General features: G+C 34.8%; 5 protein-coding genes and 2 long non-coding RNA genes across 16 annotated transcripts; 1 reads left to right on the forward strand and 6 right to left on the reverse strand.

Moving 5' to 3' along the window:
- Nucleotides 1-8,530: 8,530 nt before the first annotated feature.
- Nucleotides 8,531-9,717, forward strand: LOC111064231 (transmembrane emp24 domain-containing protein 2-like). Its single transcript, XM_039425760.1, has one exon. The coding sequence runs from the start codon at nt 8,768-8,770 to the stop codon at nt 9,404-9,406; it is 639 nt and encodes a 212-aa protein (XP_039281694.1). The 5' UTR covers nt 8,531-8,767; the 3' UTR covers nt 9,407-9,717.
- Nucleotides 9,718-11,933: 2,216 nt separating this feature from the next.
- LOC111064499 (spastin) lies at nt 11,934-65,538 on the reverse strand. Of its 8 annotated transcripts, none has more exons than XM_039425767.1 (10): nt 65,345-65,538; nt 64,813-65,012; nt 61,662-61,832; nt 58,903-59,087; nt 49,678-49,848; nt 46,906-47,163; nt 35,287-35,477; nt 26,419-26,612; nt 17,659-17,852; nt 11,934-12,021 (listed from the first exon to the last, which is right to left on the reverse strand). In XM_039425767.1, exons 2-9 carry the CDS (start codon nt 64,991-64,993, stop codon nt 17,689-17,691), a joined length of 1,515 nt encoding a protein of 504 aa, XP_039281701.1. In that variant the 5' UTR covers nt 64,994-65,012; nt 65,345-65,538; the 3' UTR covers nt 11,934-12,021; nt 17,659-17,688. The 8 variants fall into 8 exon arrangements, with proteins under 8 accessions (XP_039281701.1, XP_039281700.1, XP_039281702.1 ...); XM_039425766.1 differs by having other exon boundaries at nt 64,813-65,057; nt 65,345-65,509; XM_039425768.1 differs by having other exon boundaries at nt 64,813-65,057; nt 65,438-65,482.
- On the reverse strand, nt 20,635-26,391 carry LOC120350842. Its single transcript, XR_005571049.1, has 3 exons — nt 25,078-26,391; nt 23,662-23,780; nt 20,635-20,730 (listed from the first exon to the last, which is right to left on the reverse strand). It is a non-coding gene; the product is annotated as an uncharacterized LOC120350842 (long non-coding RNA).
- A 4,125-nt stretch (nt 65,539-69,663) lies between the features above and the next one.
- Nucleotides 69,664-85,923, reverse strand: LOC111064507. 3 transcript variants are annotated; one of them, XM_039425771.1, is made up of 3 exons: nt 74,395-74,544; nt 72,640-72,772; nt 69,664-72,194 (listed from the first exon to the last, which is right to left on the reverse strand). In XM_039425771.1, the coding sequence occupies exons 2-3, from the start codon at nt 72,730-72,732 to the stop codon at nt 70,059-70,061; spliced, it is 2,229 nt and encodes a 742-aa protein (XP_039281705.1). In that variant the 5' UTR covers nt 72,733-72,772; nt 74,395-74,544; the 3' UTR covers nt 69,664-70,058. The 3 variants fall into 3 exon arrangements, with proteins under 3 accessions (XP_039281705.1, XP_039281703.1, XP_039281706.1); XM_039425769.1 differs by lacking the exon at nt 74,395-74,544 and having other exon boundaries at nt 72,640-72,866; XM_039425772.1 differs by lacking the exons at nt 72,640-72,772; nt 74,395-74,544 and adding an exon at nt 85,893-85,923 and having other exon boundaries at nt 69,665-72,194.
- On the reverse strand, nt 75,503-80,286 carry LOC120350843 (WD repeat-containing protein 92-like). Its single transcript, XM_039425773.1, has 5 exons — nt 80,005-80,286; nt 79,065-79,180; nt 78,557-78,691; nt 76,503-76,600; nt 75,503-76,032 (listed from the first exon to the last, which is right to left on the reverse strand). Exons 1-5 carry the CDS (start codon nt 80,054-80,056, stop codon nt 75,828-75,830), a joined length of 606 nt encoding a protein of 201 aa, XP_039281707.1. The 5' UTR covers nt 80,057-80,286; the 3' UTR covers nt 75,503-75,827.
- A 9,058-nt stretch (nt 85,924-94,981) lies between the features above and the next one.
- Nucleotides 94,982-95,920, reverse strand: LOC120351068. Its single transcript, XM_039427017.1, has one exon. The coding sequence runs from the start codon at nt 95,918-95,920 to the stop codon at nt 94,982-94,984; it is 939 nt and encodes a 312-aa protein (XP_039282951.1).
- Nucleotides 95,921-127,066: 31,146 nt separating this feature from the next.
- Nucleotides 127,067-129,705, reverse strand: LOC120350844. Its single transcript, XR_005571050.1, has 2 exons — nt 129,536-129,705; nt 127,067-127,279 (listed from the first exon to the last, which is right to left on the reverse strand). It is a non-coding gene; the product is annotated as an uncharacterized LOC120350844 (long non-coding RNA).
- Nucleotides 129,706-140,731: the final 11,026 nt, after the last annotated feature.

Genomic DNA, 140,731 nt, shown 5'->3' on the forward strand with positions numbered 1-140,731 from the left:
AAGTCAACATTACACACATTACTCAACTGACGGTATCATAATATCAACAAAATTATCATGAAACCTTACTAGAACAATGAACTAGCCTACTCTGAGAATTATCGATATATCAAGCTTTTCATTCAATACTTAATCTAGTTACACATTAACACTACTAACCTATTTCTATATTGCCAACCAATAAAATACTACAACCTAACTGAATAATCCTACTTGAGTACACAATAATAAACTGATTATGCCTTATTCACAACGATATAGTTTAATTGATTATATATAAAAACTTGATATTATATAAGATTATACTCCAATTACGATTATTATAATAATTCTACTTATTTATCCTATTTTACCTATATCTTCCTAATATTCTTATTACTATAATCATGGCCATGAACTTATATTACTACCTAGGAAATTTCTCTCTTGTTTATAGTCGACTTTCAATTATTACAACTTCAAAGACATGATATAACAGTCACGAAATACAGATGCGTCCACCTGATTTCTTATGTGTCTCCTGAATTAATGCTCTTATCTAATTTCAATTGTGATACATGTGCACGTTGTATGAATGTATTTCCATCCAAAACTTACAGATACAGGAAAATGACTTTACAGATACAGGTGAAGTCCATTCTTTTATCATGAATGGGCCAGACCATTTTTGTGCTAACTTTGCCGAAATTTTATCAGCAGCTCTACTTATTGGATTAGCTTTCAGGAAAACTATATCATTAGTTTTGAAAGGGATTCTACTTCTTTGTAAGTCAAATCTTTCCTTCGCTTTACTCTGCGATTTTAAGAGGTTTTCATGAGCTTGTTTCCACAATTTTCTCGTATTTTCACTGAATTTCTGGGGCAGTATTTCATCTATTACCCATATATTCGTGAGTGGGTGAGTTGGTTTATGCCTGAATATCAACTCATAAGAAGTATACTTACTACTTTCATGGAAGCTACAATTAAATGCTAGAGGTAACCAACTGAGTGGTACATCCCATTTTGTGTGGTCATGAGAAGAGAATGCAATAAGTGCAGATTTCAAATTCCTATGTACTCTTTCAACAGCGTTGGATTGAGGGTGGTATGGAGTACACGTGACATGTAAAATGCCTCTTTGAAAACAGAACTTATTGAATATATTAATGTGAATAATGAATTGTGGTCCATTGTCTGACACTATTATTTTAGGTACACCGAAATTAGTGAAAATCCTTTGTAGTTCATTGCAAACGGTATCAGCATTGGCTTCTCTGACTGCAATCAGCCAGCAATACTCTTACTAAAAGCGTCGAGACAGCTAAAAATCATGCAATTACCTTTAGAAGATCTTGGGAGTTTTCCTACAAAATCTATAAATAATTTCTCCATGAGGTAAGAAGCAACACTGGAAGCCATATAGCCATAATTAGCCTTCTGTGCTGGTTTAGATAATGCATATATTTTACAGTTCTTAATAAATACTCCTACATCTTTAGATATTCCTTTCCAAGTGAAAACCTGTTTAATTTTATTCAAAGTTTTTGTATATCCTAGATGAGCGCCAAACAAAGATTCGTGGTAATACTTGCAAACCATAGGTTTTAGAACTTGGGGAAGTACTATTTTTGGTTCAGTTGAATTTCGAACATTGCATACTAGAATTCCCTTTTTTATTTGATACGGAAAAATATCATTACCAGCACTCGCTGATTGCATTATGTCCTTCAAAAATTCGTCCTGCTTCTGATAGGTTGAAATATCAGTGAAACTGAGTGGGAAATCTACTAAATTTATACTACATAAATTCTGCTCTATTACTTCGGGAGGAGAGTCTTCAAACAATACGGCTCAAGCAATCGGCGACCTTATTGTCAACGCCTTTCACATGCTCTGTAGTAAACTGAAAGGCAGATAACCTTAGAGCCCATCTCCCTATCCTACCAAGTTGCTTTGGATGGTTCAAGACAAATTGCAGTGCATTACAATCAGTTCTCAGAATGAATTTTGTATGTTCAAGGAAATATTTGAATTTCTCAACTCCATAAAGTGCAGCTATAGTTTCCTTTTCATAGGTGGAATATTTTCGTTCTAATGGTGATAGGGTGCGTGATGCATAAGCGATTGGGGCAAAAGCTCCATCTCGCATCTGACCCAACACACATCCTATTGCAATTGAAGAAGCATCAGTGCTCGAAATAAACTTCTCATTGAAATCAGCCATTTTTAGAAGCGGAGGCTGTGACAGAATCTGTTTTAGTTTATCAAACGATTTTCGACATTCATCATTCCATATGAATTTCGCATTTTTCTTCCTCAATGCATTCAATGAGGCTGAAATCTGTGCTAAGTTGGGGATAAACTTAGAGAAAAACTGCACCATTCCCAAGAATCGTTCAATTCCTTTTACTTTAGTTGGAACAGGAAAATTAACAATTGGTTTTGTTCTTTCTGGGTCGATCGAAATACTATTATGAGAAACCAAATGACCTAGGAAATTGATTTTGTTAGCAGCAAAGTTACATTTCTGAGGGTTCACTGTCAGGTTTGATCGTTTTAATCTACAAAAAACTTCATCTAATAATTTCCAATGATTTTCGAGAGTGTCAGTATATTTATAATCAAATCATCCAAATAAAAAAATAGTCCCTTGAAACGCAAGTCACCAAACAATTTCTGCATTAAGCTGGTCAAAACAGCTGATCCACAACTGATTCCATATGGCAAACGCTTGAATTGATACAAGTTAAATGGTGTTATGAACGCTGTTAGATGCTTCGATTTTTCAGTCAAATGGATTTGGTTATAAGCGCTAGTCAAATCAATGCACGAAAACCACTTAGCATATGAAAAATAATGAAAACATTCGTGAATATTTCCTAATGGAGCTGACTGTAACTCTATTACCTTATTTAGGCGACGATAATCAATGCACAAACGATAAGAATTTGGAGTTGGTTTGGGCACCAATAAACAAGGTGACGAGTACTGCGATGTTGAGGGTTCAATTATATCTTCATCTAGTAGCTGTTGAATCTTTTTTCTTAGATATTCTAACTTGATTGGATTCATGGAATACGGTTGAGATCTGACAACCTTGTTGGATGTTAATTTAATATCATATTTTATTAGATCGGTTGATCCAATTTTCTCAGTCAGAACTTCTGCGTGTTTACTGATCAATTTCTCTAGACTACTCCTATCAAAATAGCTCAATTGCGATAAGTCTATTGGAGCCAGTCTCTCCATGATATTATGAACTTGAATTTCGGAATTGTTAGAAAAATCTTTATTAATTAAAGGAAATTTCAAGTGAGGACTGAAGTCAAAGAAAAAGTTTCTTCTTATTAAATTCACTAGGATCTGAGAGTGCTCTATGAAGTCACATCCCAAAATTATTTCAACTGGCAAGTTATCAGCAATTAAAAATCGGAATTTCCATGAGAATATTTCTATTTTAATTTTCAAAATGCACGACGTATTCATAACTAATTTAGAAGAGTTTGCAGTCGAACAAATAACTTGATCTTCAATGATCTCAATTTCTTTAAGTTTATTACTGCTAATTATATTCTGAAGTGTGGAGGCTTTTATTATTGAAAATGCTGAACCAGAGTCAACTAGACATTGGAATGTAGTTTCACCATTATTGAAATTCGCTGGTACAAAGGGAAGAGCTTTGTTAGAATAAATCATCCCACACACTTTATTTTCAGATTTTCTTTGCAAATTTTGAATGAAACGTTTCTTAGAATTAGAAATTTTATTTTTCAATGATTTCAATTTTGATTGTTTTTCTACTTTATTTACTTTTGACACTAAGTTTTTTTTGTTGATGAGGCTAGGTTGAAGTTTAAATTCTTAGTGCAATGTGATTGGGTCCATTGCATTTATAGCATACAAATCCCTGCCTGTATCCTCTGTTGGGATAGTTATTTATGGGTCTCTTTTCAAATTGAGGTGTATTGTTATTATCCTTATTAGTCCTATAGAAAGCATCTCTCTCGATGTCTGCAAAATGTAAATTTTGTGCCTGGATACAGATTTCATCTAATTGGGCTAGAGTTGTAGGTTTGTTCATGAAAATTAACCTTGACCTTTCGTGAGGACTCAGACCACTTAATATTGTAGATACGACTTCAGCTTCTGATTTTTCCAATCTCAATAGCAAAGCACTCTCTTTTATCGACACCATGTGAGCTGATATAGGCTCAACCGGCGCTTGCAGTCGATAAAATCGATCTTTGACTATTGTTGACATAAGTCTCTGTGGTACAAAATAGTTCAGAACCTCCTGGTGGAATTTATCAAAAGAGTGACTTGAATTGATCGCCATAGTGATTTTATCGCATAGAGGCCCAACTGTGAATGGCACTAATAGTTTTAGCATCTGGCCATCATCTATTTGAGAAAATGACTAAATTTTTAGTGCAATTGTTAAAAATGATAACAAATCATGAATGTTCAGACCATCAGTAGGTTTCAAATTTTTAGTCAAAGATTCAATGGGGTTATGTATTTTTGAATACATTGAATGTTGTACCTGATTTTGATTTTGACTCAAAATTATATTATTGTCAGGGCCTGCAGCTGCATTCACCTCTCCAGTTGGCGAATTTATTATGTTCACAGAAGGTATATTCAATAGTTTACTTGTACCTGGTTGATTTGAAACTACAACATTTGATGTATTTGGAAATGAGAATGCACTAGGCGATTTCATATTAGCTGGAGAAGGAGGCCTACTCTTAACTTGTTTACTTTGCAAATCTACAGTACGAGCAATGATAGAAGGCAACATATTTATCATTTCATACAACAAGGTCATTGATTTTCCTTGTTTATCTGGTGTTATTGTTGGAAAGGCTTTCAAAGATTGTTCAATCACTGAAATGAAATGAAGAGTCTTCGGTTCTAATTTCACAATTTCTTTTCTAGTCAGTTCCGACATTGATTCAAGTTCTTCCAATAAATATAGAATTCGAGAGCTAATTTCTTTTATTGTGCTATGAGATCTTAACGTTTCATAGGACACTTGTCTACGTTCAGTGAGGTCAGCGATCTTTTGTCTAAACAAAGTTCTCAGACAATCAACTGTCTGACTTTGCATTTCCGATCTATCTAAACCTAGGATTCCCAATTCGAACAGAAGTTCATCTTTTACTAATACATCTGGGTTGATTTTATAAGACAAAAATGAATCAATTACACGGTTACTTGTAAATGCCGTTTTCACTATCTCCAGTGTAACCGCCATGTTATCCTATTATAATCAAATCTACTAATTATTAATACTTATTACTTCTACACAATTGAAAAGCTTGATAATTCAATATCACTAAAATTTTCCTACTTTAGATTTAATGGAATCTGATAGTCTGGAACCTGCTACTCATTAAATCACTTGAAAATTTCATTAATTTAATAATATTCCATCAGAATTCAATTTTCCCATTTCAAATTTAAATTTCCAATTCCAAAACAAAAATAGGACCAGAAAATTCACTAATTAACCGTATGTTCTGCTACCAATTTTATAGTGTCTTTTGAGAACCTAAATTCTCAGACAACTATAATTAAGTTTGGAAATCAAAATAACCAAGTTCTGGTTCGCAATTATTGTGTAAAACCGGCTGCCAGACTCCACATCTAGACGGGCCCTGTCTCATATGAAGCTAAACCAGACCATCATAACTCGACTAGTTGTTAAAATCGAGCAACTGACATTTGACGTTACCATAGAAACTGCAAACAGACACCTCCTGTCAAAGAATCATGACCTATGCCACTACGTTTCAATGTCATGGAGCAATTAACTACACAGAGTTAACTCACATGCAACGATGTTAGCAGCTTATGTATCACGACCTTGATACCCGTATCAACTTTGCAACAAAACTCATATCACCCATTTATACTACTCTCTCCACTCGTATCTCGTTCTTTGCACTTTTGTACAACAAAAATAACGTCGGTTATAGCTAACGATAAAGGACATCGCGAATTGTCCCACAATTACCTAGCAACCCCTACGCTACAATTCTGAATTTTCCCTTTTGGAAAAGACTAAGATCTTCACTGTTCCACAAACAGAGATACAACTATTCCGTACATCATTACCACCTAATTTCCATTACTCATTACTCACTTGGGACAGCAACATTTGAGGACAATATACATCTACCAGTATACCTACAATTTGTGCTTCCTATCCCCTTGGTACAACCACAGTATCACAACTAATGTACCTTGGCAACTCAAAAAAATAACTTACTACAATATTCTCTCAACACATCAAATTACGACTTACTATCTTCTCCTTGTATACTCAATTAAACTCATTTCTCCAGCACATGAAGAAATATGACAGTGCAAATGCCTAGGCCAATGATCATGATAACAGACACTGAACCATATCATAAAGAAAATTTTCCACTATCGACTAGTATATAACTGGACTAAGCTCCACCAATGAACTAAGCTCCAATGAAGAACCTTAAGAAACTCAAACCTTTATTTTAAGAATTCCGGTGACAAAACAAGCTAAGCAAACAAGATAAGCATTTTCCCAAGATTAATAAAAATAGTTCCCATATTCTACAGTACTGAAACCTGTTCCATTTCCCGTTACATATTCCTTTTTTTATCATCACAAAGTCGTGAAAAATTAAGTAACCTAGATTTTCTTCCCGTTTCCTATTTTCTATTTTTGTTTCATTTGATAATTTTTCCATTTTTATGTGAAAGTGTTCGATTTATGTATGTTAATAATATTATTTCCTCATAGGAAGCGGTGAATTGTATTTATTTGATGATCTACCTAGATCATCAATTGAATACAATCCTATTGGATATTGGTAATTATTATGTTTCTAATTCTGTTGTAAATTTGTCATCAGGTTTCTGTATTGGGCCGAGAATTTCCATTGTAAAAGGGCCGGCGACTTCTTCCAATCATGGATGGAATCGTACGTCATTGAACGCTGATGAGGAGAGAACAAGACTAACTCCCTTTTAGATCTGTCGCCGCGACGCCTGAACATTCCTGGAGGACGACCAATCATCTTCACCCTTCATCCATCTCCGCCAGGGACTCCGGACATTGCGACGGCAACTACAAGATGAGTACTTGATCTTTCCCCATTGGAATTCAATGTGTCCCTTAAATTTGGTCTCTTAAAGACAAAGATAATATTTAATTGGAGAAAGTATTTATTGTAAAGTGTTGTTTGAATTTAAATATTTAATATAGAGGCAATCAATCGTCAAATGATTTTTATTTCGGATTCCTCACCACTGGAATAGTACTAGAAATTTCACTAACCCCTCCACCATCGGGGTCTCGCATGATTTCCAAACTTAATTATAGTTGTCTGAGAATTTAGGTTCTCAAAAGACACTATAAAATTGGTAGCAGAACGTGGTTCTGATCCACGGACCTCTGGGTTATGGGCCCAGCACGCTTCCAGTTCCCGAGCTTCCAGCAAGAACCAAGTTCCCCAGTGTACGGTATGTGGAAAATTGGCGAACCGCGAACCAAATTCGTTGAACCGAACTTGGTCTTCAATCTGGATTAAAAACTTTGTTCGGTTCGTCCGCCAGGGTGATATATATATTCTATCTATATATATTCAATATATTTTCTTCCCACAGCAGCTGCAAACTTTGAAACGTTCCCCGAACCAAGTTGGCCGATCCAAGTTCCCTAGTGTATGGGGCCCTTAAGTCAACACTGATAGTAATTTATTTTGAATTTTCACCTGGAGATGGGAGTAAGTCATGTAATTTATAGTGTTTTCAATTGATTTTAATGATTCTATAATGTTAGAGGTTTATTGTATTTTGAAAAGGAGTAAAAGGTATTTTTGAAAAAGCTGTACTGTACTATTTGCTCTTCATTTGTATTATCTCTATATTAGTTTTTAACCAATTAATTTATTTATTACTGCTGATGAATAATTGATCCCTTTAATAATATTGTGATTTTTATAATAATTGCTCTGACATCCGGTATTGACTTTGAAAATTCGAAATAAGAACTTTTATATCACGATTAATGACCAAGTTGCCCATGCCGCAAAAATTGCTGAATACTAATTGACGTCGCTCAACAGTGAGACGCTGTCGATACGCACAAGTGTGCACTGAACCACAAAGAATAAGGGATTCTTCTTTCCTGAAGAAGAAGGGATTCCTCTTCTCTGTGACTGAACTGAAATTGGCTGCCGGCAGAGAGACGTTCCACTCGTAAAAACGCAACTGGCTAGCGACGCAAATGTGCATTGAGCCTTAGACCAGTTCTATAACTGCTCTATAACTGGTCTAAGGCTTATGCACAAAGTAGGTAAGGAGAACATTCCTCTTCACTGTGGCTTATGTCATGCATTTACGGCGAAACGCGCCCAGTGGCTATTGACAGAACTACTATTTACTACAATGCGCATGTGCTAACGTGGGTGCTTGTGTGTCTCTAGTGTCAAGTGCTGGAGTAGTCCGATAGTGCATGGGGCTGATTTTATTGACGAATTGAATTCCGATGATTATCCGACAGAGTGCAGATCAGTATTCAGTAGATGCTCATAGCCGAAGCCAATAGTAAATTTATCATTCACTTTCACATGTGACAACTCATTCCCAAAAAACAGAGAATCAAGCCATCCAAACATTCTATTCTGAACAAAGAAGAAGAACATTTGTTTTTTAGTTTGTCATTATTGATTCATAATATGTAAAAGAGGCGATCTAAAATTTTCTGATCTCTGTGTGGAAAGAAGGCAAGGTTAAGATGTTGAAGTTCCTCACAGCCGTCTTCCTATTGTTTTCAACTATCAAATGTACTTACGCGGTTATAGTGACAGTGGACGCGCAAAGCAAGGAATGTTTTTTCGAGTACACGACCAACGGCTCGAAAATTAACTTTGTGTTTGAGGTTATGGAAGGCGGTTTCAACGACATCGATGTTGACGTGTTTTACGGCAGGGGAAATATCAACATCTATCACGCCGAACGCCAGGAGCGGGGCTGGTATTTGATAAATGCAGAAAAAAGTGGATACTATCATTACTGTTTTGACAACAAAATGTCAACCGTCACTCCGAAAATTGTCAAATTCGATTTCAGCATTCTTCCGCCCGCTAGTGAGAAGAATTCGAAAGACATCGAGGAAGAAGGGATTGAGTATGAGAAGAAAAGAGAGAAACATATTCTACAATTGGGTCTCAATGATTTGGAACAACGGTTGTCTTCCGTGAAATTGGCTCAGGAGTACATAAACGTGGCCGCTAACCAACATTTTCGAATCAACACTAATACCAATGAGTATGTGTCGTTCTGGGTTGTGTTTCAGTCGCTGGTCGCTGTCATACTGACTGTGTCTCAGGTACATTTCTTGACTAAGTTCTTGGAAGTACGCCGATGGGCTTGAACTCAACTGATTGTTCCAAATCCTTCTAATAAAGTTAGTTCATCACAAAATTTATGTTTATAATAAAATAAGTTTTAGTATATAATTTGTATTTGTATAATTTTCTACCGATGTGGTTTAATACCAGTGTAACTGTTGCGCAAGCTGTGTTATTGCGAAACTTCTTTGAATAAAGCAAATTGATCACAGAATGAGTGTTTTTGCCAATGATAAAGTTTTGGATATAACTGGATAGGGTAAGGTAATTGATATTTTTGCCTGTCAACGTTGATTTGAAATAAAACCGCTAAATTAAATAATTTTTACTAAAAACATAATTCTCTTTACTTTATTCACTTTCCCATCACTAGTCTACTGAACAAAAGGTTGGAAAGAGAAAAGAGTGTAAGACAATAATTTTTGACCCCGCAGTTATGTTTGGGATAGTTAGGGGGTGAAAATTAAAAGTCAATACACTTACTCCCTGTACTACGGGAAAGGCTAAAAAAAGCTTTTCATTGGTGATATTTTTCAAAGTTATTCGATTTGTATAGACTACTATCAAGCTATCAAAATAGAATTTTTTCCGATCATTACTTTTCAAGCGTTTGAAGTTAGAATGGGAAAGATAATTTCAAATTCGGTAAGAGATAAATTCATGAAATTTTGAGGATAAATTCTTTATAGTATTGTTGATTGAATAAGACGAAAATTTTCTGAAAATATCAATTTTTGTAAATGGAATAACTTTCTCGAAAATTGATATTTTCTAGAAATATTTGTTTTATTCAATCAACAATACCATGAGAAATTTATCATCAAAATTTCATGAATTATTCATCTCTAACAAAATTAAAAATGATCTGTCCCAAACATTTAAACTTTAGACATCCATATAATTATGATGAAACTTTAGACATCCAAAAGTAATAATGAGGAGAAAAATTTTACTGAGAAAACTTTTTTATTTCGAAAGCTTGATAATATACAAATCGAAAAACTCTGGAAAATATCACCAATAAGAGTTTTTTTAGCTTTTTGCGTAGCCTTGAAGGTACTATTACATAGTGTCTTAGAATAAATCCCAAGATCAGAATTGAGCATAGCACCAGGTTTGTATTTCTTTAGCTTCAAGGTCAGGTCATGGGGACACTACTTTGAGTGCACTATGTATTGAAATACCGATTGTATCAAATTTCAGTATTGATACAATCATAAATAAAAATAGAAGTTAAATACTAGAAATAAAACTGGAATAACTGACTAATAACTAATTAGACAAGTTAGATAACTTGAAATAAAATAAGCTGGAACTGACACTATCGATACTTGAATACCAATATAAGTGATCACTGGTGCACTTGAAGTGAGGTGCAGCACACATTGTAACATTTCAAAAATTTCACTTTTACTGGATCAAAGACCTTCATAAAAACATATAATTTTTATTCAAACGATTATTCTATAATATTCAGCCTTTTAGGAGGCATACGCGATAGATTTATACTTTGATGTTAGATGCATTTAAAACAACCAAAATTGTGGTTTGAGTTTATATTTCTCAGCAATTTGCATTCTATTCTGGAGCGATTCTATCAATTATCATCTTATAATAACATTATGTGGGTATCGTGGATAACCTAGTCAACCTTATTATACTTAGAGGTAAGCAGATATTTTACATTCTGGCTTAAAAAAACAGCGAGAGACAAATGCATCTTCTGTATATTTAGCCAAGAATATAGTACACATTTTCATCATAGTATGTTTGCTTCGCAGAAACAGCAAAATAAACCTGTAACGAACAAAGCTGAAATTGATACATCAAAATAGATTTCTAAATACAGATATGTCACAGTTTGATCTCTTAATGAGTCACAGATCATCTTCATTTGCCTTTTTTATATCTAGAATATAATTTTAAAACTCAGGGGATTGATTTCAATATTCATTTATATCGAACCTCACTATACTCACGAGGGTAATGAATTGTATTTCCATTACATGACACATAATACGGTAATTGTCTAACAAGCTGCCTACGATTTGAAAGTCATAATCCGAATTAGTTATCTATAAGAGCAAGTTTTAGTGAATCCTAGAGTGCTACTATTTCAACTACTGTTTGAATAACTATTGGAGAAAACTATTATAACTATTGATAACTATTAGAACAAACTATGAAGTAGTCTAAATACATACAATATGGAAATTCATATTTTTCAATACAGTCTACTCAATTGCTCAATATCTATAAAAATTAGAACCAACATGATTTAGAGAGACTGTTTATTAGAGCATGCAAGTCTAATTCAGGTGCTTTAAGAGGTATACGCGATAGATTTATACTTTGATGTTAGATGCATTTAAAACAACCAAAATTGTGGTTTGAGTTTATATTCTCAGCAATTTGCATTCTATTCTGGAGCGATTCTATCAATTATCATCTTATAATAACATTATGTGGGTATCGTGGATAACCTAGTCAACCTTATTATACTTAGAGGTAAGCAGATATTTTACATTCTAGCTTAAAAAAACAGCGAGAGACAAATGCATCTTCTGTATATTTAGCCAAGAATATAGTACACATTTTCATCATAGTATGTTTGCTTCGCAGAAACAGCAAAATAAACCTGTAACGAACAAAGCTGAAATTGATACATCAAAATAGATTTCTAAATACAGATATGTCACAGTTTGATCTCTTAATGAGTCACAGATCATCTTCATTTGCCTTTTTTATATCTAGAATATATTTTAAAACTCAGGGGATTGATTTCAATATTCATTATATCGAACCTCACTATACTCACGAGGGTAATGAATTGTATTTCCATTACATGACACATAATACGGTAATTGTCTAACAAGCTGCCTACGATTTGAAAGTCATAATCCGAATTAGTTATCTATAAGAGCAAGTTTTAGTGAATCCTAGAGTGCTACTATTTCAACTACTGTTTGAATAACTATTGGAGAAAACTATTATAACTATTGATAACTATTAGAACAAACTATGAAGTAGTCTAAATACATACAATATGGAAATTGATATTTTTCAATACAGTCTACTCAATTGCTCAATATCTATAAAAATTAGAACCAACATGATTTAGAGAGACTGTTTATTAGAGCATGCAAGTCTAATTCAGGTGCTTTAAGAGGTGATTTACAATATTGAGATTTATGCTGTAGATAAAAATAAGGTTATCATAAAAAGTCTTGAAATATTTCTAAATAAACTAAGCTACAAAAATAATTTGAAAACTATACAACTGAAACACAATATTTTAAAAAGAGATCATTTTCTTCAAGAACTTTTACTTCTCCTACTTGAGCGATTTTCACCTGGACACTATCATACATTCATACTTCTCATTTAAATAAAACTACTACAGCCTGGTTTATTTCTTCCACCCATCAATATAACAATATTGCAATAATATTATGTAATTAAATTCCCTTGCACAGATAAGGCAATTAAGTATTGAAATAATATCCATTATGAGAAATTATTTTGTAAAATAAGCAAACTTATAAAATTACTAACTGGGGTAACTGGATATGAAAAAATGCCTTATTAGTCCAGTCAATATAGACATAAAAAAGGGGTATGCTTGCAATTTATATTGTAGTTCTGATTTCTTAATATATTATTTGGGTACATAAGAGAAGTTCAGAAACAATTTCTTCATGCAAAATTTCCTTGTGCTAGATACAGAATGGCCCAAAAACCTCGTATTTTCGGCTCATTTTCCAGTTTTCAGCTATTTCTGCCAAATCTCGTAATCGGACAGAAACATGCGCTTTCGCCTTTTTCTTAGATCATAAAATTCTGAATAAAATGAGATCATTCGGATATCTCTATCTCCAATGAGTACTGAGTTATGATTTTTCAAAAATGAGTGAAATTTGAAGGAAAAATCAATTTTGATAAATTTCAGTTTTTGATCAACAATATCTTCCGATTGTTAACATTTAGATGTATAATTCAAAATCCCTCTGGGCGTATTTTTGTGCTCTACAATCTGAGATCAGGGAGAGCGCTCTATTTCGAATGGATTTCCAGCTACACCTGACAACAATGCTCCTTGTATTGTGAAAAACACCTAATTTCCAGCTTCAACCATCATCACCAAATACATTGTCCTTACATTGATATTTCGCACAATGATATAAGTTCATGAGATCATGTTCTATGAGAATCACCCACTAGATGCACTTCATTTCAGTATTTCCTAGTGGAGAGGCGCGCTTAAGGACACCTCAAGGATCAAAATTTCAAACACTTATAACTTTCGACACAATGCTCAGATTTCATCGTAGTACACTTCATTCTTCTCGGCACGTCAAGGCGGTCCAGAATCATGCAACATAAGCCAAATTCGGTCGAAAAATAAAAAAATATATTGTTGAGTGTACTAAAGCGGAGTTAAGCCCATATTCCAATACACAAAAAATGGCCGAGGGGAAAAAACGGCTGTAAAGTAGGCTACTTCTATATTCAAAGTACTATATTCAAAGTACCTCTGTAACCCCTTATTATAAAAATCATTACTTGATCTTGAAATGTGAAATAGCATTTTTTCTTTCATCTGTTGTAAACGATTTATGAGAAAATATGTTCGTAAAGTGAGATTTGATTGTTGAAAAAAATACGGAAATTGTAGATATTTTTCTCATAATAACAGTTTTGGCAGTTCTATGATATGCCAGAGTGATCCAAGATGGATTTTAGGCAGCTGAGCTCGTAGAGGATGGATTTATCTACAATCTGGTATCAATCGTGAGTTTCTATGATGTATCAGACTCGTTTTAGAAATCAACAGTAAAATCATGAAAAAATGTAAAAACTGAAATCGCCATTTTTAAAATCTTCTGTAACTTTCGAATTGCATTGGAATCGAAAGTATTATTCATTCATTGGAGTGGGTAGAGGGGGACAATTTCAACATCCTCACTTGATTTGGAAATTTTATCAGAAGTATTTCACAAGACATGCAGCTTTGAATATAGAAATTGGCCATTTTTGTGTATTGGAATATGGGCTTAAGTACACTCAACAATAATTTTTTTCATTTTTTGACTGAATTTGACTTATGATGCATTATTTTGGACCGCCTTGATGAGCCAAGAAGAATTAAGTGTAGTACGATGAAATCTGAGCATTGTGTCGAAAGTTATAAGTGTTTGAAACTTTGATCCTTGAGGTGTCCTTAAGCGCGCCTCTCCACTAGGAAATAATGAAATGAAGTGCATTTATGTGAGGTCCACGTTATAATGGCAGTGAATAAAGATAGAAGAACAGCGTTTCCTTGCCTCTGCATTAATTAATTATATTTCTGCATTGCCAAAAACAGATTTGGCATCGTTGCGGTGCTATAAAAGGATAGTAATACCTTCTTTATCGAATGATAGACAAGGATAGCAAAATCAAAGTTAATCAAATACTGTCATTATAACGTGGACCTCACTATAGTGGGTGATTCTTATAGAACATGATCTCATGAACTCATGTCATTGTGCGAAATATCAATGTGAAGACAATGTAGTTGGTGATGATGGTTGAAGCTGAAAATTAGGTGTTTTTCACAATACAAGGAGCATTGTTAATTGTTATCAGGTGTACCTGGAAATCTATTCGAGATAGAGCCCTCTCCCTGATCTCAGATTGTAGAGCACAAAAATACGCCCAGGAGGATTTTGAATTATACATCTAAATGTTAACAATCGGAAGATATTGTTAATCAAAAACTGAAATTCATCAAAATTGATTTTTCCTTCAAATTTCACTCATTTTTGAAAAATCATAACTCAGTACTCATTGGAGATAGAGATATCCGAATGATCTCATTTTATTCAGAATTTTATGATCTAAGAAAAAGGCAAGAGCGCATTTTTCTGTCCGATTACGAGATTTGGCAGAAATAGCTGAAAACTGGAAAATGAGCCGAAAATACGAGGTTTTGGGGCCACCCTGTATCTAGCACAAGGAACTTTTGCATGAAGAAATTGGTTCTGAACTTCTCTCATGTACCCAAATAATATATTAAGAAATCAGAACTACAATATAAATTGCAAGCACCAATGTATAAAGTGACTGGACTATATCCTTGAGAACTAATGGCAGTTTTCTTAAACTTGCAAATTTCATTTTTTGTCATATTTAGCACAGTGAAATAGAATGTTTTCAAAAGTAAAATAGAATATCTGCCTTTATTCAAGTTGGGCGAAGTTAAGGCGCAGCTGGCTTCTCTTACCCTTCACCCTCCAATAAAATGATAAATTACCAATAAAAAAGTTCATAGATTATTAAGAATGTGACAATAAATTAAAACAATACCTAAAGAAAAATAAGTTGAAAATAATAAATAATAATTATTTCAACTAATAGTTTATAATGATAATATATTTGGGAAATTAATGAGGTTGATTTAGTTTATTGTATGTTGGAATAAACATGCACATTTTTTATACGTGTCGAAAGTCATTATCAAGGGATACGTCAAATACGTCTCATGTCCAGGCTGATCACGTCGATACTATATTCGAAATATTGGTTGTAATCAAAGAAAATCTATTCACTTTTTAAGAAAAATTACAAGAAAGTTAATAGTTTAACATCAGACAAAGTTCACTCTGGGAGTTGAGAGGCTCTTCAAGTTGAAGAGCAATATAAAAATTAGAAATTATAAAACATTGGTCCCAAAAATCATCAGGAAACCTTAAGAACGAAACATTGCACATTTGAAAATCGTATATACTAAGTAGCATCACACCCTGAAAGTTCGAGGCCCGATTCCATCACCACAAAATCTTATAAAAAAGAAACAATACTGAACTGTTTTATTCTCAAGAATGTAATTATTCATAGGCTATAAAATTCTTATAATTGAAGGTAAACATGAAAGTTATTAAGTTATTATTATGCTGATAGAGAATGTTTTTGTGATTTTTCTGGCTTTAAATTTATCAAGTTTTTTAATATTTTTCAATTTATTAATGCATTTTCAAGTGTAATAATAATTTGTTTCATCTTTCTGATCAACCGAGATACAAAATTTTTAGTATAATGTATATTTGGACTGTAAATTTTTGTGATCTTTATAAAAGTGTTTTCATAACCTCATTTGGACTATTTTTATCAAAATTAGGGAGAGGAACAGTTTTGGGTTTATCCTGTTGATTCTCTCCCAATCATTAATTTGATGTTGTGACTAAGGAATGTAATAAATGTGATAATGTAATAATTATTCAGAACGAATATTTATTAAAATAAAGAAATAGAAAATTTGATTTGAATCATTTATATAATATAACAGATGCTGATTTAGTTTGATAATATAATATTAAACCAATTATTTAAAATGAGAATAAAAATATTCATTTTGACACTAATTTGAAAAGATATAATTGATTAAGTTGGATTATTGAATAATGAAATATAATATGAAGCTACTCGTTGCAATATACTAATTTCTTGAAAAATGAATACTTCTGATTTAGTCTAGTTATTTATTATCATTATGGAGCCATTTTTATCAATTCATTTTTTATTTATTGAAGATCACATAAAATTGATTGGATCATAGTTTCAAGAATATTCTTGAGTCCCAATCATTATTCCTGGAAAAGTTAAAATGTCATTTGATTCATAGGAAAAATCCTATGGAGAATTTGGTAAAAAATAGAAAATATATTTGATTATCGCTTTTTATGTCAAGTATCGCTTTTCTATGCCCAAGTTATTGTGGATGATTTAATTTATATGACTATGACAGTTTTTATATGGTCATAGGAAATAATGTTTTCTGCAATAGTGGAAAAGGTAGTTGGATTCAATACCATTAAATATCATTTTCTATAGTAGGTAACAGAAAAGATTATTTTATCTTTTTTGCAATTTTCCATTAAATTGTCAACTATTTTTCTTGTGATTGTAAGATTCAAAATTGCAGTTTGAGGAAAATGTCGGCAACTGGTGAGGGACCCAATATGGATGTCGATATAGATAAGTAATGCAGATGCAGAACTCTACATAAAATTAAATCCAGGTATTTCCAAGATCTTCACAATTTCTAATCTTCTGGCATTAAAAAAAATTTGGTGCATTAGAACAATAATTACTTGAATTAATAAAAATTAAAAATCTCAGACAAATTGTTGTAATGGAAACGGGCCGGAAGAGTCGTTTGCACAATTATCGCAACTAAACGTCAACAACAAGCTGAAAGCCCTTAAATAGAGAGAGAGAGAGAGGTAAAGCTAACAATGCGATTTGAGAGATCGGGAGTTCAGTCTTATAGACTGACGTCACCAAACTCCTTGTTCCAGTTTTCGTAAGCTTTGAGGCTGCTCGGCGAAACACTGCGTCTTATCCTCTTCAGCGATTCAACAAAGTCTTGGAATGTGATGTCGCGCACGCGCAGTGGATCCAGGCTTCTTACTTGATCCGTGTTCAACTCTGAAAAATACAATTTTTCAATAAGTAATTTGAAAAAGATTCGTTCTGAGTCACCCACACCACTCATGAAAGAGGTAAAGATAAAGTTCTGTGGTTTATTGAGTATGTTGATATATGTATTTAGAATGCATTATAATACAATTGCAAATGTTCAACTCTGAAAGTACATTATTGGAATCACTAATTTGAAAAATATAACGTTCTAATTCAGTTGTTTAAATATAGTATGAAGCTATTCATTTGAATGAACTATTTTCTTTGTAAAATGTATAGTTCTGATTTAAATACATGATAGTATCTATCCATGTACGGAAATATTTTTATTCGATCAAAATAGATAAATACAAAATTGTTTTGTTTTTTATAAGGACAGAGCTATATAGTTCAAAAATTTCAAAACAGCAATTGGTTGAATCGAGTCTAAAATATTTATGTATAGATATAGCAGCATGTTCGTATAAAAAATGAAGGTGAAAAAAGCGAGGGTACAAAGGATCAAGCTCCCTGGATAACCGGCTAGTAACGCAATAAAGTAGTTTGATTGAATATCTGAAACACAACTCATATCAAAAGTTTGGCTAAATTAATCCGATCATTAGTTAACCTTACTCTGATCACCATTGTTTGCAATATTGATTTTTTGCTAACCAAATTATTTATTAATTTATTTTACATTTCATAAAACACAAATCATATACATGATCAGAAAATTACCATCAGGCCTGGCCCAAAACTAATCTACAAAAGTAAAATTTGAAAAGTATTCAATTCAAATTTATTTTTCTGAAAATATTAATACACGAATATGAAATACAATATACAACATATTTTGGAATCCTCCTACTAGACTATCCAACTGTGTGTAGGGGGGGGGGGGCAGTACCACTTTATTTCATAAGCTTAATCTGCTCTTAGAAGTAGTTCAACTTTTACGAAAATTATTTGGTTCAATGATCATAAAAATCAGAATGTTTATTAGCCTGATTTTTCTAATCAATTTGAAAAAATTGTTCAGTTAAGCTGTGTTTTCGTAACGGGCAGAAGCAGAATCGATTGCAGCGCACCCAGGCGGGCAGAAACAGTAACATTCAAAGAACTAGTTCTTTGACATGAATTTTGCTTTATGTGTTATGGGTAATGAACTTTTTGGGTTGTCCAAAAGGTAATTCTGAAATGATTATTGGAGATTTAATTCAATAAAGTGAATTAATTGCTTTTAAAACTCAGATAACTTTTCCACAATTATTAGTTACTTCAATAATTATGCAAAATTCTATGCTTTATAGGCATGTCAATCTAAGAGTTAACTTTTCATTTCCTATGCTTGAAATTTGTAAGGGTAAATTATTTGAAGTAACTGATTGTATTTCATTATTAATAAGATATTATTTTATTAACTAGAATCAATTGCCTTCAGAGTCAATGCATGTTCTTTGAATCACATCGTTTATAGGTAGGCCTACCTACTATGAGTAGCGTATTCAACTTCAAAGGCCTATTGAAGCTCTATCGAAAAAAAAATAAATAAATGATAAATAAGAGCTTTAATTTTGGCATTTTTGGAATCTATGGGATATATTACACCAAGGGATATCAATATTGTAAACGTTTTTTAGGCAATTTTATTTTAGCAGTCCCCTTTTTGATCATTGGATGGGTACGGTCCCGGCTGATATACAATCATGTATAAGAATCGTGAGGCCAATTGACTGCCTAAATCAATATGCCTTCTCAGGCAATGTTCAATTAGGGACTCCTCACCAGTAAAAGCTATACGAATATTGGAAATTATTATTATTATAGATTAACACATATGACATGTACAAAGTGTATTCAAACAGGCGAACTAATTCTAATAATTATTGTTGAGATAACTATATCTTGCTTTAATAAACGAGTTCTGTTATGGTACTTTAAATAACACATAGCCTATTTTAAAATGGATGAATATTTATTAATTATAGAAGGTAACTAGTACCCTTGTGATATTCCAAAATGAAACATGATTAGTTTCGACATTTTCAATAAGGACTCTCTTGACAATGACATAATTAGAAACTGGTCATGCTTATTTTGAATATTTTAGGGTAGGCCTACTAGTTATTTTCTACAATTAACCATTAAAGTTGCCCTATTAAAATTAATACTTTATTAGGGTATTAATTAGAATTAGAGTAGCCTTTCAAACTCCTTATTCACTATAATGTTCTAAAAGCTTATCAATTTTAATCAAAACCTTGGAAATATAGCCTAGAAGGTAGAATTGAAAGTGATTATATTTTATGTGGCTTGGAACATCATATTTTCAACTTTTGCTCAAGTTATTTTTCATATTCAAAGAATTATTACCCCTTCAATGCAGTAAATAAGTACTATTACTTAATTCTTAATACAATACATAATAATTGTGATACCCTATTTTATATCCAATTCAAGTCTATTATTTAACTACGTGTTACCTATAGCATTTGCCAGTCAGCAATGTTAAATAATTTTATTAGTTCCAAAAAAGCAGAAGACATACAGAACCAATAAAGTTGTTAATAAGAGTTCGATGCTTTTGGGTTAAATATAGTTTTAAAAATCCCTCAAGTATAAACAATTAAAACATATTTTATTAATTTCATGTCACTTGCTATTTTCTTCAAAACTACCTGAATTGAAGCAGTAAGCAGGAGCGATCAGAAAAAGAAGATATTATTATGAATAACATGAAATAAACACATCAAGATGTACTGAAAAAATGAATATATTTCTTAGATTAGTCCATCTCTTTCTTCTGTAGGCTACTACATCATACATGAATCATATCCATGGAATATTATTCATAGTTGATTTTCTTTGTCATCCTCTACTTCTGGCTGGTACATCACTAGGCCTGAAATCAAAAAGTTATAGATAATTTATTATTCATTATAAAAAAAAACTTTGCAAAGTGAATTCTGAAATTGATTGTAATCTGTATAAGTTTTTAATTATATTTCTTGGGAAGGAACCCTCCAATAATGACAAAGTAATATTATATGAGAAATTCCAATAAACCAACATTCAGTTGAATTATTATTAGCATCAATCTGTTAGTTGTGTAATTCTGAATGATTGAATAAATAAATCTCCATGCAGGAATTGGGATTAATCAGTGTGCCCCTAGGTCAAAAGAACTTGTTGGTGAACAATCTCAAAATATAATAGACACTACAAATATTAACAACTATGAAAGATTTTTAAAAGATTCAGCTCCAAACCGTAGTGACTCTGAACCAGTAGAATTGAATAAATTTAAATTGATTGACCGTAAAGAAGTTTTTAAGTTAATAAGATCTCTATCAAACAAAAAATCATGCGACACATTTGGAATCTCTAACAGTTTGGTGAAACAAACAGCCTTAACAATTCTCAATCCTTTAACTTATATTTTCAATGAATCTCTGATCAGAGGAATTATACCATCAAAACTTAAATTAGGTAAGGTGATTCCTCTATACAAAAAGGGTGACCGAAAAGATCCCGCAAATTTCAGACCTATTAGTAATCCACCCGTATTTTCAAAACTTTTAGAATATGCCGTTTTAGACAGACTGAGGACCCACTTACAAGAAACAGGTTTTTTAACAAAACAACAGTTCGGTTTTAGGCCAGGACTCTCAACATCCGACGCACTTTTCCACTACATAGATGGGGTGCTTTCGGCGGTAGACGAGGGTTATAAAGCATGCGGTCTTATCGCCGATTTATCAAAGGCGTTCGACCTAGTTAACATAGAGATATTGTTGAATAAGTTGCAATATTATAGATTAAGTGGGTCCGTGCTGAGCTGGTTTCATTCTTATTTCCAAGATAGATTTCAGAGAGTCGAGCTGGAGGGTCTCCATCAAGTTTATTATTCTCAATGGCTAAAAACAGGATCCGGCGTTCCTCAAGGGTCTGTGTTGGGCCCGGTCCTGTTTATCCTCTACATCAATGACTTGCCCGCTCATCTCGCTCCTTTCGAATGTATAATGTACGCCGATGATATAAGTGTCATGGTGAAAAGCAAAAACCAACAGAACATGAAGACCGATTGTGAGCTTGCTCTTGAAAAACTAGACACTTGGCTTAGAGCAAACATGTTATCTTTAAACTATAGAAAAACAAAAGAAATTAGCTTCAGGTCAGCCGAGAGAGCACCTTTAAGAATAAAAAACCAAGAAATTGAATGTGTTGAAAATATCAAGGTGTTGGGTGTAGTTATCGATGACGGACTGTCCTGGAGGCCTCACATAGACCATCTGCGAAAGAAACTAAACTCTGCTGTTTTTGTGATTCGGAGCGTAAAACCTTTGTTAAATATTAAGAATTTGAAAAGCGTCTACTATGCACTGTTTCATTCCCTTCTGTCATACGGAGTCGCGTTTTGGGGAAACTCAACAGAATCAATTCAAATATTCCGAGTCCAAAAATGGGCCATTAGAGTTATGGTAGGTGAGACAGTGAGAACAAGCTGCCGACCTTACTTCAAAGAGCTTGAAATCCTTCCTCTCCCCAGCCTTTTCATTCTTGAATGTATTTGCTTGATAAAGAAAAATGAGAACGATTTGAATAGAGGATCTATGGTTCATTTCTATGAAACAAGGAGACGTCATCATCTTAGAGATGAACATCATCGAACAACCCTTTTTGCTAGAGGTGCTAAGAGTTTAGGTATCAACCTTTTTAATGCATTGCCTGACCATCTTAAAAATCTGGAATTTGGAAAATTTAGAAATGAGTTGAAGAAGGAGCTACTTAAATTTTGTTTTTATTCCGTAAACGAGTTTAATGAGTATTTCTCCTGCAATTGAGTAACTCTTTTACGAACTATATTGACAATAGAATTCAAATTGACAAATCCTTAATACCCCTTTAAAAGGAGGTCATGGGAAGCTTAAAAAATATCAAATATCAAATATATTTTTGGATACCATGAACAATTATTTATTTATTTCTGTGGTCAGTAGGCCTACTTCTCGACCGTTTGGTTTACTTAACTCTTCCAAAATGTACTGCATAAAGTAATTTTTAGTTCTACATTTAGAGAAACAAGTTTAATGAAACAAATGGAAATAATCAATAAATTAATTGCTTAATCTGAAATGATGATTATCTACAACATTATAAGTAGAACTAAGTGATTTGAAAATGAATACCAAACTGCAAATACATAAATCTCTCTCAGAACAATGTGGGTATTTCATCCATGAATTTAATCATAAATTTTAAAAGGTGGAATGACTGTCATTAAAAGCTATTATTCAGTGTTTTCTACCAGCACTTGCTGGGTGAATTTTTGAAGTCATCTATTCATAGTTCTAATGTATGGTCATTTATAAAGTCATCATCCACTCAAGATCAAGATGGACAGTTGAGAAGAGTGTTTTAAAAACAATTTTAACATCAAATTATTGATGTAATGTTATCACATTATTAGATAATGTTACATAAATTATTTCTTTATGGAAGGAATCCCAAATATTATGAATAACTCTATTCCCTGAATGATAAGTGAATACATTGTTTTTTAAGCACTCTTCTCAACTGTCCATCTTGATCTCATGTGGTTTCACGTAGTTTCGAAATATTAAGATTTCCTGTAAGCTATTAATGATTTCAAAATTCAGTCAGTTTTTCCATTATTTTAGTCACGTACCATAGTTAAATCTTACTATTTGAATATCTACCATCAAATCGATAATAAAACATTGAAGTGGATAAACCTTTTTAAAAAATGGGAAACTGTATAAAATGACATCGCCTATATAAAGTTTAAAAAATGAGTGGAATTTTATCTTACCTAACTAACTTATTCTAAGTATAGGTTCCAAAGAATTGTTCCATCCTGGTCAACAAAAAAGAATTCATATGCATTTCCTTTGAGCACATTCTCTTCAATATTTTGTTTGTAAATGGTACCTGAAAAAAGAAACATAATCTTTCAGCATATTCATTTTGGAGATAATGTGAAGTTAATCATCAATGATAAGACATAGTTTGGACTTTCAATAAATTAGAAGTGAACTGGGCCTCAATAAACTATTTACATTAGATATAATACTATAAGTATATACTTACATTCATAGCACTTAACAGAAAACACTTTAAAGTTTTATAATATAAATTAAAACAGGTGACACACGACATAGATAGATTAAAAACACTGAAAAACTTACATTACACTCTCTGCTCGGTTGAGAAAGGGGACACAGTTCCTTAAAAATTTCCGATTATAATGTAAGTTTTTCAGTGTTTTTAATCTATCTATGTTGTGTGTCTCCTGTTTTAATTTATACTATTCACATTGATATACCTGGCATCACGCAATATATCGATCAATAGAGCATGAATAAGTTTTTCAAATACATAGTAGTTTTAAATGAGTTTGGTAGCAATGGTCAACCAGAAAAATAGTACCTATTTTATATTTTTGGCAGTCTTTCAATATTCAATTACACTGACTCTGATCAAGTTATAACAATCTATTTAATATTGTTTCCAAGTGATTTTGAATTATAAATTAAGAGAAGATTAATTCATAGATAGGTACCAAAGACAAAGTAAATGTTCTAATAGTCAGGTTAGTTTTGTTATTATATTGATAAACTATGGGTTTACAAAATTTTGAGGTGCAACAAGGATAATGGAAGTTTAGGACTTAGAATGTAATGAAATACTTCTAAGTCAAATTATGATATTATTTTTAATAAATCTGTTTGTGAAAACTACTAGCTGCATTATGAAAAATGTATTTTGTGATTAGGCCAACTTACTGAAAGTGTAAAAGATTGTTAGCATGAAATGCTAAATGTTATCTTGGTTGAATAATGTTTTGAATCTGATTATTTAATGTTTAATCTAATCAATCAATCTTGAATGAGTTCAAATCTAATCAGTTGATTAGATTTCTCTCTTTCTTGTGATAATTCTCTACCATACACAAACTAGCTAGTCTAGGATTTACATTATTATTAAATACTACAAATTAAACATTAAAAAAAGAAATAAATAAACTTTTGTCAACTTCTAACCTCTTGAAAAATGAAAAAGATAGCAATTTAGGCCTAGAGACTAGGTTATTAAAGGCCTACTACAGTGGGCTACCTGAATAAAAATTGTAAACATGCTAGGCTAGTAGGCTACTCATAAAATTTATATCAAATAATTGTGTACGGTAGATCTAGCCTACTTTATTAAGAAATTTAAGTGTACTTACTTGAATCCTCTATTACATCAGCAATTTCTAACCATATTCTATTTTTCAAATAGGTAATTCGTTGTGCAGGTCTGGAAAGTACAAAACTTTGAACTTCGAAAATTTCACGCCTTTCTGTTGTAAATCCATTTTCAATTTCTCTTGTAAAAATTATAAGAATAAAGAAACCAATAGAAATATTTTATACCTCAATTTTCCACTGCAAATTAATTTCACAGTATAATAGTAGCAATCCGAAATCTGACAACCAATATCAAAACAAACCATCCAACAATTAAAGATTGAGGTTAAAAAGAACATGGCGTCTGATCCACAGAAAGATTATGCTGCCGGTGTCACGTGATCAGAGCAGAAAAGTGATTCGCAGCTGTCTACGAACGGACGTAAGTCTTGTGAGCTCCACATTCTATTTCTTGTAATAATTTTTGTATGTACATTGTCAATTTGATTTTCTATGTTGTACAAGAGATGAATGAATTAACTTGAACTTGAAACTTGTCTGTTCTCGTCGACAGAATCCCGAAATTAGTTCTTTTTCGACAAAACGGTTCACGAGCAGTGATCGGTCGAAGCAAAATAGCATTGTGTTGATAGGCCTTATAAAGAACGGCAAGATGAACGACAGTTCGTCTCTGATTTGAACAGTTCTTTTTTTCTGCTCAACTTTCTGCCGATGGGTGAATACTCCCATAAGAACCAATGTTAATTTAAAGTGAATTCTGTCGTCTGCCCGTTACGAAAACACACCTTTATTGCTATTCATTTTTGGTGAACATTTTTCTAATGTCTTCTTTTCTGGGCGAGAGCCCATTTAGAGCTTACGCCCTTTGATAGGCATGGATCATGGGTCTAGCGGGATTATTGGAAAATCCATGCCTGTTAATAAAAAATAGTTATTTGTAAGAAATTATTTTTATAACATAGAATTACTTTGAACTAGTGTCTCAAAGGAAATAAAAATGGGAACCATAGTCGAAAACTACTGCCGACTTGGAGAGAGACTCGGAGCAGAGAAGAGTAGGGATACGGCGGCGATGTTGCCGTGCTAAAGTGGACAGCATTCTATAGTCTTTAGTGAGTGTTCAACACCTCATGATAGGCATACCTAGTTTCCTCTCTGAAAGTACTGCATCGACTTAGTCTGATCGTCAACCGCGCTTCTTTCTATGACTATTCATCACTGTAATTGGCTGATTTGGTTCTTCATCACCCTTAATTTCTCTGCTCCGCATATCCCTCCCTCCAAGTCGGAGGTTGTTCTAGCTCTGCCATAGTAATTATATGTCATAAATCTTTCCTATTGGAATGAAGAGAATTATTTCAGAGTGAGTATGAGTATACCTCTGATGGGTCCGAGCGCGGCGTCCTTGGCCAGATTGGTGAGATCCGAACCCGAGTATCCATCGGTGAGTGTAGAGAGCGCGCACAGCTCCGAGTGAGAGAGCGGACTGTCATGGCGACTGAGCAGTCTCTGCAGAAGCGTCACTCGTGTCGTTGTATTCGGCAGACCCACGTAGATGCGTTTCGAGAAGCGTCTACAATCAAACACATAAATGTCTAGTGATAACCCAATATATTATAATATATAAGCTGAAGTGTACATAGAAAGTGACATTGGGTGATTCGGCGAAGCAGAACATTGGAAGGATCTCTCTGCCCATAAAATGTATTTATTTATAAAATTCGACAATTTCCACTGAGTCTAACAAGACTAAAGTTCTATTGGAATGAATGAAAATTTACTATCGTAAATTTGATTCAATTTTATAATATCTTTATGATAGATTATGATTTGATAAATCTTGATAAAATAAGAACGAAAAAGCACTGATTTATTTTTAATATGTTCATAAATTATTACAACAACAGCATTATTTATGAAATTCGGATTCAGTATCTAATTCAAGCGATAATTTCTTTAGTTACGGCAGTAGGACAATGAAAGTAAAAACGAAAGATCAGTGGTTTTGTTCACCACTAGATCTTCAGGAAATTCGGGTGGAATACTTTATTTTTTAAACAATATTTTCCTTAACTACCGAAACAGCACTCCTGGTTTATAAATCACTAGATCTAAAAACCTCAATACAACATAATATTTCTACAAGAATAATACTCTATTGGCATGTTCATTTCGTTATTGGTCTTCTTAAAAATGTACTCAACCAATTGAAATTGGATATTGACATAAACCATTACAAGAGAATAATGTGAAAGTATAATACACAGTAGATAAAAGTCAGGGTAAAAGTACAATTAAATTTCTTGTAGCTATTTCATCTTGTGTTTGTGGAAGCGTGAAAATTGTTCAGAAATGATTTGAACAACTATTTTAGAAATGTCAAAATTAGCTGGAAGAGAGTAGTTTAGACTCTGTGGAGTTTCAATGGGGCAGAGCAGCTGCATGGTATGCATTGTGTCTGCTAAAGGCTAGAAATGTAAAAGCTAATTGACTCAATTAACCTAATTAATTAACTGATAAAGCTCAATTAGCTAATTAACCTATCAGATTTCATAGCTGATTGCCATAGAAAAACCCGTTTGGCTACACGGCCTATGCATTTCACATTGAATAATATTTGTCATAGAAAAGGCCGTTTTTCAACACGGACTAAGCAGCGTTTCATATTGAATAATATGAAAGCTGCAATATTAGCTATTGAATACAAGCTGCAAGTAGCTTATTTTCATAGAAAATACCGTTTGGCAACACGGCCTATGCAGCGTTTCACATTAATATTATATACTAGCAGGTGACCCGTGCTTCGCAAGAGTCTTTCTTAAAACTTGACGTAATGAATTCTAGAAGAATTAAAAATAGGCCTATGTACAGTGAGTCAGTCATTCTATCAGGGCTCGAATAATTTTGGAATTTTAATTAAATAAAAATGTAAGAATATAAATTTCCTTATGTAAATAACAACACCCTCATTGAAAGACATATTAACTGCATGCGTTTTCATATTGCCGATACAGCATTGATGAAACTGTAGACGTTTATTTAGCATTTGTCTCAAAAATTGTTCTAACTGAAAAATAAATAATCCATGTCACGTGTAGGCCTAAACATTGCATCAGGAAAACGAAGTTTCTAAACTTTGTTTTTCAGGTAGAAAGCAATATAGAAACAGATGTTCCTTTTTTTTAATTTCGACCATATGATTTGGTGATTTTTGAATGAAATCGATTGTACCATTAATGAAATTTAAACATTAATTCTGAAAAATCTAGAAGGAAAATCAAAATTTGGGCTTCCAGGTGCACGAGATTGATATTTTTAGAATCTATGTGCAAAATTTTGAGATCTAAATCACTCCCGTTTTTCCGGTATGCAATCCACAAGTTGACATGTTTTGATACGAACACACGAACAAACACAACCCTACTCTCTCTTATTATATAGATTATTCAATATTTGATATTATATTATGCAACATGGAAATTAATGGATCAATCACCACCTTTGCAGATGATACTGTTCTACTGTTCTCTGAACCGACCTGGGAGATGACCTGGAGAGAAGCCGAGACTGGACTTCAGAGGGTGTCTCGCTGGTTGAGTGAAAATCTGCTAACATTGAACCATGAGAAAACCTTCTTTCTGACCTTTTCGGCGACTCAACATGGACAGCCAACAGGAGATGAGATAGTAATCGAGAATCAACGGAATAACACTTCATACACAGTTCACAGGAAACAGTCACAGAAATACCTGGGAGTTCCTATGGACTCTTTTCTGCGCTGGGATCATCATCTCAATGAATTATGCGGGAGACTGAGGAAGACCATCTACAGATTCAGGATTCTGAGGACACTGGTCGACAAGGGATGTCTAAGAGTTATCTACTTCTCTCTAGCACAGTCCCTCATGCTGTATGGGATTGTGGGATGGGGGGGGGTACAAGCTTCTTGCACATCGAACCGCTCCTCAGGGTACAGAAGCTGATCATGAGAGTCATCAACCAGAAGCCTCCACGCTATTCATCAGACCAGCTGTTCAATGAGTTTGACGTGATGGATCCAAGACAGCTTTACTGTAAGGAGATACTATGCCGATTACACAAGAACCCAACAACATTCCAAACCAGAAACCACAACCACAACACCAGATACAGGAATCTTCTCATCACCAGTGTTGCAAGGAAGGCTCTATACCAGAGACATTTCAATCATTTAGCACCAAAATTATATAATCTACTCCCTGCAAACTTTAAACAGATTAATCAACCTAGGAAGTTCAAAACAATAGTACACAATTGGTTGATGAGCAAAGGAAGACAGAACATAGAAAACATTATTTCAAACAACAACTAACCACCTAATGACTTACTAAACACTAACTAATTAATACGCACAAAAAAACTAAAAAAACCTACTCTAGAACATGGTACGCCATAGTGGAGTAGGTCAATTTCCACACAGAAAAATCTAAACAAGTAGAGGACACATAAGAATTTTTGTAACTAACTATTGTATTTAATATTGTAATTAATCTAACATTTTGTGTAATTGATGTTGTAGTTTTAGTTTTTTTGGGAAATAAACATTTTATTCATTTATTCATATAATATTTAATGTAAAACGCTGCATAGGCCGTGTTTTCACAAAACTGTGTTTTCTATGAAAATCAGCTGCTTGCAGCTCAAATACTAGTAGTTCTGTGAACAGTAGACCTCACGCAGTATTCTCACCCACAAGTACCTGATTGAAACTAATATAGACCTTATGAAAATACAGCAATAGATTGGCTTCTCCACACATCTGTGTAATCACTTGTCAGCTGATTTATGATGAATAATTCTATAGTCTGATTTTTACTCTAATATTGGCGTATGAAGGAGGCTCCTTTTTCCTTTTATATTATCCTTGAAATGCAAAATTTCCAAAAACCTTGTATATACGTCGAAGCGCAATTAAAAAAGGAACATACCTGTCAAATTTCATAAAAATCTATTACCGCGTTTCGCTGTAAATGCGCAACATATAAATATTAAAACATTTAAACATTCAAACATTTTAACATTTAAAAAATTTAAAAATTAAAAAAATTAAAAATTTAAACATTTAAACATTTCAACATTTAAACATCTAAGCATTTAAACATTTATACATTCCAACATTGTCACGGTGAGATTCGCCAAACAGCTTTGATAAGCAACTTTCTATACTAATAAGCTAAAAATTACGACTACCCACCTTTATTGGCTGTTGAAATAACAACAAAAATCTATGATATATTCATTTATTAAGATCCAGATTCACAAACAGTTGTAAATGGTTTTCGAATAACCTATAACAGCATAATGAATGTTTGTTTACTATAAGGGTTAGTTTCTCGATGCAAATGAGCCGGCTACCTTATCAGTCAGCTGATAACCGGCATGTCTGTTTCTGATTGTTGACTGCTTGCTTCGATTTTCAATTTTATTATATTGTTTATTGTATACTCTGACCTGCTGAAAAAATCGCTCATTGTTCCCCTATATTTGTTTTTGCTTGTTTTCTCGTTTTTATTTGTAAATTATTTATTTATTATATATGGCACACCTGAGCACATTCTCTTAATTGTAGCCATTCTATTGGTAGATTCGTTTTTCTGACCAGTGATTGCTCATTAACTGGTCATGTGACCTTTTCTTCCCCAAACCTAGCTTCTCAATTTCTGAGAAGAAGGAGAAAGAGAGAGATTAACTGAGCACGCTAATGGAGAGTCGTTTGTAACTCCTATTTGTTATTTTTTGTCGTTTTAAATGTTTCATTGTTAAATTTATGTAAGAGTGCTGAATTCAATTAATGTAGAGTTCCCGTAACGTTAGAATTCAATTTGTTTACCAAGTCTCAGTTAAAAAGGAGTTATTAATTATTATTAAAATCGCGAGCCAAATAATGAAGCCTAATATGATGCCATGCAGCCTGACGAAAGATGCCAGCCATGCAGTGAACAAATCTTCATGAGTGAGTGTGCGTATATTATGGGCCCATATAAATGTGAGTGATTTATAATATCATTATTTCAAAATCTCTTCGACTCAATTTTCCATAGGCAAACTGGTATATCGTTTGTAAAAATTCTGACTTTACACTGACCAAACTTGAGTCGGGCAACCCTTGGTGAAAGCACTACATGCTCATCCTTAATAAATTTATAAACTTGAAAGAACTTTTAAAAATTCAAATAATATTGTTTATGGGCCTAACCCTTCATTATCAAATTCATTTATTAATTATTGAACAAACAATATTCTTATATGATTTAGTAAATTTAAATAAATGCAACTTGTCATCACATGTTGTTCCTTAGTGACCCTGTGTTCGACCTTGCTTATAGCTTATTTATTTGCTAATATCATTTTCACTTCAGAGGTCAATAGTAACCCATCATCGAGTTACTTGATCCTGAGGAAATATAGTACAATTAATCCTTTGATTAACTGTCAGGAAAATAATCTAGTATACTCTAGACATTTTTTCCTATTTCGTGTGACAAGGGTACTTCCCAAAAACAGGAGTTAACCCTCGGATAAGTGCCGTCACTGACAGGAGACTGGTATAACCATCACAACATTTAACATTTAAACATTTAAACATTAAGAGAAATATGGCAAACCGTCGACTTGAATCCTAGACCTCACTTCGCTCGGTCAATTACAGTCAAATAGATTTTAGATTTCAAGCCTTCAGCACATATTATATTGTATTGCGCTTCGATGTTGGATATTTGAGTTACCATCTCACATAATTTTGAAACGCCAATGTTTAGTGGACTGAGAGCTCATGTCTCAACTGATTCTATACAAACTATAACACTACAATTTTCTAATGAAAACAAATTTCATATAGAGAAGAATTTACCTGAGTGCAGCTTCATCTAGCTCCTGGGTCGGTTGGTGGCAGCCATGACAAGCACTCGCTCGTCAGGATTGGAGGGCAGGCCGTCGAATTCCACCAGAAATTCGGTCTTCAGCCGGCGACTCGCTTCGTGTTCCCCCTCTCGTCGCTCCGATAGCAGCGAGTCAACCTCATCTATAATATTATCGATGGCTGAAATGCAAAGCAAACTACAATCATTTGTGTATCTTTCAATGAACAAATAAATATAATATTTCATAACTCAGAATAATATCAAAACTCATATCAGAAGGAACAACAGTCATAGAAAATGGCTATCTACAAAGATTTATATCATTATTCAATAATCACGAATACCAAGGGCTACTTAAATTAAAGAAGTAGAATGTGATTTCTAAAAAAGGGTTATTATTCCATTTTATTTCTATGTATCATTACGTTTCTAAAATTATAAATTGGGTCTCGATGTCAAACGAGGCCACCGACAGAAGAGGACTCTTCTAGCACTGTAGCGACAGTGGACGCCTCCGATAGTTGAGGACGGCTACCGTAGAGGACTCCTGGTAAAGAGTCCTCAAATGTCGCCTGCGCCAGGCGACAGTTGACTCTCTAATTTATGCACAGCCCCGACATTTGAGGACTGCGACCGTAGAGGACTGAAAATCAGTCTTCAAATGTCGCAGTCCTCGCCTGTCGCATCCCCTATAGAATATATTAAACAAAATGAACAAGTACCCTTTTACTTTCAGCACGACGGTGCAACAGCTTATTTCCACGGAGAAGTTCAGAAATTTCTAGACAATTGTTTTCAACTTCGCTTGATTTACCATGCACGGCCCAACTGCATGGTTACCTCGCTTACCGGATTTAACATCGATGTATTTCTTCCTGTGGAGTTTCATTGAGGTTTATGTTAAGGTTCATTAAGGTTCGATAAGGTGTATGTTCCGCCTTTACCAGACAATCTTAATGACCTCCGAAATCGGATCACATTAGTATCGCTGCGGCTGCACAAGTTAAGCCTGATATGCTGGTACGAGTGTGGCAAGAAATCGATTATCGGTGATATGTATGTCTCATTACCAACGGCTGTCACATCGAACCAAAATAACACCCACACCTTAAACTGAAGTGTTTTGTAACAAAATGATACCTTACTGAATTCTGTAAGTAATTTCAATAAATATCGATGTGCTATCAAAGTTGTAAAGTTCTTTCATAATCACCATGTATAGATGAGTCAAAATAAAACTCCGTTTTAAATCTAACTAGTAGTTCTGTGAACAGTAGACCTCACGTAGTTTTCTCATCCACAAGTATCTGATGTCACCTGTTCTAGTTGAATCAGAATTCACAGTTGAATCATAATTTACTAATATCGGGGACCGAGCTTCGCTGTAAATGCGCAACATATAAATATTAAAACATTTAAACATTCAAACATTTAAACATTTAAACATTTAAACATTTAAACATTTAAACATTTAAACATTTAAACATTTAACATTTAAACATTTAAACATTTAAACATTTAAACATTTAAACATTAAACATTTAAACATTTAAACATTTAACATTTAAACATTTAAACATTTAAGCATTTAAACATTTATACATTCCAACATTGTCACGGTGAGATTCGCCAAACAGCTTTGATAAGCAACTTTCTATACTAATAAGCTAAAAATTACGACTACCCACCTTTATTGGCTGTTGAAATAACAACAAAAATCTATGATATATTCATTTATTAAGATCCAGATTCACAAACAGTTGTAAATGGTTTTCGAATAACCTATAACAGCATAATGAATGTTTGTTTACAATAAGGGTTAGTTTCTCGATGCAACTGAGCCGGCTACCTTATCAGTCAGCTGATAACCGGCATGTCTGTTTCTGGTTGTTGACTGCTTGCTTCGATTTTCAATTTTATTATATTGTTTATTGTACACTCTGACCTGCTGAAAAATCTGCTCATTGTTCCCCTATATTTGTTTTTGCTTGTTTTCTCGTTTTTATTTGTAAATTTATTTATTTATTATATATGGCACACCTGAGCACATTCTCTTCATTTGTAGCCATTCTATTGGTAGATTCGTTTTTCTGACCAGTGATTGCTCATTAACTGGTCATGTGACCTTTTCTTCCCCAAACCTAGCTTCTCAATTTCTGAGAAGAAGGAGAAAGAGAGAGATTAACTGAGCACGCTAATGGAGAGTCGTTTGTAACTCCTATTTGTTATTTTTTGTCGTTTTAAATGTTTCATTGTTAAATTTATGTAAGAGTGCTGAATTCAATTAATGTAGAGTTCCCGTAACGTTAGAATTCAATTTGTTTACCAAGTCTCAGTTAAAAAGGAGTTATTAATTATTATTAAAATCGCGAGCCAAATAATGAAGCCTAATATGATGCCATGCAGCCTGACGAAAGATGCCAGCCATGCAGTGAACAAATCTTCATGAGTGAGTGTGCGTATATTATGGGCCCATATAAATGTGAGTGATTTATAATATCATTATTTCAAAATCTCTTCGACTCAATTTTCCATAGGCAAACTGGTATATCGTTTGTAAAAATTCTGACTTTACACTGTCCAAACTTGAGTCGGGCAACCCTTGGGTGAAAGCACTACATGCTCATCCTTAATAAATTTATAAACTTGAAAGAACTTTTAAAAATTCAAATAATATTGTTTATGGGCCTAACCCTTCATTATCAAATTCATTTATTAATTATTGAACAAACAATATTCTTATATGATTTAGTAAATTTAAATAAATGCAACTTGTCATCACATGTTGTTCCTTAGTGACCCTGTGTTCGACCTTGCTTATAGCTTATTTATTTGCTAATATCATTTTCACTTCAGAGGTCAATAGTAACCCATCATCGAGTTACTTGATCCTGAGGAAATATAGTACAATTAATCCTTTGATTAACTGTCAGGAAAATAATCTAGTATACTCTAGACATTTTTTCCTATTTCGTGTGACAAGGGTACTTCCCAAAAACAGGAGTTAACCCTCGGATAAGTGCCGTCACCGACAGGAGACTGGTATAACCATCACAACATTTAAACATTTAAACATTTAAACATTAAGAGAAATATGGCAAACCGTCGACTTGAATCCTAGACCTCACTTCGCTCGGTCAATTACAGTCAAATAGATTTTAGATTTCAAGCCTTCAGCACATATTATATTGTATTGCGCTTCGATGTTGGATATTTGAGTTACCATCTCACATAATTTTGAAACGCCAATGTTTAGTGGACTGAGAGCTCATGTCTCAACTGATTCTATACAAACTATAACACTACAATTTTCTAATGAAAACAAATTTCATATAGAGAAGAATTTACCTGAGTGCAGCTTCATCTAGCTCCTGGGGTCGGTTGGTGGCAGCCATGACAAGCACTCGCTCGTCAGGATTGGAGGGCAGGCCGTCGAATTCCACCAGAAATTCGGTCTTCAGCCGGCGACTCGCTTCGTGTTCCCCCTCTCGTCGCTCCGATAGCAGCGAGTCAACCTCATCTATAAATATTATCGATGGCTGAAATGCAAAGCAAACTACAATCATTTGTGTATCTTTCAATGAACAAATAAATATAATATTTCATAACTCAGAATAATATCAAAACTCATATCAGAAGGAACAACAGTCATAGAAAATGGCTATCTACAAAGATTTATATCATTATTCAATAATCACGAATACCAAGGGCTACTTAAATTAAAGAAGTAGAATGTGATTTCTAAAAAAGGGTTATTATTCCATTTTATTTCTATGTATCATTATGTTTCTAAAATTATAAATTGGGTCTCGATGTCAAACGAGGCCACCGACAGAAGAGGACTCTTCTAGCACAGTAGCGACAGTGGACGCCTCCGATAGTTGAGGACGGCTACCGTAGAGGACTCCTGGTAAAGAGTCCTCAAATGTCGCCTGCGCCAGGCGACAGTTGACTCTCTAATTTATGCACAGCCCCGACATTTGAGGACTGCGACCGTAGAGGACTGAAAATCAGTCTTCAAATGTCGCAGTCCTCGCCTGTCGCATCCCCTATAGAATATATTAAACAAAATGAACAAGTACCCTTTTACTTTCAGCACGACGGTGCAACAGCTTATTTCCACGGAGAAGTTCAGAAATTTCTAGACAATTGTTTTCAACTTCGCTTGATTTACCATGCACGGCCCAACTGCATGGTTACCTCGCTTACCGGATTTAACATCGATGTATTTCTTCCTGTGGAGTTTCATTGAGGTTTATGTTAAGGTTCATTAAGGTTCGATAAGGTGTATGTTCCGCCTTTACCAGACAATCTTAATGACCTCCGAAATCGGATCACATTAGTATCGCTGCGGCTGCACAAGTTAAGCCTGATATGCTGGTACGAGTGTGGCAAGAAATCGATTATCGGTGATATGTATGTCTCATTACCAACGGCTGTCACATCGAACCAAAATAACACCCACACCTTAAACTGAAGTGTTTTGTAACAAAATGACACCTTACTGAATTCTGTAAGTAATTTCAATAAATATCGATGTGCTATCAAAGTTGTAAAGTTCTTTCATAATCACCATGTATAGATGAGTCAAAATAAAAACTCCGTTTTAAATCTAACTAGTAGTTCTGTGAACAGTAGACCTCACGTAGTTTTCTCATCCACAAGTATCTGATGTCACCTGTTCTAGTTGAATCAGAATTCACAGTTGAATCATAACTTACTAATATCGGGGACCGAGCTTCGCTCTGGAGTACAAAAGCATAAAAAATTTATTACGAAAGGAGAAACTATAATAACATTCATACAGAAATGTTCTATCTAATAACAGTGAATTGAGATTAATTCCCAAAGGAATGCAAAAATTTCCCTCACAAAGGCCCAGTTGCACAAAAGCCGGTTGAATTTTAATCCTGATTAACTTCATGTGAACCAAATCAGAGAAGACCATTTCAAAAAGATGGATCTACTGGAATTAATCAGGATTGAAAATAACCCGGCTTTTTTGCAACCGGCACTAAGTACCTGATTGAATGATTACAAAAGTTCAACAGCTGAGTCATAATATTTAGACACTGTCCCACACACATGAACTCGCTCACTCACTTCCATTACCAACAGACGATGAAATAATTATTATCAGCTGTTTTTCCAAGGATGAATAATAATCATCCTTTTAATGTCCTTCAGCGAGTTTTCCCAGGGATGAGACCTAGTGCAATCGAATCTTTATATTATAAACATACTATGTTCTGAATTTCGTGAGAATCGTTAGAGCCTTTTTCAAGATCCGGCGATGAATACAAACATATAAACATCTAAACATCCAAACATCTGAACATATAAACAGAAGTTGCTCGTTTAACAGTATAGGATTGAAAACCGTTATTTGTTCTCTCCAAGATCAAAACTCACTTATGTTAATAAACTCAGTTCACGTTTGAATTTGTATCCCATATGATAAGTTATCCAGTTCCGTGATAATCTTTCCATCTAATAAAAATATTTCTCAACTATTTTAAAATTATTTTTTTTCAATCAAGAATATTATAATTTCGTCGGCATTATTTATTTAGTTCATTTAATTTTATTTTATTTTCAATCACCTATTAAATTAGCCCAGTCAACGAAGTGTTATAGAGGGAAAAGTTTGTAAGACAATTTTTGACCCCGCAGTTCTGTTTAGGGTAGTGCAGAGGTAAACATATCAAAAGTCCCAACAAGGTAAAGTATCAACAAACCTGCAAAGTCAAAAATTGTGTTCAAAACATTCTCTCCAAATTCCTTTTTTCTACAATCAAATCTCACTCTACGAAAATATTTTTCATGAATCGTTCACAGTAGGTGAAAGAGGAAATTTTATTGTACATTTCAAGATCAAGTAATGATTTTTATAATAAGGGGTTACCGAGATACATAGCTTTGAATATAGAAATTGGCCATTTTTTGTGTATTGGAATATGGGCTTAAGTACACTCAACAATCATTTTTTCATTTTTCGACCGAATTTGCTTATATGATGCATGATTTTGGACCGCCTTGACGAGCCGAGAAGAATGAAGTGTAGTACGATGAAATCTAAACATTGTGTCAGAAGTTATAAGTATTTGAAATTTTGATTCTTGAGGTGTCATTAAGCGCGTCTCTCCACTAGGAAATACTGAAATGGAGTGCATCTAACGGGTGATTCTCATAGAACATAATCTTATGAACTTATGTCATTGTGCGAAATATCAATGAGAAGACAATGTAGTTGGTGATGATGGTTGAAGCTGAAAATGAGGTATTTTTCATAATACAAGGAGCATTGTTGTCAGGTGTACCTGGAAATCTGTATGAGATAGAGCACTCTACCTGATCTCAGATTGTAGAGCACAAAAATACGCCCAGAGGGATTTTGAATTATACATCTAAATGGTAACAATCGGAAGATATTGTTGATCAAAAACTAAATTCATCAAAATTGATTTTTTCTTCAAATTTCACTCATTTTTGAAAAATCATAACTCAGTACTCATTGAAGGTAGAGAGTTCCGAATGATCTCATTCTATTCAGAACTTTATGAGCTAAAAAAAAGGCGAGAGCAAATTTTTCTGATTACGAGATTTGGCAGAAATAGCTGAAAACTGGAAAATGAGCCGAAAATACGATGTTTTCGCGCCACCCTGTATCTAGCACAAAGAAATTTTGCATGAAGAAATTGGTTCTGGACTTCTCTTATGTACCCAAATAATATATTGAAAAATCTGGTGTGGCGCACTCACACAACTTTCCTTGCCATTATGAGAATTGATCACCTGACGATAGTGTTCCCGCGCATCTCAAGTCTACTTATAAACAAAGATCTGAGTCAGCTGGTGACAGGACAATAACGCTGGAGATATACGAGGTCTGCTATCTATTCATAGTGAATCATTTAATAGAATCAACAGTTGCCAACAGTTTGCAATTATTGGATAATCACATTTTCTCGAATTTCGAGCTTATTTTCAATTTTAGGTGAAAATGTTACTGAACATTAATTGTAGAGATTCTCATGCTCAATCTTTTCCACTTGAATTTTTTTGTTTAAATTGTATCTGAAGCCTGATAATTGAGAATCTAAAATCAAACTTTGCATAGATGGGGTGGAGCTCCTGAATTTTTTACAGATATGTGACTTGTGGCAGTTGATAGAGCTTATCGATGACTATTTCAGGTATAACTTTAATCAAAATCGTTGGAGCCGTTTTCGAGAAAATCACGAAAACCCCTGTTTTTGACAACATTTTCGCCATTTTAGCCGCCATCTTGAATCGCATTTGATCGAAATTGTTTGTGTCGGATCCTTATATTGTAAGGACTTTAAGTTCCAAATTTCAAGTCATTCCGTTGATGACACACACACACACACCACACACACACACAACACACACACACACACCACACACACACACACACCACACACACACACACACACACACACACCACACACACACACACACACACCACACACACACACACACACACCACACACACACACACACACACACACACACACACACACACACACACACACACACACAACACACACACACACACACACACACACACACACACACACACACACACACACACACACACACACACACACACACACACACACACACACACACACACACACACACACACACAAAATCAGAGCTACAATATAAATTGCATGCACCAATGTACATAGTGACTGGACTATAATAATCCACTTGTCAGCTGATTGATTATGAGTAATTCTATAGTCTGATTAATCCTATCTTCAAAGTAGATTATATATAGTGATATCAGAGTATGGAGGAATTCCTTTTCTTTTCATATTATCCTTGAAATTCAAAATTTATAAAAAACCTTGTGTATACAACGACGCATAGTTGAAAAAGGAATATTCCTGCCAAATCTCATCGAATTCTATCAACTCGTTCGGCCGTAATCGCATTACATACAGACAGACAAAAGAAAACCCGAGTTAAAACATGGACCTCACTACGTTCGGTCAATCAGGATGAGAATAGGCTACTTTCTCCTCAAACGGATCTATACTCTATGAGGAAAACTGTAATTTTCTGATATTTTGTAATATGTTTATGAGTATTTTGTTACAATTATTATTCTATCTACGACCATGTTATAATGTAAACATTACAGCATTCCAATCAATCCCATAATAAGGGTCTTTTCTATAATGTGAACATTTAACATTTGTGACGTATTGATTGATTTCACATCCCCAAAATTATGCACTAAAGAATTTTGTAAACAGTCGAGTAAAGGAAACAATTTCCAACACCGAATACAAACCACAATCTAATCAGAGGCAGATAAACAACAGTTATCTGACCTATAGAGGCTGCACTTAGCGAATTGAGTATATAACAGTTTTTGGAATATAATTAATTAAACCATATTTTATTTATAGTGTTCATCATTTTGAATGATAGTTCGAACGTTTTGAGGTTGGAAATAAACCAGCTACATAACCCCAAATAAATCAGGGCTTACGTGTACCAACAACTTGCCAATTCAGAAGGCAGCTCGCTTAAAAGTTATTTGTGACATCAAAATGTAATTAATTTTTTTCTTTTTTAAATATCAAAATTCGTCTGCCGAATAGGCCTAACTATTAATTCATAGTTGTCATTAAGCTAAATTTATTTGTAAAGCTGTTATTTTTCCTTAAAGCCTCTATATAGTCCTGGTTATGTATAGTAGTTTAGGATTGACATTTAATCAGTGGCGTCTGGTGATTGAAAATACTGGGGGTTGCTGTTTTTACAATATAATCTTCAATAACTGGTACCTCAATTGACACGCGTCTGATGTGTGGGGAGGGGAGTAAGAGTTTAACTCAATGATTAAAACAAATATTAGTTCAATTTCTGATTCTATCTTTTAAAGCCCATCCAAACAAAGCATTCTCCAAGTGAAACCATGGCGTAATTGGCAGCTGAGAATTTTCAACTCTGATAAAGATAAACAATTTAATTTTTTACAAAATGATAAATAATTATTCTATATTTCATGTTTCCTGGACAAATGGAGATTGCATATTACGACACAAAAATAATTCAGGACAGTCCATTTTTTATTGGACCTAATTTTTTGTTTCGAAAATATAAAAAACAATATTGGACATGATATTTATTATAATGTTATTTTATCATGATGATAAATTATTACATCATGCTATTAAGGCTGTAATACTATTAAAATATAGCCCCATCAAAATATTATATACTCATGGGAGGGAGAGCAGATAGCAGACTTTCACATTCATCAGAATCTGGTACGGGGCAATTTCACTAGTGTGGTATGGACTTGCTAGCGCCTCAAGCGGATGGTTGCAGAAAAATTGCCACCATATTGGTCGTCTTATGGGCTCGAGTAGAAAAATATATCACACTACTAATATTAGTGCGCGTACATGAGTTTGGTTGCAGGAGGATTGCAACCTCCAATGCTATATTCACTATTCAGTTCCACCACAGCGTCTGATTTCGCGTGAACTGTGTTCACGTTCTAGTTTGCTGCTCTTATTAAAGGATTATGATGAAATTGTGAAGTTGATATCAGTAATTGAGATGATAATAGAGCTCACTTATGAATTCAGTCACTTCATTTACTCCTAAAAAATAATTCATTTATTATCATCAAAATGAAGGGGGTTGTGCAACCATGCAACCTTAACACGAGCCGCCACTGCATTTAATCATATCAAAAACAATGTAAACAAACGAAATATTTATTATTATGGTTACAAGCATGCTTATTGTTATATAAATTTATATTTTTACTTTCTTTTATAAAAATTAGGGTCTATCTTTCACAAATCTACGAATTAGCTATTTGAAGCTCATAAAATTAGCGCCTGCACGAGTTCTTTCGAAATACCCACCCCATTTCCTCATTTAGCAAATGTATATCGTTGTAGACGTAATTATATTGTTTATTATTGTCTTAAAGGAACCTTCTTATAATTTGGAACAACCTATATTGAGGAACTTTTCTCAATAAAAGCTTTAAAGTTGGATCTGTTTACACTACTCAAGTGGCGCATTTATTACGTCATGGGATCTGACCAATACCGAATTAGTATGCAAATTTGGAGAACAATAACTTCTTAGAAGAAACCCAGGTCGAAATTGGAAGAAAAAAGCTCGAAGCCATTTTTGACAAATCATTGGTTGACCTGGTCCACATACTAATTTTTTTCAAACTTTAATTCCTGTTTTAATGTAATTTAATATTTGTTCTTTCTGTTTTAAAAAATTGTTCTAAAGTTCCTAGAATCATATGTGATATTTCATTTAAAGAGTCCCTTGAATTTAAATAGTGAGGTATGATCAACGAATTTGGCCACTCGTGAAGGATGCAGCCGGTATGAAATATTCCAAGGCCGAATATATTTCAACTACCAAAACGGAAACAAAAGAATACATAAGTTATTCGAATATATCAAAGGGGATCCCCGCTATTCTGCGAAAATTATACAACGTATAAAATCATCATTTGGGAAAAAGTGATGACTGTAGATTTAAGGGTACCGAAAATTATATGAATAAGCTCTACTTAATAAGTAAAATTTAATATTCACGCTGTACTTAGTCAAAGGATAAATTTCCTTAGACGAACCTCACCCTGATGTATTAATTTTTATATTCATTTACGGTATAATATTATCAAATCATAACTTTTGTACAAACCTAGTTGACCTACTTATTTTTGAATGTTATATGACCCTTTCCAAGGGCTATTACCTATCTTATTTAATCAGTTTAAGATCATTACATCCATAAACAGTAATTACTATTTCAAAATTCAATTTTATCATCATTTATTATTTATTCATTACCAGTTCTTACATACATTTCGTTTAACCTATTTATCTACAAATTCAACTTTTCGCTATTTGGTTATTTATTATAATTTCAATAATATATTTATGTTGTCCATTTACTTCTCTGAATTTATTTCATTACACCTTCGAATCCGTTCTTTCTCAACTGACACATATCAATCGTGCAAGACACGACTTGCTTTATAGTAGTCAGATATTATTGAGTATCATAGTTATTATTAGAACGTTATTCCATCTGGCGGTAGGTGGTAGTCGATATTCACATCAATTAATAAAACATTTTTTTTTTTAGATATCCTCAAAAATCAAATCAGATCGACTACCATCAACCTACCATATCGAGGTGTATTGAATCCAGCATTGACAACCAGCTAATGCTCCAAGGGGAGGTATTTGATCGCATAGACAGCACCCACATTAGACTCGGTACTCGAAACATCTACTATTTTGGTTTAGGGCTTTGCCACATTATAACCGATAGTATTTGTCAGAGACCTGGTTTGCATGGAGTTGCCATTTGGATTGTTGTCTTGTGCGGTCTAATATCCTCCAACTGTAAAACAGGTAGGCCTACTAGATTTCAAGTATTCTGGTCATTATTTAGTGAGTGGATTCATTCCGAATTTTAAATCTCTGCTTGATCCTAGTGACAGCATTGATTATAACAAGGAGATTCAGATTGAACTGCATATTGGTATCAAATTCAATTTAATATCACGTTATCGTACCCCCAGCCACAGCAATAGTTCAGAAAATTGTAGTCCCAACTTCGGCTACTTTGTAGACCGTCAACCTACCGATTCAGGAAATTATTTTTCAAATCAATCTTTTACTATAATATTATTATACTGTTCCTTTTGCCAAGATCCCACTGCTTTGTCGCTGCCTATGCTATTGCATAGCCATACGAATATCAACATAACCTCTAATTTTAACGTATTCTCTCATAACCTCAAAGTTTATAATTATTTTTTTCTGTGTTATCTATGACCCCCCCCCCTGGAGCAGGATTTCACACATTATGAACGGTTTTCGGTGCTGGTGGCATCAACATTAAAACACGGTTTTTTATGCTAGCAGCTAGGTTCAAATTTAGACAAAGTCAAGTATTCAGTTTGAAAAGATTTCAATTGTTCAAGTTTTCAGTACGGCAAGATTTCAGTAGGTCAAGTTTTCAATTCGACAAGTTTTAAGTTTATGGAGTTTTCAGTAAGTCAAGTTATCAATTCTCTGTTTGTTCAGTTCTCATTTTGTCAAGTTCAGTTTGTCAAATAGTCAATTTATCAAGTTTTCATCAAGTTACCAGTTTATCAAGTTTTCAGTATGTTATGTTTTCAGTTTGTCAAGTTTTAGTTCATCAAGTTACCAATTTATCAAGTTTTCGGTAAGTAATGTTTTCAGTTTATCAAGTTTTCAGTTTTATTGTTTACTGTCCACTCTCTCAGAGAAGCTTTTCACCTATTGTTATTTCAATCTTTTTACCATATAGTATTCTTAATATCAACAATATAGTACATCATAATATCAACATCAAATTCTGAGAGTGTCAAGGGAATCAAGAAATAAATAAAGGGTTAAATGGCTTTATATCCAATCGAGAGAAAAAACAGCTTATTCTCAAGTACTCGCGAGGCATTCTATTAATTTGAGAGCGCTGAATCTGAAATCAAAATTTCTCTATCCCCATTTTTACGCAATTTAGGTTTTGGTGGATATACAAACGACGGACGGTCGGCTGGAGCTTGACGGCCCATCCGTTTTACCGTCCACTCGCAATGGCTTCCATGTTGCGACTATTGCTTGAGCAAAAGACTGGTGGTAAACTTGAGCGTCTGGACCGGCCTCAAGAACGGCACAGTACCAGCGTCATATTGGGCCCGTTCTGTGTACATAGAATGTGGTGAATTGTCCGATTCACAATTTATCAGGTAATAAGTTCCGCGTCCCATGGGAAGAATTTTGACAGATTCTGTACCAGAAACCAGTTCCAAGTTCCTGCTTCACAGTCGAAGCGTGGTAAATTGTTACAGTTCCAACCATCTCTGCGCAGGCGCTGATAGCTTGTTTACCATAGCAGAGCCATAGAATACATAACCAACAAAATTATGTTTGATAACCGTTCGTTAAATGAATTTTTCTCTATGGAGAATTTGAGAGTAATGGAATGAAAGAGATGCACACTTTTCTAGACGGTAAGTTTGTAAAACAGTCTTTCTTCATTCACGCGCCAAAAGCTTGAACCAACGATTTTGAAATGGCGTTCCAAGGGAACATTTTGCACTAGTCACGTGATGGAACAAATTAAGATTGAAACTGGAACAATTTACTGTACACAGAACGTACACTGTTCCACGAGAAATATCGGCTTGAGTCAACATTGAAAATTGGAACATAAACGCCCCTACACCATGGGATATCTTTTGAGCTATCTTTTCTCTATGCTACAAGCTAGAATGAGTTATGCTTACTGATTGTCATCATTTTTCATGCAAGACCAATCATGATCATAAATCTATATGCTGTAATGAATATGGATGAATATGAATAACTGAATTGTGTTGCGGTGGAGTAATGTACTCTGTTGCAGAATTGATCAATTTTACAGTAATAATTGCAAATGCGGTACTGTACTGTATAGTACGCGACTTTGAACACTACCTCCGTAAACAAAGCCATAGTGCATTCCTGTGACGTCAGCAATAGAAACACTAGCTGATATAGATCAGCTGAAATCAACGAATTTTTATTGGTGTATAAGCCCTACCTGTGTTTACGTCACACGAATGCAAATTGCCAAAAAAGTGAAACTAGCAAGTCAAGCTGAACAAGTGAAGTTATATTTTAAATTGAAACTCAAGTATATTCTTATTTTGTACTGAAAGTAAATTTTATTTTCATGGCGATTCTGTTGCTTAAGCCGCCATTTTGTCACACCGTTGAGTGGGAGGAGACTGTCTAGCTAGGCCAATGGCAGGCGTTCATGCCCTCGACCAATAGCAGTACTCGCCTACTAGTATAAATTCTGCTGCTCTTGTATTTAGTTTTAGTTTGTCAGAGATTGACAATGGTGTAATAACCGAAACCAGTCTTTCTAATTATCAATAAATCAGTGTTTTTTGACAATTTCTTAGTCTTTTTCATTCAAAACGAAAATACTGATACCTTAGATAATCTATCCTAATTGCTTCTACAGCCTGGTACACAGCATTTATAAGGCATGATTAACTGCACTGAACATAATCACCGAAGCAGTACCCACATAAACTTACGCTTGAAACTGATTGAGTCGATGCTATTTTAGTTCATAAGGAGCTCAAAAATTCAATAGGGGTAGTTTCAATTGCTAAATTGAGGTTTCAACGTATCTATTTCAGTGGGGAAATAACGGGGAATACGGGAATCCCCGGCATACAGTCCGCCTAGTCTTGTGACGTATCACCGAAAGTGGTGGGGGAAGAGCACGGCCTGTTCATCTAGAGTGGCCTTGCATATAGGCAAGGTATGGTTCGCGGGGTTATATTCCTACTTTAAAAAAATACGCTCCAGAGAACCTATATCCCTAGATGGAGGAAGCTCCCTACATATGTTGGATGTTTTTGAACGGGTAGTAGGCCTATTGTAGTCTAGTGGCTCTCCGCCGATAGGCAAAGCCAAGGGACCCGGACTGTACCATAGAGAAAAGATAGCGTAGGATGTCTCAAATAACTAAGATAGCTTAACTTGAATCAGTTGTACTCTGAAATGTACTACCTGATGTCATGACTTCATGCTGACTGGATTAATTTTGCAGTAAATTTTGTTACTGTTGATGTCAAATAAATAGATATAGTTTTAGATTGTTGGAAGTTTTGTATTATCTGTTGTAGCATAAATTTGTATTAATTTGATGATAACCTCGACACATATATTATATAGTGAGGTATTATTTTGTAAACCTTGAATATTGTTATATTATTGAAAATGTATGAGAAGATAATATGTAATGTTCCTGAATTTATGAATAAACTCCTCTGGATGTGTCGTCCAACATCCAGAGAAATTATAAAAAAATGAATATGAATGAGTCCATTGTGTTGTGCGGTACCTGCAACTCCCTAGCGACGGCAAAGAGCGCCCTGACCAGCTTCTCGCCCTCGCCGACGTACTTTGAGGTGAGACTGGCGGCCGAGATGCTGAAGAAGGTGGAGCGACAGGCGGTGGCGACGGCGCGTGCCAGCAGGGTCTTTCCGTTGCCGGGTGGCCCGAACAGCAGCAGGCCACGCGCCGGCGCACGCAGCCCTGTGAACAGCTCAGGCCGCAGCGACGGCAGGATCGCCATCTCTTGTAGGGCTTGTTTCGCTGTCTAAAACCAATCATCAATTGAGAGGGTGCATTTTAATTCAGTGGAAGTGGCTAAATTAATTATTTGGCTCATTTTTCTTTAAAATCACTTGCTTTGAAGTTAATCGAAGAAAACAAAAAAAAATCAAATCTCCAACCCCCTAAATTTTTACATATATATTATTTTATCAAGAAAATTATTTTATTGAAAAAATGAATATAACTAATATTGTAGTCCATAATGTAAGGAATCGAATGACATATAACAGAACTGTTTTGGATTAATGGTTATTGAGATAATCGATTTCCCGTGATTACCTGCATTTTTCATGTTTTAGGGGGCTGGGGAGGAAAGCTCCAAGGGGATTTTTTGGGACTTTTGGGAGAATGACTCTCTGGGAGGGTTCTATCGATGGTGGGAAATTCACCTTTTATTTAATTTTCGGATCGAAACTGTTTTTTGGACCTTCATTGACTGGGCTATTAAGAGTAAAAATCAGACTATTCATCATAAATCAACTGACAAGTGATTACACAGGTGTGTGGAAAAGCCAGTCTATTGCTGTATTTCCATAAGGTCTATAGTTTCAATCAGGTACTTGTGGATGAGAATACTGCGTGAGGTCTACTGTTCACAGAACTACTAGTAACATCGGCTGAGGCTATAATTTGGGAGCTAACGCACGCGCTGACACATAATTTCAGCTAGTTAATGTACAATTTTTACATCAGCAAAATGATAGGAATAAATTGATATAATATCAATGTGCGGTTTTCGCCATTCATTTTCGCAGTAATTTAAGTACAGGGCGAGTCATATTGAACTTACCGGTTTTGGAAGGGCGTTGCATGAAGAAGGGAAGGAGCAGAAGGGTGGGGATGGTGTCAGTAGACGCGCCATGATAAGCAGTTTTAGTGTGAGCAATGGCTTGGTCGGGACAATATCATGCGTTCGTAGTTGAAGAGTTTATTGAAAATGGCGGCTCCGTGATAACAACACAGTGTGCGTTCCGTTTAAATTTTGCTATTGGTCGATGTGATCCACACTGTCACTCGAGGGCTGTGGAGTGGTCGTTCGTGTAGGTTCCGATGGTTATTCTCAGCCCAGTATCGAAGATTCTGTTTGTTAACAGTCCCGGCGAGGTGAAAATGTGCCTCATCACTGAAGATCAAAGCAGCAGTGCGAGGGATCTGCTGAATGTCGCGGCATAAATTTGTTCGTGTGTCTCAAGTCTCTAACTGTTAATTCTTGCACTACCTGAATCTTGTAGGTATGGGTGAAATTTAAGGTCTCCATGCGGTATTCTGCGGACACAACTGAGCAATAATCCTAGTGAAGCGGCATGTTTCCGAACAGAACGCAGAGGGGATTGTTGAATTGAAACCCGCACTCTATCTACGTTTTCCGCTGACGTTGACATCATAATTCGGCCTTGTGGTCTTGTTTTTAATGCAGATGATGTTGCTCTAATATTTGATACCCAATTTCTGATTGTTGGTCCAATGGGAATGGGATCACGGCGACCAATAGAAAAATTTAAACGGAACGCACGCTGAGTTGTGATCACGGAGCCGGGAGCCGCCATTTTTAATAAACTCTTCAACTACGAACGCACGATGTTGTCACGACCAAGCCATTGCTCACACTAAAACTGCATGTCATGGCGCGTCTAATGACACCATCCCTGCCCTTCTGCTCCTTCCCTTCTTCGTGCAACGTCCTTCCAAAGCCAGATAGTTCAATATGACTCACCCTGTATTTTAAAGTGATCATTAACAAATAGTTCGTAATGGAAAGAAACATTGAAGATTATTTATTTTCCGAGGAACTCGGTATCGAAATCATGTATCATATTATGACCATCTTCCAATTTTAAAAAATGATTTTAGATTCATCAGAGGGTCAAAGATGTTGAAGCGACAAAGTAATATTTTGAAGAGTAATTTTTCATTTCAAATAGGATTCCCAATAAAACCTACTGTCAAAATATTCTTATAAGAGGAATATTTAGCTGTTTTCATAATTTTCATCAACTCTGTAAGATTAAAGTGCTGGTTTCAAAGATTATAATACAACAGTTCTTGAGCGAGTTCTCCAACCCAGGGGGTCACTAGTTTTATTTTATTTCCACATTTTACTCCTAGTTATATTGTAGGATATGGGATTTGAAAATGTTGGCTGATATAAATCAAGTTATATCTAAGAATTTACACTATTAGCTTGGTATTCCATTTACTCTTCATTTCCATAATATAGATTATTGCGATTTGATTAATTATTGGAAAATTAATTTTTGGTTCTTTGGAACCATTAGATTAGAAATTAAACCTAACCTTTATTATACAATAAATCTGGGGAAAATAGCAATACTTTCATAAGCATGAATAATACATTTTGATGATTTTTTAATTTTGCATTTTTTATGACAGTTGTGAGCTAATATGAATACATGTTGAGTCAGCTGAAATTGATTGACTATTGAGAATACTATTTTATATATAATTATTTTATTTATAATTTTATGCTATACTGTACCTCTTGTCCAGCTATGTCTTCCCAAAGAACGGGTGAACCTCCTTCGAGAACTTCATCGAGCACCAGTTGAGCCAGCTTGGGATCCACACCGCGAATGCATTTGCTGTTCAGAGATGTTGGACGATTTGTTCTACTTGCTGCAGGCTTATGCATAGGTGAACTGCTGGGGCCCTGCCACATAATTAATTCAAGAAACTAATTACATTCATATTTTTATTATAGTAAATATGACCAAAATAAGCTAATAAGCTGGAAAATGGAGAAATAACGCTTAGTCCAGTCAATATAGACATAAAAAAGGGGGTGTGCTTGCAATTTATATTGTAGTTATGATTTTCTAATATATTATTTGGGTACATAAGAGAAGTTCAGAACCAATTTCTTCATGCAAAATTTCCTTGTGCTAGATACAGAGTGGCCCAAAAACCTCGTATTTTCGGCTCATTTTCCAGTTTTCAGCTATTTCTGCCAAATCTCGTAATCGGACAGAAAAATGTGCTCTCGCCTTTTTTTTAGATCATCAAGTTCTGAATAGAATAAGATCATTCGGAACTCTCTACCTTTAATGAGTACTGAGTTATGATTTTTCAAAAATGAGTGAAATTTGAAGGAAAAATCAATTTTGATGAATTTTAGATTTTGATCAACAATCTTCCGATTGTTAACATTTGGATGTATAATTCAAAATCCCTCTGGGCGTATTTTTGTGCTCTACAATCTGAGATCAGGTAAATCTCGAATAAGATTTCCAGGTACACCTGACAACAATGCTCCTTGTATTGTAAAAAACACCTAATTTTCAGCTTCAACCATCATCACCAACTACATTGTCCTTACATTGATATTTCGCACAATGTCATAAGTTCATGAGATCATGTTCTATGAGAATCACCCGTTAGATGCACTTCATTTCAGTATTTCCTAGTGGAGAGGCGCGATTAAGGACACCTCAAGGATCAAAATTTCAAACACTTATAAATTCTGACACAATGTTCAGATTTCATCGTACTACACTTCATTCTTCTCGGCTCGTCAAGGCGGTCCTAAATCATGCATCAAGTCAAGTCAAATTCATTTATAAGCCCATATTCCAATACACAAAAAATGGCCAATCTCTATATTCAAAGCTGCATGACTTTTGAAATACTTCTGATAAAATTTCCAAATCTAGTGAGGATGTGAATCATCCCCCTCTACCCACTCCAATAAATAATACTTTCAATTCCAATACCATTCGAAAGTTACAGAAGATTTCAAAAATGGCGATTCAAGTTTTTACATTTTTTCCGTGATTTTACTGTTGATCAAGAGTTTCTAAAATGAGTCTGATACATCATAAAAAATCTCGATTGATTCCAAATTGTAGATAAATACATCCTCTACAAGCTCTGTTGTCTGAAATCCATCTTGAATCATTTTTCCCTATCATAGTACTGCCAAAGCCGTTAATATGGTAAAAATATCTACAATTTCCGGATTTTTTTCAACAATCAAATCTCACTCCACGAAAATATTTTCCATAAATCATTTACAGCAGGTGAAAGAGGAAATTATATTGTACATTTCAAAATCAAGTAATGATTTTTATAATGAGGGGTTACCGAGATACATTGCTTTGTTAAAAAAAATTGGTCATTTTTTGTGTATTGGAATATGGGCTTTAGTACACTCAACAATAAATTTTCCACTTTTCGACCGAATTTGACTTATGATGCATGATTTTGTTTCTAAAACGATCTGATACATCATAGAAACTCACGATTGATTCCAAATTGTAGATAAATTCATCCTCTACGAGCTCAGCTGCCTAAAATCCATCTTGGATCACTCGGGCATATCATAGAACTGCCAAAACTGTTGATATGAGAAAAATATCTACAATTTCCGGATTTTTTTTCAACAATCAAATCTCACTTTACGAACATTTTTTTCATGAATCGTTTACAGCAGATGAAAGAAAAAATGCTATTTCACATTTCAAGATCAAGTAATGATTTTTATAAGGAGGGGTTACAGAGATACATAGCTTTGGATATAGAAATCGGCAATTTTTTAAGTATTGGTATATGGGCTCAAGTACACTCAACAATAAATTTTTCATTTTTCGACTGAATTTGACTCATGATGCATGATTCTGGACCGCCTTGACGAGTCGAGAAGAATGTAGTGTAGCATGTTGAAATCTGAGCACTGTGTCAGAAGTTATAAGTGTTTGAAATTTTGATCCTTGAGGTGTCTTAAGCGCGCCTCTCCACTAGGAAATACTGAAATGAAGTGCATCTAACGGGTGATTCTCATAGAACATAATCTTATGAACTTATGTCATTGTGCGAAATATCAATGTGAAGACTATGTAGTTGGTGATGATGGTTGAAGCTGAAAATTAGGTGTTTTCCACAATACAAGGAGCATTGTTGTCAGGTGTACCTGGAAATCTATTCGAGATAGAGCGCTCTCCCTGATCTCAGATTGTAGAGCACAAAAATACGCCCAGAGGGATTTTGAATTATACATCTAAATGTTAACAATCGGAAGATATTGTTGATCAAAATCTAAAATTCATCAAAATTGATTTTTCTTTCAAATTTCACTCATTTTTGAAAAATCATAACTCAGTACTCATTGGAGGAAGAGAGTTCCAAATGATCTCATTTCATTCAGAACTTTATGATCTAAAAAAAAGGCGAGAGCACATTTTTCTGTCCGATTACGAGACAGAAATTGCTGAAAACTGGAAAATGAGCCGAAAATACTAGGTTTTTGGGCCACCCTGTATCTAGAACAAGGAAATTTTGCATGAAGAAATTGGTGCTGAACTTCTCTTATGTACCCAAGTAATATAGGTATTAAAAAATCATAACTACAATATAAATTGCATGCACCAATGTATATAGTGACTGGACTAGCTAGGTATTAATCTTTGATTAGCATTGCTAGTGACCTAATAACTCACTCTAGTTCAAGTATTTTAGCAGTTTATGCAACAGTGGATTTATGATAGGTTTCAAACCTCATGTTTGGTGTAATTCAAGACAAGAGAGCATCGAGTGTCTCAAATATCTCATGAGTGATTTTAATGCTGAATACAACAACTGTTTGATACAATTTCATCCAAAACTAAAAGAACTCAACGATTCTAGAGGGCATAGAAACCCAAATAAGAGAGTAATCAAAATCAAGATACATTGGATCATAATTATCATTATTATTACATGAAACTCTAAATAATAATGTCTTCATGACAGATTTCATCAATTTGTTGAATTTCCATGTTCTATGCAATAGACCAAGACTTAATGCTCAATATGCTTTTTCAAATACCGATTGTCAAAACTGCTCACCATTTCAATTCTTACCTAAATAGAACAATGAGATTGTTCAATACACTAAACTCATTCCTTGACCCCTTGTATGATCGCTGCAATACATTCAAAAATCTTGTGAAAAATTATTCTGCTCAAATTATCATTTTTGAGCTAAACTTTTCTACTAACTCTTTTTCTCTTTTCAACTTTCTCTTCCTTTATTTTTTCATAACATACCCCTACACTAGGTAACTTTCCTGAATCCAACCCAAATTTCGTACTCTTCTAATCTAATCTTAATTTGTGGAATTACAATTACATTGGCATCGTATATTTGAACTTTGATTAATATTCTAATAAGGATGAGTGCTTGTGGCAAGTGTGAGCAGCCGGTTGGTCGCTCTGCCGCCGATAAACTGTATTGTAAGGAGTGTAAAACGTATTTTCATAGTGTTTGTCTCAATATCAAACCTCAAGACTTAGATATAATAAAGGGTCCGTCTTGGTCTTGCCCTGACTGTAAACGTGCTTCAAAACTTCAGCAAACTGACTCTACTCCAGTGAAAGGTACTGTGACTCCTGATACAGCTTTGTTAAAAAAACGTTCCGATAGTGTCGTGATGGAGTCATTGGATGAATTAAACAGTGGACAAAAGAATTGTTTGATAGCATGGATGAACTAAAAAATATTATAAACAAAGGGCAGGATAAGCAGAATGAACTTAGTCAAATTGTGAGCAAACAAAGTGAAATAATCGATCGGCAACAGAAAATTATTGACTCTCTTGAAGGTGAAATTAAATTAATTAAAGCGCGGTTGCGATCCACCGAGGAGCGGCTTGATGAGCAAGAGCAATACTCCAGAAGAAACACGCTGGAAATCCAGGGGATCCCCGAGAAGGATAAAGAGGACGTTCTGGAGACGGTGGCTGAGGTGGGACGGGCCGTGGGCTTCGAGTGACTCCAGCGATGGTGGATGCCTGTCATCGACTGGAGCCTATTCGCGCTGTGAGGCCTAACGACGGAAAATCGACACCGCCCCCGCCCCCCGCAATCATAGTCAAGTTTGTTAGGCGTCACGACGCCGATGAACTGATGGAACGGAGACGGAAGGCTGGCATCCTTAGGAGGCATCAGATTCAGGGTCTGGAGGGTCCGGCTCCTGTGTACATAAACCGTAGTCTCACTGCTACGAGGAGGAAACTTCTGGGTGCAGCTCGTCAGCTCAAGAAGAGTGGGGCAATCAAGGATGCGTGGATAGACCGAGCTGGGAGGGTTCGAATTCGCAAGGAGGAGAGGGGAGCACAAATTGTTGTTAAAAGTATGGCTGATTTGAACTTTCCCAAGCTCTAGTTATTAGCTACTATGGGATAAGTGGTGATTGATCAATTTTTAATACCGAATGTTTGCGAGGCCCTAAAAATCAGACTGAACTGTAAGTGATTTATTTTGCTTTCGTTTCTTTCTATTATGAATTATTGTTTGTTTAATCATCATATGTTTTTAATTTTCCAATGAATATACTTTCTATTCTAAATCAATTTCACTATGAATTAAGGCTGAATGTATAGATCTAATATTGATGTAGATATTGACTACTGATTGATCTTTATTGGTATTTGTTTCTTTTGTTGGAATTTATAATGAAAAAATTAGTACCGTGATATAAATAGTTCGAGTTGATAGGCTGCAGTAGTGAGGAAGCTGTGGATATTATTCACTGGGCTATGCAACTTTTGCAATAGAGATAACTCGATGGATTCTGAGCTATCATTTCGTTTCCTCGATCTGTTGATTGCTATCATTGTTGGTGATAGCAGGGTGCTACTGTATCAAGTGATAGTCAATCTGTTGATAAGATAGGTACTCAGAGTTCCTTAAATGGTTGCAGTCGATTGTCGAGTAAATGTTAGGTGTGGCTATAACGAGCATTTTTATTTGAATTGAATTACACTTCTTGTGATTATACACACGAGTAATTTTAAAAATTTTGTTGAGTGATGATTATTGAATTTAAGAGTAGATTTATTAATTGTCGTTAGTGGATTATTTGCATTGTGTAGTGGTTTGAAAAGCTTGAGCTACTTGGTAGTTCTGGGTATGTCTTTTTCTTTTTTATTTTTCTTTCAATTAGATCGTCCTTACGGGCAAGATGTATTTCTTTATTTTTTGGATGATTGAGTGTGCGTGTGTGAGTATGAATGGTCCATGGAGTTGTTTTTTTTTTGTATGGTTTCTGAATTACAATGGTGTTTTAGGATACGAGATTATTATTTGCATTGAAAATGGGTAATGATTTTAGATTTTATAGCAACATAAATGAAGTGAATAATAGTTTATTAACAGATGTAAATGATTTTATAATTTTTCACCAGAATATTCGAAGTTTACATTGTAATTATGACGTTTTTATGTCCTACTTGAGTTGTTGGAAGTATATGCCGGATATAATTGTATTGTCTGAAGTCTGGTTGCAGTCACCTGAGGAAGCGTCTATGTATTCTTTAGATGGCTATAGCACCTATATAGCCTGTAGCAACTATTCTAGGGCATCTGGAATCTTGGTTTTTGTTAATACAAAAAATGTTAATGTGAAGAGGTTGGATTGCGATATCATGGGGTCAGACACAGTTTTAATTAGGGCTACACTTGGTAACTATTCCTTATCAATACTCTGTTTGTATAGATGGCATGGCTATGACTTTGATTCATTTTTGGATAATCTCAACAATGCTCTAAATTCTCTCCCAGCAGGGGACACAGTTTTGATTGGAGATATAAATATCAATTTGTTGGATAATATTAGTATTAAAACAGATAAATATTTAGAGGTAATGTATAGTTATGGCTTTGAATCTATGGTAAATTTCGAACTAGAGTTACAAACGAGAGTGCAACTTGTATAGATCATGTCTTTTTGAAGTCATCTGGTACCCATAATGTAAAAAGTGGTGTCTTTGAGACTCATGTCAGCGACCACAGGGCTGTGTCATTATCTATTTCAAGAGTTGCCAGCAAGAATTATGTTAGGACGGGAACCAAGGAAATAATTAATTATGAATATCTTAGAGCTTTATTATTCGATTATGACTGGAGCAGTTTTTTGCAAGTAACGATGTGGACTTCAAGTTTAAATCATTTATTAACGTACTAAATGTCTCAGTTGATAATGCTAAGACAGTTATAAATTACAAGTATAAAAATCAGAAGTTCAAAAAGCTCAAACCTTGGATGACTGATGGACTATGTGTTGCAATACATGATAGAGACAAATTATACAATAAATTTCGTAGGAACCCACATAATATACAAATTAAAAATCATTTAAAGGTTTACAGTAGTAAAATTAAAAAGTGGATTGAAATAGCTAAGCAAGACTATTATCAAAATATAAATCAGATGCCAGCTAAAAGGCAATGGAAGTTATAAATGATGTAACAGGTATGTCCTCAGCGAGGAAAAAATCCATAACTTTTATTAAAAGGGATGGCATTGAGTTTAGGGACTTGCCCTCCATTGCTAATATTTTCAATGAATATTTTGTAAATGTACCTAAAGATGTAATTGATGCTATCTGTAATCCCAGTGAAGATGCTACAGCTTTATATTATGATATTTTCAAAAATAACACACCTAGTAAATCCTTCTTCTTTGAGCCCATTCACTACTATGAAGTCTGTTCTTTGATCAATTCCTTAGCTGATCATAAGTCCCCTGGAATAGATAATTTTCGACATGTCTCATTAAGGAAATATGTGTGCCTATTATTCCAGTTCTAGTCGATATATTTAATTGTAGCATCATGAATGGTAGGTTTCCCTCTGATTTGAAAATTGCAAAGGTTGTACCTATATACAAAAGTGGTGATGAATATGATGTACGTAACTTTAGACCAGTCTCTCTTCTCTCAGTTTTTTCAAAGATTTTTGAAAAACTGGTAAAGAAACGCCTTATTAGATTTTTCGATAAGACAAAACTTATTCATGAATGTCAGTTTGGATTTCAGGAAGGTTTAAGCACCGAAATGGCATTGAACTGCTTTTTGAAGGGTATTTATACAGGTTTGAATAGTCCAGAAGGCTGCAGGGTCTCAGGCCTTTTCTTGGATATTAGAAAAGCCTTTGACACAGTCTGTCACTCTATATTGCTGGAGAAACTGCGTAGGGCTGGAATTAGAGGAAACATTCTCCAGTGGTTCCATTCTTACCTGAGTGGAAGAAAGCAATGTGTTACAGTGCAAGGAGTAAAAAGTAATACTTTGACTTTGTTGAATTGTGGTGTTCCCCAAGGATCTGTACTGGGCCCGGTTCTATTTCTGGTTTATATTAATGACTTGTTCAACCATAAATTCAAGAGATGTGTTACATCATTTGCTGATGACACAGCCCTGGTTTATGTTGCTAAGGATTCTCATATTTTGTGCAATATGATGCAGAGAGATCTAAATGATCTTAGCTTGTGGTTTGGAATGAACAGGTTGGCTCTGAATTCGAACAAAACTAAGTATATGTGCTTTTCCTTGTCTACCTCGGTTGACCTCCCTACCACGCTCAGGTATCATGATATGGATTGCTTGATGGGGCAGCGGAATTGTAATTGTGATGTTGTCTGCCGGACCAATTCTATCAAGTACCTAGGGTTAATTTTAGATGATACTCTAACTTGGAGGCTCCATATCAAGAAGCTGAAGCAGGTTCTCTTTCTGATGCTGCGGAAATTCTATCACATAAGGCATCTGTTTCCGGTAATGTTGTCTCTAATATGTACTATGCATTTGTGCAGTCCAGACTTGGGTATGGTATTTCGTGCTGGGCATCCACTTATATATCTCATTTCTTGCCTTTGATTAGGCTGCAGAAGGCAATTATCCGTGTTATTTGCGGTGAGGGTGGGCGGGTCCACTCATTCCCACTTTTTAAAGCAAGATCCATCCTGCCGTTGAGATATCTGTATGTCTTCAAGGTTCTGGCACTATTTTATAAGAAAAGTGGTAACCATGGACCTGATGTAGGCCTACCCTATTACACTAGGAATGCTGAGAGGGGGTTCATAACATTGCCTCGTTCTCATTGTACTTTGTTTCAGAAGAGCTTCGTTTTTTTGGGCCCGAAATTTTTCAACTGTCTTCCCACTGAAGTCAAAAATGTAGCTAGTATTGCTTCTTTTAAATCTAGATTAAGATTGTGGTTGATGAATCGTTCACCGGGAGAGATTGAGGATCTTTTTGGAATTTTAATCTGAACTTTATTCACTCGTTCTTCTTTTTTTTTTGATACACCATTGGAAGGTGTAAGCTATGATTTAACAAAATCAGCTCCATGTTGTATGAGTGTGTGTGTGTGTGGTGGTTTTATTATTTATTATATTTACTATTTGGTATCATTCATATTCATTATCATTATTATTTTATTCCCATTATTTTCAGTTTATAATATCTCATGTGTGTACGCTAAGCGAATTCCCTATTTTATTTTCAATTGTGAGATATGCTCCTGTTTGCAGACAAAGTTCACTCTTTAGCAAACAGTATTGTATTCATTGACTGTACACTAAGCATTTTTGTTGAATTCAATATTTGATTATTGTTATTCTGTAATGTACTTGTCATAGAATAAAGATTTTTTATTTTAATTATCTTATACATAAAAAATAATCTTATTAGTAATAGCCTACTAAATCGTTGAGGATATTTATCACGATGCGATATCATATTTCTTTTGAGGAAGTGAAAGATAACCAACTTTTTGGTTCATTTAAATCTATGAATATGGGCAATGAACAGTTTTGAGCTGAGCTGAGCCTGTTGTTACATCCCAATAATTTCAATTAATATTAAAATAAATTAAACGATCGAAACAGATTTTTTCAGACGATTTACATAACTATATGGCTTATTACGATATAAATTATTGTAGCATACCGATATCTGTCGCTTGATGGCGGGCGGCGTGTGCGCATGCTTGGCGGGCTGAGGGGCGGTTGCGGAGGCGGGGATGACATTGTAGGCCTTGGACCCCATGGAGCGAGGCAGCGTCTTGCTCTTGGTAAGCGCGTGCGGGCCCGTGCGCGTCCCTGGCGTCACCGCCACTAACTTTCTACCCGACGCTACCCGACCATGCAAAACAGAACACTATCTCACTCTACTCAAACTAACTGTATTCTAATCTATTGCCATAAATATAATGAAATATTCTACTAATTGTAATGATGTAATTTATAGTAATCAGAACTAGTTGCATTCTACATACAAGAAAAACTTCTAGTACTAGTCAATTAGAGGAAACTGTGATAGTATGATTTCATGAGCTTGTAACAGGCCCATTATTTCTTAGGGCCAGACCATATTAGGCGTTTTTACAGGCGCCATCACAATCAGCCAATCGGAGAGCTTCCTCCCCTGCCGACTCTAAAAGGGCTCAATATAGTATGGCCCTAATGCCTGCCAACATTTTCTAAAGATACTCATGGACGGAGAATGTAGAGACCAAAAGCTACTGGCGGCCAGTTGTTATTATAAGGTCACTTTTCATCAAGTTTCATTAAGATGTGAAAAAATTGTTGAAAAGTGAACTAATAGTAAGAGCTGGCCATAGAAGCCGTTAATAGCTCTCCACATCTACATTTCCCGAATATTAGTCGCTCACATCACCAAGCTACACCCCTGCTTTCCACTTCTACTCTGCAGGACAGAATAGTATATTTCGCACCTAACCTAGCGCCGCAGTACAGGATGGTTTCTTACAGCTTGGCGTTGTTGTCATTCGAGATGGGTGTCTGGCTTGGAAGTGTTTCGGCCGCATTGCAGGATGACTGTTAACGGTTGCCGAAAGATCAACAGCTGGATTTTTTTCGTTATTTTTCGTGATAGAGAAATTCTGATTGCAGATTCGTTTTCAGCGACCCCAAGTTTAGCCTGAAGGCTCAGAATGTCAACAATGTTTTTAAATAATTAAAAATCATCATGAAAAGTCATTAATATGGTAGTAAACCACGTTTCTGGTAACTCTTTACTGGTGACTGGAGTTATTATTGACACACAAAAATCAAATTAATCGTGAGAAAGAAAACTGCTGATGAACGCGAATAAGACCGCCACTCCAAATTGTTCTATTGTCTCGGCTGCTTGGCTGAGCCTGGCTGGAGGGATCAAATAACCGACTGGTTTGATCTTTCGTCTGTACGCTAGGCGGAACTACGCCGACCATTGCTGGTAGATGTTACTGCGGCCGCTCGCATTCCCACCAACGCTGCTATTATTTGCTGTCTCAGCGCCTAGTCCGATTCAGCCAAGCAACCAGCCTGCACTGCGGAGCTAGGTCTAGAGCAGAAAATTAGATTTTTCCGGCTCGAAATCGGTTTTCAAGTCCGAGGCCGTAGGCCGAGGACTAGAAAAGATTGAGAGCCGGAAAAACATTTTTGCCAGTGGTGCGAACGATATTTTTCGCCACACACAAAAATAAACAATATATATATGAGAATAGTTGTTCACTAAGCACTTCCGAAAACAGAAGTGGAAGGTGATAGCTCTAGCAAATCTGAGGTAATCTGAATATCAGGAAATTGTCCAAGTATTTTTATTTTTATTCTGATTTGTCTAAATAACCTAAAAGATGATGTTCAATTATGTGGGAGGTTGAGTTTATCTTTGTTATTCTTTCAAATGACAATAAGATGATATTATTATAAATGTTTTAATTATTGAATAATGAACACAAATAATGAAGAGTTTTTTGATCAGCTGTTTTTTGATCACCTTTCTTAGTTCCATGTTAGCGGCTGGAAAGGGTACTCTTTCCGGCCTAGGCCGAAAAGAAACCTGTTCTGACGTCAGACGAGAGTCGTCTGCAAACAATGTCTTTCAGATCTACGTAGTGACTGGAAAACAGCTGCTTTCTGTGCAGTGTGGCGAAAAAATAATAACATTTATTTGTTCATGTGGGAGTGACATCTGTCAAAGTCTGAATATTTTCAAAAGAACCAATTCTTTTGATGCCTAGCAGAATACAAATTCATTGGAAAGCAGGGCTTTAACCACTAACATACCAAACATTATGTTTGTTTTCTTTTTGGCAATAAATGAATTTGATTTGTTTTTTTTTTTATTTGATGATAGAAATCGAATTTTTCAGTTAGCTTGTCAACCTCATACAAAACTTAATCCTGACTACTGATAGCCAAAAAATTTTATTTGAATAGAAAATAAAAAAATTAAATTTTAACTTTCTAACCCGCCAGTTTCAAACACCTTGATTATAGTGCAATCAAGTAAACACTAAGATATATTTTAAGACCATCATTTTTAGAATCAAATATTATTTAAAAATGGAAATAATAAGCTATTATACTATTTTCTCAGAACTCATTCCAAAAACACAATTACTCTGGAATATTATGAAAATAAATGAATAAGTCTTATATAATATCAAGTAGAATCATTCATGCACGAAGTAATTTTCTTCAACAATTTCATTGTAAACACAATCACCAATTATTCTTGAATTGGCTTCATTTTGAACTGTATTTTGATTCTTATCAAAAGACTTAGTATTTTCATTCTAAAAGACACATTCATATACATGAAACAAGAATAAAAAATGATTATCTAGAATAGTTTAATAAATGGAATAAAAACTAACAAAAATGTATGCATCTAATTGAGGATGGATGGATTTTATTTACCTAGTAAATTGAGACGATCGTTGGCCATCAATAAGTTGGTTTTCATTTTGTCGTGTAGTCTTTGAGCTCTCTCCCAGACATCTCCTTTGCCGCTGTGGCAATCAATTGCGATCCCTTTCTCCAGCTCCACAATTCCTCGCTTGTAAAGATCAATGGCCTCTTCTTTATTCCCTGAATGATATCAATGACGAAGAAACTATTACGCAACACTGATAAAAGATAGGCTTAATCATTCAAACTAACTCAGACTAAATTCTACATTATATCTTATCAAACAAAGAAGAGTAAATCACTGACTAATTCTGTGCGTAAAAGCTATCTATAACGGTTTTTATTCATCATTATATTGTTGAAAGTGTTATGGTCCTCCACATCTACAAGTCATATTAGGCTATGAAATAATATACAAATACAATATATACAAAAACTTAGCCACAATTTAATATAATAAAGGTAGCCTACCTTAATATACTAATTTTGTAATTTGGAGAGTTTATTAAATTAAATTCATTAGATAGAATAGAATGCCCTTTTTATTTAATGACGTTGCGGAATTTGAAAAGTAATGACTAGGCCTATAGTGAGGTCCACGTTATAATGACAGTATTTGATCAACTTTGGTTTTGCTATCCTTGTCTATCATTCGACAAAGCCGGTGGTAGTATCCTTTTCTAGGTCCAAAACGGTGCTAATTATGTTTTTGACAGTATAGAAATATGATTAATTAATGCAGAGAATCGGCATCGCTATTCTTCTATCTTTATCCACTGTCATTATAACGTGAACCTCACTATAATATACCACATCGTTAGCAAAACATACAAGTACAATACGGTACAATAGAACCTAGATTTAAAGTTTTGTATAAGTTGAGATGAGAACTGTTTTGGGCATAAGCATGTTAGGCCATTTCAAAAGTTAATCAATGTACAATAAGTTAGTGACAAATGATTGAATGAATAAACAAATACAGAGATAATAAGAGAATAGAAACAAAAATCTGGTGTGGTGCACTCACACAACTTTCCTTGCCGTTAAGAAAATTGATCAACTGACGCTAGTGTTCCCGCACATCTTAGGTCTAATTTTCTAAGATCTGAGCCAGCTGGTGACAGGAAATGATAATCCTTCTAAACTAGAGTATATCATAATTTTCAAAGTTGATCATTATTTGACAATTTTAAGTGATTAGTGAGTGTTATTTTGCTATTCAATTTGGTTTTTAAATAATCTGAATTAGATCATTTTTTGTTTTCAAATGTTTGAACTGAAAATTGAACCTGAATTCAAGTGTATGGAACATAACCTACATTCTGGACTATTTATAGTGTATAAATCAAAATTCGAGGAAGAAACAGTTTTGGGCTGTGCCTGTTAGTCCTTCCCCAATCATTTTAAAGAAGTGTGTTCGGTTTATCAATAGTCAATAAATAAATAACGAGCGAAGCTCGGTGCCACGATATTGATTATGTGTTCTTTTGAATAAACTGCTCTAACTACCTACCTCATGCACGAGAAGGAGGCAACAAAGTCCATTTCTCAAGGATGTGGTGGACCCCCTGTTAATTTCCCAGGAAGGAGACTCATGCCAGTTGATTGATTAACTATACAGGATATGAATTTGAGAAAATCGGTCAAGTCATTTTTGAGAAAATCGTGATGGAAATTTAACAAAATCCATTTTTCTCAAGAATATTACGGAGCTTCTGCAATTTTCCCAGAAATGAGACTCATGTCAGTTGATAGGGCTTATAAATAGCTATCCAGGGAATAAATTTGAAGAAAATCGTTAAAGACGTTTTTGAGAAAACCGTGGTTTTTTAGCTATTATCCGCCATTTTTTTTGCCATCTTGAATTGAATGTTATTGAATTTCTTATTGTCAGATCCTCATGGTATAAGGACCTTGAGTATAAAATTTCAAGTCAATCGGTTAATTAGGAATGGAGTTATCCTGTTTACAGACAAAGACACCTACATATATATACAAACACACACAGACCAAATCCAAAAATCATGTTTTTGGACTCAGGGGACCTTGAAACGTATAGAAAACTTGAAATTAGGGTACCTTAGTTTTTTTGGAAAGCAATACTTTCCTTACCTATGGTAATTGGGCAAGGAAAGTAAAAATGACAATGAAATGTGAAATATGAGTGTTCAATAAAGGAAGATGAAAAATAGAGAGTCCTTCAATATACTAAATCGCTTGACTCCTAGAAAAGAAGGCCAAAAATAAATAAGAAAATAAATGAGTAGATAGGTCAGTTGAGAAAATCAATAGACATGATTCTTTTGAAATAAATCTGTTTTTATTTAATTTATCCGAAATATTCAATAAATTAACCATCTATTATTGTAGCCGCACCGGCAGATAACCCCTGGCTGATATTTAAAACATATGATCATGGGACATCTCCTGGTGTGGGTACAACTTACAGGACTAAAAGTTGTGACTCATAGAATTTGAATGTTTTGTCAGTCAGATGTTTTGCAAAGACCTGATGTTACATCTATGTATCATTATGTCTGTATTACATTTCGCATTAGGACACTATGCTATGGAATCGAGTCGCGGGGCATTAGTTCTCATTGCGTAGATTTTGGTGGCAGAACGCAAAAATGTTATGCCAGGCTAGTGTTTCAGTCGGGTCGCCGGACCAACCTCTTCTGGGACAGCATCGGTGTCTTGCTGGTATCCCAGCTTGATCTGAGAACGGATACCACATCACTGCTACTGGTGACTCTCTGAAGTCCAAATGTTGTGCTATACGGATCTTAATGTCTAGTTCTATAGATACTAGATACTGGTTCTCATTTGTTCTAGATACCAGACCGTTAAGTTGAAACTTTTAAATTGATAAACTACAAAATTACGTTGCTTAATCACTCTATAGTTGAATTTGCATAAAATTATACAACTATAACAGACAGGTAAATTTAATGAATGGATAACCACAGACGTACAGACAGATTTCAAGAGCAATCATATCATGCTTGATAATTACTATTTAGTCTAGGTGTATTACTTAATTAGTTACTACTTTAGGTGGGTGAACTAATATAAATGTTGCGATGTAATAGAGATATACAAGACTAGTGTGAAAGAGATATACAAGACATACTGAAATTCAGCAGTTGATTAATCTTACCTTCATTTACTTCATCTATTTTCAAAGCTCTCGAAATAAATTCAAATGCTTTTCTATGGTGATCTTTCTGCTTTGCTAGAAGAGGATCTCCATAGCCAGTAGAAGGATGACTTGTTCTTCTATGTGTCATTTCTAGTTCTTGATAAACAGCTTTTTCCTTGCTAACTTCCAATTCTTTCATAGGCCTCTCAACCTCTTGTCTGTAAGCAGTCCGTACCGATGTTCTTATTATCACAATTCGATGGCTAGATTTTTTCCAAATGTAAAGAAAAACAACAAAAAATAAGTAAAGAACAGACCTTAGAGCATTGAAAACAAAAATTAAAGGTAAGGAAACAAAATATAAGTTTCGTTCATGAACAGAAGAAAATGCGGGCCTCTCGCCCGTTTCTTTAGTGTTTTTAGTCTTTTTGTGACATTTCGAACCGCTTTTTCGGATCATCAAGATCAAGTTGAATTGATGAACAATTCAACACAAAAAAATACTTGATAACCTAATCATTTTGATTATTCACGAGATTAGAATACGTACCATAACGATTATACTGTTTATGAAATAAACGTCACGAATGCACTAATAATATTCAGGATAATGAACAAATTACACCATTTTTGCTTCTTTTACCTTTTTGAAAGAATAAAACAAATAATTTTATATAACCTCAACACTGACGTTCATACTTCCAAATTCTGAAACTTCGACTCTTCCACAAACACAATATCGATATCAGAGTATCAAATTGTCGGTGTCGATGGTGAATATCGATAGTTTTAATTCAACAATCATCAGATTTTATTAAGTATCAACATGATACTATATTATTTACTGAATAATAATTTGCTAGGTATAATAAAATGTTCAAAATAAATTATGTGTTTGTTGAAATGTGAACAAGCACAGAAGTGTATAATTATCATTAAGTTTTTAATAGTAGTTTTTTCTTTGGACACGCATAGGCGTGTTATATATCGATATATTTAAATCGACTCTCTTGGGCTAGTCCTGACTCCTGAATTAAAAAAATAATATCCGGGAACCAAGCTTCGTTCGTTATTTATTTATATTGACTTTTGATAAACCGAACACAATTCTTTAAAATGATTGGGGAAGTACTAACAGGCACAGGCCAATACTGTTTCTTTCCCGAATTTTGATTTATAAATAGTCAAGAAAGTAGGTTATGTGCCATACACTTGGATTCAGGTTCAATTTTGTGTTTAAAAATTTGAAAACAGAAAAATTTTAATTTAGATTATTTAGACGTTCAGCGAGTTTTCCAAAGAATGAGACCTAGTGCAATCGAATTTTTGTATCATAAACATAGAATGTTCCAAATTTCGTGTAAATCGCTAGAGCCGTTTTCGAGATCAGTTGAACATAAATAGGCTAACCAGATACAAATATAGGTCTACAGAAATTGCTTGCTTAATATATTATTATAATAGGATTCATGACATGGAGGGTGATGAAGAATATAAAAAATCTGGTGTGGCGCACTCACACAACTTTCCTTGCCGTTATGAAAATTGATCACCTGACGCTATAGTGTTCACGCGCATATCAAGTCTACTTTACAAAGATCTGAGCCAGCTGGTTACAGGACAATAACGCTGGAGACACACGAAGTCTGCTATCTCTTCATGGTGAATGATTCAATAGAATCAACAGTTTGCAATTGAATAATCACATTTTCTCGAATTTCGACCTTATTTTCAATTTTAGGTGAAAATGGTTTTGACATTTGTTTTCAATTTCAATTTATTAAAAACACACAAAACAAGACACAACAAAAATACAAAGATTTACGAAACAAATAAAACACAATAAATGTTACAAATATAAAAAACAATGGGCTTAGTGTTTGGGTGTGTTGGAGAAGAGAAAAAAAAAGAGAGGAAGGTACCTAGCCAACTATGGTTTCCCATGTAATAGGCAGGCAAAGAAGAGAAGAGAAGATGAGGAAAAAAAGGAAGGGAGAAATGGGGGGAAGGAAGAAAACAGAGGAATAGGTACTCAAAATAAAGGTAAGCGAGTCCATTGAAAAATGAAAAACTGATGAAAAAACAATGCTGGAGCAGAAATCTCGAGTCATATATCTAAATGGAAGAAGAAATTACTGTATGTCCAGTTTTTTATATCCAGTTTAATTTTTCCACTGATCTTATTGTCCATGAGAAAGTGATTTGGAATGAGGTTTATTATTTTAGTACCTATGTAAATTAATTGCCTCCTTATACATTCAATATCAGTGTTATAGGTTACATATTTGTTAGCAGTGGCCCTTAGATTATAATAATTAAGAGTAGAGTTTATTGTGAGAGGAAAATCGGATCTATTTTTTATCAAGTACTCAATTACGGTTTTTATGTATAATTGACGTATAGTCATGACCTCAAAATCACTAAAAACCATATCCGTTGGATAGAGCCTCGGTTTGCTTAATATAGTTTTAATTATCAGTTTTTGTGCTACAAATAATTCAGCAATATGAGAGTTGAAACAGCCTCCCCATACAACTATGCCATACTGCAGAATTGACTCGACTAGAGCATGATACATCATTTTCAGGTGGTTCTTATTAAGAAATCTGTTAACTTGATAAAATTTAAAAGATAAATATCTAATTTTTCTACAAATGTATTTAATATGAACATCCCATTTAAGGTTTCCATCAATTATAATTCCCAAATACTTAGTATTATTGCCTTTTTTAAAGGTGGGACAATCACAATTACCCAAGTTTAAATTGCACTGAGAATGGAGTCTCAAATCTTGATTCTCGTTAGGCTGTCCTACTCTATTTGCAGAGAAAGTTATGTAATTAGTTTTTTCAATATTTAAACTTAAGGTATTCTTATCTAACCACTTCTTAATTAAAAGCATATTATTTTCAGCTATGGTATGAACTTCGTTCCATGAATTACCGTAAAAAATAGCTGCAGTATCATCTGCAAAGGATATCACAGTTGAGTTTAGAAGTCTTAAATTTAAAAAGTCATTTACATAGAGTATGAAAAGGATGGGAGAAAGTACAGTACCTTGAGGAAGACCATAAGAAGTTAAGTTAGTTACACTAGATTGATCATTTATGGTTAGGGACTGGGTTCTATTACTCAAATAGCTTTTGAACAATTTAAGCGAGACTCCTCTGAAACCATAGGACTCCAGTTTATTGAACAAAGTATTATGAGGTATTGTATCAAAAGCTTTGCGTATATCCAGGAAGACCGCAATAGTTTTTTTATTGGAGTTTATTTTATCAGATAAAGTATTGATGAATTTTATTAGAGCGTCAGATGTACTTTTACCATTTTGGAAACCGAATTGGTTCTTGTTGATTATTTTGTTAAGATTCAAGAAAGAAACAACTCTTGACTTTATTAGTTTCTCCATTATTTTAGCAAGGTTGCTGATAAGACTAATCGGTCTATAATTACAGGGATTAGTCGGGTCACCTTGTTTGAATAGAGGTTTTATTTTGGCTGATTTGAGGTGCTCGGGAAAATATCCCTCCTCAAAGCATCTATTAAAAATGAAAGCGAGAGGTTGAGATATAAAATTGGCTATTTTCTTGAGCGTAATATTACCTAGACCATCAATACCAGGACTGCAGTTGTTCTTTAGATTTTTAATAGTTGCCTCAACTTCAACTGGGCAAGTTGGTCTCATAAAAAACGTGTTATCGATATGTATTGCAGGAAATCGATCACCAGTATTATCAGGGATATTGATAGTTTGAGCTTGTAATTTACCCACATTTGTGAAATAATTGTTGAGGGAGTGAGCATCAAGTTCAGTACTCTTTTCCTTGATACTGGTCTCACCTATAACTTCGTTTATGCACTTCCACAACTTCATGCTGTTGTTATTACAATTTTCCCTTTATAGTAGACTTCCTTTGCATGATTTATGATCTTATTCAAACCATTACGATAAGCCTTATATTCATTCTTAAAGATATTGTTATTAGGATCTCTTCTGAGTCTAGAATGCATTTTGTCCCGCGTGATTATTGATCTTATGATGCCTTCAGATATCCAGGGCTTCAGGGGACGAAGTCTGTTAGGTATCACTTTTACCTTCTTGCATTGATTGATGAGACTGGTCAAACGATCGACAAATTTATCCATAATAGTGTCAATGCTTCCATTCACGGTATAGATTTCTCCCCAATCCTCATTCCTTATGCGTTCCAATAGTGCATGATAGTTGGTTCTAGTTAATGTGTTTATCAATACGTTTCTATTATCCTTATTAATAGGAACCTTCACCAAGTTCAGTACAACCGCGTAGTGGTCAGTTATGGTTGTCCTAGTATGGTGTTTATCTCATGACAATTGTAGAGATTTTCATGCTCAATCTTTTCCACTTGAAATTTTTTGTTTAAATTGTATCTGATCATTTGGAATCTAAAATCAAACTCTGCATAGATGGGGCGGAGCTCCTGAAATTTTTACGGATATGGGACTTGTGGCAGTTGATAGATCTCATCAATGACAATTTTAGGTATAAATTTGATCGAAATCGTTGGAGCCGTTTTCGAGAAAATTGCGAAATCCCTGTTTTTGACATTTTAGCCGCCATCTTGAATTGCATTTGATCGAAATTGTTCGTGTAGGATCCTCATAGTGTAAGGACCTTAAGTTCCAAATTTCAAGTCATTCCGTTAATTGGGAGATGAGATATTGTGTACACAGACCCACATACACTCATACAGACCAATACCCAAAAACCACTTTTTTGGACTCAGGAGACCTTGAAACGTATAGAAATTTTGAAATAGGGGTACCTTAATTTTTTTCGGAAAGCAATACTTTCCTTACTTATGGTAATAGGGCAAGGAAAGTAAAAATGATAAGAGCCCCAAATTTCTGTTCTCTGCTCAAATAGCCTCATAGCTCATAGTTCAAGTGCTAAGCTGGACGGCTTTTATATAAAAGGAACCAACCACCAAATGGTCATAATGGAGAAAATGAGCTCCAAAGTTTTTGCTTCACTAAAAAATCCCTTTTCAAACTGCATGACAAAACTCATGGATTGATTAAAACTTGATTTTTCTTGTCCTGTCAACATAGAATTAATACAAAATTTCAAAAATGCATTCAATTATCATCCTAAATGGCGTTTGGTTCTGTTTCAATAAATGCAAAAGGATTTTTTTTAAAAAGAACCACACAGTAGCTATGATAGAAATAAACATTTTATTGCAAAAAAATTGTAGTCAAAATACAAATTATGATGAAAATTAATCAAAAGTGAAGTCAATTGCAGCATTATATCCATCTATATCATCTTGTAAGCCCTCTTCTGAAATGAAACCTTTGTAAAAATTATGAAAATCCTTTGGAATCAGATGAATCATAGTCTGTATGTCTTTCTTCTTCTCAACGGAAATTTTCTTCCCATTTGGCCACAGGGGAGCCAGTCTTGAATGGAGAAAAACATCATTTGTTGAAGGTCTCCCTTTCTCTTTCATTTTCTTAATATCTATTTCAATACTTTCCCTTTGATCATGACTTGTTTTCACAAGCAGTGTCATCGGCTTGCTTCTGTCCAGCAAAATCTCCTTCATTTTTAGCCAATTTATTTTATTACCATGCAGATCTTTCTTTCTGTTGGTTATAGACTTTTCAATTACTTCGGTACTTTTGAAATCTTCACCATTTATTTCTGTAACAATAAATTTATTTTTCTTACGACAAGATTTCATGATGTTTATGTAATCTTGTGGACAATAAATCCGTTGCTGGAAACGCAAAGCTGATTCTACATCACCGAAATGAGAATCGTTAGGCATAAAGCTATGTCCAGGAATAAGATATTTGAATCTTATCTTTTCCAAAAAAGGCATTTCTTGGAAAAGTGTTTGAAGAAGCAAAACAATTTTAATATTGCGGTTCTGACCACCACATGAATCAGACCATAAATTCAATTCACTAACATTGGGTCCAACATGGTTCAAAATATTTTTTCTTAGGCATGACCCTACTTCCTGTGCACCCCTACTAGCAATGTTCTCCATCCATACATAGAAAAAGCCTTTATTATCTTTACCAGAATAGATGCCTGAATTATAAAAGTTTATCTGGCGTTTGTAATACACTATATTTGTTGGAATTCTTGGCAGAGGAAAAGTTTTCTCCAAATCATATGATAAAGATTCGACATTTTCTTGTTCCTTTGCTTTAGAAAAATCACTATTCATCTCCTTCCTAGCTAATTCAGCTTCTCTGTGATGGTCATCAAGTGTTTCCTTATCATGCTCACTAGAGCTAGAAAACTTCATTTTTGTTTGCAGCTCATCACATTTATTGCATGTATCTTTCTTCAGCTTTTTCCTCTTGATATTGAAATGGCTGTAGAAAATATGCCTGTACCACGAAAAGCTCACTGTACGCTGCCCCTCGTTCTCCTCTTTATATAAATCATACATTTTTCTCTCTGTCAGTTCAGTTGGCAGGTACTCGCAGTGGTCATTATCTTTTCTACAATAGTGTGATTTGTATCTCGGAAATTTATTTATGTGATTCTTCACTGCTTCAACTATTTCTATTGGGATACGATTTGTTCCTTTCTTATGGATACCCCTGCAATCTTTGACAGTGTCTGAACGCATTTTACAGAGTGCAGTATTCACACGCTTTGTAGAGATTGATAAAGTATTTACAAACATTTCACGGCAAACAGTCTCAGTTCCCAATTTATAGATTCTGGTGTATTTTCGTTTCTCTGAATTGGAACGCTTTCTTTTTGCTTCTACTTCACTTACTAGAGCTGCAATGAATGTTGTCTGTGAGTCATATGATCCAAGTTCCCAGAACTTGATGAATATTTTTTCCCTTGAATCACGAGAAACCTTCAGATTACATTTATTTGAACAATGGCAAACAAAATCACTAAACTTTTTTGGAATTACAAGATTTCCTTTGACTGAAAAATGCTTCTCATTTGAATCTTTCAATTTTTTCCTAGATCTAAAAGTTTGTGTTTCATATTTCCTCTTTCTTCCTTTCTTTGGCCTACTGGTCGGATTATTTTTTTCTAGTGCTCCCTTGTTTGAGTTATCACATAACGGTACCTCTTGTAAGCTTTCCTTGTCAACAACCCAATCAACAACACTGTCATCTGATTCACTAGGATTATAATTGGGGTCTTTATCACTGTCATCAGGATCATGAAATTCAGCAAGATTTGATTCACTAGGATTATGATTAGGGTCTTTATCACTGTCATCAGGATCATGAAATTCAGCAAGATTTGATTCACTAGAATTATGATTAGGGTCTCTATCACTGCCATTAGGATCATCAAATTTAGCAAGATTTCCAGCATCTGTAGTTCTGGTATTGTCATGATCATCAAACTCAGCAATGCTTCCATCCTGCGAAAAAACGATTTCTGTCAAAACTACATTCCAGTAGTTTTGTGTAAGTATAAACAGAACCAAACGTCATTAGGATTGAAGCAACTATAGGCTATTGCGAAAATGAATTTCCTAATTGTAGCCTATCATTATGCATTGAGCATATTGTTGTGAAATAATAAAAATGTTGTATCGCTACCTCCTACTGTATTATAGGCGTATACACTTACACCATCTGCTATTAAAAGAATATTGTTCAAGTTTAGTAGAATTCTACCTGTTTTCTAGGTTATTATGAGAATTTATGTTTTCTTATAATAAAATGCAGTATGATTCTGAAATTTCATTTATTAGACATCATACGATCTATACATGTTAAACAAACATTATCAATTTTAGTAGGGACTGTATTGGTTGCTGAAACTTATTATTTTGAAAATGTGCCTGATAGTGTAAAACTAACCTCAAAAATTGCTTCTGGAGATTTACTTCTCATTTCCTGATTTTTAGCAAGATCCGCCAAATACTTTCCTCTTGTATAAAATGCATGCTCCATGATTGAAGAAAATGTCGTACGGTAGTAGGTAATTCACTTTTTCGCCACACTTGGATGTAATGAGCTGGTTTACGTGCGTCATATGGAGGCCGAAAGTGATTGTTTTCCGACCAGGCCGGTAAAACTTTACGGCCCTAGGGCTGTAAAATGACCTTGAATAACAGCTGATCGTGTCCGATCTCACAAAAATCATAGAGAGATAATCTCATAATGACTGTAATAATCTATATAATTATGTATTGTGAATCGCGGTATTATGTCTATAATAATATATTTTATAAATTACTGTTTCATAATTTAATATTTATTATTGTGTTTTTGATATCAAACAATAGAATACGATGATATATCTCCATAGCCTCAACAATATAATGTTGGCTACATTGTCCATTGTCAGAAAGGTACGTATCGCAAGTACCGTATTTAAAAGTGAAGAATCGAATTTGAATTCAAAGTACAATAATTGTATCAATATTTAAAAGTGAGGTAGAGTAATAATTGTTTCTTTTTTATTATCGAATTCCACTTCTTAATGCAATACAATCAACAATAATAATAAGCAAATACAGCACAGATCTGAAGTTTAAGGTAAGCCTACTGGTGAAACTCAGCCTTGACTGAAAAATACCTAGTAATTTTTCCGTAATTCATTATTAAAACTTTTAGATAATTCTTCTTCAATATTAAACCATATAGAGAAAACATTAGGCCCACTCAAGATTGAATCTTCGAATGTTTTCTCTATGATTTAACTATTTTCAGAGCAATATTTTGTTGTGAAAATGCCAGCAAACCGGCTTCAAATTTGCGCTATACTCTATTATTATAGTAGCCTACATAGCCTACGTTATCTGACTTAATTCAGAGTGAAAATTTTATTGTGAGACAGATAATAATATTAATTTTAATAATATAAGTCATGAGCCAAAGTCTGTTGTACGGTACGCTTTTTAGGAGTGAAGTAAACTTTTTTAGAAGTCTAGTATTACAGTATTACGTGTATGCTAAGGGTTATCAGTCAGGCCCCAACGTTCAACAGTACGGAATGGCCGAGAGCGTAAAGGCGTAATACATCAGTCAGAACTCAATGCTCAGTGAACAAACATGATCTAGGTTCGAATCTCGGTCAATGACTTTTTTTTGTCGATGAATTTCGACTTTTATTACCTATTTTTTATATTAGTTACCGTAATTTAAATTTCAATCAATTTTTTAGATATATTTTGAGACAAAACTGTGAAATATGCAATTATATTAATTTTTTCATCACATTATTTCAAAATAGTAATGAAAATTCTATTCATCCATCTATCCATGATATTGCACCGGGCGCAAAGCTCGCGCCTAATATTAATAGTATAAAAATATGGTCATTATTGTAAATTATTAATTAGTAATATTGAAATTAATTGACAGTAAAAGTTGTCATAACCAAGATTCAAACTATCAAAATAGGCTGTTTGAATTTTATTTATTTTTTAATTTCTTATATATTGGGAAGTTTTTTTTTTTGGGTGTGGCGAAAAATAGCGTTCGCACCATGGGCAAAAATGTATTTCCGGCTCTCAATCTTTTCTAGTCCGAGGCCTACGGCCTCGGACTTAAAAACCGATTTCGAGCCGGAAATATCTCATTTTCGGCCCTAGGTGCGAAATATACTATTAAAAACTTGCAACACACCTATCACTTTCACAAGATGCAAGGATGCAACAATCATGTTAAGTCATTCGTGATTCGTGTAAACAGAACCAAGCGGCTGACTGCATTTGGTTCCATTTATAGAAAAACGTTATCAGTCGATCTAATGCAAGTAGTTGGTTCAGATGCCAATAGATAGCAGCAGGAGCTATGGAGCAGTTGGATCATTTTACACAAACAAACTATGGTCAATTAATGCTCATGAGCTAATAATATTAAAAATGAGAAAATTGGTGGTTGGTTCCTTTTATATAAAAGCCGTCTAGCTAAGAAGATGGTCATTTTTTCAAAATGGAAAAAATTTACCTTACTTAAAATAGAAATTCTGAGATGCCTTAACAAATATCTAAATATGTTCAAGATAAACTATATCTTAGAAAATTTATCCTCGAGATTTCATGAATTCATTTGCTTCCAATTCGGAAATGGATCTCCCCCAAGATTCCACTTTTTGGAGCTCAAAGCTCAATAAGTAAAATTGATGAAAACTATTTTTCTTAGAAATTCGTTTTATTTTGGACAGTTAACTTGATAGTATCCAAATCGAAATACGGTACTTTAAAAAATTTCACCAGAAAAAGTTTTCAAAAGCGTAGTGCACAGCTTCAGAATAACATGTACGAACAAGTCGAGAAACTTTTGTTATGGCTCTTATAAGATTAGCAGGACACGACCAAGAAATCATTATCCCGAGTGAAACACCAGCCGTATACCAAAATCTGCCTTTGTCACAGCTGGAGGGAGATGAGGACAAGAGTGGGCGAATGAAGGAGAGAGTCCGTCACACTGATCGTGTCTTATAAAAGCATCATCATACTAGCCTGTAGTTTTTCCATGATCCTTAATTTTTGTTATAAGCTACCTTACATCTCATTGGATCAAAACTTTTTCTCCTGGAGATATTCACATGAACTTATATAAATTGCCAGTTTCAGAAATAAGGATTAAAAAGAGCCAAAAATACCAAGATAGCATATTAATATAAGTTTTTTCGTTATCTAAATCCCATCTCTAATGTTTGAGTGTATTCAATATTCAAAATCTAAACATTTTTTCCTTAAAAACATATTTATTTATTTCATCGTGAACAATTTATTACTACACTATACACAAGGTACAACAATATAAACTATTATTGTGAATCATTTCTCAAATAATGAGAAAGCTTACTTTTCTGCCAATCTAAAGATAGTTTTAGATAGAAATAAATTCAAATGAGAGAATGAAGCTCAAGTTCAGATAAGTAGGGTATAGAAATTTATGTAAACTATAAAATAATATTAGACAGAACCAATTCTATACTAAATAAATTGGAAAAAAAGAATTAGTGACAACGACTTTATCGGAATGAATTATACTGCAGACAATATGATTAAATGTTTGTGAAGAACTAAAATTCACAAAAGATTGAGTTTGGTAACAATTATCACTCTAACGGCTTGATCAAAGCCAGAGCAAACAGCGAGTCCCATTTTATCACAATTCCAGTCAAAACTGGAGATCGGTTGACTAGAAATGACAGTATTTTGCAGCAAATTCAATGATCCCGCCACTGAGCATTTATCGCCGTCAATATCTTTCACTCGTTTTGCAGGGTAACAACTGAAACAAATTGAGCAGTTTCTAAAAATAAGGAAATTATCCGTGCAATAAGCTCAATGAAATAATATTGTTTCGATGGATAGTATCATGAATAGTTTCAATGTTCAATAAGCAATAGTTAAATAAAATTATTAACATTAATCTGACAAATTAGAAATCGAAACAGTGAGAATATTTGATCAGTTCAAGTTCCTTTAATTGATTGCTTGATTAATTCCATGAAACTATTGCATAATCACATTTACAAAATTCTTTTACAAAGTTTTATATATCAATAAAATATTATTGATTTTGTCACCATTTATAGATTTGCGTCTCATCTTCACTCTCCAGTAAAAAAAAACTAGTCATTTTAATCTATCAGGATACAAAATTCCTTACCACTATTATTTTAATAAAATATTGTCTACTGAGTTACTTAATTTTTCATAATTATGTAAGAAGTGGAAAATACAAGATGAGAAACTTACTATTTCCATAAACACAGAGAACCTGTTCCACCGCAGGTCACAAAAACATCTCGATTCTGCGGAAGATGTCTGGGGACCCATATCGTAGATTTGTGTGCCTAAAACAAGAGTGAATTAATCTTATTAATAGAGCTTATCCAAAGTTATCTTTTAGTAATTCATATTTTTCAAACAGCGAAATTGATCTGATCAATGTCCAAGAATTAACTTCCGAACCTCTTTCCTGAAACACAAGTGTAAAACCCCTTGGACACAGGTACAACAGTGACGTCCACTAGTGGTCGCTAGTAGTGGCAACACGCAGACAGGGACAACAGCAGTGTCTAAAATCGTTATATTAATAGCTGTCACTACTGGCTATGTCTATTGGTCGTAACTATTGCCCCTGTGTAGGGGGCGTACGTTTGACTTGACTATTTTGCGATTGTTTTTCCATGGTGATAAGAGAAAATTGAGACTATAATATGAGAGTAGTTACTGAGTTTTGTATAATACAACTTTTAGGCACGGTTGTAAATTCTAAGTGTGAAGTGCTTATTAAAGACGTTTTCCACTTTTCTGATTGATTCTCGTGGCATTTAACCATCATGCAATCACCGTTCAAATCCAATTTATCAGATCGAAAATATCATCAAACTCCCAAAGGTTGTTGAAGAACTCGCTCATAAACTGTTGTAGTGGATCTCTGAGATCCGCGACTTGTAATTATACAGAGTTGGTGAGAATTATTGTGGAAACAGCTGAATATATCTTATACAAATATGACATTAATAGGCATACAGTAGTAATTTCCATTGGATCCTATTCCAATTGAAAAAAAAAACTTTCTGTCGCTTCAAAACTTTTGTCCACCATCTTGGATCCGTCATATGGATCCAACTTCATTTCGAATCCATCTTCATTTTGAATCCAACTTCATTTTTTCAAATGGGAAGGTGGTTATGTGATACATGATTTCTATACAGAATTTCAAATGAAAATTAACGGCGAAAACCACACATCGATATCTCAAACAATTTCAATGATCTCAACATTTGAAGATACTAATAAATTATACAAAAATTAAATGAATGAGTACTAATACATTGAATAATCAAGTGTTAGTGAACACTAATAGTAGCTTCCACTCACAAATTTAACACTTTGAACAAAAAAACTTGTCATAGCAACTGCTATCTTTTCTTATTAATTAATTTTTAGCACTACAGCCCAATATGAGCTTTCCGCGAATATGAGTGGCCGCCTCCACTACAGCTCTCCACTCTTCTAGGTTCTCTGTCATTCGTTTCCATCCTCTACAACCCATTTTTTGGAGATCGTCTCTTACTCATCCTCCCACCTTATTCTTGGTCTTCATTCTTGAATGTGGCCTTCCTTGAATATAATTTTAGGCATTCCGTTCTCATTCATTCTACAGATATGTCCAAACCACCTAAGCCGTTGCGCCTCTATAAATTTTACAATATTTTACAACTGCCAAATAATAGCATCAGCTTTTTTAAATGAATGGAAAAATTAAAGAAATAGCATGAAATTAATTCCAGCTGACTAAATCTTAGAATCGAACAATTTTTTTCTTATGCACTGTCAATGTTACTTTTATATCCTGAATAAGGACGAAGGAGTGAGTCAATTTTGTTGTCCAAAGAACTGGACCTGTAAAATTGTTCGAAGAAATCGTGTTCAAAATTTGAAGCTGATTGATCAATTAACTCTAGAATTCTTCTCTAGAGTGAGAAATCGCTAACGCTCGTTCAATTAACATCAACAGGCTATTTGTACAACCGAGCCTGAATGTAGAAATAGTATTATGAACATCTAAAGATGCCTACGGACTCATGGACCACAAACACGCGCATTTCACTTTTCATCAGCCTATTATTCTGGATCTTACTGTTTTTGAACAAATATAGATATCATAAGAATATCATGAGCTGATGAAAGTTGAAATGCACGAATACGTGGGGGGTAAATCTATACACACCTTTATATGCGAAACAGAGAAGAACTACAATGGAGGAATATAAATTTTGGAAAAGGTAGTACAAGTATACCTTCTCAGTAAGACTGCCGAACCCTTTTTTAGGATGTTGCTCGGTCATATCAAACACATTGAAACTACCTTCCAGCGAAGTGGCCACCAATTTATTCATTTTTATATCCTTTCTATCGAACTCGAGCCCACAAACCTGAAAGTTAATTATTACTTTATTCAACTAAATTGGCATACATGAATATACAGAAGGTCTTTAATCAAATAAATAATTTCCATTCTACGAAATTGACACATAATAGATAAATTATAAGAAAGCCATCAACAGAAAGTATTTGGTAATAAAATCAAGAGAAAATAACCATTCCTTGGAGCCTTGATTCATAAGGAATTTCTCCCGACTCGTCTGAGAAACGTCTCAAGTGGCTTGGCCCTGATTAAGAAACCTGGAATATCATTTGAGGTTAATCATTCTTTCCCTATCAATGTAAACTTAGACTAATTAAAAAAATGTGACTTGGTTCGATTTTACGGAGAAACCAAAACATAATTGAATTTCAAATACTTACGCCATTTTTTATATTTGTCTCCCACCGAAGTTCCATTTTTCTTAAATCGAACAATTTTATATCTCCGTTATCGTATCCTGCGCATACAACACGTTCTTCTGAATCGAATGAGTTGCCTGCAACAGTAAATAGTTATTTGTCTGCATAGTTATGAGTGGAATGTAGGACCATAGATTAAATATACTATGTTACTGCACCAGAGAAATATATCTTTATTTTAAAATTGGTGGAGGTGAGGAAAATGAATACAAATTTTATAAAATGTAAAATTCGAATATTATACTTCATCAAGCGATGAAATGAATGAATAGAGGACAATGTTTTGTTCAGACGCCTAATATCATAGCCTCCTCTAATAAAAGGCCGCGGCCTACGATGTTGCAACGTCGCAGTGTAGGCCTGAAATCTAATACATGATTGGTGAAAAAGATCTGCTGGTATTTTTGTAAAATCTCCATCACCAATCATGTATTAGATTCTAGGCCTACACTGCGACGTTGCAATATCGTAGGCCGCGGCCTTGTATTAGAGGTGGCTATGCTAATATTCAAAGATCAAATTGATGGATTATATTTGTCTGGCCTATCCAAATGAATAAAATTATTCGAAAAGGCGGAGAGTTCATAGAATAGCCAAGTTACGGATTACACAGTTTTTTAGAATCACAAAGAGTAGTATTGGGGATAGAGTGCAGGTCTACTGATCATGATGTGAATTTTGGAAAAATATCTCATGTTTGCATGCATATCTATTAAATTCAATCGTGATAAATGACGTTACGTTACGTGACCAATAACACAAGAACCAATAAACGAATCGGATAGCATGAGAGGACATAATTTTTAACCGCGGTTTAATGAGACAGACGAACGAGTCTCGGAGTCTGTGTGTGTAATAAAACTATATGTGTAACTATCTATGAAATGAAAATATGTCTTACCGAATGCGACAGTCCAGCAGTCTCTACAAGTTTCACCTTCGGACGGTTCCATAATGGCGACAGGACGCTCTTTCTGTCGCGAATCCCATACTTTTACACTTCCTCAAACAAGCAAAAACAGAAACTAATTATTCGGAAAGTAAGTGAGCAATATAAATGAAAATAATAAAAAGTATGGATAACATTACTCAAGAAAAGAAGAATATTTACGATGTCTCCCAAATGAGGGTTTCAGTTTTCAAAGTTCAAATGATTTGAACTTATCAAAAATCAATTTTCAAAACTTTCTGAAGAGAATTAATGATTTTAAAATACTGTAAATCATGCGTGAATGAAGATTATTTGACTAGAATGAATCAACCAAGTGTTTGAAAATTGGTTCATTTGGTTATTATAATGTGAATTAGAATATTTTGAAATTGCTGTCTCTGATGTTAACTATTTACGTACAGTTTGAGGAGAACCAGACTAGGTACTTCATCTCAATGTAAACTTGATTCTTGATCATTCCTCAAAAAATATTTCTACGATCGATAAATTGTTTGGTTAAAATAATTTTTCATGTTGTTGATTTTGAAGGATAGCTTGAAGCCCTTTTTTATCCTTGTTTGTGAATGCCAACAATATCACTTAGTTTGGTACGAAAATGCAATGGATGAGCTCTTTTACAGAATATATTCAGCAGTTGATGAGAAACCTGAATTTTCTGATCAAATTACAAAAGATGAGCGGTTCTGAAAAATATCTTAATGAGTCCATAAATGCCCTCATATACTGCAATACAGTTCAAAATCCAGCCTTTTTTTGTCTCGCATTCAATAATGAGTGTTTATATGGTTTTTCATTAGCTAAACTGGATTCAAAAATAAAATCAACTTACTTGGCAAGAGTAACAAATTTAACAAGAAATTGCTGAAGCAAGCCAAATATCTCTATACAACCACTATAGATAAAAACAAGAAACAAAGCAACTTGGGAACCTTTCCCACATGTAAAACGAGAAACAAAAAAAACTAACCACTAAACTTATTGAAGTTCCCTTCAATAAGGCCTAATCTTCATCAATAGGGAGGAGACATACCCTATTGACAGCCCTAGTTAGACTTCCCTTTGCAGTCTGTACCTCCACCACTCTCACAACTCCATCCTGTCCAGGGAATATCTTCGTTATTCGACCAAGCCTCCAGTGAAGAGGGAGTAGGTTACTTTCCTTTAAGAGAGCCATACGTCCAATGTTAACATTACTATGTTTTCTGTACAATTTTGTTCGGGTTTGCAAGCTAGATACATACTCCAATTGCCAACGTTTCCAGAATGAGGATACAATTCTTTTGAGTAAACTCCATCGATTTCTCAAGTTCACCGATTGAATTGATTCCTCTGAGTCTTTACTCTGTGTTGCTAGAGTAATTTTTCTTGCTTCCAATTCAATCTGTTTGGAATTTTCATCATCATTACCGTGGGTTTGGTGTGGCCAGCACTCCAGTGGTTTGTCTAACCAATCAGAACCATTCCACCACGGAGAATTACCAATTAATTCATTGAGCAATAGTCCTCGACTAGCACAATCAGCTGGATTACATTCGGTTGACACATATCTGAATTGCTCTGTAGACAGGTGTTCCTGTACTTGACTTACACGATTTGCCACAAACCTAGCCCAACGATGAGGTGAAGACCGAATCCAACTCACTGCCACAGTTGAATAAGTCCAAGCTGCAATATAATCTATGTTTATAATTTTTGAAAGCACTTCTTGAACTTCATGTAATAATCTAGCTACTAGGACAACCACACAAAGCTCCCATTTCTTCACTACCTCCACGGATGCTATATCATCCCAGTCACATCCCGATTGCCATAGACATTGAATTATACTCTTGAAGGTAAGCATGAAAGGTGTCAAATATCCTAATGGATCAAAAATTTGTGCTAAAGTTGATAAAACATTTCGTTTTGTAGCTAGACTGGATGGAACCTTCACCCTGTAGAAGAGGTAGTAACCAATTGGATTCGATTGGAAGCCAAGAATTTTAATGGTTTTATCAGACTCCAAAGTGAAATCTTTTGCATCAATAGCGCAATGCTCTGGAGGGAGATTTGATAGAATGGTAGAATGATTGCTGGCCCACTTTAGCAATTCAAATTTCCCTTTGCTTAACAATTCAGTAAGCTGCAGTTGCTTGGTTGCTTCCATTGATGAGACTGATGTAACTATATCATCCATGTAAGTAGAAAACCGTAAGGCTTCAGAAGCCGCAGGGAACATTTTTTCTTCATCTTCAATAAACTGATGCGTAGTACAAATGGCAAGAAATGGCGATGATGATACACCATACGACATAGTTGTTAGAGTATACTCTTTCATTTCTTCTCCCTTTTCGGATTTTGTCCATTTTATTTCAACATTATCCTGTCTATCATCATCTAACTCTTCCAAATTTCGTTTCTCCCTTTCAAAAACATCTTCTCCAATTTCCTTTTTCGGTATGGGTCTTCCCATTGGTTTGATTTCATGTGGACTATGAATCACTTTTAACTCTTTCCCTAAATTACCGTTGATCGGTAAATAACTGTTGAAGGCTATACCTTGTTTACCTGGAACTTCTTCTAACGTATCTCCCAATTCTTCTTCTCGAATCATGGAAACATTCCCTCCGACATTAGTTTTACCTTCAAGTGGTCCCGATATCTCACTCGTATTTGTTTCCTTGGATGGTAATTCTACAATGTATCTACCAGTATTCAAACGACAAACAGTTGATTTGTATATCTCCTCACAAGCCATTTCACTTTCCAATAATTTTTTTGTCCTAGGTGGCTCTTCTACGACCCAAAATCGCTTCACCAACTCTTCTGAATTAGCGTTGGAATACATGCACAGATTATTTGAGATAGTAGAACTCTCCTCTGATACCTTACCCATCAGGCAGTAGCCCCATACAGTTTCTAGGGCAGATGGTGTACCCGCTGGACCAATCACCTTTCTTCCAGTCAGAATGAAGGGGAAGTATTCAGCACCCAATAAAATATCAACCTCCTCTGAAAGGAAAAATTCAGAATCTGCTAGCTCCAGTCCTTCAATATGTGCCCAGTACGCATTTTTTATCTGATTTGTAGCTGCTATTTTGTTGACTCCCGACGCGGTAATTTTTAATGAAGGGGAGTTCGGTGTTTCAAATTCACAGTTAGCAATTTCATCTGTCACTTCCAGTTTAGTATCAGATAATCCATAGATTGGCAAACTGTGTGTTTTCTGTACCACTAAACCCAGTTTTTTCATGCATCGCCTTGTAATGAATGACTCGGTGCTTGCACTATCTAATAATACTTTGACCTTATGATAATTGCCTTGATTACCTCGAACTCCCAATTTAACAGTTGGTAACAATACTAAGGAACTATTTACATTCGAAAATACTTTCTTAGCTGAGTCAGTAACAAATGTTTGATGGCTTTGATCAGCGACGTCGTGCACGTCTACCCTGCTCATTTGTTTATTACCGGCCAATGTGTTGGTGTTTTCAACAGGCGGCTGTCTCGGCTCTAAATGGAGGAGCGAATGATGACGCGAATTACAGTGACTGCACGGCTTCCTTCTTCTACAATCTCTAATAAAGTGCCCTGCCAATAAACAGCATATACACAGTTTCCATTCTTTTACACGTTTTAATCTATCAGACGGTTTGAGATTCAAGAACACTTTACAATTTTCCAGTTCATGAGAATTATTACATTCAATACATTTCAGCTCGTCCGATTTCGATTTAACAATCATAGCTGAAGCTTTGTAATTTCCCATAGTGGGTTTCGATTTCCCAAACTGCTTACGTGAGGAGGCTTCTGACAATGTAGATGACCCCAATAAATCAGTGGATTTGGTAGCCTCTAAAATAACAGCTTCATCATTCAAAAATATTTGGAAGTTTTTCAAATCGGATACTGTTCCATTTCTTAGCAGTCTCTGCCACTTCTCTCTCAATTCTTCAGTCAGTTTTTTACGTAAGACAAATAATAACGGAATCGACCAGTCATTAACTGAATGACCAATTGGTTTTAGTGCTGCAATATACTCAGCTAAATGAGTGATGAATTTTCGTAGCGAGTCTGGTTGCTTATTAACTGCTGGCATATCAAAAATTGCTTGCAAGTATGCGTCAGTCAGCTTGTAAGAGTCATTGTAGCGATTCAATAATAATTTCCATGCCTCAGCATAATGATCACTTGTCAATGGGACTACAGAAATGACTGACAGTGCATCGCCTCTCAGTACAGACCGAAGATACATATGTTTTTGTATGTCAGCAATTTGACCATTATTATGAACCGTGGCTTCGAATAAATCTTTAAATTGACTCCAAATTTTCAAATCGCCGTCAAAAGTCATTAAAGGAAGCTTAGGTAGGGCAACTGACGAGATATTTCCAGTTGTAGGTGAAGAAGCTACATTGGAAGAACTAATATTCAAATTTGTTTGAGTGGATGGTAAGGTTTCGAGAATAGCCTTGACATTGAAAAAAGTCTCATCAAATTGGCTCATCAAATTTTCAAGCTCACTTGTTTCCAATCGAGGATTTTGTTTGTTATAGTAGCTCTGCATCTTATCTATTATATCATTGAACTCCACCTGGTGGTGATCGATATGCTCACCCATAACTTTCAATAAATTCTTCATTTTTTTATTTTTCGGATCCTTTTCGACAGCTTCGGCAATTTCATTAATCCGTTTTATTTTACGAATTAATGCATCTCTTTGAAATGTCAAATCTTCGATAACACCCATAGTGAGGCGATAACAGTGAGCGCTCGTCGAGAGAGAGAGTGAGACAAAGAACCAAACAAGAATAAGAGGGAAAACACGAGAGCAGGCGACACAATGGAACAAACAATGGCTAGCTTATCTAATCATACAAGCCAAGCCAGCATTTCAACTTATGCTCGGTAGAAATGATCGGTTACAAGGCTAATAATACTGTATCGATACTCTTGGAACAAACAATATCTGCTATTAATAACGAAGTAACGACAATAATCAATGCAAATAACTGCAAGTATCCTTTGAAAAAAGTAACAGTTCCAGTTACTGTTACAGCTAGACGACGTATAAGTCTTTCTCTACTTATCGACACGAACTTGCCAGTCCAGCCTTGTGGCGCCAATGCAACAATCTTACGCAATAATACTATGACACAATTATTTACGAAAATATTACTATTATCTAAAATCCTACCTTATTGATCTGGGGTCCTCTCATCCATACCTCAGGTCTCGAATGGCAACCAGTCCCGACGTTGAATAAAAAAATATAAAATACAAATTTCACAAAATTAATGTTCAATAAAACACCACCTTTCCCGACAAGATCCTAATTTTGTAAAATACAGTCATACATGTACGGTTTAAACTGCCCGGACCGAGACAGCATGTAATTGATTTTCCCTCCTGGTAAACAGCGCCTCAAACAACCATTTGTTAACGAACAAACGGATATGGGCCTCGAGAAGAAAATTCAAAAAAGTATTTATACAATTCTAAACAAGACCTTGATTTGCAGACCAAACGCTAGTGATGTGGATCGGGAATATTCCCAATGGGAAGGAGCTTATGATTTGGAAATATTTCCGAGGCCAAGAAATTTTGGGAATTTATTGAAACTCAAGGGAATTTATAAAATTGCTCCAAAAATGATTGAAATTTATCAATCTCGCTCATATTTTACATTAATATAATGAATAAATCATCATTCTATGCTTATTCGACAAAGGCTGGCTCAAACAGCACTCTGGTTTGTGGACTGTATCAATTACATCGAGAACTTTTTGGGTTGTCTGGCGTCGGGTAGCAAGTTGAACAATTAAAATGGCAAGTGCACAATAACATAGGCCTACCTTCATGTCCAAATCCTCCTTGCTTCCAGGATCCCGGGTCCAGATCACGATACGAGACAAGACGACACTTGTAATAAATTACAATAAATCAATAGATCACTTTGCAAAAATCGACATTACGAGAAGTGAGCTGTTCGATTGGCTGTCAATCGGCAACTGGCGGCGATTATGCTATGCGCATCACCCTTCAATTGCCCCCTCTACCACACAACGCCAGAGAACAAAGCAACATTGATATAACGTCCGAACATTCCACCCACCTTGGAAGAACTTCCAATAACAAAAAAAAAAAAAAAAAAAACCACCAATAACGAACCCTACTAGGGAAACTAGGAAAAAAAATATCTTCACTCCTCAGAGGCCATTGAGGAGACTTATACAAAAGGAGTAGAAGGCCCACAGAAAGGAGAGGATGGGACGAGAAATAATGACTATATACAACCAATTTAGATAAAAACAAGAAACAAAGCAACTTGGGAACCTTTCCCACATGTAAAACAAGAAACAAAAAAAACTAACCACTAAACTTATTGAAGTTCCCTTCAATAAGGCCTAATCTTCATCAATAGGGAGGGGACATACCCTATTGACAGCCCTAGTTAGACTCCCCTTTGCAGTCTGTACCTCCACCACTCTCACAACTCCATCCTGTCCAGGGAATATCTTCGTTATTCGACCAAGCCTCCAGTGAAGAGGGAGTAGGTTACTTTCCTTTAAGAGAGCCATACGTCCAATGTTAACATTACTATGTTTTCTGTACAATTTTGTTCGGGTTTGCAAGCTAGATACATACTCCAATTGCCAACGTTTCCAGAATGAGGATACAATTCTTTTGAGTAAACTCCATCGATTTCTCAAGTTCACCGATTGAGTTGATTCCTCTGAGTATTTACTCTGTGTTGCTAGAGTAATTTTTCTTGCTACCACTTCAATCTGTTTGGAATTTTCATCATCATTACCGTGGGTTTGGTGTGGCCAGCACTCCAGTGGTTTGTCTAACCAATCAGAACCATTCCACCACGGAGAATTACCAATTAATTCATTGAGCAATAGTCCTCGACTAGCACAATCAGCTAGATTACATTCGGTTGACACATAACTGAATTGCTCTGTAGACAGGTGTTCCTGTACTTGACTTACACGATTTGCCACAAACCTAGCCCAACGATGAGGTGAAGACCGAATCCAACTCACTGCCACAGTTGAATAAGTCCAAGCTGCAATATAATCTATGTTTATAATTTTTGAAATTTTCCATTGGCTGCAGCCGTTAACAGCTGTTTTGTGGCAGAAGGTTTCCAGACTGTCTCAAGACAGCGAGAACAGTGCCAATTCACAAGAAAGGGGAGACCAGTGATCCGCCAACTTCAGACCAATCTCCATGGGGCTTATCTTCTCAAAGGTGATCGAGACGGAAATGGAAAGCAGATGACCAACATTTCGAGGGAAATTGCCTGCTGTCATCATCACGACATGGATTTAGAAATGGACGATCCACAACTAATGCTCTCCTGGCTTTGACAAGAAACATCCAGAGAAGTTTTCAGGATGGCGTATCCCTTGCCCTCACATTGTGTACCTTAGCAAGGCCTTAGATTGCGTACCTCACAGCATATTGATTGGAAGCTGAAGAAATATGGTCTGGGTGGTATGGTCCTTAGGACAGTGACATCCTATCAGGAGAGTAGAAAACAGGTGGTCCAGCTGAGAGTTGCTAGCTCAATTGAAAGGTGTTAAGCATGGAGTACCGCAGGGCTCAGTTTTGGCCCCCTGTTGTTTATATATCACTCATGAATGACATCTCAAGCAGTCAGGGGGCAGTGCTTTTTGCGGATGACACATGGATGGCAGATTGAGCTGAAATCATCATGTGAACCAAATATGCAGGAAATTGTCCAGAGTACTGTAGCCTACCTCCTACGTAAGCTGAGATATTTGGTGGATCAGAGCAGTCTTGTCAAGGCCCATCATCCGCTATCTCACAGCCAGATCATCTATGGCCTGCTCCTGTGGGGTTGCGCACCGGCTGTCTACGATATTCTGCTACTGTAAAAGAAGGCTTTGAGGATAGTGACATTTTCCAGCTTCAGGGATCACTGCAGATCACTATTTAGGGATTTGAGGATACTCACGGTGTACAGTCATATGTGCTCGCTGATGTATATCAGAGGAATCTGGAGCAGTTACAAAAAAGGTGTAATATACACAGCCACAATACGCGACATGCCACTAGACTGGCGGGAAACTACAGTAGCTTTCTTTCCCAGGCAATAAGATTTTTTAACGGTCTCCTAGACAAATTAAAAAAACGGGACTCTTGGTTCTATACCACAGTGAAAAATAAACTACAGGAAAAGACACTCTACTCACTGCCGATTTTTACGAGGAACTTCTTTTTAGGAATCAAGCACCTCCACAGCGTGAATGACCATGTGGTTGGTTTACTGTGATCGGATAATTCCGACACTGCCTATCTAGAAATCCAGTCCCTGGCAACGACCAAGTATCAAATCACTTTTTTAACTGTCAAAAGCAGTCGGAAAATCGTATTTGTTCTCTGAGGAATTTTAAAGTAATAAGAGCGGTTGCAATCTCCAGTTGAGTGGTTTCACAAAATTGTTACGTGACAAACTTCTTGTACTATTGTATAGTATTGGTAATGCCGAGATGTGATTCTCACATTGAGATGTGTTTTAAATAATTACTTTTATTAATCAAAAAAATTCTATCCAGCATAAGGTTGATCAATTATTGATTGAATTGAATCATTTATGGGGATACGTTAATTATAGACTGCCCACATAGAGATTAGGAAAATGGGTCCCACTTTAGTTTAGAAAATATACCGTAGGGTCTAGGTCGCTCTGATTGAGTTATTTCATGATGTTTCTTCAGCTGCCAGAATTCAGCCTAAACCTGCTATACTCTAGAATCTACAACCGCTGACTATGTAGACAGACAAAGAAGAAATTACTAATTTGAGAGTCGGTGTTCTATTTGTGGCATCATCTTATATCTTACATGCCTCTATGAGCCATGGGGCATGGATTAAGCAATATTATCTTCATCTGTAGTTTCCAAACTTGCTTTAGATTAGACACGGCTTTAAAACAAGGGCTTTTGTTGTCCTACTGTAAACCTTGGTTGGATATTATATTAATCAACTATTATGTATTATCAATACATTGAATAGTTCATATTTCATTTTTATCATTTCATATCATGTATATTGCAGAAAATGGAAATACATTTTATTTGATTTGAACTGGCTTAGTCTATAGCCTAATAAATATTGTTTAACGTATTTATTTAAAAAATAAACTAAACATGTTTATGATTAAAGTAGCTTACTCACCTCTGTAATAAGATCTAGTTTTCCCTCGATATTTCATAGATACGAATACACCAGTTCCCCGGGATGTGATCCAAGACCACAAACTTTGCCGAGCATGGAATCCATCTACTTTCAAAAACTGAGAAATCTAGCGACTGCTCAATGTGACATATAATTTGCGGCTTGTAAAGAGTTTGCATCCTGTATACTCACTTTCCTTAAATATTCACTTATAAATATTACAGTCTGCTTTTGACAGATGCAAGAGACTCAGTTATGCAAGTGCATGGAGTGTTAAATTACAACTATTTGTTATAACCATAGCAACACATGAGAATATTTTTTCAATAAATCACATTAAACATTTTATTTATGCAATCATCTAATTAAAAAATAACCTAAAGTTTCACACTAAGTTATGACATGACTTGATAATTATTTTAGAATACTATACGTTATTTGAGTTAGCTAAAAGTAGCACATTTCATAACTTTTGAAGTTTATTTTATTACTTTTTGAAATTCTAACCTCAAAATTAAAGACATTAAAACGAACGATCTTAGAAGAAAGTAAATTCCTTCTACTTTGTGCATAAAACCGACTTTCTCTCTCGCATGTATCATATCATAATGAGCATGCGCCATTCCTCTTCAGTGCTTCAGGTGGGAGTTTTGTTAACTAAAATAATTTTCTATGTCCAATAATTATTTTTTTTAAAATCTGGTGTGGTACACTCACACAACTTTTCCTTGCTACTTGAACTGTAAGTCTCATTCTTAAACGAGAATAATTTAGAGGAATAACATAATGACGATTGGCGACAACATATTTGAAACTACCATCAGACTACTGTATAATATACAGTACTCTGAAAACAATTATATATACACATAATATAGGCTACAGAGCATATGTGTATATATAATTGTTTTCAGAGTACTTTTTCCTTTGTGTAAATTGAGGAGTTAGGTGGAAAAACGACCTGAGTCAAGAAATCAAGTTTTGTGTAAATCGAGTTTAAAATATTTAGTACACATCTTCATTATTTCATCAGAATGCAATATTCTTGCAAGTATTTAACTTTATTGATCTTTTTATACTATTTTCAATGCTATTATTCATAATTAGCCAGTAATCCAAGGCTAACTGATATTAATTGATATAAGTGTGTGTCTCAGGTCGTTTTTCCATAACCCTGGTTGTTACATGTTCAGAGGTTCAATAAAATGATGAAAAACCCGTATCAAGAGTAGTGATAATGATAATATTGCTCATGATATTGGATAATAATAAGTAGGTAATAAAGATCTAAAAAATGTCATTTGGAAGTGAACAATTGAAGATGATATTTTCTTCTTGAACACGTTTCTTCCCATAATCAAGACTCTGGAATGTTACATGGTACGTTCTGATTTTCGGGAAATTCATACACCCCTATCTTTTCAGCATCGGATTCTTCTTTAGGAGCGTCTTCTTCATTATTTCCATCATCTAGAGGATAATTGGTTCCCTTGGATTATTAATGATCTTCTATACCATTCATTTGGTAGAGAGTTTGTTGGGATGATATTTTTAATATTCTTTCCGAAGATGGACATTATAAGTCCAAAGCTCCGCCAATTTATGTAGATGCTGTAAAATCTGACAAAGCATTTATTGTAACGGTTTCACTTGTTACTCGTTCCGCTACTACGTAGACATCATGTCGTCATTTTCCGTCTGCACTGTCCGGTGACGTCACAGTCACGGTTCTATGGCACTGCCATAATCAAGTTGGTTTTCTTATTATTCGTTGTGTTATTTGTCGTTTCAATTTTAATATTCGTACTATTCGATTTTTTGGAATTTATTTTGTCTTTAGGCATCTTACTTTCTAGATATTTGCTACTTTTTCACCAAACGTTTGTAAACGTTTTACGTACGTGGCTGACATTTCCGCCTTCCTTTTTTGTTGCTAGTGCCTTTAGCTAGCCTTTGTCTTTCAATGGTTCCTAGTCGGTGAGTGCACTTTCGCTCCTGGTCTAAACTTTTCATCCATATTCATCTGATCTACGGAACGTTTTTAAAAAGTGAATTATTCTTTCAAATTAATTCGTTTATTCTATTCTTCAATTGTGATTCAATTATTCATCGATTTCTTCACTTATTTACGCTGATAAACTTTGTCAAGATCACAAACTCGTGGTGGCGTCTATTACCATTCTTCTAACAATTGGCTTCACCTCTTGAAACTCAAACTTTCAATTTCATCATCTCTACCATTTGGAAATCAATCTAAAAATTCCACAACTTGAAATTTGGATTATTCGTTTGGAATTCTACATGTTCCTGCTCACATTTCCACTGGGGGATTCGCCTACTATGAATAAAATGAATAAATGAATAAATGAATTTATTTCCTTCTTGAGAGACATAGTAAAAACACAAACAGAATCTTGGAAATTAACTGATCACGTTATCCAGTTATTGTGATCAGTGTGTAATACATAATATTAAATTTATAAAACAACAATAGTTTGAGTCTAGTCTAGCATAATAAACTTGAATAGTCGTCAGTACTACCTGCAGCGTGTAAACATCTGTCTAATACACCATGGATAATATGATCATTATTAGGATTTGCAATATTATAATCAGTTAATATCAACAAAGTAAACAAAGTAGGTAATATATAAACATAAGATAATAGAACAGAATAGGCATATAAACGGATAAGTTATCTCAATACAGTTCTCAAGGTCGATGTATCATTCAATTCAAATAGCCAATGTATGAGTTTTTTACAATATTTAGTGTAAGAAGCACATATTTTAATATTAAGTGGTAATTTATTAAATAAATAGGGCCCTATAAACAAACAAGAATTTCTAAAAATACATTTTTTAACTTTAGGGGTACGGTACAGAATCCTATCATTACTTCTCATATTGTAATACAGGTTTTCAATTCCACAATTTCCACTTATTAAATAAAACATTTTTAGAACCTTAAAAATATAAAGATTTTGAATAGGCATGATTTTCAAATTGCAATATAAGGGGAAAGAGCTTTCTCTTTTTCTTTTATGTAATATTAATCTAATAATATGATTTTGTGATATTCGCAATCTATTTATGAAAGTTTTGAATGTTCCACCCCAACATATCAAACCGTACTGGAGCCGAGAATGAATCAAAGCATAATATAATGATTTCATCAGAGTTTGATCACATAAATTTCTGAGATAATAGAATTTCCTTATTGATCTTCTAATGTCACCATGTAAAATCTGAATGTGTTTTTTCCAAGACATTTTTTCATCAAATGTTAGTCCTAAATATTTAAAAGAGTCAACTCTTTCAATTTCTTCGCAGCTGCAGTCTTCTCGAGTACACCCTTGAGAATGATATAGGATTGGGGCGGAAAAGTCTACAGCTCTATAGTCGAAGTTTATGTATTTTGTCTTAGATACGTTAACTATCATTTTATTTTTACTGCACCATTCTCTCAGGATACTCAAATCAGCTACTATATTATTTTTTATAACTTCTTTGCTTTTATGGGAGTACAAGAAAGCAATGTCATCTGCAAAGGCTTGAATTATTCCATTGAACTTTATATTTAAGAGATCATTAATAAAGATAATGAATAAAATAGCTGAGGAAACGGAGCCCTGGGGGACGCCGACGGTGACGGGAAGGGGGCTACTGAGGCAGCCCTCAGCGCCAACCCTCACCTGCTGTTCCCTGTTACTCAGAAAACTGCGGAACCACCGCAGCGCCACTCCCCTGACTCCGGCCGCCTCAAGCTTTAAAAATAGAATTTCATGATTAATTAAATCGAATGCTTTTGTGAAATCTATATAGAGACCGGTTGTTTTATTGCTATTATTCAAACTATTGTAAACTAGATTTGAGAAATTTAAAAGGGCATCTTCAGTCGATTTTCCTTTTTGGAAGCCGAACTGCTTTTGGGAGAAAAAATTATTTTTATTTAGGTAATTACTAATCTATTTATCATAAGCTTTTCTAGGATTTTTGAGAAAACGGAAAGCAAGCTAATAGGTCTGATGTTATTTAATTTTATTGAATTTTTCTTTTTGAAAATTGGTATTACGACACTCACTTTAACATTTCTGGGAAAACTCCTTTACTGAAGCTTAAGTTAAAAATATGGGTCAGTACGGGTGCAATATATAAGGCAATTCTTTTTATTAGTAGAACATTAAATTTATCAAAGCCGGAAGATTTCTTATTTTTAAGATTAGAGATAACTTTTAAGATTTCATTATCTGTAGTTGGTTCTATGAAAAAGGAACGGCACTGATGATAAAGACCAAGGCAGACAGAAGAAGGTGTATTGCAATCGGGCTGAACAACATTGATTAGATAATGATTAACTTTGTTGGCTACATTTTGGGGGTCGCACTCAATAGTACCGTCCTCCAATTCCACCTTATCAAAATTTGATTACGGCTTTCGCCAGTTAAGCTGTTGATTACTCTCCACTGTCTGGCCGGATCTCCATCAGCAATACGAATACAATTTGAATAGAAGTTTCTCTTTGTAGAATCAATTTCATTTTTAGATTGTCATAATAAGTATTATAATGGTCTCTTAAGGGTGTATCATAAGGTCTTTTTTTTAATAATTTGTATAATTTCCTTCTCCTTTCTATTTTACGTAAAAGGTCTGTGGTAATCCACGGACTTATGATCTTAGCTTTTGTAAGTCTATTATTAGAATTTATAGTTTTAGAGCATTTATTAACTAGGTCCGTTAGAATAGAATGAAATCTCTCATAACTTAAATTTACATCTTCTATCTGATACACATCATTCCAATCAAGTAATTGAAGACATTCACAAACTTTATCAATATCGGTTATTGATTGCTTAGTAACAGATAACGATGAATTATCTTCAAGATTAATACGGTTTTCATCAAATTTTAGCCCTAGCAGACAATGGTCAGTGATGTTCAGATCAAAGATAGCATGCTTAAAACTATTTATTTGTCTATGTTTGATGAAAATATGGTCAATAAGGGTTTTAGTTCTTGAGGTAATTCTAGTTGCTTTATCGACAATAGATGAGAAGCCATTATTTTCCATTAAACTTAGATAGATTGTTGAATTTTCTTTACCATTTAATAAGTCAATATTAATATCTCCTACTATAATTGCATTTGAAGTTAAATAATGCATACTTTGCTCCAGTTCAGTTATAAAGCTTTTTCTGTAAATTCTTGCAGTCTATAAACACAAAGTAATTTGAAATAATGTTTATTAATTTTCACATTCAATAGAATAGAATCGGCTGTTTTCATACAATTGAAATCTTGTTCGGTAACACAGACAGAGTTCAGAGCGTAACAAATTATTCCTCCTGATCTATAAGCATCATTACAGTGAGCAAACATATTATAATGCGGTAAATTGTACATATTTAATTCATCAGAGTTTATCCAAATTTCACTTAATACTATGAACGTGACCGGGCTTTTTACGTGTGAGAATTCTGTCAGAAAATTGTTGAAATTTTGACGCATACTTCTAATATTACAATGTATTAGAGTGAATACGGTTTTTTGTCAGTAACTGTTTCAAAAAAGATATCATTCAATGTATGTAGATAATCGTTATCATCCTCCATACCAAAATATGAAATTACAAAAACTTAAATTAAAATAATATATGAAAACAAATAAAATAAAATGAAATACAATCAAAACCATTCTCCAATATTGAAACATCTCTATCACTCCGATAAAATAACCTACTTCAGATTTTCAATATCAGCATCGGTCACAATTCTCTGACATCTCTCACCATTCGATTTCCTAACAAAGAATTTTCCCTCACGAAACCATACGTACGTGTACCCTATGGCTCGGCACTTCTTTTTTAATTTGGATAAAAACAATTTGTTCACTGGGGCAAGATGCTCGTTCACAAACACTTTTTGCTTTGGAAAGGACGCGTTTATTCTGTCGGCAGTGGCAGCATTCCTATTTTCCTTGAAACGTTTGATCCACTCATCCCTGATGGCTCGACAGCTGAGATGGACGACGAGGGACGGCGGTCGGTCGTTTCGGAAGCTGGGCACACGGTGAGCCGCGATGATGTGTGCATCATCCACTGCACATCCAATCATTCCTCCGACGTCTTTCACCAGTTTGACCACGTCTTCATTGGCTGTCGCTGGAACGCCGCTGATCTCGACGTTGTCACGTCGCGTGTATTGTTCCAACGCTCTAATCCGCTCTTGCATGACGTCGTTGGCCGCATTAACAGATGCATTGGCTGCTCGCAAAAATTTGTTTTCGTTTTGCAGTTTAGTAACGTCCTTTCTTAGTTCATCCAATAAGCTATTGTTTGCGTCGACCTTATCTGATAGGAACCCAATCGATTCAACCACTCCTGCCATTTCATCTCTCACTAATTTAAGTTCTCGGAAGAAGTCATTCCTGAAACCTTCCAGTACCTTTCGCATAAAATCCTTGGTAATGTTGGCATTGGAATCCGAAATCAGACTATTGAAATCACGACAGTCTTTACATCTCCATTGCTTCACAGAACGCACTTTTGTCTCCTCACTATCGTCTTTTATGCAGGCAAGATGAAAAGATTTTTTGCAGCTACCGGAACATGCAACCACATCCGAAGCCTTACTAGAGCTTAAATTAACATTGCAAACGCCACAGGTTCCTGACATTTTAGTATGTTTTAAATAAAAACACCTTGAAAAACTTTAACTGACAGTAACTAGTTCAAACGAGAATACGGAACACGATTCAGATTGATAGAGAAGCACGGCAGTACGTCTTATCGGCTCGGCCTTCAATTTTCGTTCGCGCTCGCGTTTCCGCGATCGTGAGTGAGTACGAGGGCTTTTCGAAAAGTATGTTCGCAAATTATTGACTATGGCTACGTCAAGTGGAAAATTGTTGAAACTACCCAGTTTTCTTGCCCCGGAGTTTGAAGAGCAAGAAGACGAGGAAAGCAACATCGAGAACATGGACACCACCAAACCATCAGAGATCCAGTGTTCACCGGATCGTTATATTAAATCAAATAAGCTCCATTCAGCCGCCGAGCATGCACTCTTCATCGCCTGGAAGGAGTCGGATGAGAAGAGAAAGCAGCTAGAGAAGAGCAACGTAGAACTTCAGCGGAGAATTGAAGACTTAGAATTGCGATTTCAAAAAATAGAACAGAACATTCAACAACCATGCAGTCCAGCAGTTGCTGAAAACTACTCAACTAATGAGGAGGAGTTGGCAAAAGAGACTGAGTGGATCAGGGCCCGTAACAAACATACTACAAAGAAGAGGAAACTAAATAGTACTTTGTCTCCTGAACCAAAGAATGAGCCTACTGGTAACCATCGTCAGTTGAACAAAATCACCTCATTGCAGAAGAATAAAGGTGAGGAAGTAAAGAACAAGAAGAAAGAAACGCCACCGCCACCAATCATAGTGGATGGTATAAAGAGCCTGGAGTCTCTTCATAAAAGTTTGAAAAAAGTGACTTCAGATGAAAAATTTAGAATAAAGCTCTTGAGTAGAGAGACTTTCAAAGTAAATTCAGTAGATTCAGAAACGTACAGAAATATTACAAAAGAATTAATCAACGATGGTTTCAACTGGCACTCGTATGAAAACAAACAGGTGAGACCCATAAGAGTGATGATAAAAAAACTTCATCACTCCTGTAGTATAGAATCCATAATGGAGGACTTAAAGGCTAAGGGATTGCTAGTGGTAGATGTAGTGAATAAGTTGAAGTGGAAAACTAAAGAACCATTAGACATGTTCATGGTTTCGTTCAGCGCAGAAGAGAATGTTAAGAAGGTTTTTGAACTTAAACATATTCTGGGTTGCAGAGTAGAAGTTGAAGCATTGAAGAAAGTTAATCTAATACCTCAATGTAAGCGTTGCCAGGCTTTCAACCACACTCAGGCTTATTGCAACAAGGAGGCCAGATGTGTGAAGTGCGCTGGAAAACATGCATCAAAGGAGTGTACGAAACCTAGTGAAGCACTACCGAAATGCATTCATTGTGGTGAAGCTCATCCTGCAAGCTACCGTGGTTGCTCTGTAGCAATTGAGTTACAAAAAATACGTAACTCGAGTAGGGTAGCCAGTAAGAATATAACATCAAAAAATGTTGTCGATTCTCAGGCTCGGAATGTGGCTAATTCTCAAAGTAGGCCCACTCAACATCAAAGTAGGCCCACAGAAAAGAGAATGACTTTCGCCGAAATCGTATCCAAAGAAAATAAATCGCAGATGAAGAAAAATGAAGAAGTAAAAGACACCTCACAAATCCTACAGCTCATCTTATCTAAACTTGATAAACAAGAGAAAATAATTTCATGCCTTCAATCTCGCATCGAGAAATTAGACAATAATAGACAACAAAAACCAAAATGATTCGTTCACTAAACATAATGGAATGGAACGCAAATGGACTCTTACAACGACAACTGGAATTGGAAGCAGTTCTAAACATAGATAATGTAATATTTGTCTCATTTCTGAGTCTCACTTTACGAAACAGTCCTACATAAAATTTAAAGGTTACAGGACCTACCACGCCTTACATCCCAACAATGTTGCGAGAGGGGGGAGTTCAATCATAATCAAAGAGAGCATTCAGCATAATGAACACGTTAAATTAGAAACTGAACGAATTCAATTGATAGGAGTATGTGTGGAAGCAGTTAATTATCGATTTGTAGTTGCAGCTGTCTACTGTCCTCCTCGATATTCATTCAGAAAAGAAGATCATCTATCAATGTTTGATATGTTGGGAACGAGATTTATCCTTGGCGGTGACTTCAATTCAAAACACATTCATTGGGGATCACGATTAACAACTCATAAGGGCAAGGTACTTTACAAAGCTGTAAGAGAGTCAAGATGTGAATCTCTTTCAACTGGAAAACCAACTTATTGGCCTACAGATACAAGTAAGATACCTGATCTCATAGACTTTTTCATGATCAAAAACATTTCAGTAAACTATTTGCAAGTAGAGGAAAGTTTTGATCTCAATTCAGACCACTCTCCAATTATTCTGAAGTTGAGTGACACTATTTTACAAAAACAAAATAATTATCCCACACTAGTTAATAAGTATACAGATTGGGATGGCTTTCAGCAAGTGTTGGAGGAAAGAATTAACCTGAATTCACCATTAACAACTGCAGATCAAATAGATGAGGAGCTGGAAAAATTTGTTACTGATATACAACAGGCAGCCTGGTTAATACTCCGCAGACTAGGAAACGAAGAACAGTAGGAAATAATTATCCATTGGAAATAAGAGAATGATTGCAGAGAAAAGAAGAGCTAGAAGGAGGTGACAGCATTCACGTTCTCCTCAAGATAAAAGATTACTGAATACTCTCACACAGGAACTGAAAAGAGAGATACAGTTTATTAAAAATGAATCAATCAACAGTTACTTGAGTAATTTGACAGGACAAGGCAACACTGATTACTCACTATGGAAGGCTTCTAAGAAAATAAAAACACCCATCCAACAAGTTCCCCCTATTAGGAAACTGAATAGACAATGGGCCAAGAATAATGAAGAAAAGGCACAGGCATTTGCTGATCATCTTGTGAATGTCTTCCAGCCAAACGTTGCAGCTCAAGAAGATCTAGAAATTGAAGGTAACATCATGCAGGAAAATCAAGAACTAATGAATGTCTCAGTAGAAGAAGTGAGAAAGGAAATAAAACTTATGAATGCTAAGAAAACTCCAGGATTTGACCTGATAACTGGCTTAGTCCTGAAGCATCTACCAAGGAAAGCACTCATCAAGCTAACAAACATCCTGAATGCTTCATTCAGACTCAGATTTGTACCAGGAGTCTGGAAAGTAGCTGAAGTTATAATGTTACTCAAGCCAGGAAAAGAACCACATGAAGTAGCTTCATACAGACCAACTTCATTGTTACCTGTGTTATCAAAGTTGTTTGAGAGGATATTATTGAGTAGACTCAAGCCAATAATTGAGAGAAAGCAATTAATTCCTAATCATCAATTTGGTTTCAGAAAAAAACACTCCACAATTGATCAAGTACATAGGATAGTTGATATAATAGAGAAGAGCTTGGAAGAAAAAAAGGTTTGTTCAGTAGTTTTTCTCGACATAGGGCAAGCTTTTGACAAAGTATGGCATGAGGGACTTCTTTATAAACTGAAGAAAATGCTTCCTAAGCAATTTACAGAAATATTGCAATCATATTTGACAGGAAGGTACTTTAGAGTCAAATATGAAGATTCATATTCTGATCTAAGAGAGATAAAAGCAGGAGTTCCGCAAGGAAGTGTTTTAGGACCAGTCCTTTATCTTCTCTTCACTAGTGATATCCCTAATTTGGAGGAGAATACCACAGTCACGTTCGCAGATGACACCGCCCTACTAGCAGCAGACAGTGATGTTGGTATTGCAACAGCAAAGCTTCAGAGATCTGTCAACAAGATACAAGACTGGACCAAAAAGTGGAGAATGAAGCTCAATGAGGAAAAGTCGATTCATGTTAACTTCACCAACAAGAGAGCTGTGTACCTTCCAATCAACATCAATGGAATTAATATACCACATGAAAATCAAGCTAAATACCTAGGTATGACTCTTGATGCTAAGCTTCGCTGGAAAGAGCATGTCAAAAAGAAAAAAGAAGAACTGAACATAAAATACAAGAAATTCTACTGGCTTATTGGAAGAAACTCATCACTTTCAATACCAAACAAATTGCTCCTCTACAAGCAGATCTTCAAACCTGTTTGGACCTATGGAATACAACTATGGGGCTGCACCAAACAGAGCAACGTCACCATCATACAAAGATTCCAGAACAAGGTGCTCCGAAACATCGTTGATGCTCCCTGGTATGTGCGGAACAGCGACATCCATAGGGACCTGGGAGTCAACATGGTATCCTGTGAGATTCAAAGGTATGCAGAAAGTCATGAAGAACGGCTCCACCAACACACGAACGTCGAAGCAATCCAGCTGCTAGACAACGGAGGGTTGGTGCGGAGACTGAAAAGAAGGAAACCATTTGAATTGGTGTGCAGTGAAAGTGGTGTCTAGTGAAAAAGCAGAGCAGTGATTGAGTGAAATCTAGCTTAAGTAGTACAGTTAATAGATGTACATAATAATTATTAGTAGGTAGCAGTAAGAAATTCTAAAGAGAGTTTCACTGTAGTCCATATTATATACTATTAGTAAATTAGGTTTGATAAAATTTGCTCATTAGTCTCAAGACTAGATAGCAATAGTAATGTGATTGAAAAAAATAAAAAAATTAAGATTGAATTTTGCAGCAGTAACTTTTTCATTATAGCACTCAATTCATATTCGCAATTCAGGTATCATTAATAATATCTTTTCGATTATTGTCAGGCTTCAATGGTCATTAATGTCATTGACCTAATTTCATTTAAATTTTGTATTTCTCCAACGTTTTTTATTACATGTTGTAATTGTCCCAAGATTTTTCGATTCAATCTACTTACACTTGTTTTTGTATGTGGCCATCTGCCTATTATTTTATTATTATTAAATCTCATCTTGTTGACTCATTTTGTCTTTTATTGGCGTACTTACCACACTTCAAGCTATCAGTATTTTTATGCACAGAATTCAAAGATTTATTTGTAGGTATTAATACCAACTATCATTCACAGTCCACTGCCCTGACTTTGGATTCTGTCATAAAAATTGGTTCATCCAGGCCAGATTTTTTGATCCAGTGTTTACCTAGGATAAAAATTGGTCCTCCGGCCCGTTCATTTTTGATCCAGTGTTTACCTAGGATAATTGTTAATTGGACTAGTTGGATAAAAATTGGTCCTCCAGCCCATTCATTTTTGATCCAGTGTTTACCTAGGATAATTGTTAATTTTTATTACCCATTTCTTGGTCCATTGAACCTTAGGGTTTCAGTGACCGTGTGCCTAATAGTCTAGCTTGACGCCAATGATAAGGTCCCACACTAGAGTATATTTTATTCCATCGTACCTTTGTATGTTTGTATTGTTTAATATTAAGCATTCACACACTTGTTTCAAATTTTCAGTACTGGCTGCAACTCAAAGCACGCTGTGACGTGTATGCACCAGCTATCAACTATCTTGTACCCTGAGAGACTGAACCGCACTGAACTGGTCACAGACGGCTATTGCGCATTGAGAAAACAACACATGGCAAACTACACCGCCTTACGAGCTCGCTACTTGACTCGCCGCACAGCAAGCTTGATACAACTTGCCTCAAACGCACAGGCGTGCCTCTCTGCATACTGGACAAGCACCCAAAGTTGCTTATTGGCGCAGCAATCGCATTGCTACAGTGCAGTATCGTTTCATTCACTCAGGTTTTTCTGTTAGTTTTTAAGCATGTCCGATCATGAGGAAGATTCACTTCCTGAGCCTTCTGCTCTTTTCAATGCAAGAGACAATTTACACCAGGAAATAGATTGGTTCATAACCAACTATAACGATTATGTTGTGGACACTGAAGCCACTTATTATCAATTGTTGACTGTCAAAAACAAACTAGGTTCACTCAGAATTAAGTATGATAAGATTCATGAACAGTTATGGAATGCAGAGTTGCAAGCACAAGATACTTCAACTCATTTTGAAATACTTAATAAGTTCATCTCCATTGCCTCTAAGGCAAACGCTGCATTAACTGCCTTTGAAAGCAGACAACACAACAATGAGGCCACTGCTGGTGCTTCCCAGCGGCCAACATCTCAAAACTCACATTTGGCAAATTTTCAGTTGCCTCAGATTCCGCTTCCACGCTTCAATGGGGAGCTTTCAAAATGGCAAGCATTCTCAAGTGCTTTTACAAATATTATTGGTAATCAGGATAATATTAATGACTCATTGAAATTTTTGTATCTTCGTCAATCACTCAGTGGTGAAGCTCTTGCTAGAGTGGAACACATTGAAGCTGACGAAAATGGTTTTCAGCTTGCATGGAACCTCTTAAGGGAGAGGTATGACAATAAGAGATTAATTGCTGCCAGGCACGTCACGGCAATTGAATCTCCTCCTACCATAAAACGTAACTGTCCGCAATCATTACGGGCATTCATTGACTTTTGCAAGTCCCACATTACCACGCTCGAAGCGCTTCAACTTGGAGTCCAAATCAAGGACTTATTGTACATGCACAAATTGTTGTTGCAGTTGGATACTGCTACTGTTCGAGAATGAGAAAAGAGTGTTGGTATACACAACATTCCCACCATTGATAAATTTTGGAATTTTTTGGAATCACAATGCAAAATCATGGAAGCTGTTGCTTCAAGCTCAGCTAACCATCATCAAGGAAATGTACAGCAAAGTACATCCAACTCGGTTGGTGCTCATAGCAAGCCGAAGTTCAATCAAAATCAATCGAATGTTCAATCTAGAATGCAGTTTACTACCTCTTCTATGTCACCTTGTAGTTTTTGTAATTCTGTTGGTCATTTTCCAAATCGTTGTAATGAATTATTGAAGTTGCAGGTTACTGATCGTTGGAATGCTGTCCGTGACAAAAGGTTATGTTATAATTGCATCAAGCCTTTCACACCCAATCATATTTGTTTGGACAAATCGTGTACACTTTGTGGCAAGAGTCACCACACTGTTCTTCATAGGTCGTATCCTCAATCGTGAGACACTCCCAAGGATAAGGTAACTTCAAATGTTATTCATTCTCAATCTTTTGCTCCCTCCAAGGGTAAGAATGCTGGCTTGAATTCTGTCATGATTCAGAATGCAGAAACAACTAAACAAGCTGTTTCTCATGCAGAACAGCCTCAGAAGAACTCTCATGTCACAATGAGCTCCACTTCGTTACTGTGTTTGCAACAGCAATCAACTGTCGCTTTGTTACCTACTGCCGAAGTTTTGGTTCAATCTTCTAGTGGGGAATTTATTAAAGCAACCGCGCTTTTAGATTCTTGCTCTGATTGTAATTTGATGTCAACTAGGTTGGCTGAAAAATTGTCACTTGTTACTTTGTATTCAGACACTTTGATTCATAGTGTAGGTGAGAATAAGACCAAATCATCTATCTCTCATTCAGTTTGCTTGTCTTCATCTGATCGTTCGTGGTCGGTTGAAGAAAATTGTATTGTAGTTGATAGCATATCATCTAATGTTCCTAGTGTGAACATTGATCTTTCTAAAATTTCAATTCCTGTTGAACTCAAATTAGCGGATCCATTGTTTGATCAGCCTAAGCCTGTAGATTTGTTACTTGGTGCTAGCATATTCGCATCTATACTTCAGCCTGGTAAATTGTATCTAGCTCAAAATGCTCCCATTCTTCAGAAAACCAGTCTAGGTTGGGTCATATTTGGTTCTTGTAAAACTATTCGTCCTATTGCAGCACCTCGTTCATGCCTCCCTGCTTCGCCTGTGGCCGCTCCCCGTAGGGTCATGTCGAATTTTCTAACTTCAAATGATGTCTCTCATCAGTTAGAGAAATCAGTTCAGATATCAGTTCTCATTCAGTTCAGGTATTAGCTACTACTTCTTCTCATAATGATGTTATCTCAGGCATAATCAGTAGTTGCTCCACTTATCACAAAATTGTTCGTACAACAGCGTATGTTCTACGGTTCATTCATAATTGTAGGAAACAAAATTCAGTCGCTCCGCGCTTTGGTCAATTAGCTATCTCTGAAATTTTAGAAGCTGAAGATTGTATCTTCAAATCCATTCAAGAAGAAGCTTTCTCTGCTGAACTTAAAGCATTGCATCAAAATCAGGAGCTATTGCCTAATAGCTCTATTAAAGCCTTGTCACCATTCATTCACTCAGATTCACTGCTCAGAGTTGGTGGACGTTTGCAGAATGCAAATGCTTCCTTTGATTATAAACATCAAATATTGTTGCCTAGCAATCACAAATTCACTCGTGCATTGATTGTTGCTCACCATCGTCATCTAAGTGATGCTGGTGTGCAGGCCACCATGGCCAGTGTAAGGCAACGATTTTGGTTTCCCTCCACCCGTCGCACCATCAAAAGTGTATTGCGGCATTGCATAATGTGTTTTCGCTTTTCGGCTCTTCATTCTGAGCAAATCATGGGTAGTTTACCAGCGGCCCGCGTTCAGGCTAATTTTCCCTTTTACAATTGTGGTTTGGATTACGCCGGTCCTATTTCCATTCGTGTAGGCGGCCTCAAATCTCATACTTTTTCTCCACCACTCTTCAGAAAAAAGACCCACTCCTCAACCACTCTTCAGAAAAAAGGCAAATGGCTAAACAATTGTGAAAATTTGAAGGTCGGTATGGTTGTCATCTTGAAGGATCCTGGTTCCAGGCAGTCCACTTGGAAGCTGGCGCGCCTTACTGAAGTTCATCCCGGTAAGGACAACAAGGTTCAAGTTGTCACTGTTCTCACTCCCTCCGGCACTTTAAAGAGAGCTATTTCGAGTTTAGCACCTCTTCCCATTGATGAGGATTCTAGTTAATCCCCTTGCTCTTATGGTTCATTTCGTATTTTCAGGTTTCATTGTTTTTTCCCCTGGTTCTCACATGGGGCCCAGTTTTCAATTTCCAATTGCCTTGCCAGATTTTACATATTTCTTACTTTTTCTTATTGTGCCATACCCCCGTATGACACAAGGGGCCCAGTTTATGTAAAATCTGACAAAGCATTTATTGTAATGGTTCCACTTGTTACTCGTTCTTCTGACATCATGTCGTCATTTTCCGTCTGCGCTGTCCGGTGACGTCACAGTCACGGTTCTACGGCACTGCCATAATCAAGTTGGTTTTCTTATTATTCGTCGTGTTATTTGTCGTTTCAATTTTAATACTTGTACTATTTGATTTTCTGGAATTTATTTTGTCTTTAGGCATCTTACTTTCTAGATATTTGCTACTTTTTCACCAAACGTTTGTAAACGTTTTACGTACGTGGCTGACATTTCCGCCTTCCTTTTTTGTTGCTAGTGCCTTTAGCTAGCCTTTGTCTTTCAATGGTTCCTAGTCGGTGAGTGCACTTTCGCTCCCGGTCTAAACTTTTCATCCATATTCATCTGATCTATGGAACGTTTTTAAAAAGTGAATTATTCTTTCAAATTAATTTGTTTATTCTATTCTTCAATTGTGATTCAATTATTCATCGATTTCTTCACTTATTTATGCTGATAAACTTTGTCAAGATCACAAACTCGTGGTGGTGTCTATTGCCATTCTTCTAACAATTGGCTTCACCTCTTGAAACTCAAACTTTCAATTTCATCATCTCTACCGTTTGGAAATCAATCTAAAAATTCCACAACTTGAAATTTGGATTATTCGTTTGGAATTCTACATGTTCCTGCTCACATTTCCACTGGGGGATTTGCCTACTGTTGGACGCTTCCATTCTTGTCTTCGCATGGCCAGATCACATCGTCGCTTGCTGATGTCCTGTTCTTTGGGTACCGTGGATTCATTGCCTGTCTGCCTGGCTGCATCTCTTCTTCAAAATTTCATTCAGGTTACGTAAATCGTTTTAATCAACTTTCATTTACACATGTATTACATAACTAATTGCAAATTCTACACTTGGCTTGCAAGCACATTCACATATTTGAGTTGTTCAATTGATGTCTATCTTGACATTTAATTCACTGAAGGCCTATGTCACCTGTATTTAATAGCTACCCTTAGCTCTTAAGTGTTATTTTAAGGCCACAGACGCCTATTAATTGTTCTATTGATGTCTATCTTGACATTCAATTCACTGAAGGCCCATGTCGCCTTTATTCAACTTTGACAATCTTTAAATTGAATTTGATAGCTACCCTTGGCTTTACAAGCATACTAATGTCGACCAAGACATTCAATTTTGTTAATAGCTACCCTTAGCTCTTAAGTGTCATTTTAAGGCCACCAACGCCTATTAATTGTTCTATTGATGTCTATCTTGACATTCAATTCACTGAAGGCCCATGTCGCCTGTATTCAACTTTGACAATCTTTACATTGTATTTGATAGCTACCCTTGGCTTTACAAGCGTACTAATGTCGACCAAGACATTCAATTTTGTTAATAGCTACCCTTTGCTCTTAAGTGTTATTTTAAGGCCACCGACGCCTATTAATTGTTCTATTGATGTCTATCTTGACATTCAATTCACTGAAGGCCCATGCCGCCTATATTAACGTATTCTATATTAGTAATTATTTCACTGTATTGATAGCTACGCTTGGCTTGCAAGCACATTCCCATATTTGAGTTGTTCAATTGATGTCTAACTTGACATTTAATTCACTGAAGGCCTATGCCGCCTATATTAACGTATTCTATATTAGTAATTATTTCACTGTATTGATAGCTACGCTTGGCTTGCAAGCACATTCACATATTTGAGTTGTTCAATTGATGTCTAACTTGACATTTAATTCACTGAAGGCCCATGCCGCCTATATTAACGTATTCTATATTAGTAATTATTTCACTGTATTGATAGCTACGCTTGGCTTGCAAGCACATTCCCATATTTGAGTTGTTCAATTGATGTCTAACTTGACATTTAATTCACTGAAGGCCTATGCCGCCTATATTAACGTATTCTATATTAGTAATTATTTCACTGTATTGATAGCTACGCTTGGCTTGCAAGCACATTCACATATTTGAGTTGTTCAATTGATGTCTAACTTGACATTTAATTCACTGAAGGCCTATGCCGCCTATATTAATGTATTCTATTTATTGAGCACTATCTACAGCTTATTGTCATTTATTACTATTCCTTTTGTAAATCATTAAGATTGAATTTTGCAGAAGTAACTTTTTCATTATAGCACTCAATTTATATTCGCAATTCAGGTATCATTAATAATATCTTTTCGATTATTGTCAGGCTTCAATGGTCATTAATGTCATTGACCTAATTTCATTTAAATTTTGTATTTCTCTAACGTTTTTTATTACATGTTGTAATTGTCCCAAGATTTTTCGATTCAATCTACTTACACTTGTTTTTGTATGTGGCCATCTGCCTATTATTTAATTATGATTAAATCTCATCTTGTTGACTCATTTTGTCTTTTATTGGCATACTTACCTCACTTCAAGCTATCAGTATTTTTATGCACAGAATTCAAAGATTTATTTGTAGGTATTAATACCAACTATCATTCACAGTCCACTGCCCTGACTTTGGATTCTGTCAGATGCATTACAATATAATCTTGTATAGTTATTCCAAATTGCTTTTTTCATATCATATACAGTTTAATAATTATTTTCTTAGTCTATATAATGTAAATTCATCTATAATTTTGCTGTATTGTAAGCTATTGTATATAAGTGTATATGCCAGTATATACTGTAATCTACATAAATAAAGTACTCAATTTATATTCGCAATTCAGGTATCATTAATAATATCTTTTCGATTATTGTCAGGCTTCAATGGTCATTAATGTCATTGACCTAATTTCATTTAAATTTTGTATTTCTCTAACGTTTTTTATTACATGTTGTAATTGTCCCAAGATTTTTCGATTCAATCTACTTACACTTGTTTTTGTATGTGGCCATCTGCCTATTATTTTATTATGATTAAATCTCATCTTGTTGACTCATTTTGTCTTTTATTGGCATACTTACCTCACTTCAAGCTATCAGTATTTTTATGCACAGAATTCAAAGATTTATTTGTAGGTATTAATACCAACTATCATTCACAGTCCACTGCCCTGACTTTGGATTCTGTCAGATGCATTACAATATAATCTTGTATAGTTATTCCAAATTGCTTTTTTCATATCATATACAGTTTAATAATTATTTTCTTAGTCTATATAATGTAAATTCATCTATAATTTTGCTGTATTGTAAGCTATTGTATATAAGTGTATATGCCAGTATATACTGTAATCTACATAAATAAAGTACTCAATCAATCAATCAGCTTCTTCTTTTGTAAGAAAACAAAATGAGGATTTCACTGGCTGCTGGCTCACAGCTTGTCAGCTGAATAATTTCAGGTTTGCCACACAAACAAAAAATTTTCACAACTCAATCATTTTTCAAGATACAACAACATTTTTATGTACCAATCTGTTCAGAATTTAATGGCGGATAGAATGAAGCGTGTTGCGGAAAAACGACACGAGTGGCCTCGGGTCGTTTTTCTACCCAGCTCCTCAATTGTGAATTTCGATGATTTTTTTAAAAGTCGTAAAAACAGCTGTTCTACAGATGAAATATCTCGACTATGTGTTCTTTTATAAACTGCTCTATCTACCTACCTCATGCACGAGTTTACAAAGTCCTAAAAAAATAAAAAAAGAAAAAGTTCATCTCTCAAGGATGGGGTGGACACCATTAGTTTCCAAAGAAAAAGACTCATGCCAGTTGATGGAGCTGATAAATAACTATACAGGGTATGAATTTGAAATAAAATCAGTCATCATTTTTGAAAATCGTGAAAAACATGATTTTTTAGTAATCATCCACCATTTTTCTCAAGAATATTACGGAGCTCCTGAAATTTCCCCAGAAATGAGACTCATGTCAGTTGATAGGGCTTGTAAATAGCTATCTATGGTATAAATTTGAAGAAAATCATTAGAGCCGTTTTCGATGAAACCGTGAAAAACACGGTTTTTTGTAATTATCCGCTATTTTTCTCAAGAATATTACGGAGCTCCTGCAATTTTCCCAGAAATGAGACTCATGTCAGTAGATAGGGTTTATGAGTAGCTATCCATGTTATAAAATTTGAAAAAAATCGTTAGAGCCGTTTTCGAGAAAACCGTGAAAAACATGGTTTTTTAGTAATTATCCGCCATTTCTTCCACCATCTTGAATTGAATTTCTTATTGTCGGGTTTCTCAGTCGTTAAATAAACAATGCTATAGCTATTGATTCAATAACTTGATCGATTCAATAAATTTGTATAGGTTCCTTAAACATATATTTATAGAATCCAAAGCGATTCATCTGTTCAATGGATCTGGCAGCATGACATGATTCCAAACCGACCACTTTCGTAAACAAACTTAATATGGTAGCCATGGTAACCAGCTAAATCTTGGTTGTTTATTACTTGCTGTTTGTTGTGAAGTTCAAGTTGAAGGTTATTTTCCTACAGTACTGACATTTTTCTTAAGTTATGCCGTGCTACCAATTTCTCCTAAATAGGTTGGATAGCATTTCACACCTATTAACCGACAGGAAGTTATCGGCTCCAAAGTGGTAGATTCTTGATAAACTATGAATGAGAAATTCAGTTTTCAGAGCAAACCAACTTATAATCTTCAGAAGAATTTTGGCAATATACAACACAAATCCACAAAACAATACCTTACACACTTAAACATCCCAGCATCATTACAAGCTAAAATACTTATCCAGTTTATATAGTTGAAGACAATGGCTATAGGCTTGTAGACACACAAATCAAAATACACAAACTTAGAACATCATACAACTGTTCAAAACTCAATTTAAAACATTAAAATTTCAATTAAACAGAAAAATATTCAGAGAGCACAAAATTAGAACATATAGCCAGCCATCATTTTTAGAGAAGAACAAACAAGTCAGAGCAAAAACCACACCTCAAAATCAGTGATGACTTCATGAACACATAACCGATATTAAATTCCAAAAAATTATAAATTACAAGTTTAGAATTTACATTCTACATTTGTTCTCAATAAAACTTTATTTCGAAACTGTTATTTTAAATTTATATATCCTCTATATTTATAATAATCTATTAATTCTGTTTCTCTGTTTTGGTGATACCATGGAATACAACACAATTATTTACAATAAATTCTCAGTTAAAAAGTTGTCCGCATATCGATTACTCTGATATTACTATCAAGTTTTATAGATCTTGAATTGAAGATTCGATTTTAATTGAGAAAAAATGTAATATTACAAATACCCCCCTCTTGACATAAAAAATTTTACTGTTTGAGAATTTAAAGAAAAAAAATTACATTGAAACAAATGGAAATTGTTGAAATTAAATTTGAGAACAGTAACAATTTTTTCTATAAAAATATTACATGTCAACTATAATTGAAAATTATTATAAAAATTCATCAATAGCATTTGTTATACGTTTCCGAACAATATTTCAAAGTATAGAATATCAAAATTACTTTTGATTTAGCTTCATAATTTAAGGAAAATATCTCAACAGAAAATTTAATATATATAAAGAATAGTTTTTGAAATTGCACATAAATTTAATAGATAGAAAAATTCAATTTTTTATTGCATAAAAAAAATTAGTATGTTGCAAAAAAAAATTTTTTTTTTTTAATGAATTGATGAATTGTTACATTTAATTTTCACATAAAATTTCAATAAATCAAAAAATGTTCATTTCTTTCACTATTGACGCAGTTGATTTTGTCAATGCAAATTTTGGAAAAAAGTCTGTTAAGGCACTCAGTATGAATTTCAGTTAAGTGTGACTCCAGTGTGATGACATCAGTGTGTCACAAAGTGAATTTTTGTGACGGATAGAGAGCCGTCGTCTAGTGTAAAATGAGCGAATTTATTCTGTTTTAGAATAGGAATAGGATCGACTGCTGGATATATTTTGTTAGATTTGTAATTGTGTATATGCATTATCACCATCGCCGTCAACCCCTTTAAATCATCAGCAGCGGATTCATCTAACCAGATATTTCCAGATCTTGTTTACCACTCTGAGCGTTCTCGCATTTTGTATTGCATTAGCAGCATCCGTGTCATCAGAACGATAAGCGGCTACCGAGTCGGGTTGGTATCGTTCTTCATGAAATTTCTGGAATAGAAATATTGTTTACCGGCCTGATTTAGTGTAGCAATTAGTATCATTGTCATCATTAGCTGCACCCTTAACATCAGGAGCAGCTGAATCAAACCCTGTCACATGACCAGTGGCGTGATCGTCTTTTCAGACTCTCATTGGTCAGGAAGCTCTTTTCACCCGGCCTCCTAATTTTCAGCAACCCGGTGCAGCTTCAAGAAGACCTGGGAGAGAGGCAGTTGTTCGGTGAACGGGTTCGTGTACGGCTGCGTTCCGAGCGGCGCTCCTAATAGTGGTGTACTAGAGGGTTAATATTCTATTCTGTATTTTAGTGAATGGAATATTGTATGTCGAATTGCCGACTGTATTTGAAGATAGAACTTCCTGGGGGATTTTCTTTCTTGTTGGTTATTTTTCCGAAATTCGTATCACTGGGGGTGAACGAGTTATCCTTGGTTTTGAAACCTGTAAGGGATCTCAAGTTTGTGCTACAAATAGTTGAGTGGGAAATTTAGCTAGGCTCTTAAGCAGATTATTTTTGAGTACTTAATTTATACTGTACTCTGTCGCTTCATGACGTTTTTAATTATAATACAGGAAGTGGGAATCGGTTCGCTATTCTCCGTATCAGTATCCACGTCGATTCAGGTAATTGTATGTCAGGACTGGTAGTCCGTATATTTTTCCTTCTCTGTAGTAAGGTGGCCTTTAGTTTAAAGAGTAATTTTTCTCCATTGAATTTTTATTCTTGTAGGGAAATCCCTGTCCTTTTTAAGAATAGTTTTTCTCAATTAATTTTATTCTTGTGGGAAAATCCCAGTTCCTTTTGAGAAAAGTTTTCTCGATTAATTTTTATCCTTGTAGAGAGATTATTATCATTTATGGTAAATTTTCCTTGCTTAGTTTTCATACTATAGAGTGGCCCTGTATTTTAACTTTTCTTAGCAGTTTCTGACTTGCTGTAATACCTAGTAGGAAAAATCCAATCCTTTTCCTAGAGAACTCAGGTGCAGCTTGAGTTCGTCCTTGTCGAAGTTTCTAGACTGCGACATCCATTCTCTTTCTCTCTCTTCACTTTCCCTATTCTAAAATCCTTCTTTCTCTCAGGTACAGCTTGAGAACGTCCTTGTTGAAGTCACAGACTGCAACGCTTCCTGCTCTCAGGTACAGCTTGAGGACTTCCTCGCCGAAGTTTCTAGACTGCGGCATCCTTTCTCTTTCTTTCTCTTAATTCTTCCTGTGTTAAAATCCTTCCTGATCTCAGTTCCAGATTCGAGATCGTCCTAGTCGCGGGTTTTCAGACCCGCGAATCCTTTCTAAAATTCTTAGAAATCTGTCTCCTTTAATAGCAAATATTATTTGCTGGTTTTCCCTGTGGAAAATTCACGAATTTTCCCGTGATCTCAGTTGCAAATTAGAGATCGATCTTGTGGTAGTCCTTGGACTGGCAATTACTTGGAAAAGTCTATTGAAATCTTTTCCTGAATTAGGAGTCTCTGACTCGATATTTTCCTTGTGGAAAATCCTGGAAGAATCCTTTCCTACCCTGACAACGACAGACTGTTGTCTTCCCGATATTATTCTACAGACTGTGTCTGTGAAAAATCTTTTCTATCCTCTCATAATAGTCGACATACTGACTATTAATTTAAAAGCGTTTCGGACGATTGAGAGTGATTCCCATACCCTTAAGGGCAGTCACAGACTGGCCCTTAATAACCGGGGCGCAGTCATCAGATTAGCGCGGAAATCCTGTTTAGCAGTTTCAGAATTGCTGAAAATCCTTTCGCAGCTGCAGGCTCGCGATTCAGAAATCCGACACCCGAAACCTCATCCTCCAAACTTTAATAACCATATAATTGAAATTGATATACTGTATTTAGCTAGCAGGTCCAGCTTGCTGAGAGCTAGAGCGCAATTCTCAGATTGCAGATTATTGAGCAGATATTTATTTGCTGTAGAGAATAATAATCTTATTATTGATTCTCTGTTCCCTATACCCTATACCGTATACCTCATACCCTGCACCCTATTCTCTATAGCTTACACCCTATACCGTGCCCTATTTAACTACATCTTAAATACTACTAATAAGTCCATAGTTCCGTCATACCTTTACCCCATAGCTCTCACCTTAAACTCCATAGAAAAACCACATCCCGGGCTTGCAGGTACAGCTTTGCTCGCCGTCAACTCGCAGTTGGTACAGATTGCGTACTACCTTTACAAATATAATTATTGGTAGGGATCTGATAGTCAGATCCGTCTCCTTGTATAGGGTTATCTTAATCTCCCTTAACATCCACCCTGTATTCCAAAGGCCGAAGGCCGAATCGGCCAGCAATGGCACGGGCAAACACTCTTCCCCTGAAAGTAAAAATCTCGCGAAAGAAGCAGAGGGTAAAGAATCAGGATAGAGGGAGAAGTGTAGGTCCGATAACTCCACCTGTCAGTATGGCTACTGACCCCGACCCATATCCGACTGTAGCTAGTCCGCATTGTAGCAATACTTCGCAATTATTAGGAAACCTAGAGGGTGGAATAGGTCAGGCTAATAAAACTGACGTCTCCGAACGTGGGGTTAAGACGTCTGGCGCCCAAGAAAATCGCGAAGAGGGTTTAGGTGAATCCCAATCCGCGATGAGTGTACATGGAGAAGAGACTACTCATCAGGATGATGAAGTCGTACAGGCGGTCCGCCGGGAGGACCTCGCGGAACGCGAAGCCGACCCCAGAGTGTTGTGGGTGTATCGGCTGAATAAGGAGGAAGCGGTCGGCTACCTAGAGAGTCTCGGCCTGTCGGCAGCGGGGACTGTGAAGGAGCTGAGGAGGAGGATGGTCGAGCACCTTCGACCCCAGACCGCTGCTGCCTCTCAACCAGGTACAGAGCCGGCACTGTCCGCTCTTCAGGCTCGTATAGTCAGGGAGAAGTCTGCGACAAGGTAAGAAGTTGGAATTTACATTTTGATGGTGTATCGGATGCTCCCAGTTTCATCGAGAGGCTCGCGGAACTCCAGGGCGCATATGGAATCTCTGGGGAGCAATCTCTTATAGCCCTGCCGGAGCTGATGGAGGGAGGGGCCCTACTTTGGATGCGGAATCGTCGCTCCCAGTGGAGGACGTGGGCTGATTTTGTAGAGGCATTTAAACTCCGTTATTATCCTCATTCTTATAATGACGACCTCGCGAGTCAGATCATTGCAAGGAAGCAGAGGGAGGGCGAACCGGCTGATGAGTATGCCGAAGCCTTGCTTACCTTGATGAGACGGTTAGGTAGTTATGAGGGGGATAGGATGCTTCAAAGATTGTATTTAAATTTATTACCACGGTATAAATTATATGTTCGTAGTGTAGGGGTTAAAAATGTAGATGAGTTGTTAGATGTAACCAGAGAGTATGAGGCGATTCGTGCTGAAGAGAGAAACGGGAGGTTATCTCTGAAAAGCACGAAAAGTGAAGAACAAAAACGGAGTGATTTTCAGTCTAAAGCCGCGCCGAAAACGCGAGAAAATAGGGTAGGAGAAATCCAAGAGCCTAAGTGTTGGAATTGTAAGAAAGTAGGGCATTGGAAGTCGAGTTGTCCCGAAATTTCTAGTTGTCAAAAGTGTAAAGAATTTTTGATTATTGTAAATGTGTCTCACAAACCAATAAGATATCAGGAATCGCTGTAGTGAAGTCATCACGTGTTTTAAGTATGAGGTCAAAGTTGGGGGATGAGCGCATTTTTATTGATGTAGAAATTGCAGGGCAAAAATTTATTGCACTGTTAGATATGGGAGTAGAGGTATCTTGTATTAGTGGAAAAGCTCTTAAAGTGTTAGAGCAAGTAGGGTGTGTTAGAAAAAAAAAGTATAGTCACCATGAAGTATTAACTAATGGGAAGTATAATAATTTTTCCACAAAAATTATAACTAATTTAAAAGTAGAAAATATTTTAGTTTCATTTCAACCGGTAGTTGTAGAGGGGCTTTACCATGATGTCTCATTGGGTATGTCATTTATGAAGCATCATAATATGAATATTCAAATGTGTAATAGAATTGTAGAGTGGGAACCTAGTATAGTAGATAATGGAGTAACAGGTAGCTTAAAGCGTGAAGGGATGTCTAAGTCTTGTATCTCAAAAGTTGCTACAGTAGCTAGCGAGAGACGGGAGAGTGAGAGTGATGGAGGTGGAATTTATGTCCATGTGGGAGTAGGTGGAATGGATCTCAATGCTTCAATTGATACGACGACAGATAAAACATTTATCTCTTCTGAAGTAGCTAACCGTCTTGGAGTAGAGGGGGAACCTATATTACCAGTTATCGTTTGTGGGAAAAATTATAATTGGAAGGTATCTATCACACCTAATATAAATTCGCAAATGGTTTTAGGGTTGAAAAATCTCCGTGATATGAGAGCTGTAATAGAGTTACAGCCTCATGGTATTCGCTTAAGGAGTAGGGATGATGAGGGAAAATTATCAGTTGTCTCCGGGATGGAGAAGGTAGATAAATCCCCTGTAAGAAAACTTGAAAAGTTTTCACCTATCTCTGAACAAGCTCCTGTAAGCGGGAAAAAAGTAAAACTCCATAAAAGAGTTGAATCTATTAAACTTTATACCTGTCCTAAAAATATAGAGAAGCAGGGGAATGCTTTAAATATTAAGAATAGGCAGGATATAGTTGTGGTACGGGATGTACTGTCACGGTTTCCTCATATAGAGGGGGGCGAGTTGAATAGAGTTAACTCAGGTTGTAGTGTAACTCATTCAATTGAAAATCGCCGTAGCGGTAGCGAATTTAGTGGGAAAGGAGAATTGAAAACCTGATCCGAGATAGAGAGATCAGGGGTGAATGACTTTGATAATAATTTATCGTATTACAGTTTTCAACGGTATAGGGGCCGACGGAGAAGAGCAAAAGAAATAGGTAGCATTGCTGATGTATGGAGCGGGTTGCCGAATGTGCATTTCAAGGCGCTCGAATGTAGGAACAGTACTGTATTGATTAGGTAGATCTGTAATATGTTCCATATGAGGGGTGAATGGTTCTCTTTTCTTCTTTTATCTTTTTCTCCTTTTTCTTTTCATTCTTCACAGGTGCTGCGCCGTTTTACTTTTCCTTTTCTTTCAGATTATTATACAGTTGCTGTCAGCCAGGGGCTGTCGTTATCGGTGTTATCAGGAGATAACGAGCGGCGAAGTCTATTGCTAATATTCCTGTTATAATCGTTGGAGCAACAGGTTATTTCTTTTTCAGCGTTAGGTGATGCTTATCTTGTGGCTTCGAGAAGCCTGACCTACTGCACTAATTATTCTTCTTTTCAGCTTGACACTCTTCATTCATTTCTCTCTTTATTCGTCCTGTTATCTTCTCTCTTTCACTTCCTTCTTGTTTTCTTGAGTGCTGTACTTCAGGTGTGTGTTCCTGGGTTCAACACGGAGTCAACCGGTACCTCGGATGCTGTATTTTCTTCTCATCGCCAACCCTCCCCCCCTCCTTAGCAGGAGTGGGGTGTCACAAAGTGAATTTTTGTGACGGATAGAGAGCCGTCGTCTAGTGTAAAATGAGCAAATTTATTCTGTTTTAGAATAGGAATAGGATCGACTGCCGGATATATTTTGTTAGATTTGTAGTTGTGTATATGCATTATCACCATCGCCGTCAACCCCTTTAAATCATCAGCAGCGGATTCATCTAACCAGATATTTCCAGATCTTGTTTACCACTCTGAGCGTTCTCGCATTTTGTATTGCATTAGCAGCATCCGTGTCATCAGAACGATAAGCGGCTACCGAGTCGGGTTGGTATCGTTCTTCATGAAATTTCTGGAATAGAAATATTGTTTACCGGCCTGATTTAGTGTAGCAATTAGTATCATTGTCATCATTAGCTGCACCCTTAACATCAGGAGCAGCTGAATCAAACCCTGTCACATGACCAGTGGCGTGATCGTCTTTTCAGACTCTCATTGGTCAGGAAGCTCTTTTCACCCAGCCTCCTAATTTTCAGCGACCTGGTGCAGCTTCAAGAAGACCTGGGAGAGAAGCAGTTGTTCAGTGAACGGGTTCGTGTACGGCTGTGCTCCGAGCGGCGCTCCTAATAGTGGTGTACTAGAGGGTTAATATTCTATTCTGTATTTTAGTGAATGGAATATTGTATGTCGAATTGCTGACTGTATTTGAAGATAGAACTTCCTGGGGGATTTTCTTTCTTGTTGGTTATTTTTCCTAAATTCGTATCACTGGGGGTGAACGAGTTATCCTTGGTTTTGAAACCTGTAAGGGATCTCAAGCTTGTGCTACAAATAGTTGAGTGGGAAATTTAGCTAGGCTCTTAAGCAGATTATTTTTGAGTACTTAATTTATACTGTACTCTGTCGCTTCACGACGTTTTTAATTATAATACAGGAAGTGGGAATCGGTTCGCTATTCTCCGTATCAGTATCCACGTCGATTCAGGTAATTGTATGTCAGGACTGGTAGTCCGTATATTTTTCCTTCTCTGTAGTAAGGTGGCCTTTAGTTTAAAGAGTAATTTTTCTCCATTGAATTTTTATTCTTGTAGGGAAATCCCTGTCCTTTTTAAGAATAGTTTTTCTCAATTAATTTTTATTCTTGTGGGAAAATCCCTGTTCCTTTTGAGAAAAGTTTTCTCGATTAATTTTTATCCTTGTTGGGAGACTATTATCATTTATGGTAATTTTCCTTGCTTAGTTTTCATACTATAGAGTGGCCCAGTATTTTAACTTTTCTTAGCAGTTTCTGACTTGCTGTAATTCCTAGAAGGAAAAATCCAATCCTTTTCCTAGAGAACTTAGGTGCAGCTTGAGTTCGTCCTTGTCGAAGTTTCTAGACTGCGACGTCCATTCTCTTTCTCTCTCTTCACTTTCCCTATTCCAAAATCCTTCTTGCTCTCAGGTACAGCTTGAGAACGTCCTTGTTGAAGTCACAGACTGCAACGCTTCCTGCTCTCAGGTACAGCTTGAGGACTTCCTCGCCAAAGTTTCTAGACTGCGGCATCCTTTCTCTTTCTTTCTCTTAATTCTTCCTGTGTTAAAATCCTTCCTGATCTCAGTTCCAGATTCGAGATCGTCCTAGTCGCGGGTTTTCAGACCCGCGAATCCTTTCTAAAATTCTTAGAAATCTGTCTCCTTTAATAGCAAATATTATTTGCTGGTTTTCCCTGTGGAAAATTCACGAATTTTCCCGTGATCTCAGTTGCAAATTAGAGATCGATCTTGTGGTAGTCCTTGGACTGGCAATTACTTGGAAAAGTCTATTGAAATCTTTTCCTGAATTAGGAGTCTCTGACTCGATATTTTCCTTGTGGAAAATCCTGGAAGAATCCTTTCCTACCCTGACAATGACAGACTGTTGTCTTCCCGATATTATTCTACAGACTGTGTCTGTGAAAAATCTTTTCTATCCTCTCATAATAGTCGACATACTGACTATTAATTTAAAAGCGTTTCGGACGATTGAGAGTGATTCCCATACCCTTAAGGGCAGTCACAGACTGGCCCTTAATAACCGGCGCGCAGTCATCAGATTAGCGCGGAAATCCTGTTTAGCAGTTTCAGAATTGCTGAAAATCCTTTCGCAGCTGCAGGCTCGCGATTCAGAAATCCGACACCCGAAACCTCATCCTCCAAACTTTAATAACCATATAATTGAAATTGATATACTGTATTTAGCTAGCAGGTCCAGCTTGCTGAGAGCTAGAGCGCAATTCTCAGATTGCAGATTATTGAGCAGATATTTATTTGCTGTAGAGAATAATAATCTTATTATTGATTCTCTGTTCCCTATACCCTATACCATATACCTCATACCCTGCACCCTATTCTCTATAGCTTACACCCTATACCGTGCCCTATTTAACCACATCTTAAATACTACTAATAACTCCATAGTTCCGTCATACCTTTACCCCATAGCTCTCACCTTAAACCCCATAGAAAAACCACATCCCAGGCTTGCAGGTACAGCTTGCTCGCCGTCAACTCGCAGTTGGTACAGATTGCGTACTACCTTTACAAATATAATTATTGGTAGGGATCTGATAGTCAGATCCGTCTCCTTGTATAGGGTTATCTTAATCTCCCTTAACATCCACCCTGTATTCCAAAGGCCGAAGGCCGAATCGGCCAGCAACGGCACGGGCAAACACTCTTCCCCTGAAAGTAAAAATCTCGCGAAAGAAGCAGAGGGTAAAGAATCAGGATAGAGGGAGAAGTGTAGGTCCGATAACTCCACCTGTCAGTACGGCTACTGACCCCAACCCATATCCGACTGTAGCTAGTCCGCGTTGTAGCAATACTTCGCAATTATTAGGAAACCTAGAGGGTGGAATAGGTCATGCTAATAAGTGTTGGGCTGATCCGAATACTCGTAGTGTGGGCTGATCTGGATGCACGTAGTGTTGGGCTGATACTTGTAGTCGACTGATGCATACCAAACTCGATACAGGTGACATCTCAGTTAGCATTGCCTCATGCTTGTAGTAGACGGCTGCATACCAAACTCGATACAGAGTCACGTAAATTTTGTATCATATAATTATACAATGTAAATTTCAGGCTTGAAATGACAATGTAATTCGTTTTTTGGAAAAGAGATAGACGCTGTATACAGGAATAACTTAGGTGAGGATTAATTTAGGTAAGGTTTGGTTTTTTGATATTTTCAGATTTCAAGGTTTAGAGTTCTGCATACAGGAATAATTTAGGAGAGGATTTTTTTGAATCAATTCTTCCATGATACTGTGACTGTTATTCTGAATTCAAAGTTGTGAATGTGAACATGGATGGCAATTACCTCCAGGTAATGTGGTAGTGTTGAAGTTTGAGTTACATGGTCAGCAATAGGCGTTGGCATTGTCATTGGTGTATGCTTTGGTGTCGGCATTGGCGTTGGCATTGTCATAGGCATTGGCATCAACATTGGTGCAGGCATTGGCATCGGCGCAGGCATTGGCGTAGACATCAACGTAGATATTGGCATTGGCACAGGCATCGGCATAGACATTGGCGTAGTTATTGGTGTAGATATTGGCGTCGACATTGGCGCAGGCATTGGCGTAGACATCAGTGTAGTTATTGGCGTTGACATTGGCATAAGCATCAGCATAGATATTGGCGTAGTTATTTGTGTAGATATTGGCGTTGGCATTGGCATCGACATTGGCGCTGATAGTCAATTAATGAGTCACACTAGTTCGAAAATTACCCAAATGTTCTTAACACTCTTCATAGCGTTCACTTGTTGCTGATTTCGAGATTCACGTGATAATTATTTCGATGTTAATGTCCACGCTGAACCTGTTATCTTAAAATGCTTATAAACTAAAAAGAAAATTTTTATTAGGCTACCAATACAATCTAATACACATGAAAATTATTTCTAAGTATATAATCAATATAAAAATGAAATTTGTTAACATCTTATTATACAGTCAGCAATACATAAATTGTGAAATTTCCTCAAACTCAATGGAGACATCAATTACAAAATTTTAATAAAAAAAATAATTCCATTTCCATTTATTCACTGTTCAAATAACAAAATTTAATCCATTCTTCAAAATTTAGAACATAAACAAATACATGTTACATAAATTTCATTACATCCTGTATCATTATCAAATTGAAAAAAAAAAATCAGATCATCACAACAAAATAATTTCAATACATATTTCAATAATTTCAGACAATTTGTCTTCTATTCACAATCATTTCATAATACAATATATCTGCATTTCATTATCATTTAGTATAACATTTCATTTATAGCATTTATAGCAAATTCATTTCACATTTATGATTATCATTCAGGGATTCAAAATTATTTATGTGGACACATTTATAAATTTTCATTTTAATTTTTTGTTCAAATATTGTATAAAAAGCAAATTATTTAATATTATTAATCATCATTTGTTGGATACTATAGTTTATTTCGACTTTTCAATGTTCTAAACACAAACTACATTTCATGACAAAACTTTACTATCAATCATTAAACAAGAAATCATTCAAAACATCAATAATATTTTGCTTCAAAGGCAATCAATATTCATAAGTAATCATCTGCATCTATGGCAATCAACATAAGTAATCAACACAAAAAATATTATCTCATTACTGCCTCTCTAAGTCATAACCTCTGTTATTCCTTCTTTAGGCAATAATGGGTTTCCATCTCAAAAAACAATCACATACCATACCAGCAAATTCTAATCAACAAACCCCACTAAAATTCTACACACACTCCAGCATCCATTTCAAACGATAATCAATCATATCAAAATTTATAGAACAGTTTTTAAAATTTAGAAAAGACATCAATTACAAAACTTTAGAGAAATTTTAACCTTTAACTCATTTCAATTAATAATATGACAAGACGTTTTTATTTAATGAAAACATTATTCAAGTTAACTTTAATTTATATTGAATATCTCATATATATGGCGACACAATTCATTAATACTTTCAAATTTTGAAGTTTTATTATTATAGCAAAAGTATTATACATAAGATTAAATTTCAGTATGTTCTAAATTGTACCATTTATTTTTTAAATAATTTCAGAATTTGAAGACTGTATAATAAGTACAAACATTTCAAGATTACAATACAAAGACGATCAAGATGGATAATGGGTAAATAAGTTCCCTAAAAAATACAAATAAGAGAAAAAGAAAAATTGGGTAAATAAATTTCCTAAATAATACAAGGAAGAGAAAAATTAATTAGAGCCTATCCTACATGTAAGTTCTAAACTTTCATAAGGAAGTATATTTAATAAAAATATACTGAAAATGAGAAAATGGGACATAATTTGCTCTGAAAAACCTAGTTACCTAATATAATACCTGACAAAAAAATAGACATAATTAAAATATGTTATACATGATGAAAAAATATACCGCAAGCAAACAATTATTTACACTACAATAGATAGATTTTAGAAAAGTTAAGTTTTATCAACAATTTAAAGATTAGGAAAATAAGCTACTATTTTAACTTCCAAAATTATTTCAGAAAAAAAAAATTTAAATGACTATGGACAAGATTGGTTAAGATATGCATCACAGAAGAAATTTACTGAACATTACACAAAGACAGGAAAGAATCGAAATTTGAAAAGACTAAGGGCCAAGAAAAATAGGCTACAGGAAAGAAAAAAGAAAATTATGGACTCTTACCATACACTGCGTAGCGATTATGCTATTCTGAATCCCGGCATAACACAGGATTCCTAATCATTGTGTGCTGGGGAATACCCTTTCATCATGTGATTCACAGTCATCATCTTGTAAGTAAGCAACTTGAAACAACCTTTGAATATTAACACATCAATGGTGACTTTGTGCTTTGGTTTCTTCAAGAACATGATTTTATTCATGGGTTCATTTGTTTCAACAAAGCCATTTTGCTTACAAAAATCAGTCATGTTCACTAGATAATGCTTTGCATACACCTTTTCAATTTTTAGTTGAAAGTTGAATTCATCAACTTGATACAAAGCAAGATTCATTTTGTTTACATTGTTCCTAACCTCTACAGAAACCTGTCTCATGTAAACATTCACTTTATTTACTGTTTTCCTAACTTTCAATTTGGCAATACTACTTTCTTTACTGTTGACTTTCAATAAAGACAACTCCCTACCTACTACATTACTCAATTCTACTATCTCACTAGGATTTACTTTTTCAATAACAGTAACTAGGCCTACATTATCTGAAACGTGAAATAATTGATCTTGTATCTCAACACTACTATCATCCTGCTTCAATTTGCCTTCATCTTCATGATTATCAATCAATGTTTCATGTGTATCTTTTAATAGAAGGTTTATACTAACCTGCTCTAGTCTAATGCTAGCAAATTCTTGCTTCATATCATCAAACCTAGCACTTTGATCTTGTTTCAAATTATCAATCTTAGCATTTTGCTTATCAAACCTAGCATTTAGCTCATCAAACCTAGCATCTTGTCTATCAAACATTTGTGTCAAGAACGCTATAAGATTCAGATCATTTTTAATGTTTGTCATTTTGTAATATGCACTGATATCTATTCATTAAAACTTTACCACTCCAGAACTGACCTCCCATTCAGCAGCACACCATTCATAACCTATCAAGACATCAGCCTACCAACAATTTTTTATAACCAGGGATATATTTTGTAGTTCACACCAGGGCGTACCATTTGGGACAATTTGGAGATTCAGTCCCACACCAGGGGTAACATTTGCCGTGCTACAAATTTCTCCTAAATAGGTTGGATAGCATTTCACACCTATTAACCAACAGGAAGTTATCGGCTCCAAAGTGGTAGATTCTTGATAAACTATGAATGGATCTATCGCCTATGAATGAGAAATCCAGTTTTCAGAGCAAACCAACTTATAATCTTCAGAAGAATTTTGGCAATATACAACACAAATCCACAAAACAATACCTTACACACTTACATCCTAGCATCATTACAAGCTAAAATACTTATCCAGGTTATATAGTTGAAAACAATGGCTATAGGCTTGTAGACACACAAATCAAAATACACAAACTTAGAACACCATACAACTGTTCAAAACTCAATTTAAAACATTAAAATTTCAATTAAACAGAAAAATATTCAGAGAGCACAAAATTAGAACATATAGCCAGCCATCATTTTTAGAGAAGAACAAACAAGTCAGAGCAAAAACCACACCTCAAAATCAGTGATGACTTCATGAACACATAACCGATATAAAATTCCAAAAAATTATAAATTACAAGTTTAGAATTTACATTTTACATTTGTTCTCAATAAAACTTTATTTTGAAACTGTTATTTTAAATTTATATATCCTCTATATTTATAATAATCTATTAATTCTGTTTCTCTGTTTCGGTGATACCATGGAATGCAACACAATTATTTACGATAAATTCTCAGTTAAAAAGTTGTCCGCATATCGATTACTCTGATATTTACTATCAAGTTTTATAGATCTTGAATTGAAGATTCGATTTTAATCGAGAAAAAATGTAATATTACAGTTATTATTATAATTATGGCAGAGAAACGAGAACGGGCAAGAATTTTGCAGAGGTTAAAAAAGAACAATTAGTAGAGATCTGTTTAAAATACAAAAATGTGATAGAAAATAAAACGACAGATGAATATTCAATGAAAGATAACAACAAAGGCAAGGGATCCAGTAAGAGAAGAATATTATTCTATACAAATCATAATCATAGAAGAATTGAATGATAATTATAATCAACCAATAATAATAATGATTGTGATTCTGAAATAGTTTTGGTTTTATTGTTGTGTGTACCATTTCCTCTTCAATTTAAATTCTGAAGATTGTAGCAATGACATTGTCTCAAACAGCAAACTGATTTCGTTCTCCTTCTAATTGAATTTGATCAAACTCTTCCATAACTTCATCATTGTCCATTAGAGGCTGTTCTTTTTCCTGGATAGCTATTATGAAGAACAGCCGTTGCTGTTATTATCATCAAAGTAGTCTGAATTTTTGTTCTTAATCCTATTGACAAGCATGGAAATCTTCGTTTCCACACTCCAATAGCTCTTTCGATAGTATTCATCCTTTGTATGTGGGCACTATTATATCTTCTTTCTGCTTCATTTGCTGGATGTAGAAGTGGAGTTAGCAAAAAATGTCTGCATGGATATCCACTATCACCAAGTAGGTAGGTAGCAGCTGCTGCCCCGATACAATCCAGCTTCCAAATCAGTAAGTATCTTGGACATATTAAAAATTGTACTGTCATGAACAGAACCCCTCCACCTAGCAGTGATTTCGGTAAATACTAGCTGTGTATTGCAAATAGCTTGTACATTGATAGAGAAATATCCTCTTCCATTTCCATACAGTTCTGCATCTTGGCCACCAGGAGATAGAATTTTTACATGAGTACAGTCTAAACATCCAACCATGTTAAGAAAACGACGAATTTAAAAAATAGTTTTTTGTTCTTAAAATTTCCTCATTTGTGGGCATTTGAATAAAATAAAACGCGCAAGAGGCTAAATAGTGGGAAATTCTTTTCACTATTTAGCACACTGTACTTTTATGGACATAAATGATATCCCCAACAACATTTGAAATGTTCCAGTTGTGTAGAACGGTAATCCAATAAATAATTGGTCCATTTTCGACAACGGCTTACCTCTGTTGTTCAAATCATCAAAATTGGGAAGTAGTTCAGAACTGTAGATCACTGTCTCTTTACTAAACCTGTATCACATCTCTTCTCTGTGCCTGTATCGAGCTATGAATTCACTGTCCGAGAAATAATTAAATGTGTCAAGCCTAATCCTATATTGTATTACAGGTATTAACTCGAACACTTATTTATCATCTGAACTGCTGCTGTACCTAATTATATCTAGATCCATTTCAATATTTTTTAAAATAACAGAACATCAAACACAAAACATTCAAACACAACCTTTAAAAGAAATTTATTGATTTAAAATAAATATATTATTATAGGCTGGATTTTGGCATTATTACCTTCAATAAACAAAGCTATAGCTTATCCCATATGATTGGGATTAGGCGTATGGTAGCCAAAGAAGAAGAAGAAGAAACAATGCTATAGCTATTGATTCAATAAATTTATCCAATCAATAAATCTTTATTGGTTTCTCAAACATATTTATAGAATCCATAGCTATGGAAAAATTTATCTGTTCAATGAATGTGGCAACATGGCATGATCCAAAACCAGCACTCTCGTAAACAAACTCTATAATAATGGTTCCTATGGTAACCATTGTAACCAACCAAATCTTGGATGTTTATTCCATGCTTCTTGTTGTGAGGTAATTTCCTATCCCTAGTGGTAGTGATCAATAGAGATCAATAAAAAAAAATGTATTGATATCAATAGGTATTTGGGCCAATACACATCAATAGGTATCCATGGATATGTATTGATGTGTATTGGCCCAAATACCTATTGATATCAATACAAATCAATACATATCCATGGATATCAATACATAACCAGCTGTATTGATATCAATACACATCAATACATTTCCATGGATATGTATTGATGTGTATTGGCCCAAATACCTATTGATATCAATACATATCCATGGATATTTATTTATTTATTTATTTATACATGGATACATTAACATATCATATAAATATGATTGGGAAGGAACAACAGGCTCGGCCCAAAACTATTCCATTCCCAAATTTTGATTACATGTCCAAAAATAGGTTATATTTCATCTGCAAGAAGTTCAAGCTCAACTTCCGTCCAAAAATAAATATGAGAAGCAAATTTTAAATTTAGAAAAATTAAAACACCAAATTATAGTTAAATATTACACTTAATTATCACTGCACATTGTATTAATTAAGTTATTTTATGAATTTTGAAGCCAAAAATACACACAAATTCTCACTAAGAACAGCTGAAACGATTTTATTCCATGCTTCTTGATAATATAATAGGTATTTTATTTTACATAACCAGCTGTATTGATATCAATACACACCAATACATTTCCATGGATATGTATTGATATCAATACACATCAATACATTTCCATGGATATGTATTGATGTGTATTGGCCCAAATACCTAATGATATCAATACAAATCAATACATATCCATGGATATCAATACATAACCAGCTGTATTGATATCAATACATTTCCATGGATATGTATTGATGTGTATTGGCCCAAATACCTATTGATATCAATACACATCAATAGGTAGCCATGGATATAAATACATAACCAGCTGTATTGATATCAATACAGATCAATAGCCATCTATAAGCATCCTGCCCCCTTTATAGAAAAAATCCTCTTTTAAATCTAGGAGAGCAGCTTAGGATGAAGATAACATTTGCAAGGATTATAATATTCTAACCCAGCTGCGACTAGCATCAGGCAAGGGAGTATACCTGTTTAATTACCTATAATCAATATAAGTAAATTGGATTCAGTGAATAGATGTCTATTGACATACTGTATTGATGAAAAATTAAGGAATGTAAATAGTTAAGACATAAATAATGTGAAAAGTTGTTTATTAAAATAACTCATATGCATGTCATTTATCTATGAAGAAAGGTCCTTATTGTGGTGCTCCAGATTACTTTATTCTCTTCCTGTTTGAAGTAGCAATTTTTTGAGCTACATACCGGTTTATGTTACTGCACCTCAATTCAATCTCAATTTTTGAAGCATTCAGATTTTCCTCCAGGATCCGGTGTTTGAACATTTCTAGAATAAATAACAGTTCAAAGTATAAAATCTTGAAAAATTAGAAAATAAGGATTTTATTTCCTGAATGAATCTGCTAGCAAATTTATTTAATACCCTAAAAATGTAATCAATTATGCATGACTCTCCCTCTCGTGAAAGGAAAGTCCAAGATAACATAAGAGCGTTTTTTTCACGTGAAAATTATGTCCTCACAGTTTACATTACAATGTCATATTCTGGTGGAAATTTCGAGAAAACACAATTTTTTTCACATGAAAATAAAGGTAGAAATGTTCCAACTTTTCACGTGAAAAGTACATGAAACTGAAACTTGAAAATAACGTTTTTTGTTTGTTTTTACATTTTTACATTATACTGAACATGTAAAAACTCTCAGAAAAGAACACAAATAAAACGTTTTCCTACATTTCTTGTCTCACATTTGGTCATTTCTTTCGCATGATAATTTCCAAAAATTCACATGAAAATAACGTTTTTTAAAATAAATTTTTACAATATTTTATTGTGAAAAGATAGAGAAGGATTACCTTTATAATTCTAAATAAATAACCTTTTCAATTCTTTATTTTTACATTAAAAATCTATAAATCTTATAAAACTTTCGAATAACCACAATATAATGTGGAGTAAATTCTGTACCCTAACTTTACAATAATTTTACACAAAACAGAATATAAAAATGAAATTGAACCATCAAGTCCTATTCAGACAAATGGATTTTTCCTAGTAGGTGATATATGCAATCTAACAGCTGGACACTATAATTACAAAAAGAAAGCTCATTTTGATTTGTAATCATTCAACAACTGACAAATTTCAAATATTTTTCATGTAAGCTTCTTTTTTCAGCTTTCTGACTTTGTATCAGCCATTTTATTGTATTATAGTGAGGTCCACGTTATAATGGCAGTGTGTGATTTGCAATGGTGTTGCTATCCTTGTCTATCGTTCAACAAAGCAGATGGCGCTATCTCTTTCACACATTGCGATGCTGCCACATCGTTTATCAACAATGTAGAAATTCAACTAATTGACAAAATATTTAATCTCAATCATGAAAATTTATTATCACATCTTTAAAAAATATATTTTCTTGACAAATAAAATATGATTAACTATTTTCAACAATAATGAACAGTTAAATTCATTAGATATACCAGTATCAGCTGTTTGGGTGGCAAGGCTGAGATCTGGCAACCCTTTTTTCCTCTCTTCCTACACTGCCATTATAACGTGGACCTCACTATAGCCTTGAATCACCCATTGGGAAAAAACCATAATGTCTGGATGGCCAATAGGAGATTTTTGCTTTTATAGAATGAAGAAACAACAATAATTTATATTAAAATTGAATTTATTTTCGAAACATCACAGTCTTCAACCCTTCAATAAGTTGGAGACTGTTGTAGATATAATACTGTAATAACTTTTAGGATAAGTTATTGGTCGAATACTCCACCTTTTGACATACAACTGAATTTCAACCTCTCATAAGGGGGTGACTTGGGGTTGTAACTCACAAATTTTGAATGTAAATACCCATTGTGTGATACATCATCTTGAAAGCCTTCTCAAAATGAGAAAGATGACATCAATAAAAATCGTCTATGATACTTTTATCCAAAATGGCGGCTGATTGAAGTTTTAGTTTTTAAAGAAATAATTGATGAAATTCAATCAGCTGCCATTTTGGATAAAAGTACCGTATCATAGAAGATTTTTATTGATGTCATCTTTCTAGTTTTAAAAAGGCCTTTATAATTATGTATCACACAATGGGTGTTTACATTAAAAATATTCGAATTACAACCCCTCATTTCTTTACAAACTATAACTTCAATCAGCCACAGTTTTGGATTCAAGTTTCATAGTACATATTAATTGATGTTATCTTCCTTGTTTAAAAAAGCAATTTGTAATAATGTACCACACAATGGGCGTTTACATTAAAAATATTCGAGTTACAACTCTTAAGTCACCATATTATACATTCTGAACCTAGTCAACCCCTTATGAAGGGGTTGATATTCAGTTGTATGTCAAAAGTTAGAGTATTTGACCAGTAACATATCCTGAAAGTTACTTATCTACAACAGTCTCTAATTTATTGAAAGGTTCCCATACATATGACTCACTCTGTATAATTACTAACTATAAATGATTAGCACTAGCCTAGAGCTCATGTGGGCATCACCCATAGAAAAAATTGTTTGACTTTATATTCTATTTTAAAATAATCAAATTGAGACTTACTTAGATTTCTCTTTGCTGGTAAACCGAATTTTTGAAGACTTCAGCCAGTCTTTGATTACTGTTTCCATGTCTTTTTTCTTTTGTGTTGGAAAATTTTATCACCACAGCTCCTATCAGAAATGGAACAAAAGTTTACTTATAATTGAACATATTTCAAACAATATTTCTTGACTGGAAAATTGAAAAAACACACATGTTGCAAACACACAGTCTCTCTCTCTATTATATAAAATATATTTTGCCAAAATGAGGACTACACTATAGTTTTTCTAAATTGGAATAAGAAATAGAGCTATTAATATAATAAATGAATCACTTGCTTGTTGAAAAAGTCTAAAAAAGCCTGCCCACCCAACAACTGAATAAATTCTAATAGAAAGCAATTAAATGATATCTACTAGGCTACATCAATTAAACTATTCAAATTATTTGAAGTATAAAATAAAGATTTTATATAATGCTCACTATTCCATTAAAATTTATCTAGCCATTAGTCATCTACTATCTATTCACAGTCATATATTGCTATTAAGTTCATTCTATTAAGATGAGTGTAGATTAGGCTAGTAGCCTACCTATGTGGTGACATGAATTATTTCGGCTAAAAAGATATTTTTGAAATTGATGTTGCTTTCCATGACGACACTATATTCTATACAAAAACTTTGTTGTAGTTTAGACACTGTGTTACTTATAATAATTGAAAAAACACTTACTTTTCTTGGAGTATTGAGGAATGAATTTCACTCCTGAGGAGGAGCTTCATCAGGCTGATATTTTGCTCCTCAGGAGTAAAATGCATTCCCCAATACTCCAAGAAAAGTAAGTGTTTTTTCAATATATACAATGATTCAGTGACTAAACTACAACGTAGTTAGACATTTTTGTTACACATTTCATTTATATGAGCTAGCATTCCCCTGGAATGTGTCTGCCTAGAATAATAAATGTTCATTTCCAGCACTGATAGATTTAAGAGGCTTACTTTTATTATTATTACAATATGCCATAAATAATTCATTTAGGCTATGTTATGAGGCTTTGAGGTTATGTGCCTAGTCTTTGAATAAGTTTATCATTTAAATAAATATAGTCTAAGCACGGTATATTGAAGAAGACGGTAGGAGTCATGAATAGGATGCGCAGTGGCAAACTGGTTCTCTGACGTCAGCGCCACCAAAACACTGAACCCCGGGTATGAATATGCACTATGCATCTATGCCTACAGTTGTGTTTTTGCACTATGCAAGTGTATTTAAACATAGTCGATATTGCAACATGGATAGAATTCGGAAAAAGTGTTGTTTAAAAGTGTAGTTTATCGTTTGATAATGATGTGTGTAGTTCTAAGTTTTTGGATCTTCTCTGATTAACTCATGCAGATTTGTGTTTTAAACTCCGACTTTCTACACTTTTAAATACTTTGTCACTCAATGACTGTGTAGTGCGATATGCCGTGTTGCGTGATATGGCTTGAGCTGGCTGTTTGAATCATTCGGACAAAGCCAAGTTGCTTAATCATTTCACAAATTTCCAAAACAGGATGACTTGTATAAACAATGGGTGCATTCTTGTAGAAGGAAAGATGATTTCAATGGGGAAACGGCAGTCATATGCTCCCAACATTTCGTATCAGATGATTTTGAGTGTGACTTGAAATCCGAATTACTAAAACTCTCTAAGAAAAATATTTAAAAAGAAAACTGTGATTCCAACAGTCAAAATTCCAAGTTTATCAAGTTTTAAAATAAAAGACTTAATCTGAGTGTAGCTGTCGATTAAAAGGCCGGGAAAATAGAAAAATTGTGCAGACATTGTTGGATGATTTTAACAATAATGCAGATAATGTAGATATTGTAAGTAATGTAGATATTAAGTTATGTATATACTGTAAGTAATGTAGATATTGTAAATAATGAAGATAATGTAGACGCTAATGTTATTGACATTGCTAATTACAAAGCTTTGCTTATGAGAATAAGAAGCTTTAGGAAATTAATGTAATGCTGGAGGATGAAGTGAAAATAGCCAATAATCAATTTCATATTAGAAAACAAACAGAAGAGCTATGAACGCATTTTTTCAAATTGTCAGCAACAGATGATCTCGAAAGGAAATGCACTAAGGCACTCAGTATGATTTTCAGTTAAGTGTGACTCCAATGTGATGACGTTAGTGTTGGGCTGATCTGGATGCACGTAGTGTTGGGCTGATACTTGTAGTCGACTGATGCATATCAAACTCGATACAGGTGACATCTCAGTTAGCATTACCTCATGCTTGTAGTAGACGGCTGCATACTAATCTCGATACAGGTGACATCTCAGTTAGCATTGCTTCATGCTTGTAGTGGACGGCTGCATTCCAAACTCGATACAGAGTCACGTAAATTTTGTATCATATTTGTAATTATACAATGTACATTTCAGGCTTGAAATGACAATGTAATTCGTTTTTTGGAAAAGAGATAGACGCTGCATACAGGATTAATTTAGGTGAGGATTAATTTAGGTAAGGTTTGGTTTTTTGATATTTTCAGCTTTCAAGGTTTAGAGTTCTGCATACAGGAATAATTTAGGAGAGGATTTTTTGAATCAATTCTTTCATGATACTGTGACTGTTATTCTGAATTCAAAGTTGCGAATGTGAACATGGATGGCAATTACCTCCAGGTAATGTAGTAGTGTTGAAGTTTGAGATACAAAGTCAGCAATAAGCGTTGGCATTGCTATTGGCGTATGCTTTGGTGTCGGCATTGGCATCAGCGTTGATATTGGCATTGGCATTGGCGCAGGCATTGGCATTGGCGCAGGCATTGGCATTGGTGTGGGCATCGGCGTTGATTTTGGCATTGGCATCAGCATTGGCGCAGACATTGGCATTGGCTCAGTTATTGGTGTAGATATTGGCTTAGTTATTGGTGTAGTTATTAGTGTAGTTATTGGTGTTGACATTGGCATAGTTATTGGCTTTGGCATCAGCATTGGCGCAGATTTTGGCATTGACGCAGATTTGGCGTTGGCATCAGCACAGGCATCGGCGTAGTTATTGGCGTAGATATTAGTGTAGATATTGGCGTAGTTATTGGTGTTGATATTGGTGTTGACATTGGAGTAGTTATTAGTGTAGGCATCAGCGTAGATTTTGGCATTGGCATTGGCGTAGATATTGGCGTTGGCATCAGCATTGGCGCAGGCATTGGCATCGGCGCAGGCATTGGAATCGGCGCAGATATTGGCGTTGGCATTGGCGTAGATATTGGCGTTGGCGCAGGCATTGGCGTAGTTATTGGCGTAGTTATTGGCATAGTTATTAGTGTAGGCCGCAGCGTAGATGAGTCACACTTGTTCGAAAATCACCCAAATGTTCTTAACACTCTTCATGGCGTTCACTTGTTGCCGATTTCGAGATTCACATGATAATTATTTCAATGTTAATGTCTGTGCTGTACCTGTTATCTTAAAATGCTTATAAACTAAGAAGAAAATCTTGATTAGGCTATCAATACAATCTAATACACATGAAAATTATTTTTAAGTATATATAAAATTGAAATTTGTTAACATCCATTATACAGTCAGCAATACATAAATTGTGAAATATGGAGATATCAATTACAAATTTTCACTAAAAAAAATTTCATTTCCATCTATTCACTGTTCAAATATCAAAATTTAATCCATTCTTCAAAATAGAAATAGAATTTCATAACACCCTGTATCATTATCAAAATTGTAAAAAACATCAGATCATCACAACAAAAATTAATTTCAATATATATTTCAATAATTTCAGACAATTGGTCTTCTATTCACAATCATTTCATAATATCTGCATTTCATTATCATTTAGTATAACATTTCATTTATAGCAAGTTCATTTCACATTTATGATTTATCATTCAGGGTTTCAAAATTATTTAGTTTTAATTTTGTGTTCAAAATTGTATAAAAAGCAAATTATTTAATATTGTTAATCATCGTTTGTCAGATACTATAGTTTATTTCGACTTTTCAATGTTCTAAACACAAACTACATTTCATGACAAAACTTTACTATCAAACATTAAACAAGAAACCATTCAAAACATCAATAATATTTTGCTTCAAAGGCAAACAATATTCATAAGTAATCATCTGCATCTATGGCAATCAACATTATTAATCATTATTTTTGCATCTATGGCAATCAACATAAGAAATCAACACAGAAAATATTATCTCATTACTGCCTCTCTAAGTCATAACCTCTGTTATTCCTTCTTTAGGCAATAATGGGTTTCCATCTCAAAAAACAATCACATACCAGCAAAATTCTAATCAACAAACCCCACTAAAAATTCTACATACACTCCAGCATCCATTTCAAACGATAATCAATCATATCAAAATTTATAGAACAAACAATTTTAAAAATTTTGAAAAAGATATCAATTACAAAACACTTTAGAAAAATTTTAGCCTTTAACTCATTTCAATGATAATATAACACAACGTTTATATTCAATGAAAACATTATTATTTAAGTTAACTTTCATTAATACATCACATATATATGGCTACAGAATTCATTAATACTTTCAAATTTTGAAGTTTATTTATTATAACAAAAGAATTTATAATTTAAAGACTGTATAATAAGTACAAACATTTCAAGATTATAATACAAAGATGATCAAGATGAATAATGGGTAAATAAGTTCCCTAAAAAATACAAAAAAGAGAAAAAGAAAACTGGGTAAATAAATTTCCTAAAACAATACAAAGAAGAGAAAGATTAATTAGAGCCTATCCTACATGTCAGTACTGAACTTTCATGAGGAAGTATATTTAATAAAATATACTACTATGGAATTTTGTAAATTCCAAGTATGACTCTAATTTGTTATAATTGTGAGCTATCACTCCCACAAAAACAACTGGTGAAGGAAAAAATGTTGACTATTGTGACTGGGTGGATAGTTCCTAGATGTCTGTAAGGCAATGTGATAGCAGACTCTAGTATCGGACCACAAAAACAAAAGTATGCAAAAGTTTTTACAAACATTTGATGTTGCAGTCTTAAGGTTTTTATATCGCAAACAAGTAGGTCAGATAATCAAGTCCAGCCGTATGTGGTTCACGCCCACACCTCTAAAAGAATCACACCTACTTGTCTACCAAAAGTCCAAAGTATTGGACAGCAAAGAAAAAATAAAATGCAAAATGGTTTAAAAGCCCAGAAGAAAACTATAACCTAATTACATATGGCTTATGGCACGATATGCAATGAAAGATGAGAACATGGGACATAATTGCTCTGAAAAACCTAATTACCTAATATGATACTTTAAAAAAAATAGACATGATTAAAATATGTAATACATGATGAAAAAATATACCGCAAGCAAACAATTATTTACACTACAATGGATAGATTTTAGAAAAGTTGAGTTTTATCAACAATTTAAAGATTAGGAAAATAAGCTACTATTTCAACTTCCAAAATTATTTCAGAAGAATACAAATTTAAATGACTATGGACAAGATTGGTTAAGATATGCATCATAGAAGAAATTTACTGAACATTACACAAAGACAGGAAAGAATTGAAATTTGAAAAGATTAAGGGCCAAGAAAATAGGCTACAGGAAAGAAAAAAGACACAGTTATGGACTCTTACCATACACTGCGTAGCGATTATGCTATTCTGAATCCCGGCATAACACAGGATTCCTAATCATTGTGTGTTGGGGAATACCCTTTCATCATGTGATTCACAGTCATCATCTTGTAAATAAGCAACTTCAAACAACCTTTGAATACTAATACATCAATGGAAACTTTGTGCTTTGTTTTCTTCAAGAACATGAATTTATTCATGGGTTCATTTGTTTCAACAAAGCCATTTTGCTTGCAAAAGTTAGTCATGTTCACTTGAGAATGCATTGCATACACCTTTTCAATTCTCAGTTGAAAGTTGAACTCATCAACTTGACTCAAAGCAACATTCATTTTGTTTACATTATTCCTAACCTCCACAGAAACCTGTCTCATGTAATCATTCACTTTGTTCATAGTTTTCCTAACCTTCAATGTAGCAATATTACTTTCATGATAGTTGACTTTCAGTGAAGACAACTCCCTACCTACTTCTTTACTCAATTCTACTATCTCATTAAGGTTGACTTTTTCAACAACAGTAACTAGGCCTACATTGTCAGAAACTTGAATGAGTTGATCTTATATCTTAACACTACTATTATCATGCTTCAATTTGCTTTCATCTTTATGATTTTCACTCAATGTTTCATGTGCATTTTTCAATAGAAGGTTTATACTAACCTGCTCCAGTCTAATGCTAGCAAATTCTTGCTTCATCTCATCAAACCTAGCATTTAACTTAGCATTTTGATTTTTAAACATTTGGTCTAACTTAGCCTCTTGCTTATCAAACAGTTGTGTTAAGGCAGCTATTAAGTCATCATCTTTTTAATATTTTTCATATTATATGCCATTTTGCTAGTCTGCACAGATAATATATTCATTAGGACTTGATCTCTCTTGAACCGATTTCCCATTCAGCAGTATACCACTCATAGCCTATCAAGATATCTATCCTACCAATAATTTTTTATAACCAGGGATATATTTTGTAGTTTGAGTCCCACACCAGGGCGTACCATTTGCCATGCTAAAAATTTCTCCTTAATCGGTTGGAATAGCATTTAACACCTATTAACCTAAGGATAGTTGTCGGCTCCAATGTAATAGATTCTTGATAAACTATGAATGGATCTATCGCCTATGAATGAGAAATCCAGTTTACAGAGCAAATGAACTTATAATCTTCATGGATAAAATTATACAAATACAAAGAACAATAACTTACAAGTCTAAGCATCTAAAATTAGGTAGCCTATTACAAACTAAAGTACTTATCCAGTTTACAGTTGAAAAACAGTGGCTATTGGCTTGTATACACACAAAACAAATTTTATGGACAAAATAGAACACTATAAATTGTTTAAAACTCAATTTAAAACATTAATAAATTCACATGAACGAAAATGATTCAGAGCAAAAATTTACAACACAAACATAGCCAGCCATTAGTTTCAGAGAAGAAAGAACAGGAAGAGCCTAAGTTACAAGTCACAGAGCCAAAGCCTTGTTCGGTGTCGATTTTACAGACACGTCACCAAAAAAATTATAAATTACAAGTTTAGAATTCACACCCTACATCTGTTCTCAATAAAACTTTATTTTGATACTGTTATTTTAAACTTTCATATATATTCTCTATTTAAATAAACTATTTATTCTGTTTCTCAGCCTCGGTGACACCATGGAACAATGCAACAATCATTTACGATAAAAAATTCTCCGTCGAAAAGTTTGTCCGTCTATTGATGACTCTGATATTTACTATAAAGTTCCATAGATCTCGAATTGAAGATTCGATTCCAATGTGAGAAAAAAATGTAATATTACAATATAAATAAATGAATCACTTGCTTGTTGAGAAAGTCTAAATAAAGCCTGCCACACCAGCAAACAACTGAATAAATTCTAATAGAAAGCAATTAAATGATATCTACTAGGCTACATCAATTAAACTATTCAAAATTATTTGAAGTATAAAAGAAAGATATTTTATAATAATGCTCATTATTCCATTAAAATTTATCTAGCCATTAGTCATCTAATCTATCTATTCACAGTCATATATGCTATTAAGTTCATTATATTAAGATGAGTGTAGATTAGGCTAGTAGCCTACCTATGTGGTGACATGAATTATTTCGGTTAAAAAGATATTTTTGAAATTGATGTTGCTTTCCATGACGAGACACTATATTCTATACAAAAACTTTGTTGTAGTTTAGACACTGTGTTACTTATAATAATTGAAAAAACACTTACTTTTCTTGGAGTATTGAGGAATGAATTTCACTCCTGAGGAGGAGCTTCATCAGGCTGATATTTTGCTCCTCAGGAGTAAAATGCATTCCCCAATACTCCAAGAAAAGTAAGTGTTTTTTCAAATATATACAATGATTCAGTGACTAAACTACAACGTAGTTGAGACATTTTTGTTACACATTTCAATTTATATGAGCTAGCATTCCCCTGGAATGTGTCTGCCTAGAATAATAAATGTTCATTTCCAGCACTGATAGATTTAAGAGGCTTACTTTTATTATTATTACAATAATGCCATAAATAATTCATTTAGGCTATGTTATGAGGCTTTGAGGTTATATGCCTAGTCTTTGAATAAGTTTATCATTTAAATAAATATAGTCTAAGTATCTAAGACTATAATAAATGTATTCTTCCATTATACAGTACATCAATAAAAACAAAATCACTTGACTTACCTTAAACCTGATCTTTCACAAAAAATCACAAAACAACAGACACCAAAAAACCGTTACGATCTAAGGCCCGGTTGCACAACAGCCGGTTAAATTTTAACCGAGATTAATTCCACGGGAACCAATCAGAGAAGGCGCTTTCAAAGAGATGGCTTCTCTGATTGGTTCTCGTGGAATTAATCACGGTTAAAATTTAACCGGCTGTTGTGCAACCGGCACTGAATTGCCGAACCCGAAGCCATTCCCTCCATTGGGACTGACTAACAACCGCCTTCCCATTATCAATAAACCTACTATGAAAATATCGATATATCATCGATATTCGATTATTTATAATTATATATTTTCAAACTTGTTTGGGAATGCATTATTCAAATTACATATTTTAAATAAGTAAGAGTGAAATACTGTCCTAATTTCTACATTGTTTAATGCAATAAAACCAGTTTGCCCCAGAAAAAAGTTGGAATTTGCTTGTTTGATATATCGATTGTTGAAACTTCGATACGTTCATCTCATAGTATTAATATATTGATATTTTAATTCAATACCATAGTAGGCCTATGGATGGTGGGAATTTCAAAATGAATGATATTGATAATCTTATTAAAAAAATTGATATTTCAGGTGCAGGTTAATGATTTTTATGGGGGGACGACATTTGTGCTTGACACTGAAATAATGTTGGGATCGATAAATAGTGGAAGTAGTTATTATTTGAATTGAAATCATTCAAAGTTCAAGTGTGTATAGTTCAGATACTGCACGATTTTCCCCATAAACTTTGATATAATTTGAAAAAGTGGTATAACTTTTCCAATTTTGGATAGAATCATTTGAAATTCTAGGATAAGATTGACAATATGAACAGAATCGTACATGATTTTTTTAGAATTTTCCATGATCAAATACAAATTTAAAATAATTTAAACGTCAGTAGCACGTTAACGGCACGTCTGACAGGATTTTTGCAAAGGACAAAATGTACTGGAAATTCACTTCTACACCCGAATCACTCATCAAAAATACATTGTTTTGAGAAAATTGAAAATCTGCCAAAATTATTACCTACAAAGTTTTTAACTGAATTTAAAATTACCGCAAAATGTCTATATATCGTTAACGGTATGTTGTAGACGATTTTTTCAAGAGACAAAAAGTGCTGGAAATTCACTTCTACTCCCGAATCAGTCATCAAAAATATGTTGTTTCGGGAAAATTGAAAATCTGCCAAAATTTATTATTACAAAGTACTACTGCATTTAAAATTACCGCAAAATGTCTATATATTGTTAATGGTGCGTTGTAGACGATTTTTGCAAGAGACGAAAAGTGCTGGAAATTCACTTCTACACTCGAATCAGTCATCAAAAATACATTGTTTCGGGAAAATTGAAAATCTGCCAAAATTATTAGGCTACTAAGTTTTTAACTGCATTTAAAATTACCGCAAAAGTTCTATATATCGTTAATGGTGCATTGTAGACGATTTTTGCAAGAGACGAAAAGTGCGGAAATCCACTTCTACACCCGAATCAGTCATCAAATAGTTATTTGTATATCTAGAGTGGAAAGTATGACTTTTTCTCCCTGTGGGAAAAAGTTTGAAGCCCGAGGCAGCAATTTTCCTGAGGGAGAAAAAGTATTTTTCGCTCGTGATGTACACAACATTTTTCCTCCATCTACATTTTTTTATAGAAACTGCAAATAAAATCATTCTAATAACTTACGTATCGGTGACAATGATTCCTAACAACATAACCTAAATCTAAAACCTAAAAACCGGTCGTCTGATTGGCACTGCCGATTGCGCTATCTATCGGCAAAAGTTGTAACAATTATATCAGCTGAGCAGCTACCAAAAATGGCTGACTCCAGATCACGTGGTTCAGATCAAAAATATTTGTTGGCTGGTATTTTGAATAGAATAAAATATTTTAAAATTGTATAAATTTTCATCATCTACTAATATTAAGAATATAATAATTAGCATACAAACATATATTTCATGAGTTAATCAAATTTCTGGTTGTGGTATTGAATTCAGTTGACTCAATGACAGACACCTCTATTATGCTTTCTCATCTGAGCTTAGACCTTCTAACCTATTACAATGTAAGTTTCAAAATAGAGATGCTCCCCATGTTATTTAAATGGAGTCACTTTTACTCCCTAGGGAGTTTTTCTGTTTTTTACTACCAAGAGCGAAAAAGTGACACTTTAGTATTAGGTTTCAGGGAGTAAAGTAAGTACTTTAGACAGTAGGTGGAGGAAAAATACATTGTTTCGAGAAAATTGAAAATCTGCCTAGAATAATAAATGTTCATTTCCAGCACTGATAGATTTAAGAGGCTTACTTTTATTATTATTACAATAATGCCATAAATAATTCATTTAGGCTATGTTATGAGGCTTTGAGGTTATGTGCCTAGTCTTTGAATAAGTTTATCATTTAAATAAATATAGTCTAAGTATCTAAGACTATAATAAATGTATTCTTCCATTATACAGTACATCAATAAAAACAAAATCACTTGACTTACCTTAAACCTGATCTTTCACAAAAAATCACAAAACAACAGACACCAAAAAAACCGTTACGATCTAAGGCCCGGTTGCACAACAGCCGGTTAAATTTTAACCGAGATTAATTCCACGGGAACCAATCAGAGAAGGCGCTTTCAAAGAGATGGCTTCTCTGATTGGTTCTCGTGGAATTAATCACGGTTAAAATTTAACCGGCTGTTGTGCAACCGGCACTGAATTGCCGAACCCGAAGCCATTCCCTCCATTGGGACTGACTAACAACCGCCTTCCCATTATCAATAAACCTACTA

Source organism: Nilaparvata lugens, chromosome 4 (assembly GCF_014356525.2).
Source record: "Nilaparvata lugens isolate BPH chromosome 4, ASM1435652v1, whole genome shotgun sequence".
NCBI lineage: Eukaryota > Metazoa > Arthropoda > Insecta > Hemiptera > Delphacidae > Nilaparvata > Nilaparvata lugens.

Coding starts and splice junctions, on each gene's coding strand:
- LOC111064231 (XM_039425760.1), top strand. CDS start 8,768: ATGTTGAAGTTCCTCACAGCCGTCTTCCTATTGTTTTCAACTATCAAA.
- LOC111064499 (XM_039425762.1), bottom strand. CDS start 65,254: ATGATCCGAAAAAGCGGTTCGAAATGTCACAAAAAGACTAAAAACACT. Junction 26,613..35,286: donor CTAGATGAAGCTGCACTCAG/GTAAATTCTTCT, acceptor GTTTGATTGTAG/ACGCTTCTCGAAACGCATCT. Junction 17,853..26,418: donor CGCGCTCGGACCCATCAGAG/GTATACTCATAC, acceptor TGTATTTTTCAG/AGTTGAACACGGATCAAGTA.
- LOC111064507 (XM_039425771.1), bottom strand. CDS start 72,732: ATGGAGCATGCATTTTATACAAGAGGAAAGTATTTGGCGGATCTTGCT. Junction 72,195..72,639: donor CTCCAGAAGCAATTTTTGAG/GTTAGTTTTACA, acceptor GTTTTTTCGCAG/GATGGAAGCATTGCTGAGTT.
- LOC120350843 (XM_039425773.1), bottom strand. CDS start 80,056: ATGGAACCGTCCGAAGGTGAAACTTGTAGAGACTGCTGGACTGTCGCA. Junction 76,601..78,556: donor TCGGCAGTCTTACTGAGAAG/GTATACTTGTAC, acceptor CTCTTGTTTTAG/GCACACAAATCTACGATATG. Junction 76,033..76,502: donor TCTCTGTGTTTATGGAAATA/GTAAGTTTCTCA, acceptor AATTTGTTTCAG/TTGTTACCCTGCAAAACGAG.
- LOC120351068 (XM_039427017.1), bottom strand. CDS start 95,920: ATGTCAGGAACCTGTGGCGTTTGCAATGTTAATTTAAGCTCTAGTAAG.